Below are 125,264 nucleotides of genomic sequence, written 5' to 3' on the forward strand. Positions count from 1 at the left end.
ATTCTCAAAAATTAAAAAAATCTTATGAAGTAGAGATTACAAAGTGATTTTTAATCCATTCCATTTCCATCATCGAGACTCTTATTAAGAATCTATGATCACAATTCAACTGCGCGAGTCACTTGAGTTAGGGAATCATGAGATTCCCCGATTTCTAAACGATTCAAGAGTTTCTAATCGGCCATATATTTTGAGCTCCATTTGGTTAGTGGCGACTCTGAATTAAATGCATTTTACACTCGAATTAATAATATATTTTAATTATCTAACAAATTAATATCAAAACTAAGAAAATGAGAGTACCACCACACTCACGCATGTAAGGTAGGTGCTCACTTCTACCTTCTTGTTAACTCTTTTTATCTAAACATAAACATTCTCCTTCAACTGTTGTTTTGTGCCGCTGATAGGACCCGGGTGTATTAGCATTTATCTGTTGAGTCCGAGTCGCTTGGTCCAGCCGTATCCCAGCTATTAAGATAATGACAATTTTCAGTTGAACATGGACCATCTATATGGTAAACTAGAAATCTAAAGCTTCAGATTATAGGGTTCTCAGGCATGGCCATCTATGGTGGTATACAACAGAATAATGGTCTGGATAACTGAACCAGGGCGGCTCCGGTTGTTGGAATAGAGGTAGATGCACATGTTGGAATCTCACCTGTCATACAGGCCAACGTGGCACATGTTGCCAATATCCCAACCCGTCACATGTTGATGTCACTGTATAAATTTCTTTTACTACAACTCATGAGGATCCAGTCGTCAGGTAGGCCACACACATTGCGGTAAATATGAACCGTTGGTAAAATATTCAATCATCAGTTTTTGTTGAAAACACGTGTGGCATGCTTATGACTTGCCCGAACTTATCTTGAGGACGTATGGCGTGCTTGATGATTTACTCGCAGTGAAAAAGGGCATTGAATTTAGGTATGTGTGCCAGGTTGACACGTAACGAAGGCGAGTGCAAAAGGCTTGTACTTGGATTGTCGTGCTTTCGCATCTGAGAGATACTATCGTACGGCGGATATCTGGCATCTCTTTGGAAGGAAGCGGATTGGCTGGTGTACCACACACTTGCAGCGTAGCTGATGTGTGTACGTGTCGCTCGAAGACGAGCGCTGCGCTCCTCGAGGTCCGAGCTGTACGAACGGTTCAAAGGAGATCAAAGTTACATCGACCCACAATGATGTGTTTATCATATCTACACCGTTCATCCATTTTTCCATATCATTCTAGATCCTTATTTCAAAAATGAGTAATTTCCAAGCTCAAGTGGACCACACCACAAATAGTAGTGGGACAATGATTCTTCCCATTAAAACATTCGTAGGACCTTGTAACGTTTAATTTACATCCTATTTATAAGGTCACGCAGACCAGGAGAAAAAAAAAAACAAAAACAAATATCATATTGATCTAAAACTTCTGCGACCCTAAAAGAGTTTCAATGGCCCCCGTTCAATCACCAACTGCATTTTACAGTGTGGTCCACTTAATTTTTGGATCTATTTTATTTTTAAGCCTTAGGATGAGCTCACCAAGTAGACAGACGGTTTGGATATAACTCGTACTTCATGATTGGACCCACAAAACTTGGTGACGTCAACAAACTGTGGTAGCCAATCCTCTTCCGGTTGCGTACTGAGTAAACACTGTGGACTGTGGGGCCACCATGATTTATCTATCTTACTCCCTCTGTACGGTAATTTTACCTGATAAATTCAGGAATTGAGCAGAAAAACAAAATATATCCAAAGCTCAAGTGGACCTCACGAGTAAAATAGTGTGAATTGCACTGCACTTCTACCGTTGCAAAATTCCGAGGGCCACATAAATTTTGGATTAATCTGGATATTTGTTTTTTCCCTTCATTTATGTGTGTGAGATTTATAAAAAGGTTAGATGATAAATAAACATCATTGTGGGCCCCAGGAAATTTTCAACGGTTAAAATCGTTATTCCCACCGTTTCCTTTGGTAGGGTCCACTTTAGCTTTAGATATGCTTCGATTTTGGATTAAACCCCTGAAATGAGCGGGAAAAACGGATGGACGGTGTGGATAAACCACGTACATTCACGGTGCGCCCAACGGTTGACTCAGTATCATCAAAGCGTAACTCTGGGAAGCGGATTGGCTGGTGTACCACACATAAGCTATATATATAGCTAGGGTAGATACGTGTCGTGCGAAGACGAGCGCCGACGATCCTCAAGCAGGAGTTATACGAACGGTTCAAATGAGATCAAAGTTACATGCCCACGATGATGTATTTATTATACCCATACCGTTTATTCATTTTTCAAGATCATTTTAGAGTATTAGAAAAAAAATATTTAATCCTATCCAAATTTCAAATGGACCACACCAAAAATAGAGTATTAGAAAAAAAAATATTAAATCATATCCAAATTTCAAATGGACCACACCAAAAATAGCAGTGAGGATAGTGATTTTCACCTGATCTTCACCGTTAAGAAATTTGTAGGGTTCACCATAACATTTATTTTCCATCGAATCTGTTAATAAGGTCAAAAGTACATGGATGAAGAGTAAACACAAATTTCATATCGATCCCAAACTTCTGTGAACCCCAAAAGGGTTTCAATGGTAGACGTTCAATGCCCATTGCTTTTTTCTCTGTGGTACACTTGATCTTTATATCTGTCTTATTTTTCGGCTCAAGCCTGAAGACAAGCTCGTCAAATGGATGGACAGTTAGGATATAACACATATCTGATGATGGGACCCACAGAACTTGCTGACGTCAATTCATCAGCTATATAGCTGATGTGTTGTACCGTAACTCTGTACGCGATCCGATTTCTAGATACACACCTTTCATATTGTGGGGCCATCACGGATAGGGCACCCCCAAAAGTCACATCCGTCTAGTTTTTAAGAAAAGATCCAAAGAAAGGTCGACATTCTACGGGCAAAGATCCTCAATCCCAGGTTAAACCGTCCAAATCATGAATCCCGCTGTAGATAAGTTATAAAGATTTATTAGCTGAATTCGAACCGTTGATTTTTTCGAGTTGACTGTCCCGTAGTTATCATGTAAATATTCAGTTGAGTCATCAGTCCAGTGGGGCTCACTATCTGCATGGTTTAATCTGAGTCTTGAATATGCCACGTATGCATTACTGAGTGCCTGCCTATCATCCGCACCACTCTGCCAGAGTATCAAACGCTTCCTCAAAAGCTTAATGCGGGATCATTTTCCAGTAATATCAATTAGGAGATGATACGTTAGAGCCATCTTTCCACATGACACGTGGCAGGTGATGTACCGATCGGGTCCACCCATACACTGGCGCATGTATGGCATATTTTTTAACATAAAACAATTAGACAATCCTATCCATTACTTTTTCTGTAGGTTACCCTAGTGCGTTTTCAACCGTTAACAGTTGCTGTTTTCCACCGTCTCTTTAATGAACAAAGATCAGATGCATAGGCTTATCTAATTGTGTTGATTTTTAATAAATGTACCATCCATACTAGGGCCCCACATATGTACTGACCTGATCTTAACATCACTCTGACACGTGTACTGTAAAAAGATGGCTCTACCGTATCACGGTTCTCCTGCTCAACCACGTGAGGATATTTTAGACACTGCAACCGCACAGGTGCAAATTAGTAATTTTATCGTGCTTTCAATGAAAAAGAACTTTTGGATAATGATTCGCTGTTTTCAGTTATCCGGATTTATGGGAGTATTTGATGGCGTCGGCCTTATCCAGCCACGTCCATATGTAATTACAAGTACTAAGAGGGGGTATTTTTGTATTTTAAAAACAACTGGAGGGTACTTCTGTCACTTTGAGAAATAACAAGCCCCTACCGGATGGGAAGGATGACGCAATTCCGTGCTATGGTCCTATGGTATGCTGACGTGTAATCTGCATATTCTTTTACAGCCGTTGATAGAATGGGGCCTTGTGGATGGAGAATGTCCTGGAAATCCATCATGTTGAAGGATCGCAGCCCTTGGTTTGGTCACCTAAACTAGATGGTTAAGAGAAGAATACAAACGGTACACATTCAATGAAAAGAAGGCCCGATTATCAAATGGTTGAGATCTTTCAATTGGGAAGATTTAAAAGGGGTCATCAAGAGATGGTGGTCCCCATCATGTGAACGGATTGGATCTCCTGATGATTGGCCTTAACTTATGGAATCTAGCTTTGCGAATTATAGGTTTGTGGATAAGGGGGGGATCGTTTTTTGGGCTAAGGGGTGATGGTTTCACGCGCGCGTCTCCAAATACCGAAAGACTGATCAGGGCCGTTCATTTCTCTAGTCCAAAATATGACCAACGGTCAATATTCAAAATACGTGTGTAACGCACGTGATGAGTGGGCGACCTGACTTTTGAGCTGGGGAACATTCACCGTGTGGCCCACCTGATAGACGGACATGTTCTCACACGTTTGATTTCTTGGCACGTTTGAGGTGTTTGTCCGTCTTAGATTTCTTTGGGTGGCTTTACCAGGACGGTATCGTCTATGTGGGCCAACCTTGTTGTTTGCATGATATCCATTCACGTGCATCAGGTGAGCACCTCAAACACATACATTGCAGTGGGCCCCACATATTCCCTGCTAAGTCGGACTTGCGTGGGCAGGATACACTCCGCGTCCGTCGCAGAAAACGGTGCGCATACTGCACAATGTGTGTTGTATAATGAATTAAAAAATAAAAAATAAAAAACCACGTCGACGCTTCCTCACACTTAAAAGGTGGGCCATACACCCACTAATTCACAACGTCCAAATTGTGGGTCCCACTACTGATGGGCATCACCCAGAATATATTCTGATCAGCCGCTCCCATTAATCAGATTTTTCAGACTTCTCAACTTAAATTTAGGGCCTGTTTGGCTGGCCGGATTGAGCGGAATTAGGATGGATGGGATCAATTTTAAGGTAATGATGGTGACGTCGGTGGATTCGTTTAAGATCCATGGGTTTGCTATATCCCGTGATAAGTTCATTGGGTTTATTTGGCACGTTTGGCATATTATTAGATTTTACCTTCCAATACCTTCCAATCTGTCCGTCCAAACAGGCCGATTGAGCAGGATTAGGAGGGATGGGATCAATTTTAAGATAATGATGGTGTAGTGGATTGGTTTGAGATCCATGGGTTTGCTATACCCGGGACAAGTTCACCGGATTTGTTTGGCACGTTTGGCGTATCCTAGGATATTACCATCCAATCCCTTCTAATCTGTCCGTCCAAACACCCTTAGATCAATGACTAATGATTTTAGACCGTCCAATTGACGTGGGCAATTACCATCCCATCAATGCTGTTGGTAATTGCCAGGATCCTTACTCTTGCTACGGTGGTAGACCCTTAGGAGTTTCAACACCCGGTCAAGGGTTCGAGTATACGTAAGTGGTGAAATCCCACAAAGGCGTGTATGTGGGGTGTGTGTGTGCGCGCGCGTGTGTATATATATATATATATATATATATATATATATATATATATAATTACCATCCCATCAATGCGAATTTCGCCGCATGTCCCGATAGGCACTGGGCCCACGGTTCCTTTGGAGTGAGTATGATCTACCATACTCTGCAATAGCGTGGACTGTATGATCCCTTCTTTTAGTAAATTCGTATTCTGTCATCGTCATTTGAGAAAGAACTAGCTCACATGATTTCTTAATTTTATTATATCTTAGGCATTTTAAGTTATAAAATTAATGGTCCAACTTTAAATTTGAAATCTGCTCTTAAAATCAACGGCCAAAGTTGACCTTGACTTATACTTTTGGATTGGATAACTAAGCATTAAAGTTTTTTCTTTTTTTTCCACATGTGGGGCCCACCAATGCTGTCAAAGAAAGCCGGTTTATTTGAACACGATGACTTGCATAGTGAAATTCTAGCTAAAAAAGTCACACTACATCCAAATCTCCTCATGTATGAGAATGAACTTTGCTAGCGTACGCGCCTGTGCAAGAAGGCTCATGTACACGCCACACGTGTGCGAGCATGACGTAAGATAAAAATCCAATCCATCCATCAGGTTGGTCCGATTTCTACATGTTTTGGCAAAAATAAATCCTGTCCACTCAACATGTGGGTCCAACATCGGAAAATAGGTGAATGGGTTAGAAAACTTAAGCCAAGCTTTTCAGAGCCGTACATTTGTTCTGAAAACTGTGGTCCATGTGATCGGTGGATCAACCTGATTCTTAGGCTAGGGCATCAATGGTCCATCTGAAACACGTGCCTACATGAGCTTTATTGTACATGCGTGTAGGTTTAGCAATGATCTATTGCATCAGGAGACTTGGCCAGTATAAACAATGGATCTGGACTGACTGTCCATTAGGTCCAGTTTAGGATTCATGAATTTCCATGGAAAAGTTAAATTGTACCCATTGTATGGTTTGAACCATCTGATTAATGGCCTACTATATGGATGGTTGTGATCGCTTGTGTAAAAATAGGTCCAATAAGCAATCCAAGCCATCGATTTTCTTGGGGTCACTATATGATTCCAAATGGCCACTTTTATTAGGCAATTGTAACCATCTCATCCATGGCTCAAAAAATGGTTAGTTATAAAGAGAATGATAACTTATTAATGGATTGGATCATCCAATCGGTTTACCACTAGTGAAATGTGTTTTGGACCTAACGGACGGTATGGATCCATTGATTAAACACTCCAAGTGCAACCATACAACTAGGAGCACCATAACTAATATAATGCTCTAACAACAGTGTGCTATTACTAGCACCGGTGCATCTCAACAGGCGGGGCTGTGGTAGGTGTCTCAGCCCGGAGTTTTAACAGTTTCGGGCCGGGTCAATTAAAAATTATGATTTTTAGGCCCAAGACCGGCCCATTGATACCCCTTAAGTGCATGGAAACGGAATGCCTGTGACCCCGGCCACAGAGATATATCTGTGGCCAGGGCTGTGTGGGACCCACAGAGATGTCTGTGACAAATCCACTCCGTCCATCTGTTTTGAAAGACCACGATAAGACAGATAAAAGATCAGGTAGATCCAAAAATCAGGTGGGCCATACCACACGAAATAGTGGGAACAGAACATCCACCGTTGAAATCTTCCTGGAGCTGACCATGATGTTTATATGCCATCCAAACTGTTCATAGGGCTATTACCACTCAAATAAACTGTAGGCAGAAATATCATACTGATACGAAACTTATATGCCATCGAAACCGTTCATAGAATTATTACCATCCGATAAACTGTAGTCACAAATATCATCCCCATACAAAACTTCTGTCACCTCAGCCCTTCAATCCCCACTGTTTCTTGTGGCATGGCTCACCTGAGCTTTGGATCTACCTGCTTTTAGATCGTTGTCCTATTGTAGTCTTTCAAAACATACAGATGGAGTTTATTTGTCACCGACATCACTGTGGCCCCAGACAGAGAATCCACTTTCCCAGTGTATCAATTATGGTGTGTATTATTGTTTTCATGTTTTTAATTGGTGGGATGGTCCAACTTGACTATTTGAAACAAATAAAAGATAATAGGATGATGAGAAAGCTACTCTCAATCACAAGGTAACATGTTCAGACGGAATTTCATGAATTTGAAATAAACTTCCAAACTTGTATTTCAATATTTAATATGGATAAGTACAATTTCATGAATTTGAAATAAACTTCCAAACTTCTATTTCAATATTTAATATGGATAAGTACAATGAACCTAGTATTCTTGATTAGTTTAGCATTGGAGAGAGACTTCATTTCAGTTAGGGGGCGACTTGGCTCTGGTCAGCACAACTCGCCCAACTCAAACTTTTTAGTTGGGTTGGGCTGGATTGATTTTTGGAAATCCTCAGCTCATCTAAATAGGTTTTAATAGAAATTAGGAATGACTTCTTGTTATCTTATGGGCTAGACTTAGATTTAGTCCTAAGGGAATTTGACAAGGCCTGGGGCTAACCCTGTGTTTCCGCCCTATATAATATGAATCCGGATCCTCTGCTTGTCACAAGTAGGAAAATCCTATATTCCTGTGCAGTATTTGCTTTCCTGCATCGTAATTGGTCCACATTATCACTGACATTATCAGCACTGTTGTATTAAATGCAGTGTCTGATGATGTGGCCCAATTAGATTGCAACAAGCAGAATTTTCCTGCTTGACGCAAGTAGAGTGATGTAGAGCAGGTCACGGATAGTTTCGTGGCCAAGATGGATCAGAAAAGGTCCGGTTGACGACAGAAGTGATCTGCACCGTCGGACTTTAGATCGGGTGTATCTCACAATTCGGAATGAATTATCGGGCGTAAAATATATGATTTTGGGGTAGAATGAGCTACTTTACCCACCCAACCCCACTACGCTGGGTTGCGCAAGCCGGATTTGCGAAAAATCCCTGGATCGATGGCCGTTTTCCTATTTTAATTCCATTTTTACTATAAATAGTAAGTTTAAGTTTGTTTATAACTCTTCATCCGTTGAGCTTTAGAAGTTGTGCCGAATGTGAAAAGAGCTTAAAATAATTGGGAGAACAGCTTGGTGAAGCCAAATAGGACACTTACTATTTTTGGCTGAAAACCTTGTGCACTAGTAGACATCATGACCGTCTATAAATAGTAAGTTTACTATTTATAGTAAGTTGCGAAATCAAGGGGTTTTAGTTGTAGTTTGCTTCTGATTTCTCTCCCATTGCTTGGTATCCCTATTTAAAGGGTTGTGAACTCGTTTATTTCATTCATTAATCAATTTCAAATTTCATAAAATTATTTTCTATTTTGATTGCTTTCTGTCTCATGGATTCAAGAAGCCTCTACGAGGAGTCCAGAGAAGTTATATGGATTCAGAACAGTTATCATCTTGAGGAAGACGGTGCTCAACCTCATCACAGTTCATCCCCGCGTCACAGAGGATCCAGATTCATATAATATAGGGTTGGTTTCTGCCTGGATTTTAAACTTTTCAAATTAGGCTTTTTAAAAATAAAATTGATTTTGCACCCACTAACAGCCCTAGTAGCTAGGAGTGTGAATTTTCATAAAAGTACCTTAATGTATTTTTCTTAAGTGGTTTAAACTTTGTTGGTTTGTTTGATTTTTCATGTCATATATAAATACCTTAGGAATAGTAGTACCATTCCCAATGCAGACATTGACGCTTACCCCGTTTGAAAGCTAAAATTGAAGATGGTTGTGAAACGAATGTAGAACCCACTGTGACGTATGTGGGCTATTCACACTGTTCATCCATTATGCCAGTTGAATTTGGGGTGTGAGCCTAAAAATGAGGCAGATCAAAAGCTTAAGTGGATCACACCATAGGAAGCAGCAGTGAGAATCAAATGCCTACTGTTAAATACTTATTAGGGCCTCCAAAAGTTTTAGATGAAGCTGATGTAATGTCCTGTCCAACCAGAACTGTGTCCTGAGGCGTCCACGTATGATTTGTCGCAGGACCGTTCGCTTAAACCCCTTATGTGTGGGGTATCACCAATTAATTAACCTAGGATTAGCCCATTACAGTAGACCAGTCTGGTTACGATCGGACTAAGTGCGGGCCGACAAGCCAGATGACCCGTTTACACTTAACAACAGCCCGTGCGGGCTATACAGCGACCAAGGAAGGTCAGAAAAATCTAAAAATTTAGGGAATCGTAGATCTCACTGGGCCTGTGGTCCATCGTGGACCACAGATTTAGTGGACACCAAAAAATTAATTATCCGCGCTGTTCCAGTGGTACTTGCCAAATGCAACCCACCCAAGGCCAGAACTGAAATTTGACACTTGTAAATAAAACTGAGATTCCAGGTTTTCCAGCCATCGGATCTCTTCTACATTTACGGTGAAGGTCTAATGTATTTTTCTACATCCGTCCATAAACTCTGGGACTCGATCATGGAATGGTGACCGTTGATCGCAAATCAGACCCGTACGATCAAACCCCACATCCGATCGTCTCCAAATTTTGCATAACCCTTCATCGGGTCATGGAGCATCTATCCTATAAGTTTCATGGCCAGAGGGCCACCAAAACCACCCCAATAATCAGAATGGGCCTCGTAGGGCCATTTATAGATCGGAGTCGTGTGATAAAACCCCGTATTCGATTGCCTTCAAATTTTACATGGCCCCTCATCAGGCCATGAGACACTGATAAACCAAATTTGATGGCCAAAGGGGTGTTGGGGCCACTCCAAGACCAATAGAGAGTCCTAGAGGGCTATTGTGGGCATTTGAGGAAACTGAAGGCCAAAGGGCCCAAGTCTAGAGAATAAAGCACTAAGGCCCTCTTTCTCATAACTCCCCCATTACTCCAACAACCTAAGGGAAGGTGAGAGCAAGGAGAGTAAAGAGAGAAAAAGAGAGTGGAGAAGAGTGTGGGTGGATCTTAGATTGAGGTGGGGCCCGAGAAACCCAATCTTGCAACTCCCTACCTCTTCTCCAAGAAAACCTTATGTCTCAACCGCAAGAATCACTTCTGTTGATCATCTAGGTAAATCTCTCATCCCTTTTTCTTGAAACCTTGTGTTGAGAAGGGATTGACTTGGAGTTCTAACATACAAGTGCTTGCTTTAGGGATTCCGGCCGATTGACCCCAAAATCCACGCTCCTAGGTTGTTTTTCAATTCTTCAACGATCCATAGGTGCGGACTATTATCCTTAGGTGGCCTAACACCAATTATACTATGAGTCTAATGATTTTGATTGCTTGGATGATGTATTGAGAGAATCTAGAGAAACCTAGGAAGGACCTCACTTTCGATTTCATCAATTAATATGGATTTTTATGAAATGTTGTCACTTCTCATGATTATTATGGAATGTTGTTGCTTCTCATGATTAATAGGGATTGTTATGGAATGTTGTTGCTTCTCATGACTTGGTGTAAATGTATGCTTGCATGTTCATGTCGTGTCGATTCTTATATGATGTTGCCTTATAATATGTATGATTCGTTACCCTTGTGCATTTTTAGTTCTATTGGAAATATGAAGTGCTTAGCTTCCTCACAAACCCACACAAAACACATGCTCTTTTGTTTCCTAATATGGTTAGCTTTGCTTATTAGGGAAAAATCTAAATTGTATGTTGGAAAAATATGAACTCATGATCTTACTTATGCTAGTTGATAATCTTAATAGTTGGCATGATATAGTTTACCATCAAACCCTCGGGTTGGTCAGGAATATGAGGAGAGTGAAGGTGGTCCCGTTGGTAGGACTATCCTGAGATTAGACCCATGGATTTGGGCGGGTGCGTGTGAGCGATAGTAGTTAGACTACATAGGTCGCTCGTATCCGATGTCGTCTGTTACGTGCTTGCCTGAACTCGTACGGTCTAGTCAACTTACTGACCAACCTTGCTAATTAACCCTGTCTGCTCACACATGTATGGAACGTGGAACATTCTTCAACCGTTATAGCCCATCGATGACCAAATTGAAACCGATCCACCATCTCGTGAGCCGGGCATGGTGGAATGGGACACTGTGTCCAAGTTGTTGCCCTATGCTGGGGCGACGAGCCTCCCCATAGTGACGACGAGCGATCCCTTTTCTCAGTACTTGTAACGTCCTGAAAATCGGAGGTCGCGCATACACTCAACTCTCGAGTTCCTGAGAGTCACTTATAATTGATTTTCATTAATGTGCATTTAATCCGGTTTAATTGCGCAGCTTGGAATTCCCTGGAACATGAAGCATAATCACACAAGTCTACTGAAATGAAAGAGATCAAACATATATCTATATACATGACTAAAAGAATAAGAGGGTCGCACATGGCGCCACCCAACAAAATCATGAAAAGAATAGTAAGTCCAAAAAGAATAGAACTGAGTCCCCTTCTCAGCGATCCAATCTCGCCTCTCAAGCTAGCGGAGAACCGTCCATTAACTGGAAGTAAGACAACTCGTCCTCCTCCTCGAAGCTCGCCTCGCTAGGCTCCTCAAGCCCTGAGTCACTTGTATCTATGAACGGGTCTGGTTGGTGTTTTAAAATGTTGTCCCAGAGTAGGAGTGAGTGATCAACTCAGTGGGTGCTATTAGCTCGAGTTATAACAGACATCAATTATAATATGAACTTAATGAAAAGTAGTCAATCATCAACACCTAGCAATACTTATTAAAATGCATGTATGCGGGGTGATATAATGCATGCCCTCGCCACAACGCTCCCTCAAGCGACTCCATCTAACGATCGCGTATGACCACACTCTCTTAGAGCGACCCCGACTTCTGAGTCGCCACCCTAACTAATACGATGCAATATAATCGTGTTAACCGAGTTATTAGTTATGTCCATTCATCCAGCAGGTTGGAGAATCTGATACACCCCACGTATCAATGCTCTAAACTGGTTGCGGAGCCAATACCCCCTAACGCGTGAGGCCGAGACCCCACGGTCCGTGATCCCATCGGGTTCCTTATCCACGACTTCAAGCACATGAGGAGTGCCGAGAGAAAAGAGATCGCTCGCGGTCATTATGGGGAGGCACGACACCCCAGCGCAGGTGACAGCTCAGACACAGTGTCCCATTCCACCATGCCTAGCTCACGAGGCTGTGGACCAGTTTCAAGTGGGTTATTGATGGGCTACAACGGTTATAAGGTGGATCAGGTTCCATACATATGTGAGCAAACAGGGTTAACAAACAAGGTTGGTCAGCCCATAGACTAGACTGCACGAGTCCAGGCAAGTACGTGACGGAACGACATCGGGTGCAAGCAACCCATGTAGTCTAACTACTGTCGCCCACGCGCACTTACCCAAACCCATGGGTTTAGCCTCGAGGCGGTCCTTCCAACGGAATCACCTTCGCTCTCCTCCTGTTCTTGACCAACCTAAGGGTACAAATAGTGATTCATAGCATGCCGACTACCAATGTATCATCTAGCATAAACAATATCATGTCCTCATACTTCTTACATACAATTCAGATTCTCATAGTAAGCAAGGCTAACAATATCATGAAATAAGTGCATGTGAGATGTGGGTGTGTGTGTGGAAGTTAAGCACTTCCTCCATCTTAGGAAATCATATACACAAGGGTAATGAAATCATACATACTATGAAGCAACAATATATGAAAAAAATCAACATGGCATGAGCATGTAATCATCCATACACAAAATTATATTGGAAACATGAACAACATCATGAGAGAGCCAAATATGCAAATCCATACAATTCTAACAAACATACAATTCCTAGGGTTTCCCTAGACTTTCAAATATAACATCCAAGCAATCAAAATCATTAAGCTTGTACTAAAATTGGTGCTAGGCCACCTAAAAACAATAGTCTGCACCTTCGGATTTGTAGAAGGCATGGGATCGACTTAAGAGGGTGGATTTTGGGGGTTGATCGGCCGGAATCCCTAAAACAACATTTATACATTAGAACCCAAGCAAATCCCTTCTCAATCACATGGGTTTCAACGAAAATGAGTGATGGGTCTTACCTAGATGATTAACAGAGTGAAAAGGGCGGCCGTGGATGAGGGGTTCTTCTTGGAGAAGATGTAGGGAGTTGTGGGGTTTGATTTTGTTGGGCCCCACCTTGATTTAGGGTCCTCCTAGCTCTCCTTCACACTCTCATTCTCTCTCCTTTACTCCTTTGCTCTCTCTCTCTTTACTCCTTGGTGGTTGTAGTAAAGGAGGGAGTTATGAGAGAGCTAGGGCTTTATTTCCTAGACTCGGGCCCTCTGGCCTTAAGTTTCTTTAAATGCCCACAATGGCCCTCTAGGACCCCATATTGTCCTAGGGGCGGCCCTAACACCCCTCCGGCCAAAAAATTTGGTGGGTAGGTACCATATCGCCCAATGATGGGCCATATAAAATTTAGGAATAAACGGATGAACGGTTATGAAGTTTGAGTCAATGGTTCTGGGGTTTGAGTCAACGGTTCCGATCTTTAAATGGCCTTGTAAGGGCCATTCCGGTGATTGGAGAGGTTCTGTTGGCCTTCTTGCCATGAAAATCATTAGATAGCTACTCCATGGCCCGATGAAGGGCCATGCAAAATTTGAAGACGATCGGATCTAGGGTTTGGTCGTACGGGTTCGATTTGTGATATACGGTCACCGCTCCTCGGTCGGGTCCCGGAGTTTGTGGACGGGTGTAAAAAAATTCATTAAACCTTACCATAAATGTAGAAGAGATCCGACGGTTGGATAGTCTGATATCTCGGTTTCATTTGGAAGTGCTAGATTCCGATCCTGGCATTGGTGGGGTGCATTTAACTAGTGCCAAATCTCACTTCTGGGTGTCCACCGGGTCCGTGGTCCGCGAGGGTCCCCAATCCCAGTGAGATCTATGCTTTACTGAATTTTTATAATTTTCTGACTTTTCCGCGTCGCGGTATAGCTCGTACAGGCTGTTGCTAAGTGTAGACGAGCCATCTGGCTTGACGGCCTGCACCGAGTCCTGTCATGACCCGTATGGTCTATTCTAATGGGCTAATCCTAGGTTAATTAACTTGTGGTACCCCACTGTGAGTGGTTTAAATGAATGGTTTTGTGAAAAATCCTACGTGGATGCCCCCAGGATACTGTGCTGGTTGGACGGGATGTTACGGCACTCCCTATGTGCTTGAAGTCGGGGATGCAGAACTCGATGGGATCAATGATCGTGAAGTCTTGGTCTCACACGTTGGGGGGCTTTGGCATCATAACCAGTTCAGGGCATTGATACGTGGGGTGTATCAGTTTTTTCAACCTGCTGGACGAATGGAATTGACTAAGAACTCGGCTAACATTGTCATCGCATCGTACTAGCTAGGTTGACGACTAAGCAGGCGAGGTCGTAATGAGGGAGTGTTATTCATACGCGATCATTAGACGGAGTCGCTTGAGGGAGTGTTGTGGTGAGAGCATGCATCGTTTAATCTATCATGCATATGCGTTAATAAGATTTTTCAGGTGTTTATGAATGATTGTTTTTCATTAAATTCATAATATAATTGATGCTTGTTACAACTTAAGACTAATATCACCCACTGAGTTGATCACTCACTCCCACTCTGGGACGGTGTTTTAAAACACCAACCAGACTCTCTCGTAGACGCAGGTAATGCAGAGTATGAGGAGCTTGGCGGCGTGAGCCTTGAGGAGGAGGACGAGCTGTCCTATTTCCTGCTGATGGACGGTTCCACGTCGGGCAGTAGACGAGATTTGGATCGCTGAGTAGTGGACTCAGCTCCATTCTTTTGGACATGATATTCTTTTTGTGATTTTATCGGGCAACGCCTTGTGCGACCCATTTATATTCTTTTGGACCTGTATATATTGATCTCTTCCATTTCAGTAGACTAGTTGTGGTTGTGTTTCATGCTCCAAGTAATTTCAAGTTGCGCATTTAAACCTGATTAATCATAAAACCATAAAATTAATGATAAGTGATACCTGGGAACTTGGGAGTCGAGTCTATGTGCGACCCCCAATTTCCAGGGCGTTACAGCTGATATTTGTGTTTTCCCCCTTATCCATGTCTATGTGATCTTACAAATAGGTTCGATGACAAATAAACATCAATGTAGGCCCAGTAAAGGAAACAACTTTCAATAGTGGTCATTTTAAGGTCACTATTTCCTTTAGTGTGGGCCACTTAAGTATTGGATCTGCCTCATTCTTTGGATTATGCAATAAAATGGATGGATGACAAGGATATCTCACACTCATCACAAATTTAAGTGAATCTTTTTAGATCGATTTTCAAAGTAGAAATACACACCAATTATCAAACTAGCTCAAAGTATAATAATTACCTATTTACAGTGTATTTATAGTAGACATGGAAAATTAAGCAGGCCTACAAGGGGACTTTGGTGGATGGAGGTCATGTCCTTAACAATGTGTGGTTAAGATTTTGTTGGTAACCAATTCCAATCTAGTTCAATCCAACTCTACTTGATCTAACCAAGGTTCATATATTTAGTACCCCATGAGTGTGTTATGATCCCCGGTGGTTTAAGGGCCCTGCTTGATGTGTTCCATCATTCTCATAACTTTTGACCTATTGTTAGGTACGCGAGAAAGAAACCTCGACCAAAGTGAAATTCGATTTACTTGAAAAGCCAAAATGTGTTGGAAAGGGTTAGTGAAAAAGAGGGTGGGGGAGCCTATTGAGCAGCTTGGATCTCTCAGATATGCATGAGTGCATTCGAGCAGTATTGGTAGGATTCAATACTCATGGATTGACAATCATATGTAATTTATATGAATTATAATCACTAGTTGTGTTTGACAACATCTAATTGGAATTTACTCAAATTCAGTAATTCGATAACTGAAATCAACAATTGCATTTACTAGCATGCATGTGGAAGAGAGAGAGAGAGAGAGAGAGAGAGAGAGAGAGAGAGAGAGAGAGATAACTAGTGTTCCAATTCAATTAAACAAGACTACTCATGTGACCGAGGGTTTAAATTGGATATACGTGTGTGTGAGTAGGATGTGCGAGCATGCCAGAGTCAAGTTGACTTAAGGGTTGATTGAATTGTTAATGTCCCCTTCATGAAGATGGACATATTAGAAATTGGAGTTGAATATCCATAGTCCTCTTGGCCACCAAAATTATGCTTCACTCAGGCGATTAGTGAAAGGAAAGGAGGCTAATCCTTACCAATGAGTTCTTTTTACATTGTGACAATAAACGTGGGTCTACAGCCTTAATAACTTGTTCTTTCACCAATACTTTAAGTTCAAAACATTTTTCAAATGAACAGAGATACACACTCAAATTTAATAAGGACCAAATGTTGTTGATTTCATTAAGTATTGTAAAATAATATTTATTACAACTAACAACTGGTGAGGAAACCAAATGAATAAACAAAATGAAAATAGATAAATGCTTGATACGCTTATCGGAACAGATAAATCGAGGTGGGTATGACCAACCAAATTGGAACTTGGGAAAATCATGATATAAATTGACTCTACTCCTAAGGTACTGTAGCAGGAGCCACTAGGTAGTAGCTAAACTAAGCTAAGAAAAGAAAATGATAAAAGATAGATTGATGTGTTTGGTATAGGGCCTCAAGCTTTTCTTCGATTGCTCCTTTTATAGATCGTCGAGGCTGTAAAACCTTCGTTAGGGCTTCTTTATTGCTTCTAGATCCTTCGCGCTCCTATGGATATAGAATTCCTTTGATTACTCTGGTATTGGTGGCTTAGATTCAGCAAAATGACTCCAACTAAACTCAGTCTCCTTAGTTTCTCATATATTGATTCATTGTGGGGTGTCTGTGGTCCATTATGGATCATAGATTTGTCGAAATTCCTATGATCAAGACAACCAAATCTGAGACTAAATTTAGATCAATCTTGGCCACTTTGTGTCTTCCGATGACATCCTGCTAGGCATAATTGGCCAAAGGTCGCCAAGAGGCATCAAATGGTCTAGATCGAACATCTTCTAGTATTTTCACCATTCACTGCAGGATGGCTTTAGATGTTGGGAACGATGGGTGGATTAGATCTTACCTTCCCATTGAGCTCTCCCATTGTTTGTCCCAGTCAATGGATAGCCTGGTGAAAGTTTCTTCCCCAACTAATGTTTGAACCCAAATCGGGTAGGCTTGGACAAAGGCTCGATTCCTTGACGTTCAGAATTTTCCCAATTGCCACTGCTTCTTCGATCGTCTCTAGAACAATCTATCATTTTGGAAGGATTGAAAGAGATAGCATCGTCGAAAAGATTATTGACAAATTTTTATTATATAAGATATGATCTCTCGGTAGATCTCTTATAGATGTGATCAATTCATTTCCTCAAAATAATCATGTTGATAGTAACCACGTGTCAAAATTCAACTTTTAAATGGCATGTGTAAGGGTTTAAACTATCACATTAATAGTGGATAAGTAACATTGCAGATAAATCAATTGAAGATCTCTACGGGTGCAAATACGTTTCCAGTGTATACCAAGTGCATAGTAGTACCACATAACAATTTCTCATTGGGCCAAGTCATGATGCTGAAAATGAGTGTAAACAATCGGGACTTGTGATTTGGTGATGATAAGTGGTAATTTGAAAATATGTGAAATTGAATTACATGGTTTTGTTATGAGGGGTCGTTTAGCAAATTTGAATTGGAGTGAATCAGTAGTAATTGAGATGTTTGGGAAGAGTGTATTTGAGGTGGATCCAAAACTCAAGTGGACTACACGAGAGGGAATATTAGAGAAATTAATGCCTACCTTTGAGGCCTTCATGGGGCAATACCTTGATGGTTATATGCCATCTAAACCCTTTATAAGGTCGTTCCCACTAGGGTGAAGTGAAAACACAAAATTTATCCTAATAAAAACTTTTGTGGTCATATGAATGATTCAGTAGTGCTCATTGAAACCCCATCATTTCCTTGTGGCATGCTTGAGTTTTGAATTTGCCTCATTTTTTGTTGAACGTGCTAAAATGAGCTTGTAAGATGGATGGACATGGTAGATTTCTCAAAAACATCAAGGTGGGCTCCACCTAACATCCTTTCCCAAGACTCACCCAACCAACACACACACACAGACACATACATACAAACACTCATATTGGAAGATCCTAGCCATTAATCATTAGACATGTTTAACATCTATCCGGAATGTTGCATTATTTCCCTTCTCGATTGTCTAAATCTAAAAGATGTAAACATTAGAATTGTATTATAAAAGATATTTATATGATATGGTCCATCAACAATGAGATCGAGTATACCAATGGTTTAAATCACTGAACCATGGCCCCATTGTAGGACTAGAGAATTCCGAGTACATTTTGTATTTACACTAACCAAAGACAATAATTCTCCTCAATATTTATGGATTAGAAAAACAAGGACTAAGCAAAGTTGATAAAACCTGTGTTAACGCACTTATTTATGTACTTTGTTTGTCAATCACGTGCTTCTATGTGTCAAGAAGTTGGTTTAGCCTTTGGAAGCTGAAGACCAAAGATATATGAAGACTGGAGCATCAAGAAAGAAAAGAACATGTAAATGAGCTGTCATAATGACCCTAGCCTTGACCTAAAACAATCCTTAAATCTCTAAATGATCATTGCCTTAATAGGAAAACCTTGTGTAATCATCCATGAGCTTTATGAGCCTTATTTAAACAAGATAAGATAGGTTATAGAAATCCCGAGTTGCTAGAAATCAAACTGTCCAAGACTATCAATCTTTGTGGTGTGCTCAATTGATTGACCGAACATGGCAAAAAACGTTCAGAAATCAACTGACTTAAATATAATTCATTTTAGGTGCTTGAGGCACAAACTTGATCGATCGAGGAATTTTCGATTTCTCTTGAGCGGTCAAGCTCGATCGATTGAACATAACCAAAATAGTCCAGCGAGTTCATTAGACCATTTTCGACCAAGCTTCATTGATCGAATACCAGACTCGATTGATCAAGCCTGGTTAATGGAAATCCATTTGAGTCATGTTGTTATAAATATTATACTCGAATCTTTGAATAATTGAATTTTTTTTAACATTTTAGATACCCTAGTGTATTTCGAGCTCTACCAAAGCTCGTAGGCTCTATCTCATTAAGATTTATGCTTTCTTCTTAGTGATTATTCGCTGTAATGAGCATTATATGCTCATTTATAAGAAAATCATGACATCAAGCATTCTCTAGAGTTTAAATTCCATTTTTATTGACAAATGCCAATGTCTTTCAATATCTAAAGTATCTATCAAGGATAATCTCTTAGAAATTCACTTCTATTAATTGTAGGAGATTCCACCTAACTCCCATCACCTTGGTCACCTCAAAGGAGCATCGTATGGAAGGTGTTTAATCGTGGAGCTGAAGTATTTATAACGCATCGACATCAATGATCAGGGGAGCAGCAAAAATCTGATTCAAAGCACGATAGATCATTGAATAAATATCTCGAGAAGGCACGTCAACATGGCTTAAATTGACAAGTAAAGTTGTCATTTGTAAAGTCCATGTACACTCATTCCTTATGTTAGATTGAGTGTAAGAGTTTGATTGTTAAATTTGATTATATTCTTTTGTAGGACCTAAATTAAGTCCTTATATAAGCCACCAACATGGGTGTGTACATGTGTGTTTTTGTATAAGACCGAGGTTCGTGGCGACTCTATAGAACACCAAATAAGTCTCATAAGGAACCAATTCTCGTGTAGGATTGTAAAAGTTAGATGTGAACCTGGTTTAAAACCCTAATAGTAAAATTAGGTACATTCATAGGTCGAGTGTGTTCGTTAGGAGTGGAATATGAAAACCAAACCACTATATGTGCTTGTGTTTGGAATTATCTTTTGAGCACTTTTCTAATTATGCTTACGTGATCAATTGATGAATTATATGTATGCATGATTATATGAATGTTAAGATTTGATATTTATCATATCCCCACGCACATGTACACTATCATATTTATAGATTAGTTGTTTAGCATATTGCATCGTTTGTAGTTTATGTAATCAGATCTATTATTGATTTGAAAGCCTTAATATTAAATTATTTTACTTAGTTTAATTTAACATATTAGTTTAAGTAATTGTGTGTTAGTTGATAAAATTCTATTTTATCCTAATCACCCTTTTTAATGTATAGCTTTCATTCTATAACTCCAGCAAACTTCTGCACATATATCTTGTGGGCCCAACATGTGCAATTTCAACCTACCTCATACCCGACAACATAACACATAACATTTGATTTCTATAAGTGGGTTCGTACAGGACCAAAATCACACAAGTTTGCTCATTAAATGTGTCGAACTAGAGTATATTAGTATATATTCTTGATCAAATTATTCTAATCGTACTAATCTAATTTAACATCCAACATGAACCGTTGGCTAAAACTAGATAATTTAATATTAAGGCTTTCAAATCAATAATAGATCTGATTGCATAAACTACAAACAATGCAATATGCTAAGCAACTAATCACCATTTTTAATGCATAGCTTTCATTCTATAACTCCAGTAAACTTCTGCACATATATCTTGTGGGCCCAACATGTGCAATTTCAACCTACCTCATACTCGACAACATAACACATAACATTTGATTTCTATAAGTGGGTATAGGACCAAAATCACACAAGTCTGCTCATTAAATGTGTCGAACTAGAGTATATTAGTATATATTCTTGATCAAATTATTCTAATCGTACTAATCTAATTTAACATCCAACATGAACTGTTGGCTAAAACTAGATAATTTAATATTAAGGCTTTCAAATCAATAATAGATCTGATTACATAAACTACAAACGATGCAATATGCTAAGCAACTAATCACCCTTTTTAATTCATGACTTTCATTCTATAACTCCAGCAAATTTCTGCACATATATCTTGTGGGCCCAACATGTGCAATTTCAACCTACCTCATACCCAACAACATAACACATAACATTTGATTTCTATAAGTGGGTTCGTACAGGACCAAAATCACACAAGTCTGCTCATTAAATGTGTTGAACTAGAGTATATTAGTATTATTCTTGATTAAATTATTCCAACCGTACTAATCTAATTTAACATCCAACATGAACCGTTGGCTAAAACTAGCTGCTCTCTCTCTCTCATCCTGTTTAGATGCATGGCTCAGTTGATGAACTTGACAGGACTACCACGCGTAAGGGCTCACTAAACAACTTGGCTCACGTGTGGGAGATTCATGCAATTTATCAGGTGGGTCACATGGTGCAGTGACCCAGGAGGAGTCTCGCCGCTAGCAGCACATTTTATGCCATTTTTCCAAAAGAGGCATTCTCAAGTCCAACTGGTTGGAGTTCAACCAATTAAATTTTATTAATTTGGATTAATATTAATAAATATCAAATAAAAGGAGTTATTTCAACTTGGAAAAAAACAAAAATCATTCTTACATATATTATTTATTATTATTATTTTAATAATATTATTCTTTCTTTTATTTATTTATTACTAACAATAACATTAATTAATCACCATTGACTTAAAAAGCGGATTAGGTGCAGCGTATCCTCACCCAGCACTGTGGGGCCCACCTTAATGTATTCATTACCTATCCACGCTGGCCATCTGTTTTGACAGCCCTATTTAGGTCACGGATCAAAAAATGAAGCAGATCCACATCTTAAATGGACAATATCATAGGAGATAATGGTGATTGACTTTTAAAAACTATTGGTAGACGATAAAAGTTTTAAATCACCACTGGTTCCTAAATTATCGTCCAGCTGAGAATTAGACTGCTTCAGTTTTTGAATCATGCCCTAAAATGAGCTGTGAAAAGGGATGGACCGTGTGATAATTTAAGGTGGCTCCATCGATTCGAAAAGTAAAGCAGATTACACCATGATCATAGCTCAAATGGTAGATTGAGTGAGAGATACCTCGTTTCAATACTGAGGTCTTGGTATCCATTCCCTAGCCGGGTGGCTAACAGTGGAGTGTGAACTGACAGTAATTGTGAAAAAAAAAAAGTTCAAGCGGATCTGAGTGACGTTAAGAAAGCACCGCGATGTTTACATGCCATCCAAACATTTCAAAATGTTGGAATAAATATCATCCTAACACAGAACATCTGTCACTGACAAGCGTCCAATCTTCTCTGTTTCATGTGGTACGTGCTCTTTCAAAAACAGATGGACGGAGTGGATTTGTCACGGACATATCTATGGGCCCCACACGGCCCCGGAGTCACAGGCAATCCACTCCCACTAAAGTGGTTGTACAGCTCAACCACCCAGACTTGGGTGTTTCTCTTTCCAAAAATGCATCCAGTCCATTCATAAGATTGGAAATATTTGATTTTGTATGTTTAGTATTCAAACATTCAGATCAGGTAAGTGAAGAAAGATTGACTGGATTATATAGTAGGTGTGATTTTTGAACCATAACCCTTCCATGATATGTCCACTGCCACGTGTACAGTAGAAGATGACTCTAGGATTTTCAATTCTGACAAGCGTTACCCATGCTTCGTTAATCCCGACCATTGATTAAGTTATATCCACCGTGAATGAAGAATCCTACGCTTGTGATTTCTAGCATACAGATAGACGGTCAAGAATCGAATCGAACAAGGCCTACTGTTAAACTGAAAAATATCCTTTAATTGGTAAATGGATTATTTCATTTTCAGATATTTCTATCACCTCCTCCATCCACTGTGGGACACAACAAACCAATGGTCTAGATTTAACGAATATGGGCATACGTTTTCAGAACTGCAAACGCGTGTATACTAGGAAAGATGCGAGACACGTGCATGCGAGACGTACAGACAAGAGACAGAGAGTCCATAGCTTCAAACAAACGAAGGGTTGGCGGGAGAGAAACCCAAGAAAGACAGAGACAGATAGAAATAGAGGAGAATATGCAATCTCCTACCCTTTCAATCTTCTCATACTCTTCCAAATCCAATGGCCACGATCTCCCATATGTCCATTTCCACTCCTTCTCTGCAACTTCCAAGGTCGTGCATGTACGCCATCTCTCTCTCTCTGTCCGTCCTTTTTGGCGAATTTTTACACTCCCTTTTGATGTAATCTAATCTTCGTTTTGAATTCCTGTAAAATCATGGTATATGGTGCCAAACGACCCCTTGTGAATTTGAATTGATTTTGATTACTTGCTCGATATACTTTCTCTACCTCTTTGATGGATTCTGTTTGATTTCATTTGGGTTTTGTCCTAAATCTGTTTTCTTTATCTTATTTTGATGAATTCATTTATTTTATAGCCTGATTAATGTTGAAAGTTCTTCCTTTTTCTTTTTTTTTCCATGAATTCCCTTTCATCTTTTATAGCCTGATTAATGGACTCATGAATTCCCTTAATTTCATGCATGTAGTCTTCATTGAGTTCCATCAAGTGTCCACCGAAACATGTTCACCATAAATGTGATCGTTGATGTTGTGGGCCATCATGTGGATGGACTGTTAGCTTGATAGGAAATGGCCTGCAAATGGACTATTAGCTCAAAGTTGAGAAACAAAACATAAAGGGTCTACAATCAATAAGAAAAACTTTCTATCAGATGGTCAGGATTGTCTAATAATTTGCAGATCAACGGTCCCAGTCACCATATGGCACTTCATAGAAGTTAGTACTACTGATGGTATTTCTTGCCAATTTATTAAAATTGATGTTATATAAGAAAAAATTAATAGATTTTCTGGTTTTAATTTGGATTCCCTTTTAAAGGACTTATTGCCTCCTGGTACATGTGGCAGACGTGAGAAATCTGGGCGACTCGTCAAGCATGCTCATCCATTGGCTCAAAAAATTAAGGCCAGTCGACAAATTGTAACCACTGGATTTGAGGAAGAAATGGACAGTTGAAAAGAGTTGGTAAACATCTTGCATTCTATGTTTAAATACAGCAGTTATGATAATCCAACTGACCTTTTTGGGCCAGAGAATGTTGATGAGGAGACCTCCCTAACGAGAGTCCTGGATCTCACACACGTGTACCATGTGTACAATTACACAACTAGGTAGAGGGAGAAAGGCTAATGTTCATCTTTGGCTCGTTGAATTTCATTATGCTCGAAAATTATCTCTTTATTTTAGATGGATATCATGTAAGCTCTTTCATTTTTAGGCTGATCTTGACTTCCTGTTAAATCTGTTACCACTGCTTAGTTTCCCTTGTTTTGTTTTAGGGTCCATTTTTTCAGGATGAAACCAAAACCTGGAAAGGCAAAACAGGTAGGGAGTCCCAAAATGTTGAAATGTGATGTTAGCATTGGGTGAAATGGATTCCCAAAACCTTGTTTATTTCACACCATGAATTTTGCATGGAATATGCTTTCATGTTCCATACCCATCGTTTGTTTTCCCATTTTGAAAGGGTAAATCTAACAAAACAAAGGAAAAGTGTAATAATGACAAGTTTAAACGTCACAACAGAGGTCAAAGCATTTTCCCATCAACTGAGGCAATCAATTTAGTAGTTTTTGGGGGAAATAGTTTTAGGCTCTTTTGAGGGATGCTTTGGAAAAAGAAATCAAGTCCCTATTTTATTTTATTTTTGTTCTTCAAACAAAGGAAACTATCACATCAAAAGAATTTTTTTTTCTATGGTTGACCACAGTTTTCTTTCTAGACATACAGACCCTAATTTAATTTTTACTGATAGTTTGAAATATTGGGAGAAGAATTTACTAAGATCAACATTTTTGTGTTGCAGAAACTCTTGTGGCATACAATGCAGAATGGTCTTTGCGTTAGGGCCTCGACCATGGGATTTCAATTGGAGAGGGGAAGGAAATTTTGGTGTATTGACAAATAAAATTCTGTTCAGATTTGTGTTTGCTTATTTTGCATCACCACCTTCAATGCATTATTGGAGGCGACCGTCTTTTGTTAAGATTTCAGCTGCTTCTGCTAAAGCTTTGGATTACACCGATGGTGACAGTGAGCTTCCGGTGGTTACAAGTGATAATCATGAAATGGGTGTTAGTCGGACAGATTATCTTCTTCAGGTTTTGCATCAATCTGCAAGGAGATTTTGTGATGCAATAAAATGCCATGAATTGGCTAGAAATGGTCCACAGCTTGCAAAGGCATGGATTGGTGTGGATGTGCATGCATGGCACAAGCATATCGCGTATCAGGTTTGCAGCTACTATCAAAATATGCAAATTATCATTTTATTTTTAATGCAACTAGATCAAGGAAGAATTAATTGCAATAAGATTCAATGAACCTGATTGAAGTTTGAATCACGAAAGAGAAAAGAATGCAATGATCGTGTGCAAGTTCATCAGACCTCTAGTCTTACACCAGAGATCACCCCAACAACAACCCTAGAGAAACAAGAGAATTTGCTCAAAGAGAACCATTCAACCATGTCTTATTCCAGAGGCATAAGCCTTATTTATAATGAGTGTTTACAATCTTGAATGTATAATCTATGGAAATTTACAAATAGGATTCCTAGTTGGCCAAGTACTCTAAAATAGGAAAAATAATGTTTATTTCATGACATATAATCTCTAAAATAAGAAAGCACTTGAGCAAGAAAAATCTAAGATTACTTATTTCTTAACATAGAGATATGAAAGAAAAGGAAGTTAGAGATAAGCTATAAAAAAAACTGAAAATAGGCCTTTTCTTGTGCACACGTGTGGGATACGAGTGGATTCTTCAAATCTTGATAAATCGGCTTGTCTAGCCATTTGGTTGCATCAGTTGCACCCGGGTTCAGAAAAAAAAAAAAAAAAGGTCCTTGGGTTTAAATTGGTGGTCATAATCTCCTATGAAGATCCTCATTTGTAGCGCATCTTCTTCAGCTTCCCTGGCAATTGATGGTGGATACCTACATGCCTGACGGGCAGCTTATGCATAATATGGTGTTGAACTAAGCACCATCTTTTCTTTTGCATCTTGATTGTTTGCCATGTTCTAGATGTCAATTGTCGCCCCTACGTCATGGTCAACTTGTGATCTGTGGGCCTTGATTGACATTGAGATGGCACCATAGTGAATCAGTGATCATAAAATTATCCATTTCTTCAATCATCAAATGGTCTATACTTATAAGCACATTTGGTTGCATTAACTTTCCAATCATTGATTGCTAATAATAGAAACATACACATCTTAGGCTTGCAAATCTATTGTTTTTCATTATATTTGCTGGAGACATGTTGCTATCATTAGCTCATTTTAGTGTTTTTTTTTTTTTTTTTGGGTTCTTTCTTACCTTAATTTCTCTAAGACCTAGTCAGCAGGATTCGGAAACATTTGGAATGTGGAATGGATGAAGCTTATTTTTATTTTCGTTGTGTAGGTAGCAGTGTATGCATTGTTACAAACAGCAAAAGAAATGGAAATTATGCTCTGCGGTAGACATGGAAATGACACTGCTCCAGTTTGCAAAATGTGAGTGTTGTCTAGTTTTGTGCTAGAATATTGTTGTTGGAAGTGCTTTATTCATAGGAAGTATACTTACATGGCATACTAAACATGTAAGATTTACCTGTTCAAATGTATGATTCCCAGATGTGGATACTGATATTGGAACGGTGATATGGATATCCACGTTCTCACTTGTCAGTATCTATGTCCTCTGCACTTCTCAAAATCTTGGAAATAGATATAGATATGGTTTCCAATTCATAAGTAAACATTGTTTCCAAACTAAAATACCTTGTTTACTTTAAAACATTTGGTCCATCTGGTTGATTTTACTATTATTAAACAAGGTATTTTTTTAGCCTTTCTATCATGCTAAATTTAAATAACCATAAAATGTTTTCAGAGTTTTGCAATACGTTAGTCTTTTAAAAATATTAGGATTTTAAAAAAGAAGCTGATACCATTTGATTCAGTCATAATGTATCCTCCCAAGTATCAGTATTAATATTGGTAGTGTCATGTCTGTCCAACATGGTATTGTTTTTCTATATAATATGTGAAATTTATATGGTAACATAGGTCTGATTGTTTATAGTCAACTGATTTTTCTCTCCACTTCAGCCTTTCACCGAAAGTAAGCATCCTTCACAATGACATTGTAACTCAGCTGAAAATGAAGGACACAAAATTGGTGGAATGGTTCAAAATGGAGCTGCTTCCAGTTTTTGCAGGAGATTTTAGTACCTTACTGGAAAGATGGGCTGTGGAATACACAGAAAGGTTTGTGCTTGCAACCACATGTTTATTCGAATATTATCATATGATTCAAGCGTGTATTTCTATATCTCCATTTATGTTAATGCTACAATGGAGCTCTGGCATAGTCTACTTTTCCATGCATGCGAGCACTTGTCTTTTTTCATGTTTTAGTTCACTAGAGGCCCCTAGATGAGGAATCTAGTCTAAGCACAAAGAAATCCAGTGGTGTTGCAGCGAATATTCTTGCTACCAGCTGCTGTATTGCAGCCAAGAAGTTGGGTGTCGGGCGCATTTCTTCTCCTTCGTTCACATCATCCCTTCCAGATGCAATAGGGGAGCTCATGGATGCATTATATGGTCTTGTTTCAATGGATAAATTGCATAGCTTAGCATCTGTGGCGGGATTTGAACAAGAGTTTCTAGCTCACTTCGGTTCAAAGATACTACTTAATAATACAAATCCAGAGGTAGTATTTTGGCTGGGTTTGGTTCAGAGAAAGCTTGTTGCTGCATTCCAGAGAGAGGGTGTTGTTGCAAGCCTGCAAAACAAGGTCAGCCTTGTGAGTTTTGATGTATTCTTCTAGTTTCTTCTGTTGAAATGTTAGCAGGAAAGAGTTAAAGGGTCCTTCTTTTGCCTGCATTCCAGAATAGGATTGTATTAAAAAACATGATGTTCCAATGCTCTTAATTCATTTCAACATCTTTCACCATGTCTTCCTCAAACAAATTGAAACTGTAAAGAACAAATAGAAGAATAGAAAAACATGCATCACCTCGTATCTTGTGCTTGAGAATCTAAACTATAGAAAAGGCTAATGATTACTTGGTGGGATTCATTATTATCTTTGCTATCCACACAACGCAAAAGGTCACGTCAATGGAATGCCTTTTCTATTTCCATAGAATTTCATGTTTTTCCTTGTATCCAAACATGTCGTAAGTGTCAATATCTAAGTTTCCCTGAGGCCATGTTTGCAAACCATGAATTCCATGCCAAAGAGCAGAAAAGGAAAAGGATTTTCCTTTGATGTGATGATTTGTGTTGTTTGGAAAAAAAGAAAAGAAAAGGGTGGATTTCGCCAAGCAATCATTACACTTTTTCACAATTTGGATTCTCGGAACAAGAAACAAGGCGAGTCTTATGAGATTTCCACTTGCTACCCAAACAAGTACTCAATTAGAATCCATGTTTCAATAGTTATCATGGAAATAATTATCGGATAATTATTATTTTTCCCTTTCTTTTGCCTTAGATTCCGCATATCCAAACATGCCCTAAGTGTTAGAATAGATAAACCTGAAGGGTCCGTTTGGTTACCATCAAAGTTATGTTGAATAGAACTTTTCGAACATATTTGTCCATCCAAAGGTGTCTGAACAAAGCTCGTATGAATGGACTTTTTTGCCGTAGTCTATTGTTTGCCAAACACCTTGTATGGATAAGCATATGTGGCTCTTGTACATATTAGGTGCATTGTCATGACTGGACATATGGTGCTCTTGTAGATTAATAATGCCAAATGTCGCACATAAGGGTTACTTGAAGATGCATGGTAACATATTTCAATATCTTGAATATGCACGATAGCACACGTGGCACGTGTACACATGGGTATTGGCACATGTCGGGCGCTTGAAGGTTGAAGGTGGCATATATGGGGTGGTTGAAGATAAGCTGTCTCACTTATGGTACATTCACATGTGCGGCTTGTGTGGCACATGTGCCGTGCATGTGTACAAAACATTACTTCGTGTATATTATGGAAAATGGGTTAAGACAACTCCATGTCCAGATTGTCCAATTCACAATAACAGCTTGTTTTTTGGACAGCCTTGTCTTTGGTTTTATTGAAATTAGCGCCATGTCCCAATATTACTGCTGACAAACCACGGATATATGCCATGTTTGGACAAGGCTGTCTGAATGGAACATTTTTCAGTGACCAAATGGTCCTGAAAAATAGAAGTTTCCAAGTACCTCGTCTTCCTCTGGCACTTCAGCTTGCTTGCTTGATTAGGTATCGCTTTTGTTTTTCAACACAATGTCTATGTTTATGGCATCTTAGAGTGTTTTTGTCCAACAATGATGACAGATTCTTCAGAGCGACCTAGCCACTCTTGGTATTTTTGCATTCTTAGGGAAAAGGACAAGGCTATTCTTATCACGCATGGGCATAAAGGATGTTGATGAACCCGTGAAGGATTTTCTCAGGTGGTTTCATTTGCAGTTTTATATATAAGAACATCCAAATAAATTCAGTAGGGTCCTTAATAACTAGATAATATATCAGGTTCACTGCTTTCATTGCAGCTATTTGGAGTGTGGTAGCCTTTTCATCTATCCCGAGCTGTCTTCCATATCACTGTATCAGCTCTTCATGGAGGTGAGTCTTGATTCTGCTATTACTGGAGGTCTGGAATTTGGGCTTTAGGGTGGAATTTGCGAGTTGATGCTCTTGGTGGTGGATGAGATACGCTTCATCCAAATCTCAATTCTGATAAGAATAGGACTTTCCCATTCTTATTGTGCTTGCTATTTGGGTGGAGAAGGTGAGAAAATGGAATCCCACTTAATGCAGTTCCCATTTTTCTCACCAACCCAAATGCAAGTGGGTGTCTTCCAATCAGATGGGCCCTTAGGTTGTAAACTAAAATACCGTTCATTTTTATAATAACGAAATCTGTTGAAAGAGTATGACAAATTCATGAAATCAAAAGAGAGTATTTTTTTGCCATGCTGTTTAGCATGTTATAGGCAATGAGGTAATGCAGCATCAGTTATCTGCATGTATTTTGAAGACATCTGTTAAATGGCGCTGTACTAACTCTGCAGTCCTCAAATGTCATGCTTGTTCCTATAGGTAGTAACTGAAGAGATTGGATGGCTTGACTTTTACAATGCAGTTCCTGGTATCAGTCACCAAGAAAGAAAGAGGTCAAAACAGCATGCCATCCAAGCAGAGAAAGAGATCATTCTCCCTGCCGTCTTCAACGTTTGCTCCAATGTCTTCTCAAGCTTTGGTTACTTCAGCAAGTCAACTCAACAATCTCTAGATGCAAATTTGGTGGCATTTTTGCTCCGAAGGTATTGAAAATGACATGCGTCTCTTCAGTAACAGAATTGTACAGATGATACACATTATGTTTAATGTTTTGTGACAATTTGCAGCCAGAATCTGCTCAATATTTGTCTGGAAGATTACTGGGCTGCTTATGATCAATCATGGTAAGTTGGGTGCGGTGTCTTTATCGGTAGTAACAACATGACGGTTACTTAATGAGATTGAAAATGTTGATTTGTGCTGACTTAATGAAACAGTAAACTGCCGAAGGTCACAGAACTTAGCCTCCCTGAACTATCTTCAGGGAATCAAGACACTGTGAATGTAACTATATTATTTGAAGAAGTACACGAGAAAGTTGATGAGTTAACAACGAGATGGGTCACAGAATACATGCCTGAATGCATGTCTCGAATGAGGAAGGTAATTGATGTAATTCTATTTTTGAACTTGGGAACCAATATATTCTTCATTAGGATTTGAATGCATTAAGCTACTGTTTAGGTTACACCACTTATCCATTGTCCTGCTGCCGGTAATGTCTGTAACTAATGGAATTTCATGCTGTGTTTCACCTATGAAATGCGAGCTATGTTCCACCAAGAAGTAGAAAACCACGTTCGGCAAAAAAATACTCTTGGTTCAAAAAATGACCTAAATGTCCTACATCCAAGGTCTGAACTTCATACATAGAACTCTCTTGGGCTCAGAAAAATGATAGATATAATTGGTCGGATCGTCTCGCATATTTCAATGTATTTGTTTGTTGTTCGGTTAAATTAATTATGAATCACCTGGTTTCTTGTGGGTCTCTACCAGTGTGACAAATGTCCTCTAGATTTTTGAATTCTCACAATAATATTGTGGAAAATACGCTGAAGGATATTATTGTGAGATTTTCAAAGATTTTAAAATATTGCTATTTTATCCCAAAAAATTGTAAAATACTTATGGAATTTGTTAGATAAATAAATATTTACATTATAAATTATTTTTTTTAACTAAATATTTTATTTTCAGCAAGATTTTCCTGATAATATCCTGAGAAAGTCCTCCAAATTTGAAAATCTCCCAAGAAATTTCCGGGCTGAGAAATTGTCAGGAATGAGATTTGGCACTATGGTCTCTACTAGTATGTTGAACTTTTTGGCATGGTGCGTACATGTATGGAAAGCTCTGTTCTAAAGCATTACTGATCAATCGTAATGTTTCAGAATACTAGTTCAGATAGGATGGATGCATTCATCATAGAGAAGATTCCCCCTGCTGCAGAAACAATTCCAGTGCACCAGAGCTTGTTAAGAAAGTCTGGCAACAAGTTGATGTCTACAACCTCTGTAAGGTTAACCATTTCCATTATTCAATCTATAAATGAATTATATATGGATACATTGTTTAAAGCATCAAATCTTAGCACTGTTGTTGATCTATGATAAAGGATTTATGGATGGGAACTCGGTTGCTCTTCATAGACATGTCGACTGCTCTCGGTCTAATCCAGAAGAAAATTCATCGGTGTGCACTTACAATGAGGGAGAGGAAGAAATTGAGGAGAACATTGGCTGATATTGCGTCTGTTATTCCAGTTGCGATCCTTATGCTACTACCCGTGAGTACATCTTTGGTGCCTTTCTCTTTCTTCTGAATGAATACTACTTGCCATGACACATCTGCAGTCACCAAACCCAGAACCGCCACATGTGCCACAGTGCAAAGTGTACATGATCAGGGCAATTCAACAACAGGGCCCTGCCAATGATGTGCCCTGGCCCCAAAGTAATTCTAGTCTGCTCATTAGGTGGTTCCTTGATGTGAGTTGATTGTGGATGGTTGGCTATCTTTTTGTAACCATTAACTTATCTAGTTTGTCTGGTCCACCTGAAGATTGGTTGGCCTATTTTTGGGCCAGAGCACATTAATGGTGTGATCTGCCTGATGAACACAACCGAGAGTTGCACGTCCCTCATTGGCACCCATGGGGGAATCTATATGCGGAATAGGCCCACAGATCTGTCTGTGCATGGGACATGGCGATCAGGGGTCGGATAGCTTACCTAGCTGAGACGCCGCCATGGAAGCCGGATAAGAATACCAGAATACCTGTAGAGCTTAGGATCTTCCTCTCCTTCACACCCTTTCTGCAATTCACAAGATGGGACTCGAATTTCTGCTCTAGTGTAGGATCGGGGACCCAGCTCTCTTTTATAGAATCTGTAGAGAGAGTTTGAAACCCATCACAACTCTCTCTCCCACGCTCCACATTGTAGCATCCTAGTACAACTCAAATTGCTGTCTGCGTAAGACAGTTATAGCATTCCAGCCCTAGTACGCAAAGCTGCGCAGATAGACTGCGCAGCGCATCACCTGAAGTGGGGCCCACTGTTCTACTCAATCATCCAGTCCAACTGAATGACAATCCAAACCGTTGATCAGTAAGGCCCACTAAACAGAGTTCTTACATGGCACCCATGGGGGAATCTGAGTTTGTGATGCAGGTGCGAAATTTCTCTTTTTTCTATATTCCACACTGTAGCGGATCACTTCTAAGTTGTATCAGTCAGGCTTCTTTAGTGACGATAGTTTGCATTTTGACCCAAACTGATGCTACCTAGTTTCCATGACAATAGTTTGTGTTTTACTGAAGATGATGCTACCTAATTTGCATGAAAGAAAGTGTACATTTAAGCTAATCATAAGAGGGAGACTGATCAAGCATTGCTGGATTACCACGGCACATTTTGTGCCCGATACTAGTAGGTGGAGGCATTGGATCAATGGATCCAGTCTGTCCATCTAGTGAGTCCTCTTCAAATGTGTCCCACGGTTGAAAATCACACTAAACAGACCAGCCTACATTTTACTATTGACTTCAAATTATTCAGAGTTTCCAACTGATGGCTCCTTAGAATCAACCAATGCAGTTCATCATGTTTTCCTGTTGAGTTGTCGTCCAAGGTTTAAGAATTCGTTGAAGGTCTATTGAGTCGAGTGAGTAGGTCAAGTTCTTTTCTTTTTTTTTCAAGTCTTGATCATGAACTATATAATGATAAATATTCTAGAGTCTCGGTGAGTCGAGTATCATCTAGTTTCTCAAGTTGTTTTCGAGTTAATTCAAGTTTTTTTTTTTCGAGTCTCAACCGAGTTGTGACCAAATCACATTTTATTTCTTGATAAGTCCGATTGAGTCAAGCTGGCTTGGCCGAGTTGAGTCAAAACCTTTCGAGTTTCTGAACTATGGTGTTAACTGCCAACTGTTACAATTTTGTCAGCCGTTTGAAGGTCACAACTCTCTCTCTCTCTCTCTCTCTCTCTCTCTCTCTCAAGGTCACAGTTTGTATGGCTGAGATCATCTGGTGTGATTAACCATGCGCCATCCATAGATAGGCCCACTCGGTGGACCGTTTAGATCCATCGCTCCACTTTCCATGTATTTGGGGTGAAACTCAGGCAGGTCGGGTTGGGTTGAGGGTCAACCTAAGCCTAACCCAACTTTGAGAGGAGAGCCTGAAGCTCAACCCAACCCACTAACCCAGTCCAACACAAGGTATTGAATAATACTCAACCCTAACCTCAGGCCAGACCCAACCTGAGATCCATTACCACTAGTGTTTTCCCAATATAATTATTATTGTTTTATGTTATTCATATAGGATCAGGTTCGGGTTGGATTGGATTGCCCGAGGCCCCAACCCAAGCCCAATCTGACCTGGGGTCAGGTTGAAGATTTCCAGCCCAAGCTCAACCTAACCTCAACCCAACCTGATCTGACCTAAAGTTCAGGTTAGGCCAGTCAAGCCTTGGTTGAGCCCGACCCAAGTTGTAAGTTGCAACCCTACCATGTATCAGGTAGCGGCCAAGGAATACCCTTGCCGTTAACTGTTTCTAGATATTTCTTGGCGCATGATCTTTTATCCTTTTTTTTTGGACAGTTATCAGCTGTGGGCCACGCCGCAATCTTGGCTGCAATTAAGAAGTACATTCCTTTCTTGGTAAATCCGTCTTCCTTGCTGAAATCTCTCCATTCTATCATCTTAACTGCTCAAAAGACCAATATGTTTTTTGCTAACACCTTATTATGGTCATAGATCCCTTCTCCGTATTCAACAGAACGGCTGAACATAGTAAAGCAGCTAAAGCGAACCAAGAAGATGGAAGTTCAGTCATGGTGCACCCTCGACGTCTCCTCTTCGATCTTATATGAGTAGAAACATCATCTATCAGCTTTCTTTTGATTTTCAAACTGACGAAAGAAGAGATTATGCAACTGCTTATGGTTTCCAAGGGAAGCTTCATTAATTTTTGTTTAATAATGTTTATTAACTTCCAATCAGTCTCAATCTTATACATCATGTTCTCTCAGTATGGGCTATTGGCCATTCATTTGATGGGCCTTAATGTCAATGTGCTAGAAATCCCACCATTTCTTTTCATTGTAGCTACAAATACAGATGGTGTTTTTTTTTATAGGTGCAATAATGAACCAATGGTTGGCATTCAACAGATAGAAGCTGGGCAGTACTTGGGTATATTCCACAGAAGGGCCTATCTGATGAATGGTCTGGATCTTGTATGTGTCCACCGTTCACTCCATGTACAGAAATAAGAGTGCTTGGTTTTTATACCTGCATATTTGCCCTAAACCTGCAGCATGGCCCATCTTATCTAATCACAATCGAAGCACTTCTCATTCTTGTCATTATCTGTGATTTGCAGACATTGTAGATCTTTCTTCATGTAGATGTGGCCGCCCATATGACAAATGGAGCAGCCTGATTTTGAGGCCATAGGGCCATGGCACATACAATGTGGGCAAACCATATGAATGGCCTGGATTGTGTTTGTGGCCATGGTAGGGTTTGAGGAGCCATCACATTTCTATTTCATTTTTTTGAGCGTCTCTTTGATCAGTCGGACGTGAGATCTAAGCCACTCATCCAAAGCACCCCATCTTGTAGATCCCTTGGACTGAAAATCAAGCTGGCCAAGTATCAGGTGATGTACGGTAGAAGAGGAACCTGAGCAATGTTTTATATTAACCTTTTAGCACCCCTATCAGATGAGTAGACAGGCCGATGTTAACCAGGGTACCAACACATGGGGCCCATTTGATGAATGGTTCTAGTCTTGCATGCACGTGCCATGTAAGCATTGGGAGCAGCTGAGTGACAAATAAATGCACTTGGCATTCCCATTCTTTATTTTGTCAGAATAATGATTGAAAAAAGTCTCATGATTGAATGAATAGCTGGGATCTCCCAAAGCTTAGCCAGTTTTGGAGCATGGTCCATCCATCGTGGGATGCAATAGAAGAATGATCTAGATCACTGAACTTGGGTGGGCACCATGTCCAATAACTGAAGATTGAGCTTATACTGAAATTGGGTCGAGGATCCCAGAATTCCCCTTAAGAACAAGGTGGACGGCTGGATAAGAATTCTCAAATTCACATTAAACAGGCGAGAGCCAGGCTGCACTTCTATACGGAATTTTGTGTGTGGAAATTAGTGGCGATCCAAAACGTTTGATCTAATGGCCGCTATTACGGACTGCATTCCTCAAAATATCTCCGTGATTGCACATCTGAGTTAAGAAGTGTATACACACACACACACACACACACACACACACACACACACACGGAAAATGGAGGTCTGCAAAGAGTGCATAATTGCCAATGTCTCAAATGTATAGAGGACTTCAGAACGTCCAAAAGGTTGGCCCAACCACTAACATCTCCTATCACAAAATTAAGGTTGATGCATTGTTCGGTGGGCCACAAGTGTACTTCAAATTGAATTGGTGGTTTTTTGCCTTGTGTTTTCAACAGTGTCCCACACGATGGATAGATCAGCCTGATTTTCTTCCTAGCCCTTTTTTTTTGTAGGCCCAACATTTCAAACGAGTTGGATGTTGCGCATGGTTGATGAAATTACAGTCATGTGCTAGTCACACTAAGCTTATCACTCGCCGAGCATAAAAGTGCAGATGTGTGAAGCTGCTTGTGCAACATCTAAGGGCCCCACCTGATGCATGGATTTGGCTGGTCCTTGAACTAGATGATATCTATGGTGGGGGCCACCTTTTGGACAAGTTAGATGTCATGCAAGACTCATTTGGGACAAAACAAACCAATGGTATCGACTAACAAAACGTGGGCCCTTCTACATTGTGCATGATGTGGACCTTCACATCATACAACCCTTTGTACACTCAGGGTTCTCTGTTCAGTGATCCAAGATGTCAAAATGATGGAGACTTACCAAAGATGGCCCATGCAAGAGTCCCCAAGAATGCAAGACACTGGCCATCATCTTTTGCATTTTCTTTTCTGACCATATAGTGAATGTGCCAATGTGGTACAAATGTGTGAGATCGAAGCCATCCATTGGGTGGGTCCCACTGCAAGGATGCCCCTGCCAAAAACCAAAGGCCAGTCCACTCATCAAACAGGCCAAGATGTTGCAAGACAAATGACTTAGGAAAACTTGGCTAAATTTTATTTTGGCCATGCAATTGTTTAATCTTTATCGCAACCGATCACATCTGCATTGCATGGTGGGACCCATCTGATGGTGGGCTTGAATCTCGCACATGGGTCCATGCGTATATGGGGTTGTATTTATGCATCTATTAAGTAAACAAAAACCTGTCAAACCCAGCAACCCAAGTAGTACTACGCTGATGATGAATGCTTGATGGAAGGTTGCATAAATCCAACTTAAACATTTCTTCACAAACCAATGCTACTCAATCCAATATAAAAGAATAGGATGGAAACTAGTGGAGCGCACTATCATGAACACTTCTGTTACATGCAACAAAAGAGTAACTGTTGCAGTGAAGCTCAGCTAGCACATGAAGGTAACTTTGTGGGGCCTCAGCATATTCTTTGAGGATTGCGAACTGTATTCCTATCTTCCGGTGATCAGAATCTAGCCATCAGGGAATGACTGGCGGTGAGATCATGCGTGTATTGTATGAGTTACAGTGGCAGCATTTGTGCCCGATTATGTGAAAGAAGACTTCAGTGGTATCATTGCAGTCATTACAAAGAATCCAAACCTGAAATTTTTTCTTTTGTATCTGAGACGCACTAAATAATAATAATAATAAAAGCACATGCACAGTAATTGATAAAGCAAAATGATAAATCCTTCCTACTATGTATGAAACTCGCCGGCACACACCTGTACACGCAGCACACTGGCCATCCTCACAAATGGTAGAACATCTGAGTAGTTGATAAGGTGGCCCCATCGTGAAGAACCATATAGAGAAACCAAGCTAGTCGATTCATCACGTGGGCCACACGTATAAGTCCAATGCAACCTTTGGAAATTTTATCTAAACCATCCATTCTTTTTGTATAGGTGTGGGCTAACTGGATGAGTGGACTGGTCTGACTTTGTTTATGGTCATACTCATGGAGGCCACCTCTTTACACCACTCAAATGCTTCACACACTTTCCAGGATGGCATCTGTGCCGCATGTGAAAGTGCTTCTAGAAGGGGTGCACGTAGCCCTATCAAACCTACAATTAGTATTGCAAATCACAATGACTAAAATACCCCTGACAAAGCCTATATGTGCATATATAGGTATCTATGGTAATGACCAAACGGCCCTTAATCTATTAGTATGCACCATGTAACAACATGCAAGAGAACATAAGGTGACATCAACACAACATGAAAAAAAGAAAAGAAAAGATGACCCTGAATGAGCAGGGATGATTTTCTTTTTTTTTTTTTTGGGTACTAGTTTCAAGGGCGCATCGTCTTCATTGGAAGAGGCAGTTCTTTCATCGATTACTGAAATGGGAACATACGAAACCAGTCCTACATCCAGGGAGAGTGAAAGTATTGCCTTGAATTGTAGACGGTCATGGGAATTTTTTTAACGAGTTTCTAATGCTAGTCTAACAGTGGTATTTATCATTGCAAGGGCATGTTCTGGTTTATGGAATTCCTGATGGATTTGCAATTTAGAGGTCTGCATGAGTTGCATCCACCCATTAAGAGAAAATTGATATGGGAGGAAAGCACACCTTCTTGTTCTGGTACTCCTCAGGCATTCTGGTTTCTTGTATCTGAGAAAGTGAAGTTTGAAAAGTTAGTTTTGCGTAGATAGAGATTCAGGTGCAACCATCCCAATGAAAAATCTAATAAAAAGAAAAACCGAGATGATTAGCATAAGGGAAAAACCAAGAACAAGAGATTATAAGTGTAAACACATGCGGTGATAAGCATGTTCCATTTTGGTGAATGAGAAGTCAATTTATGGCCCTCACGCATACATATGAGAAGACTGAGAACGTTGCCACTTTCTTTCACATAAGTTATTGGTGAATCTATCCAGTACAAGTGGCACACGTAAACAAGGATCCAAACTGTTGATTATGAGGGACTACTGTGGATAGGCCATAGGCAGAACTTCACATTGATTGACGATCCTAATCCTACAACCAGATGGAGGATTATGTCCAATCCGTGAGATTTTTGGGCTCTGGGCCATCTGATGTGGGGTATGTCAGGTGATCAGCCCGGATCTTGCACACACATCCCACAAATACAAATTCCAGTCACTGATAAATAGCTTGGATATCTATACATGTATATATCAGTATACAAGTGTACATGGTCACAGTATCAGTCATGGACCCAAATGTTATTGTACAAACAAAAAAAGAAGATCAATATAAGTGCAATTGCTTGAGCACCTCTGCACAGTTGTGTGCAAACACCTAGAAAGTTCCTAATATTTTAGCATTGCAATCAATGGCTGATTCCTAAGCAACTCCATTGACTGTAAATAAAAAGTCAAGCAATGCTGATGTTCTGCAGGCATAATGAAACTGCTATAAATTTGAGGACTACACTTTCCTTGTTTGCTCTTGTACATCTAGGATGGCTAGTCCAATTGTAAAACATTTTGAGCAAACACAATTTTAATGTGTCTGACATGATTTTTTTCCTCCATGCTATATATGAATGCAAACCACAGCTTGCAGGCAAGTAGAAGCTCCACAGAAAGAGGATGAAGATTCAAAGTTAAAATAATTCATTCATAATACCCAAATCTAGAGCATTATCAATAAAGACGAAGAAGCAAAAGCTCAGTATTCAGGGGGGGGGGGAGGGGAGAGGAGACAGAGAGTAATAAAGAATCCTAAACCCTGATTCAAATAAGATAGCAAGCTCAAAAACATATTGAAAAGAATGCAAAATGGCATTGCACTGTATTTAAACAGCCACGAGTTGCATTTTGAAACAGGTTTTGTTTGGATAGTGGGGAAACCCTATTCCACCTTGAGAGGAATGGAGTAAGTAGGCCGTCAAACTGGCTGAAAGTGGCCTGTTTTCAATAAATTGTTGTGCAAATTTCAAAAAAAAAAAAAAAGAAAAAAAAAAGGAGGCTGAGAGTGACCCGTGACCTCACTGCAGCAAGCAGCCGAATTTAATACAATATATCACGCGATATCGATGATATATTGCATGACACTAGGGAGTTTTATAACTTCCTGGTAGTTTCGTATAGGAGGGGTGAGATATCGATTGTATCAGCCATTATAATCAATATTGCAATCACTGCTTACAAGCACACCTTAAACAGCCCTAAGCAAGAGAATCCCATTAATGCCGGCATCTATTACATTGCTTCCCCTTTTCAATAAAATGTCATTACAGATAAACAGGTGCATTGCACTGGGAAAAACTAACTAAATGAACATTAACAAGAAGCTCTTCTATTGGAAAATAGCAGCAAGGGGACATCCAAAGGCCAACAAAAGCATGCCTCGTAATTTAACATTTCACAATAATAAATGCATGTGGCAAACGGTTTATGTGAACTCATCCGCTTACCTCCTCATCTATTCTCTTCCAGTATATACTCATGTCAATCACAGACTTGAAGCATAGTGGACATGAATACCTGTGTGACAGAACTCAAGACAAGCTTAGAGAATATATATTGCATGTTTCCCTTAGGCCTCAAGTGCTACAAGAAAAAACAATGAGTAACAATATTCAAGGTGATCAGAGCATTACTGGTCATGCTTCTGCATCTCATTTAAACATTCCGAATGAATTGTGTGCCCACATTTCAGAACCGCTGTTGCTTTCAATGAGTCAAAAAGATACTGCAGAATGGTAGCAGAACCTTTCTAATATTGCACAAGTTCTATTTGAAAAAAAAAAAAAAGAAGTCGCAGTTTGTGAGGACACAAACCTCATAACAAATGGGACAATGGTGCCGCATTGAGTTCTCCACGCACGAGTGATTATCACGCAAGCCAATTGAGTAGCAAGATCCTGTTTACTCTTTATTTATTAACTGAGGGAAAGGAGATTTTCTACTCAAATAAAACCAATAGACTGATGCATGAGGGTGAATAACTATATTCTCACTTTTATATGTGCAGACAAACTTATGTGTCTAAATCCCATATGATCCTCGACCTGAGGATATGCCCAGTATACTCATGGTTTCAGTTTGTGGAAGTGGGACAATGTAATGTGATCCACCATGAGTGGATGGTGGACCATGCACTGAAAATCTCCCAGATTGGAAAATTCTAGCCACCAATCTTGGGCCTTTTCAGTTGAATGTGGACCATTGCTATATTTCTCTTCTTAACCATCTATTTTCAGGCTGCTAACTGACAGGCAAGGACTGTCCTGTCAAGGATATTTTTCTGGTAATGATTCATCCATGGAGAGGTCAATAGACACCAATGGCCACTAAACAATGGGTCCCACTTGTCTACAAACTGAAAACTAAAGTATAATGTGCATATCCTTGGGTCGAAGGCCATAAAATTCTTCTTATTAAAATATACCTATTGAAATAGATTGCATAGCATGTATAAACAGGTTTAATGGAAGAAATCAATGGAAATAGAAGTTGGCATGGTAGACATGATGGATAGATACTAATGTGACATTGGTGCATCTGTTATAGCTTACAAAATGAGGGTTGAGGTTTCTTTTTCACTTGTTAGGAGGAGCATTTAGTCTTCAATGTAACCAGAGTTCAGAGGATTCCTTATCACCATTCACTGTCAAAGGATTCCTAATGTGACATTTATGCTGAACATTTATGGTTCCTCTTCAATTTTATTTGGAAAATTACATGTGGAGACTAGGGAACCATCTTCGATTTGACTCCCAAAAAACCATGGGCAAGTAAGGCTGAACTCGAACCTTCCAAAAAACCTAGAACAAGTGGGCAGGATGCATGATGAATAAGGTCCAACAGACAGCCCGCTTTGCTTTCAAAGTAGTCTAGCAACACAGAAAATGGACAAGGAATGAGGGAGGCCAATAAGTACCCATCTTGAGGTTCTTGTCTAATTTAACACTTTAGCATTTACTAACTATTATTAGCTCTAATTCGGTTAATTTCTTAACTTTGTATCTCATACATTGTAATACTCGTCATCTTGACTTACTCCGAGCAATTTGGGGTTGGCTTTTAAATGGTAGCTAGCAAAAGTTTCGTGATCAGCTGCCTTAACACTTTGGCATTCACTAACTATTATTAGCTCTAATTTGGTTAATTTCTTAACTTTTTATCTCATACATTGTAATCCTCATCATCTTAGCCTTACTCCGAGCAATTTGGGGTTGGCTTTTAAATGGTAGCTAGCAAAAGTTTCATGATCAGCTGCCCACCAAACACCAACCTTCCTCTTGAGGGCTCATTGGACTGTCCATGCAAAGGGCATTGAAACCACTCGCATGCCATCTCATACATTTTCAGGAAAGATGAAATATAGGCTTTGCAAAGTACGCCTGCATTTTCAGTTCTGATAAGGGAGACCATGGTTGAGTAATTCAAACCAATGGTCAATTCCATAGTTCTTTGTTTTGGTAAGGGAAGAAAGGCATTGACAGATGATCTGCTAAGAGTGCAAGGGTGCCAAGTGAGGTGGTGCTCAATGTCTGGGTGTTCAGTCAGACTAGCAAGGAAACGGCAAGATGCAAACTAAAAACTTACATTCTTATATTTTATATTTGCAGACTCCATGTAGGAAAGAAAGGTTTATGCAAGTGGCGGGGCAAACTAGGCCAGTTCGTTTTAGACTTTATGCGGCCCATCCCATTATTGACACATGTACATATTTATTCATTGGATTATATCGAGATTTACCAAAGGTTGAGTTTGTATGTATGGATGTGATTTTTTTATGATAATGTATGTATATAAATATTTAGATTGGCCTTTATGATGAGGTGTGGCCACATTCGTCTATTAAAAGCATAGTCCGCTTCTCACACAGTATAGACCATTTTGCAAGTTTGTACAACAGGAGCAATGCATATTGAGATGCATGTATATTAGTATATATGAGATATACATCCGCCCTGATTTATGAGATGACCAGAATGAGATCTCACAAAGATTGGCATGATCAGCTCCATACACATACTTCAAGAATTCAAGAAAGTTTGATTAATTACATTTTGCCAGCACTTGACAAAAACTCGATTCAATCGAGACTTCTTCCTTTTTATTCTTTTGAAAGGCTTGATTCAGTCAAGACTTGATCGCATTTTGCAATGACTCAACAAAACTCAATTTAGTCAAGATTCAGTTGACCTAATCTACTTGAGTCACCAAAATCGACTCTACAATGCTATAATAGTAAAGCGCATTACTCAACTCAGATGAATTTCATGTAGACTCAATTATTCAGGTTTGAAGCAGTGGTTTGATGAGTATCTAAGAGAATGGAAGACGTGTGCCATCATTTACTCTTTTCAACCCAACCACCAAACAATCAATGTCAAGAGAGAATTTGAATATAGAAGAATCCATCGAAATTCTACATTTTCATTGACATATAACTATTGCAAAGAGTTGCATGTTCAAATTAATAAATGAAAGGAATTCTGATGACAACATACCACACTTCTGGCAGTGAAAGAAGTTCTCCCGGCCTCCAACTCTGATTGGTTTTAAAAACTCAGATCAGTTCACAACTTCACCACATCAAATCACAAACATAAAGATGTGTTTTGATACAAAGTTAAATTGGATTGCAGTAATCAGTTCAATAGAGAGGAAACAAACCAATCTAAATTACTTTCCTCAGTATCCAAAATGAGGAAGTAATCTTCAAATTGCACTTACACGCCTTCCAAGCCCAACTTGAAAGTAATGTAATTGCAATCTGGTTCATGGTCCTTCAATATGAGTACCAACAAGTGTAAGTGAGTTTTTTTTTTGAAAGAAAACAGAAGTGTAAGTATCGCATCCGGAATCCAACTGACTAATGCATCCAAACACGCCTAGATCACGCAATAAACCAAAACACGGAACTCTAGTTGTAGACCGCTAACCTGCAAATACCACACTCATTGCAATGAAAATGTCTTTTTTCAGTCTACAATGAGATCAAACATCCGTTATTACTACAGACCAAACAATACAAATCTTATTTTTCTACCTAAGAGTAAAGAATAAAGATAGGAAAAAAAAACTAGAACATAAACTGTCTCACATCATCATCATAGAATTTGCAAACTTCACAGAAGTATTCTCCCATATTAACGCCGCAGTTAGAACATACTCGTGCAACCTATGTGTATAGAAAGAAAGAAAGAAAGAAAAATAAAATATTCAAGATCACGATCAAGAAGAACAGAACAGAGAAAAACAGAACAAATCCATCGACACCCACCGGCTGTTCTGTGTCACAAACTGAGCAAATCACCTGCAACATCAAACCCAATAATCATTTACCCACATCTAATTCAAAAAAATAAAATAAAATCTAGAGAGAGAGAGAGTGTGTGTGTGAAATTCAACTCACTTGGCGAACGTCGTGCCGGCAAAGCTCGTGCGGATCACGGGGATTGCGCATCATGCTCTAAATGCATCAAATGAAGAAATCCATCGATTCCCAGATAAGAAAAAGCCCATAAATTCAATTCAATGCAAGAAAAAGAGACAGACTGCCGTTTTAGTACCATTGCTTCGTTGTGACAGTGGCGGCAGGGGAAGACCTCGTTGCAGCATGGAGCTCGAATCTTACATCTTCTTCTGTAATGCTTGCATCTAAGGAAAACCCAAATCCCAAAAGCCCAAAAGAAATACAGAATCAGATCTATCAAGCAATCAAAAGCATTTAAATTTTAGAACAGAAAATAAAGAAAATCTTATTATTATTATTATTTTTAAAAAAAAAGGAATTTTAGAGAATACCCATATCCCATCTTCCCGAAATCCGAACGCTGATTGGTAGAAGAACCTTCCATTGATAGATGGGTCCGAAGCGAAAATACAACAGAGAGAAGAAGATTACCGCAATGGAGGGAAGTAAAATAAGCAAGAAGCTGCAAGGAGACGTGCAGAGCGAAGTAATCTTTATATACCGCGCGCGCGTGAGTGCTAAAAGTTTGTGTTGTGTGCGTCGCACTAGGATGCGATGATCAGTACCGTTGATATTGTGGTACAGGACGTAGATGGGCCGTATACCGAATATCAATGGGATGGAGAAGGATAGCCATTACTAGAGGCATGAGATTGTGACTGTCCACATGAAGAGGTTTGTGGAATACATCCCCATCGTTTGCCATTGATTTCGGGCATTTTCAATGACACGAATGGTTTATTTATAAGGTCCCTCGAACGGATGGTACCCAAAAAGGAAATTCTCGGATTAAATATTTCAAACCTTCAATTATACAAGGATTACATTGACCGTTCATGTTCAAAGAAAAATAACCAAATTGCCAAACGGTTTAGTAATTGAAATGAGAGAACTAATATGAACGGTTTAGATCGTTGAAAGATTGCCCAGATTCAAAGGAGAAAGTGCCGATGTGTCCTTTTGCAATACATCGCATGCATTGGAGCAAACCTCTCCTCGCGCGAACAGTGCACCCGGACAATGTTACGGTTTCCGAGGACAGGAATCGTCTGCAACTCCCGTTTAACGCATAAAACAACCAAGTTCTGTGGGGTCCACCATATTTTTGATGTGAAATCCAATCCGTACATCAGGTGAGAATACTTATTTTCACCGTACATGGGAATGATAATACTGAAAAAACTCATATGGCCACACAGGTGGCAACACTATAAAACTGTGGCTAAAACCAATAAGTTCACTCAGTGTTGCCCCAGTGAGATTTGGATTGGATCGGTCTAATCTTTATGTCTTCTCCTCGTCCTTGTGAACCAGACCTGATGAACGGTTTTGATTAGAGATACATACAATGTGACTGCAAACAAAATTCCACGGTTGAAGTTCCATCGTCACTGTTCCAGGTATTCTGGCCCACTTGAGTTGTGTATCTAGCTGATTTTTGGTCCTATGTCCAAGTGTCCAACCACGCACCTGATGGACGGATTGGATGTAATAAAAACAGAATGTTGGGGTAGATCTTGGTTGTGGTAGAGGATTTCGGTCCGACTTCCAAGGGAAACTGACATCAGTCAGAACACTCGAGAATCGTCCAGTAAGGGCGCAAAGCTCCCCGCAAAGTGGTTGCACGGAGCAGGTGTAACTAACAGATCTGCGGGACCCACCGGGGTGCATGCGTAGCATTGACGCGGGAACGGATTGGACGCGGATTTACTGCGAAAGCCTTTCGCAGGAAGTTCCTGCGCAAGGTTGCTGGGTGGGGCCCACCACCATGTTTCTGAGAAATATACTCCGTTTATCCGTTTTGTGAGCTCATTTTAGTACAAAAGAAAAAAAATAAGGTGGATACAAGACTCAAGTGGGCCACACGAGAGTAAACAGTGGAGATTGGGTGAGAACCGTTGAAACATTCTTATGACCATAAAAACTTTGTTTCAGGCTAATTTATTTTGTATTTTCACTTCATCCCTGTGGTAATGACCTTATGAACGGTTTGGATGGCATATAAACATCAAGGTGGACCCCAAGAAGGTTTCAACGGTAGGCATTTCTTTTCCCAATTTTCCCTCTGGTGTGGTCCACTTTAGTTTTGGATCCAACTCATTTTTGGTCACTTGTCCTAAAATTAGCTCCCCAAATGGATGAACGGAATATATTTCCCAGAAACATGGTGGTGGGCCCCACCCAGCATCCTTGCACAGGAACTTCCTGCGAAAGGCTTTCGCAGGAAATCCGCGTCCGAACGGATTGGCTACTCACCCTGCCACCAGCCAATGGCTGATGGTCGGTGCTCTGTGGGCCCCACCATGATATAGGTGTTTTATCCATGCCGTCCATCTATTTTTCTCGATCGTTTTATTGTGTGAGAGAAAGAATGAGGTATATATCAATCTCAAGTCGACCACATGACAGGAAACAGTGTTGAATGAAGGTTGACCATTAAAAATGTTTTGGGGGCCATAAAAGTTTCGGATCAAGCTGATATTTATTTTTTCCCTTCATCCGGGTCTTTATGACCTAATCAACAGATTGGATGTCAAATAAACAATACAGTAGGCCTTAGGAGGATTTTAATGGTGGATATCTAATTATTATTGTTTTCCTGTGGTGTGGTCCACCTAAGATTTATAACCCTATCATTTTCTATTGTAGTCCTAAAATGATCTGTAAAAATGGATGAACGGAATGGATAAAACACATACATTAAGGTGGGGCCCACGGAGCACAGACCATCAGCCACGGGGCTAGTTTCAGGGGGAGTAGCTAATCGGTCTCCTATTGAGGCGGCTGGCGCGGGGCCCACAACGAAGGTACTACAGTCAGAAGCGGATTGTGTACTGAGTAACTCAGTACGCTAAGCGTACTTAGTAAACTCCGTGGGGTCTACCATGATTTATGTATTACATCCAATCCATTCATCCATTTTAACAGATAATTTTAGAGCCTTAGCCTAAAAATGAAGTATATCTAAAGCTCAAGTGGACCTCACCACAGGAAACAGTGTGAATTGAAATTCTACCATTGAAAAACTTTTGGGGCCCAAAGAAGTTTTGGATCAAGCTGTTATCTGTGTTTTCCCTTTATCCATGTCTATGTGATCTTATGAACAGGTTGGATGAAAAATAAACATCATTGTCGGCCCTAGCAAGGTTTCAACGGTGGAAGTCATTATTCCCATTCTTTCCTGTGGTGTGGTCCACATGAGATTTTATATTTTTATATTTTGGTCTCAACAACTAAAATGAGATGGAAAAATGGATGGACGGCGTGGATAAACCAAATACATTCAAAGTGAGCCTAACTAAGTAACTCAGTACGATAAAAGCCTACTGAGTAACTCAGTACGAAATCCAATTTCACTGCAGTTGGAAGTTCGGTGTGATCCAGTGATGTTTGTGAGAAATCCACTCCATTCATCCGTTTTTCCAGTTCACGTGTCTAAATGAGGAAAGAAATGAGAAAAATCTGAAACTTAAGTTGGCCACACGACAATAAACAATGGCAGTGTGTTCGCTGATATGCAGGAACATGAATTAAATCGTCCAATTTCCGAGACCCACCATAGATAGGCGATCATTCGAAAACGAGATTAATTTAAAAATACCAGACTCCGATTCTGGACGTATTTTGGTTGAATCTGGTATGCTGTATTTCACTTAAAACCCAATTAGACGGATTGCCTCCCCGTGTAGGGGTGTACATCCAGTCGAAGCGTGTCCAACTGGCCTTAGCTCGATTCAGCTCGGCGACTGACCTTAGCTTGAACTCAGCTGGGCTTGGTCCTCAAGGCTAACTGGCTAGCTCAGCTCGATTCAGTTAGTGGCTCAGACCAATTGGAGCCAAGATCAAGCTGAGTTCGCCATTGCAGCATTTTCACAAACACCTTGATTGCACCTTCAAAAACTCATTGTATTTGAGACAACAGTAATGGTTTCATAAGTATTTTATCAAACACCTTCTAAGTAACATAAAAATCAAGAAAAAAAGGAGTGGTGGTTTCATATACATACCTTACTTACCACTAGCTACACTTCTTTAAGTCATTTCATCATATACTTGATGAGCAACATCAATATCAAAGTAACCGAGTCACTAAATTAGTACAATCTGAGTTCGATTTGAGCTAGGTTGGATCCGAGTTGAGTTGAGCTGGGGCTAGCTCGATCTCATTTTCAAGCTAAAAAAATCAGCTCAACTCAGCTTGAACTCAACTTCGAACTGAGCCGAATCAAGCTTTTTCAAGCTGTGTCGAGCAATCTTTGTGTACACCTTTACTCCCATGCCCTCCCCAAAGGTTGAAATGAGCCCCAAAACAAGAAAACTTAAGTTGGATGTACAACGAGAAAAGAAAATGCCTACCTTTAAAACCTTTTTGGTGCCTATCTTAATTTTTATATGACATCAAAACTATTCATGAGGCCGTTGCCACTTAAATGAATTGAAAACACAAAAGTACCATCATAAGTCAAAACTTTTGCATCACATGAATGTTTCAAAGGTGGATGTTCAATCCTAGCTATTTTCTTATAGTGTGAATCACTTAAGTTTTGAACCTAACTTAATTTTAGGCTTATGTTCTAACATGATCCAGTAAAATGAATGTATAGGGTGAATTTCTTATGAACATCATAGTGGGCCTTACCTAGATTTTAATAACAGGAACTTGGGAAGGTTTAGTTGGCAATCCACGTCCCAAAGTTTTCTTATATTTTGGCCTAGGCATGATGATGTCTGAGGTGGGCTCCACCTGATGAGTTGATGGTATACTGTACACACATGAGCCATGTTCTAACACGTTTGCCACAAATCCATCTCCAAACCCTATTTGTGCCAATCCCTTCAAAAATTTCTTAAGTTGGAAGTGAGTGGGTAGACTCATAAGAGTTTCAACACAAGGTCATGGGTTCCGAGCATCCATTGGGATGAAAATCCACAGTGGTGTGAGTACTACATGGGTGTGTGTTGGGTGTAAGTGCATGTGCATGTGTAAAAAAAAATAAAAAATTATAGCTTTTTTTTTTTTTTTTTTTAAAGGTGAATACATGCCCTCTTATGCCCCCACACACCACATGACTTCTCGAACCCAAAATCTCATATTAGAAACACATAAAATCTACATTGAGCCATGGGAGAGAGGGTTATTATCTGCAAGTGGGATAAAAGTGAGGTAGTCTACTGCTCCTATTTTAATTTTGGAGCTTGAGCTTGGTTGGGGTGACTATTAGATATATGTGAAATCCACTTTATTATTATTAAAAAATAAAAAAGAAAAAAGAAAAAGAAAAAGAAGACTAATGTTATTGTCTAACCAATCTCAATTTTAGGTAGTAACTTAACCAAAGTGGGTTCCACAATTTAAAGGTTCAATTTAAGGTTTGTGTAACATTTCATATGCAGCCCAAGTATCAAATAACAACTCTTCAACCATCTTGATTTTTGGTGGCACATTCAGTGCATGGCATAGGATCTGTCCGTTATCATAGCCCTCGGAAACAGTTGGGAGTCACCTGTCCCTGCACCCATGCAACGTAGCCATAATCAACCCGTTAGGTTCCTGTGGTATTCATGAGTCTTTAAGTAGAGTAAAATCGTGCAGCCTAAAAACTTTTAGTGGCTTATCCATTCCTTGACAAGTCACGTTGAACAAGAGCTTCTCAGAAATGCTTTTAAAACTGCGAGAATGGATCAGGTGTGGCCGGCTTCACCCAACACCACGTCGCCCTGATTATGGGGCCCACCTTGATGTATGTATTGTATATCTATGCCGTCCATCAATTTTTTCATCTCATTTAAGGCATGAGATCAAATGGAGAACAATGGTGATTGACTAATAAAATCTTCCTCTTTTTTTAAAAAAAATTATTTATTTATTTATTTAGCCATGGAAGTTTTGGATCAAGATGATATATGTTTTTTTTTCTCCCTTCATCACACCACAGTAGTACTAGATCCATGATCACTTGGGTTGAAACTCTTGTGAGTCTACCACTAGGGCATGAGTAAGGACCCAACGTTCCAGTGGGCTTTAGCAAGGTTTCTCATGCCCTAAAATAAGCTGAAAAAGGAGATGAACAGTATAAGTATAGAATATATACATCAAGATGGGCCGTCGTGTTGTGTGAGGCTGGGGCTGCACCTAATCCACTCTATAAGCACCGGTTTGATTTTTCATGTCCACCTTTTAATTAAGTAATTATTACTCTTTCACAGTGCTTAAAAAATGCGAGTTTGCACTGAAAATCAGCCCAAAAGGACTAACTTAAATTTATAGGCCCCATTTTGAAGTATATGAAATAGTCATGCCAGCCATCCATTTTACCGTAACATTTTGGAGTATGATAAAAAAATGAGTTGGATCCCACGCTCAAGTGGCCCACACTAAAGGAAATAATGAACTTAATACCTCCACCATTGAAAGTTGTTTCCTTCACAGTAATGTTTGTTTGTCATAGTTAAAAGGTTCGTGCAGACAATAATAGGGAGGGGGAAACACAAATATTAGCTTGATCTAAAACTATTGGAGCCCAAAAAGCTTTTAACAATGGGTATTCAATTCCGACTGTTTCTTGTGGTGAGGTCCACATAAGCTTTGGATCTACCTCATTTTTGGGCTGATGCCCAAAATTCAGCCGTGGAAGGTGTGAATTAGCCACATACATGATGTTGAGCCCCACATTTATTTCACAGCGTCCTCAATTTTAGCCATAAAAAAGTAGGCCATCAACCAATGTGGTAATTACTAAAGTTGATAATTATTATCCATTTATAAGGTATTTATCGATGATATGGAAAATCTTACGGGCCCTAAAACTGTCCATCGCTCTTGTACAGTGGTTGCCTGCTCTATGATTGGACCGGACCATGCCATTCATCATTAGCTCAGGCCTGATGTCAGGCCCATTATCATCACCAAGCCTGGCCCATGTCAGTATCGTCACCTATGCCCTTTGCCTTACAGGGGCTCGGCCCATATCATCACCGCCCCTATTTCAATCCTACATTACACAGACAGACGAATGGGTAGAAGCAAGACAGGAAATGCTTCGGAAGCAGCAGTTCATCATTCGGTCCTTTTCTTTCTTCTCTTCCTACTATTTTTCATCTTCTTCTACTAGCACTGCTGCAATTCCTCAGCTGCTGAAGGTGGGTGATGTATTGAGGAGAAGTCGGAGATTCTCCCAAGAAGATGTGGTTGAGTACTCGAGATTGACTCACGACGTAAATCCAATCCACCTGCGTCCGGAATCGGCTCGAGAAGCAGGATTCGATGCCCGTCCGCTCGTCCACGGTTTGCTCGTCGCTGCTCTCTTCCCTCGCATCATCGCTTCTCATTTCGTAAGACTCTTTCTTCTCTTTTTCATTTCTTCTTCCTTTGAATTTCTTTGCTGTTGAATTCCTATCTATGTTAGTTTGTTGGTTGGTTCGATCAGACCTGCGAATGAGTAAAGGTAACCGCAGCAGCCCTCCTAGTGGTCTTCTCCCCTCTTGTTATCAATCAACGTTTCTAAATAAATGAAAAAAAGTAAAATAAGTAATCAGTAAATTAATTATAAGAAACAAAAAACATTTGGAGATTCTTGATTTTACACGTTGTTAAGAACACAACAAATATGCCAAAACCCCAGGGTCAAACTGGCTACTTAAGCCATTGGGGATCATAACATACCACAATGCTCCTCACCCGACATCCATGACAGTGCACTCTGGGCGGCACTCAATCTGGCATTTGTCCAGGTAGGCCTTTCCATCTTGTGGTGGTTCTCACTCTGGTCCAGGTTGCCCTTTCCAGTGCTCGAACGCAAGACTTGTTGTTGGCTCTGACACCAAATGTTAAGAAACTAACTAATATGTTTGGCTAGAAACTAACTAACATTTGGTTCTCACCAAATGTTGGCTATGACACCAAATGTTAAGAAACTAACTAATGTGTGGTGGTTCTCACTCTGGTCTGGGTTGCCCCTTCTAGTGCTCGAACGCAAGACTCATTGTTGACTGATAGGACATGTCAAGCTAAGCCCTTATACCATTGGGGATCATCACATACCTAATGCAAATCCTGAAAGGGGAAGCAAATAGATCAAAGAAAAGAAGAACGAGATTGTGGGAGAGGACCCAACAATCTTCTAGTCAAATGCTAGAGACCACAAATACAAGACCATGAGCAAGCTCAACAATTCTCTATTCTTAAACTAGAGATCACTTCCTCCCTTCAATACTACCGTAGATTTTTTTTAAAAAAAAGAATTTTTATTAAAAAAGATAATATCATTCAAGTATCCTATTCCATAGGTCTAAGCCTTATTTATAATCAATCATTACAATTTGCAATAAAATCTATGGAATCTAAAAATAAGATTCTTAACTAGCAAAGATCTAAAAAAAAATAGGAAACTACCTAGATAAGAAATTACTTAAATAAGAAAGTACTTCAATAAGAAAAATTCTAAGATTACTTCTTGCATAATATAAAGGCATCAAAGGAAATTATCTAATATAGAGATTTAAAAGAAATGGAAAGTGAAGATGCTTCCTAACATAGTGATTTGAAAGAAAACGGAAGTAGGGATATGTTAAAAAATTGGGCCTTTTCTTGTGCACACGTGTGGAACTGCATGTGTGAGATGTGGGTTGGTTCTTCAAATGTTGATCAATCGGCTTGTGTGGCTATTTGGTTGCATCACCATGTCCCATGTACAAGTCAAGAAAGGGGCAACCTATGCTAAAGTGGGCCGTGATGGACGTTGGATGAGGAGCATTGTAGTGTTGATGCAACCAAATGGCCACACAAGCTGATTGATCAATATTTGAAGAAACCACCCACATCTCACACGTGCACACTCCACACGTGTGCACAAGAAAATGCTCGGTTTCCTTTTTTTTTTAATTTTTTAATTTTTTTAGCATATCCCTACTTTCCTTTTATTTCAAATCTTTACAATAGAAAATATCTTTATTTTCCATTTCTTTTAAATCTCTATATTATGTAATTTCCTTTGATGTCTTTATATTAGGCAGGAAGCAATTTTTTTTTTTTTTTTCAAAGATAACGGGATTATATAAAAAGAAAACAGGATGACAGGGAGAAGGCAATTGCTGAGATAGCAGAAAAGCCTAAAAAAGAAACCTAAAAACCTAAGAACAAAAGGTCATAATCCTTAAGCCCAGAGACATTAACCGCCCATTTTATAATCAACTTTTTAGCTCTAGAACAGACTGCTTGGGCAGAGGAATGCTTATCATTAAAACATCTGTCGTTTCTCTCCTCCCACACTGACCACCAAATAGCAAGGAGAGACATTCTCCAAATACGATTTCTGATTTTGCCCAACTTGATTCCATGCCAGTACACTAGCATGTGAGGGGAGGACCCCGGGATACATCCACTGACACTAAATCTGCTGAAAAATTCCAACCAAATCGGATCAATAAACGGGCAGTGGAGCAGAAGGTGATTGACCGATTCTTCGTCCTTCATGCAACATAGACACACGTTGACAAGCTGCATGCCTCTCTTTCTCAAATTATCGATATTAAGGATCCGGTTTTTCCCAACCAGCCAGCTGAAACAAACAATTTTTTTTTGGGGGGATAGGTTAATAATGAGGAAAGATGATAGTGTCAATTTACTTTTCTCTCTTCGTTTGAAGAGACAACATACTTTACAGCTAGGTGGGGTCCCAAATTATTTGGTCTCCTACCTTCAAAAGGAACCTAAGGGAGGAAGAGCAGCTGGTTATCTTATTGGGGCTACAGGAGGGTTTTGTCTTAAATAAGGTTGGGAAAGATAGGAGAATTTTGAAGTAGGAGAGTTCTAGAAGATTCTCTCTTAGCCTTAGGTCACTACACTAGAAGGAGATGTAGGGAGGGGGTTGGGTGGGGTGGCCCGACTGCGTGCCTAGAGGGTTGGTGTAAGGTGTTGATGATAGCATCTTCAAAATCCACCAAGAATAATTATAAATACCTGCATAAGGTTCTAACCTTCTGATTTTGCTTATTGCATTTAGACCACTAACCATGTTATCATTACTGTATATTTAATAGCCATTAATTACATACAGTCCTAATCAGTGAGATTTTTCAGCAGTGTTCCTCCCGCTGGACCCTGTGATTTGGAAAGTCTAGATTAACACCACTGGTATAGTACATTAGACATTTTGAATAAAAAAGTAGTACGCGTTCGAGGTAGTCATTCCCCTATGTTAGATGCATCTATCAGTTTAGGGCTTTCTTGCAACTCCTGCAATTCCCTTGCAGCTCATACGACGACAATTAACCAGAAACTCTAGCCATATGCAACCATTGTAAGAGTTCTGTCCTTTCAACAATTGATTTAGGGCTTTTGCAATACTTAACCAAAAAAAAAAAGAGAAAAAGATTATGGTGTTTCCATATCTTTCTACTTGTTCTTCATCTTCGTATTAAATGGAACCAAGTTTATTTGATTCACGAGTTAATCGAGTATGTATTGAACTCTTGGGTGACTGTACCAATTACCAAATAGTTTGTTTCATACCATCGTTTAGGAGGAATCAAACTGGCCTTCCAAAAAAACAAGGACAAATCAAACTGCGCGCTTGTTCAATCAAGCTTGTTCACAGTTCAAGTGTGGGTTTACCGAATTAGGCAACTACGGTGTGAACCATTCATCCCTCCATTTCTCATTCATGTTTCCAACATTTGGTGGTGGTGTTTTAGCCAATTTGGAATTGTATGGTTGATGCCGAGAACAATGGCCATGCTATGTGAGGCACGGTATGGTTGCAAGGGCAGATTGCTTTCAAACCTTTGCTTCTTTAGCAATCATGTGCAATATATGGAAGGAAAGAAACAATAGGATGTTCAATAATAAATGGGAAAATGTAGACTACGTGACCGATTGAATGAGGAGCATAGTTTACAAACTCGAAAAAAACTCAACTCGAATTGGCCAGATTTCGCCAAGACTCGAGAAGAGCTCGATATAGTGATGATGGCTTGGTCAAAACCCGAGAAAAGAATCGACTCGACTCGAAAAATAAAAAAATAAAAAAAATCAACAAAACTCGATAAAACTCAACTGATCTTGGATAAGTTGACTTCATTTATATACATTTTTTACTTTTAAAATATTAAATATTACCGATAAAACTCAAAAAACTCTTCCAAGTTTTCAAGAAACTCTTCGGAGTTATTGATGTCGACTGAGTCAAGTTAAGTTTTTGTGTTTCTAAAGTATGGTGAGGAGCTCCTGATCTTTGAAATCACCTCATCATCTGGCCTTATCCCGAGTCCCAACTAATTGGGGTCAGGTTTATGAATCTTGTTATGCCATTCCACTCTATCACTTGAAATGTCAAATTCTTAGAATTCATGATATTTAAAATCACCTAATAAATTTGCAAAATTCTTCTCTTGTTACTTGAGTTCTCAGTATGGATCAAAAGTTTGAGCCAAGAAGACGTGTAATAAGATCTGAAGCGTTGTTACAAGCTAAACCAATCAGATTCATGAATTGAATGAGTTGAGTTTGGGAATGAAACATTGATGCCATGAATTGAACAGATTGATGAAATGAAAACCCAATGAAATGGGTCGCAATGCACCCCACAAATGACAAACTGCAAACTGGACCTGTATCTGTATGGAACTGAACTGCAAAACTAGCAAGTACGAAGACATCATCATCATCTAAGCCTTTTCCTGACTACTTGGGGTCAGCTACATGAATCCTGTTCCACCATTCCACTCTATTGAGAATCATATCTTAATTAAACTGTAAGTCATTAAGTCTTTTCTTTCTACCTCTCCCCCACGTTCTTTTGGGCGTTCCTCTTGCCCTTGTATAGCCTTCAATTGAATGAACTCGCGCCTGATTGGCACAGTTCTGTCTCCATTGCACATGGCCAAACCATCTGTGTTCACTTTCCCTCATCTTATTACCTATCGGTGCTATACATAAGTTCCCTCGAATGCATTGATCTCTAATTCTCTCTTTCTTCGTCTTGTCATTCATCCATCTCAATATCCTCACTTCGGCTTCACTCGTCCTATGACGTGTTGTTTTTTAACTGCCCAACATTCTATCCTGTAAGGCTGGCTTATTATTTTTCATTGCCATTTTCATCACTGAATCAAATTCACATTTGGCATCATGCAGCCTACTTAATGTTAGTGAGATTCGGGAACTCAGTTCAAAGCTAAACATTTCATTTGATTCCTGCAATGTAGAGAGGCTAATGAGATTGAGGATTATCTAGCTTAGGAGGGTATCAGGGTTGGAGCTATGTATTGGGTACTTGCCCCTTTTATGATATTCCATAATCTAAAAGACTGATATTAACTTATTTTCCTGTTAGCTTATTTTCTAACTATGCTTCTTTTTTTTTCCTCTGTTGTATTTACATCTGTTAGAGTTTAATTTTTGGATTTATTCTATAAATGTGTAGCCTGGAGCCGTGTATGTTTCACAAAGCTTGCAGTTTAAATTGCCAGTTTACATCGAAGATGAGGTTGTAGCCGAAGTACAAGTGACCAATCTTAGAGAAAACAGGAAGAGATACATGTATATGTTTTCACTGTAAACTGATAAAATTTTCTTTTTCTTTTTAGCTTTGGTATTTCGCAAAATGAGTCTGATCTATGCAAACTTTTATTTATTTGCAGAGCCAAATTCTCAACAAAATGCTTCAAAAATGGGGAGCTTATTGTCATCAATGGTGAAGCTGTAGCCATATTGCCGACTTTGGCAATGTTTGAAGAGAAACCTACTTGATTGAAACTTTTAGGTAATGGCATGCTCTCCTTTATTGCTCCTCCATGTTTATTGCTGGTGAATACAATTAGCAAATTTTACCGTGCGTTCTTTTTTCTTTCTTTCTTTCTTTTTCTTTTTCTTTCTTTCTTTCCTTTCCATTTTCAAAATTGCAGTTCTTGGCTTGAGTCCTGTGAGTAGAAGAGAGTTTTTGGGGAGAAAATGGTATTAGAGAGCAAATCCTCTCTGACCTTTTTTTTGTTTTAAACAATAACCCTAAATTATGAGAAGGGTACGTTGTTCCAAGGGAGCACCAGATATGAGATAAGCAAGGAAATAAAAGGCATTCTCTAATAAGTGCATACCTCAGTGGAATTGTGCTTTCCTCAACCTCGAGGATTATGGTTTCATCCTAGCATGTCTACCCTACTGATGCATAACAGATGAACCATGATCGATACTTCCCATTGCATAATTTCTTAGTATCCATTGTCTCAGTCATCCTTTTAAAAAAGTACATGTCTGGGTCAAAATTTCTTTAGCAGGAGCAATGCTGTTTGCAGCAATGCACTTGAGCATGATAAATCCAAGTACCATAGATGTGGCAGTTTGGTAAGAGTGCAAGCAAGATCAGGCACTTGAGATTAGTGCATTCAGATGCATGGATGCAAATAGCTTTCCTCATTTAGCCATCAGAATGAAAACATTTAGAAGCTTCTAGTCTTGTGTTTCATAGTGTTTGACTGATGAATTTCTTCTCGACAGTTGACATTTGGCTGGTTAAGCAGAATCAGAGAGGAATTCCAAAAGGCAATGGCTTGGCTGACACAATTCCAAAATATGATAGCAATGTGACTACCAATATAACATTGAATCTAAGATTGGGACCACATGACATGTTTGGGATGAGTCCCTGACACTGCTACAAACAGAGCACGTATTCTTCGACCATGAGAAGCAGGCTTTTTCAGTTTGTTAGAGTTCCAACCAAAGCCAAATGTCCTCAATGGACTTGGTACCAGACAGTTCGGATGATGGTTGTCCTTAACCAAGTCAGCGGTGCATCTCCTTAGAAGTGGCTGATTAAGTGAGTTGATGATTATTTAGATCTTCATTTTATAAATGTGTATACATCTCATTTTGGCCGCCAATGTAGATGAAGATGCAAAGAATAACCAGCCTGGAACATCTTCTTGAGTTTTGCACCTCCATAAGAGGCCAGGCTGTGCATGGACACCCCAGCCGCACATCAAATGGGGCATCCACTTATCAGGAGTGGCACAGCTGGTAAGTGTTTCGGTTGTTGCTTTCATGAACATGTGGCCCGCCCAATGAGTTGACTGGCTGGATTTTTGGCGGGTTATCTGCATGGGTGGGGCCTTCTAGATACCTGGTTCAAATGTCGCACTCCTATGGGCGCAAGCAGGGATGCATGGGAGCTTAGGGCCTGTTTGGCCGGGCAGTTTGGATTGGATTAGATTGTATTAGAATGGATTGAAAGGAGTAATCCCGGGATTGGCTGGGCGTGCCAAACAAGCACGATGAAATTCTGCCTGGATTGGAGCAATCCCATGGGATTGCCAGCAATCCACTTACCCCAATCCCTCCTAATCCCACCTAATCCCATGATTTTTGCCTGGGACATGTTTGGATGAACAAATTGGAAGGGATTGGCTGGGCGTAATCCCGGGATTGACCAGGCGGCCCAAACATACTTGGTGGTGGATTCCCTGGATTTAGCAATCCCACGGGATTGCCTGCAATCCACTGACACAGCCATCATTGAATGCAATCCACCCTATTACAATCTAATACCGTGGGATGGGCCTGTCCAAACACGCCCTAAGCAATTAACTATGAAACTCCCAACTTCATAACGATTCGGAGCTTAGCAAGGGTTCATGTTCTAGTTGAGGATTCCAATCAATAATTCAACGTGTTCTAGTCTTAAACATCATATGTTGTGTCTGCTTCTTTTTTTGATGGCACAAAAGAGAGAGAGAGAGAGAGAGAGAGAGAGAGAGAGAGAGATTCTAGCCCGAGCCTGACCCACAACTCGTTTAGCTCGGAAGGAACCACCTCAAGAGTGGGTTGGGCGGGTTGACCCCACCCATTACCATCCTTACCCTCTCTTGGTGTGCTTTTGCCTGTGGCAGGTGTGGCAGGTGGGGGTCTTGAGTTTTGCTTCAGGGTCTGTTCTGTGAAGATAATCTAACACTTGAACTCATGCCACTCAATCAAGTGGGCCAGGAAAACAAACGGGTGGTTCAGAAGATTCAGCATTGATAGATTCGTTGAACAAACGGTTAGGATATAGTGATGAGTAGGATTTTTGCGATGCCTACTGCACACTCGACCCCATCTTATACGGACGCGGATTGGCTACTGACGGGTTGAGTAGCGAGACACGCTGCTGAAGTGACGTCACCATGTTATGTGGGCCCCACCACGATGTATGTGATGTATCGAAATATCATTTTATGGTATGATTCAAGGAATGAGGCAGATCCAAATCTGGAATGGACGCTACCGCAGAAAACAGCGAGGAGAGTAACACTCACCGTTGAAACCTTCCTAACGTCCACCATGATCTTTATTTGAGATCTAACCTGTTCATGTGTTAAAGAAGACATGAAAGAAGGGAAAACACAGATATCAGCCTGATCGAAAACTACTTTTGTGGCCATTAGAAGTTTTTAATGGTGGACGTCACTCTCCCTCACTGTTTTCTGTGGTGGGGTCCACTCTAGCTTTGAATCTGACTCATTCTTGGATCATACCCTAACATGATCACTCCAAATGGATGGGCGGTGTGGATACAATACATACATCGTTGTGGGGCCCACATAACTTGGTGACGTCACTTCAGTAGGGAGTCTCGCAACTCAACCTGTTGGTAGCTAATCCATGTCCATCTTATAAACGGTGGAATTGGCCCCAGAGCAGGTTTAAGTCGATTGTGTTGGTCTCCAATTTGGCCACGCGGTACACGCGTTAAGTTTGCGGGGGTGCTAGAACTGGTTCGGTCTGATTCAAACCGTGACCTAGGGGTGTACACGAACCGAGCTAACTCGGTTAGCTCGCTCGACTTGGCTCGAAAAAGCTCGATTCGGCTCGGTTCAAAGCTGAGTTTGAGCCAAGTTGGAGTTCGAGCCGAGTTCGAGTAGGCCCCAGCTTAACTCGACTCAGATCGAATCCGGCTCGAATCAAACTCGGATCGAGCCAGTTTAGTGACTCGTTACTTTGCCATTGATGTTGCTCACCAACTATTTGATAAAATGACACAATGAAATGTGGCTGGTAGCAAGGAAGGTATGTACATGAAACAAATACCATTTTTCTCTTTGTTTTTCTTAGTTTTTATGTTGCTTAGAAGGTGTTTGATAAAATACCTGTGAAACCATTGCCGCAGTTTGTAAAACATTGAGATTTTGAACTCGGCCCGAGCTGCTGACCGAACCGAGTCGAGCTGGCTAGTCAGGCTTGAGGACCGAGCCGAGCCGAGTTCGAGCTGAGGCCAACTCGACTCGATTCGACTCGATGTACACCCCTACCATGACCACTGATCCCTGGTGTCGAGATAGAGTGGTAATTAATCGTGGCTCGACCAATTGTCTATGTCGTCAATTATCGAGTGTACGCATTATTAGGTGATTGACGGAAATTGGGGTTTTTTTTTTATACGAGTTATTTTTTCTTTTTTCTTTTCTTTTTTTTAGGAGTTAAGGACTTTCGAAGGTGTAACAATTGTATGGTCAAACAAAATGGATAGAGGATGGATGTGGAAATGAGCGATATTTACCCCTAAAATGAGATCACCAACCTGATTAAGAATAGTACGGCGCTTCATAGAGCGGCATGTTGATGAGCCAGGTGCAGGCAATGTTGGAAATTACAACTACGATCGGCCCAGCATATGAGCGTAGGTGGATGTTTCCTAAAGGTAAGATCTTCCTTCAGATCTAGAAACGCAGGGGCAGATTGAAGGAAACTATAGCTACTGGCTACAACTAGAAGTCGGTCTGGTGTCATCTTAGGGACAAACTAGAACTAGATTATTCCTAGAGATTAAGCATCCCATGACTACGCTAGTTAATTGATTGGTTTTGGATTTGATTGTGTTTTTCTCTTTGAAACTGCCTCTGCTATTTATAGCCTTAAGAGAGGTATAAGAATATCACTTGTATAAGTGGTGCCTTTACTAATAACCAGTTGGGAAAGAACAGTTATCTCTTCTTGATCGTCGTTTTAACTTCGTCGAATGTCCAGAACGTGCTTCAGTGCTGATGTTGCTTTAACGGTTACTCGTCTTTATTTAGAGATACCTTAAACATCAAATCTCTTAAAAAATATAATATATTCTTTATATGTTTGGCGCATGCCTTAAAGATATCAAATATATCTGTAACGTTTCGAAAAAATCCATACAAAGACTCGAGTACCACCTCAGGCAGAAATCACTTAGGACCGAATTCTTTAGAATTTAGGCGAAGTTTAATTAAGTATTAAACTGATTTAATCGGTGGATTAGCTTGAACCACTTTCTATACAAACTGCAAGACCCAAGACCATTAGAATTGCTAACCCAACATTGCCTAGAAACTTAGGATCAATCTCAAAACCCAGTTGCTTTCGGGAACGCATTGAAACTCCGTATCGAATCTGGACAACGCATTGAAAGTCCGATTACCACGAAACTATAAGGTTATAATCACCATACTGGGCTTGACAAGCATCGTAGGAATCGAACCTAAATAGTATCCAGAAATGCACAATTTAAGTCCTGAGCAAAGTGTGTGAGAAACGCGAATATCTTTAGAAAATGAACTCAAACTTAAGTGAATTGGGCCGTTCGCTTGCAGGCCAAATTTAAGGTTTCAGACCGTTAGATTCTGACCCAACTACACCCTTGGATCAGAGAAATTTTCTTGCACCCATTGGTATACTTTTGGCCCTGATCGAGTGATGATGACCGTTGAACTGAAACGGGTCCTCCACGATCGATCCACTAATCCAATCGGACCAAAACCTTAACCTGGCATAGATCCATTGTCAGGGAACTTTCTTCAGACCGTATGCGAGCAATAGACCTCCCGATGAGTTCCGTTGGCTCGAAACAGACGCCTTTTGGCTATAACCTAAGTATACCATAACCCTTGGGCCATTACCATCACTTCTGGGCCTATATAAGGACCTTAAGCCACCCCTCTCTTATTCCATACGATTTTCTCTTACCTAGGAGAGAGAAGAGAGAAAAGAGGAGGAAAGAGTGAGGAGAAGATAGTGAGATAGGGAGATCATTACTGGGATCCTTTCCCATGACTCCACATGCCGAATCGCCACCCCACCGTCGCTACATCGTCAATTCTGACTTCGATTTGGGTAGAAAATTCTAATCCTAATCTCGTATTAGAAACTCAAATAGAAGAAACGACGAAATAGCTAACCAATTTCGTGATTTAGGTAGCCGTTGTGCCGTAAACAAAGACGTGGTGTACGAACCGAGTTCGTAATAAGCGTACCAACGAAAGGTGAAGACTATAAACGTTTAAGTTATGGTTTTCAAGGCTTTCAATGTCAGCAATGATTTATATCTGACTTGATTACTGTCATATGATCTTAATTACGAACTTTTCGATATATCATGTATGTGTAAATTAGGTTGTATACTAAATGCATTCTATGTGTTTGTTGAAATGTTTGAATGAATAGGAAATTATGATTTATGCTTGCCATGACTATTAATCTATAATTCATGTTGGCTGTACGTATGACAACTCCTTTATGAAAGGATTTGCCATAATATATGTTATAACACACTTATTACACGTATGTTGAAATGTGTAGTCCAAGTGTTTGACAAAATGTTTGAATGAGAAAGTATTTGTTGAAATGTATTTAATGAGGGTGTTGAGATAGGATTCTCAATTCTCCTATCTATAGTTACAGTTTTCTTCATGTAACCTATCTCATTACTACGTGATTTATGGATGAAATGCCTATGTATGATAACATGTGCAATATGGTTGTTAAAATGTTTGAATGGGAATTGTATTTGAATTGGTTGTTAAATGCTGTTTTAACTATCACATATGAATGCCTATTATATTTGAGTATGATTGGGACTAATACGTAGTCCAGGCAATCGGTAACAGTTTCCGATCAAGTGGTCGAACTAGTTTCGCTACAACGGATACGTTCGATGAATCCAAGTCGTACGGTGATTACCGGCAGTGGTTAGGTCACGAGGAGTGCGTATGCGCTCCATAACGATTAATTTAGCATGCGCTCGTACCAAACGAATTTGTCAAGTAACCCAATTGGCTTAATGTGTGTTTACCATGTATGGACGCTGCTGCTTGAATCTAAGGTACCACTTACCAATGTAAAGCCCGTTTAACCTTGGTACCACGATCCGCTAAGACTTATAAACCGGGCATGGTAGTGGGACACCGTGGTCAAGCTGTCGATCTACACTAGGGTGACGAGCCTCCCCGTAGTGACCAGTGAGCAATCCAAACTCGTGAGTCGAATACGGTGGTATGAGATACTGTATTCAAGCTGTTGGCCTACGATCAGGTGACGAGCATCTCGTAGTGGCCTTGAGTATACAATAGGCTTATGCGGATGGTGACGAGCCTCCCGTAGTGACCTCGAGTGTAAACTCGCGAGCTTGTCTATCCACTACTTTCAAATTAGGGGTGATGTTTTCCTATAACTTGTCTATCGTATGTGATTAATTATGATTGACGACCCTAAATGGATTATTGTTTGGGTAAATGATATAAAGGGAGGTACCTTAGCTTCCTTAATCTGCTGTATGAATAAGCTTAATTAAGAACTTGGCTAACACGCGCATGCACCGCGCGCTGCATGTGCTTTGGCAATGAAGGCACAGTGGGAGTAGCATGTGCGACTGTGAGATGGTGTCGCTGAGGGAGTGCAGGCGAGGACATGCATCATTACCACATATCATCCTTGCATTAACCAGAATAGTTAGGGAATGTTTGTTGTATTGCTTTATCATTACTGCTTGACTGAATTGATAACATGTTAACATTTGTCTTATAGTACCACTGAGTTGATCACTCATTCCCACTCTAGGACGGTTGTTTAAAACACCAACCAGACTCTGTTGTAGATGCAGATGACGACGATGTTTATGCTGCTGATTGAGAATTCATAGACAAGGAGGAAGAATTCTCCTACGTTCAGCTATCAGGCGGGTCTATGTAGACCATATACTGATCGACGAGATTACAGGGACTATAAAGATTAGTTGGACATTAAAATTTTTGTATTTTGTAAATTTTGGATCAATACATGTATATATTCAGCCTGGTAACATATTCATACTCTGGGGATTGAGAAACACTTCTATACATTATATACCTATCTCAATCTTCCGCTTGCTTAACTTAATTATCTCTGGAGTATAATATGCTGTTTTAGTGTAATTCACTCATGTTTAATGCACTGATATGGACAACATTTAAACATCATTATCTATGTTGCATAAGTGATGCGTTGGAACTTGAGAGTTGAGCTTCTGCTCGACCCCTAATTTTCGGGGCATTACAATATCAAGTGGCTTAATATGTACTAATTTTGGTACAAACATATTACTAATTGAAAAAGACCTAGCATCAAGAGTTGAAAATCATTTCAGTACACCGTATTGGTGACAATCAAGACCGCCTCAACCGTATCTGGCTGGTTCGGGTCAATACAACCATATTATCTGTGGATGAAAGTGGTTGGTATTGGTACCAGTTTCAGATAATTCTTTAAACCTTGGTTGGCACAGACTGCGAGCTGCAGCTGTATGCTTGAGACCATTTAATGAGTTCAAGTCAGTACAGGCCAGAGCAAGGCCTGAATCTGGATCGTTATTATTATTATTAGCATTATTTTGTAGCCAGATTTCTGGACCCACACTTGACCCATAATCCATTCCCCAGTGGCGTACCCCAACCCAGTTTAAGAGACATCAAACCCAAAACCGACCCGACCCGTCAGAGCCCAATTTGTGTTTATGAAGGAAATATGGGGCAAAAGGCATTCCCAACCAGGCCTAAGTAGCGAATACTCATACATTTGATGGGACCCAAGACCAACCCATTTACTCAAATAGGCCCGAGCTGACCTGCTGACGAGCGGGCGGAGCCAATGTGGGACCGGATTGTTATGTAGTTGAGTCCATGCATTTAACTCATGAGATGGAACTTCACCTAAACCCATCTTCCACCATACATGATGGTAATGGTATTGTAATCTTTCTTCAAGTCGCCGACGCCGTTCCATGTGTGGTCCATCACATAGGAAGCCCACATCGTACGTCGACTAGAAGAAAGATAGGAGGCTAACAATTGAATGGATAGGATCATCCAACCAGTATGGCTCTTGAATTGCTGTCCATCCACATCAGGGGCCACCAGATGGAAGCTCTGAAAGTCCGGATACTCCACGAATCGTTTTCCACCGTCCAAATCATGGCTCTCACAACTCTTCACCATCCACACATCTTGTTAATGGTCCCCGCCAATCTCCTGTATGTACGCATTCGATGATTGGTCCTCACCAATCTCGAGCGTTGGGCACACTACGTACTAATCGGAAGAACATAGAATGATCATAACCATCCATTTGGCAACCTACATGTGATCATTTAAAACAAGAGCTTTGGAAAAATTCCACTAATCAGATGATTAGGATTAGGTTTTTCAAATCCTACCGATCCTTTCATGGTGGCCCACGTATAGGATGGCCCGGGCCCACTCGTTGATCGGTTCCGATCATCTAGGAGTGTGTTCCACGTGAAAGTCGATGGATTCAATGTGGGATGTAGCAAAGCACTTCATTCCCACGATTGGTACTGTGGCTTTGGACCATGGTCCATTCAACCAACGGTTGGGAGTATCGTTCAGAAAAGGACTTCTCTAGAACTAAACAATACTTGAATTAGGGCAATTAAGAACATTGCTCATCTGTCATATTCCAACAGAAAAAGCTAAGATCGGTCTGATTTCTTTCCATTCAAACCGCTTCTCGTTCGCTGCTAAATCCTAGCTGTTAACGTACATGGACACCCAACCGTGCAATGGGAAAAGAACCGTCGCTTCTGCGAGTAGGTTCATTATCCCACTCGCGGACACGTGTCAGCATCCATTGCGACTTTTAAGTATCCGGATCTCACAATGGGGCCCACGTGCTGAGTGTCCCGACGATCGTAACCGTCCATAAGGTGGGTCCCACCATCTGTATGACCTGGCAAGATAATCAGACCGTTCTCTACTCATCACGCGGTCACACGTGTACCATTCGACAGTCGGCAAATCCTCTTTAAACCGTCCATTGTTTTCCACACACTGTGGCTCACTTCATAGATGGAATGGTCCGAACACGTGCCATTCTAGCACGTGCGCATTGTGAAGGTGCGTGTAGAAAAAGTACGCGCGGGGATCGCAAAATGCTATTTATTCCCGTGCTCGTCTTCTATATTCGCTCGCCACCTATCGTTTTTGCTCTCTGTCTGCATTCTTCTTCTATTCCCAAAATACCCTTCAGAAAAACCCAAAATACACAAATGGGTTGCAACGGGTCCAAACACGACGTCGCCACCGGAAACACCACCAACAGCCACCGTTTTCTCCGACGGAAGAAGTCAGACGGCGGCAGAAGCAATGCCCTCTCTACCATCCCGGAAACTGACGTCAGCAGCGTGAAATCACTGGAGAAATCCGAGACGCAGAACGTCGATGACGAGAAGCCGGCGATGGCCGACGTGAAGGACATCATCGTTAATACGGAGAAGGAGGAGGTGGCTTTTGGGAAGGCCGGAGACGAGCACGAATACGGGAAGCTGGTGTCGAGGGATTCTCCCGATCGGTATTTCTCATCGAGGAAGGATGAAGAGCAGGTGGCTGCCATCATCGGGGAAGCAAACGAATTTTACTCGCCGAGATTCGAGCCGGTGCACGGTTTGATCGACGGTGGGGATGAGAAGGTTTATGACGCGATAGAAACGGACAGCCAGAGTGAAAATAGCTTGATTGACGAAAGTGATGATAAAAGAAAGAAACAAGGAGAAGGTACGTTTACCATTTCATTGGGGAACGATCACGTGCGTTCGAGCTGTGTGGGGCCCACCTGATGTGTACGCGGTATACAAATCGTGCATCTGGTGCGCCTTCTCATCTGTCATCTAATCCGTCCATTATATTCGTAATTACGCATAGATTAAAAAAAATCCAACTTGATTCATAACTCGGGTGGGCCACACCGAAAGGAACGGTGGGGGATATCAGGAGTGTGAAGCCCAACCGTAGAAACGTTTGTTTATATTCCATCCCACCCAATAATCGTGTGCGCGCCATCAGGATGAAGTCACACATAAAATGTCAGGCTATTTCAAAACTTAGGTGGGCCACACCACGTTTAGTCGTGACTGTACGTTTCTCTATGGTGTGGTACTGATGATTCTTGGGATGTACGGTGAAGATAGGAAGACGCACCAGATCCACAGTTTGGATTCGACATACACACCACGGATGGGCCACACACAGCTCGGATGTATGGTTTTGAGTTTACCCGCACTTTTTAGGATGATCGGAACCATCCATCTACTTCGTGCGGTGGGCGGAACCGACACCATGGAGTGAAGCACGTCGAATGATGGGGCTGGGTCCGTCTATGTTTAGACATTGGATATGGCCCACATGAAGCCATGATCAAACAATCTGAACAGTCTGTTCGTTGGCCACTATGGTAGGTTGACCACGGTGCAAAATCCACACTGACCAAATGATTCAACATCAGTTGAGTTGACCACAAGTGAATGGTTCTGATCACTTAAAAAGAATCTTGTCGCAACAAGCTGGACAGTCAACACCAAGAAAAAAAAAAAAAAACTTAACTGACAGATGATTTTATTGCCTTATAAATACAGAAAAAGGAGAGAATGAAGGTGTTGTTCTGAAAGAGCCTATCTTAGTAGTAGCAGCGAAATTGGAATCTAACATTGCAAATCAACAAAATGCCTGTGTGGACGAAATAACTGAGGTATGTTTATTTTCTCCGACCTGGTCGTGGTTTGCTTTTTTATTTTTATTTTTATTTTTGAGTCAGGACCGGTCTGGTCTAAGAGGGTTGTTAGCTGAACCCGATACAAGGCTTAGGTTTAATAAATAAATCTAATTGAGCCTAGTTTCAAGTACCTGACTAAACATGGCACGACTCGTTAGGTCAAGCCTCCAATATATTATTTCTTTATTAAAAGTGGAAATAAATTTTAGTACCTCAATAAAATGATCCACATTTTATCGTATGACGCATTATTTGTTACTTGTGTCAAAATGTACTTGAATGCATGTGATATTATATATTGTTAAACACTACAATATATCTTTAACCACTGCACGTGTCGCATATGTCATTATACATTTTCAAGTATTGATACAAGTCACATCTATTTAAGTATTCAAAATGACCTAGGGTTTAGACACGTTGATCTGATTCGGGTCCCATTTTGTCTAATAACTCATCGATAGAGGACATATAAGGGCAATACATAAGCCGGCATTGCCATATTAAGTCCTATCTCATATGAGATGATGCATCAAGCTGTTTGCATGGGCTAACTTAATACACTTCCCCAAGGATCCTGGATGGGTGACCTTACGAAATATTATATAGAAGATTTGAAATATGGGAAAGAAATACCATTTGGGTAACATTTCAAAAGGAGTTGCAAATGGATCTGCTGGTTACCATTATCAAGCATGACTCACTGAATTAGAAACAAAGTGATGATGGATTAATGAACTGTACACCTTATTTTGTGCAGGATAAGAAAAGAGCATATTCAAGGGTGGAGATTGAAGAAGGTATGATGTCGAGGACCCATGAAGGAGCATGACTCACAGGTCTACCAAGGACCCATGATGCATTCAAGGGTGGAGATTGAAGAAAGATTAATGTCAATCTTAAAATTTATCTTTGAAATGATGAATATTTTTTAGAAAAAAATTATATATATATATCTAAAAAATCTCTTCTCCATCTTAAGAATCACACAATAGGTATATGCATAACCAAACTTTCATGGTTGATCAGGGTCTAGGGTCCTTGTTCTTGCTCCAGTGTGAGACTCTTAGGAGTTTCAACACTTGGTCAAGGGTTCGAGTACCCATAGGTGGTGAAATCCCACTAGGGTGTGAGTGTGTGGTGGTGTGTGCGCGTGTGTTACAGAAAAAAAAACTTCCGTGGTTGATTTGATGTGGGAAGATTATAAGCAACTGGGAATTCTGTTTCCCAGAGGACTTCTGATATTCTCCGAAGCCCACTTTGCCTATTCACAGATCATTTGTTATTAGCGGAAGCTACATGTTACTTCTAAATTTTTAATTAAAATAATAAAAAACTATGTTAAATAGAAAAACTAAATATAAAATAGCAATATATATATGGTGGAGCCGGTGAGAGTGCCAGTGCTGGCACCACCTCAGCGTCTTAACATGCAGATCCCTTTAGGAAATTCCAAAGACTATGGTATGAAAAATATAGCTAGTTTCATGTTTATCACGTAAAAGGTGCTACTGCGCAACAGCTAATTAATGAGCCATTGTTTGCTCTGACTACTAGTGGGCTCACTTTGCCCTATTATCTCAAATCATCTTGGCCATTAAATTTAAATGGGTAATTACATCCTCGGGCTTGTTATAAACGGTTCATAGGGCAGAAGTGCAGGTCCCATGAATTCCAGGCTATGCTCCACCCATTTGTATAGGGTGTAAGATGCACACCAGAGTCAGCTTCTACCATATATAATGAGAGTAGACAAGGACAGAAAATAGCTAATTTCTAAAACTAACATTATTAAAGTACACTAGAAAGGTTTCTATTCATCCTAATGTGGACCATGGCCCACAAAACACACTGACGGCTTGTTAGCCATCCATCTATTTAGTACTCTCTTGCCTACCCAAGGAATGAATCAGCTTTATTTTTGGGTAAGATGATATAAATGATATTCCCCGGGGTCATTGAAAGCCCAGATTTAGTGCCATATATATATATATATATATATATATATATATATATATATATATATATATATATATATATATATATATATATATATATATTGCACTAAATGGGTTTTACACATGAGTAAGCCTAGGGCATGTTTGTTTTAACTATTAATGTGTTGTAATCTTATATGTTGGTAACGATTATCACTAGGTAGTCCTAAGTAAAGCAGTATGTAATACTAATACCACTCTTCCCAATTTTAATTTTTGATACGCATGTAAAGTATCCACCGTGATTAGATACATGTGGATGTAATGTGTTATATTTTGCAATATCATTTTGAGGCATAACTCCAAGTATCAGCTTCATCCAACACTTATGTGGACTGCATAAAGTTTTCAATGGTAGGCGTTCAATCCCAACTACTTTCCATGGTGTGGTCAATTTTTGACTTGGATGTGTCTATCTTTTGTTTCTATTCAATACTTTTGTTGGCCAGGAAGTTTTCAATGGCAGGTGTTTAATCCCGATTGCTTTCTATGGTGTGGTCAGTTTCACTTTGGGTGTGCCTTATTTTTACTCTTTTCATAAAATGATCTTGCAAGATGGATGAAAGATATGGATATGACACACATTATGGTGAGGCTCACCTTGTCCATTCAAGTTGTGGTAATTGGGATGAATTACTATGATTTGATAACTTGGTTTATCCAATTTAGGGCTGTAAACAGGCCAGGCCTAGGGTTAGCCTCAGCCTTTGAACTGTTTCTGGCCAGGTTGCGGGTTGGGGCTATTCAAAATTTGAATTTTGGTAGCCCAAGGTCAATTTGTTAACAGCCCTGATTCAATCAGATGCAAAGAGTAATGATGTGAGTTTTACACCATATTATCATGGTATTTCAAAGAACTGATCGGGCTCGTAGAATCTAGGAAACATCTCTTCATATAACACAACTTATGTTGGTCAATTTTCTCATATAAATAATTGTTTCAGTTTTAGAATGAAAGTAGGATACAAGCTTGCACACCAGACGCTTTGTGTGATTCATTGAAATGACTTGGAGACATTCTGAAAAGAATGGCACATTGGATGTCAATGTCTCCACCGTTTCCTGTGGTGTGGTCCACTTAAGCTTTGGATCTGCCTCATTTTTTGGGAGCTGGCAAAATGGTTATACGGCGTGGATAAAACACATACATCATGGTGGGCCCACCGAGACACTGGCCAAACCTCATCGAACTATTAGATGGTGAGGGCAAGATCGAAGCTCCTCATAACATGGGCCTCACACATTGTCAGACGACCTGGACAGCCAAATGGTTGGGGCGTAGGCCATTGGGACGCTTAGTTGGCACTTTGGATTTTGCAAATATGGGGCCCTGATTATTTGCAAACGACGGAGATCTGACTTAAAAACTATTCCCAGAAATTTGTTCTAAAAGAAAACGGGTGCAGAGAAAGTCTTGTCCTAAAAGAAATAATAAAAAGAAAGCCTCTCTTTTTTTTCTTTTTTTTTGTTAGCTTGTTAGTACAACCCACTGTCAGTTCACACTTCACGGTTAGCCACCCCCACTAGGGAATTGATACCAAGACCACTCGGTCTACCATTTGAAAATAAAAGGGAAACCTTGAAAGTGGATTTATGGCCCCATATGGATGGACCATACCAGATTAGCCATAAATAGAAAATAAATGGACAACTGAGAGAAGTTGTCCCTAGTCCAACATCTACTTGCACGAGTGGCCAACCTAATCACCATTCAATGGAGAATCTTGTTCTTATTACCATTTCTAATCTCATGCAAACACGTTTCTCTTAACATTCATTCGCCCATATGCATGCTTAACTCATGTGCCAACATACGAGAAAATAAAGGTTTTGAACCGTTCGGAATCAAAAAATTTATTTTGCTTGGTCCAGGCCCTGTCCATTGACAGCCGTCCAATTTATGGCCAAAAGCACTGTCCAATTTAATGTATGGCTTGGATCTCACATGTGTGCCACGTGTGCATAGAAATTGGCGTGCACGACAGGAGCTTTTACGTGAAAACCAGGTTGTACAGGTCATGCATGGGTATTGAACGGGTAGGTCTTGTAGACGTGTGTACGTCAACCTCACGTGCCAACAGGTCATGCAATAGCATTGAATGGGAAGGTCTTGTAGACGCGCGCTTCAAACTCACGAGCCAACATGGCATATGCATACGAGATCCAGGTCGTCCATAAGGTGGGGTTCAACGTTTAATAATTCTCTCCAAAAAAAAAAGAAGAGGTCATTCTAGTCATCAAATGCCCACAATATCAGCCTAAGTTTTCTGAACATTCATTTTCTTTTGATAAAATAAAATGTACTCACCTGATAGTCAGACGTGCCCAATTTTTTTCAAGAGCATCTAACATTGACCCAATTTGATGAGTGACTATGATCTAAAGCGTGTGCAACGTGCCCCACGTCAACGTCATCCACATGAAGTCCTTCCATCCACGTCAAACTAAATTCACTCCTCCCTAATGGAGAGGGGGGAAGAAAAAGCAAGAAAAAAGCAGGGTCTTCAAGACTCCATTATCAGCATGGTGTGCCATGATAGCCGTAAAGGCAGCTATGGTAACCGTAACGCGTTACGAGAGTGTAACAGCCATGACAGCCGTTGTGAAAAAAAAAAAAGGACCTGTAATTACCATTAACGGCACATTACATCCCTATAAAGGCCATAATAGCCCCGTAATAGTTTGTTATAGGGTAGATACATGTTTCCCATACTTTTTAATCAATATTATGAGGCAAATACAGGTTTTTCAGGATTTTCTTTTCAATAAAAAAAAAAAAGAAAAGAAAAGAAAAGGAAAAGAATAGATAGCGTAACAGCCGTTACAACCCGTATCGTAAACGTAATGGTGGTGGCCGTAGCGGTTACAGAACACCACCTTGATTATTAGTGCTTCTGGGGCACCACCTCAAAATGAGAGAAACCATCCTTTCTTATTTAGAAGGGTGTATTTTAAAGATCTTTTAGCAAATTTCTACTTTCTTTCTCTAGTGATGAAATGTGGCCCACAAATCCCATGATAATGGGCTCGTTTGAAAGCTAATTCAATGCCAGAAACATAGGTCCCATTGTGGATGGATCGGTTAAACAATCACACCGTTTAGGCAAACTTAATAATCTGATTATTCTAGCTGAAGTTGGCTGATCAGTTTCTTGTGAACCACCCACGTTGGACACGCTGACTAGTGTGATTTCAATCTATTTTTCATCCACGATGGGACCCATGATGTCAATGCTCCAGATTGGCTTACATGAATTCCACATGTACAGAGGATGAGGTTCCACGAGTGTGGCAAATGCACACAGAACAGTAGCCCTGCTAAAAATTATGATCTTAATAAGAAACAGATGAAAAAGATTTTTTTTTTTTATTTAAAAAGAACAGCTAGCAACATCATCCGCAAGACTTAACCTTCTTCCATCTTATGATACAACACCCACCATTTCATACTGTGGCCTTTTCTTTTTCCTTTTTGTATTTTCTGTTCATGCATTCTGCCTCTATCTAATGGACAATGCAACACAACAAGAAAAGAAAAAGAAAAATAATCACAAAAGAAAGTGTAAGCTCCAACCTCATGGTATTCATTTCAGGGCATAAAGAGTTCGATTATTGCAAAAGAATATTTTTGCAGTTCCAGAGCAACAGAAACCTTCTTTAATCAGCTCGCCCTGACATGCAACTACTGCTATGGCCTCGACAATCAAGCACTCAAGTACTTCTATTGGTAAAGCTTTCAAATCACTTTCTTCGGATCACGAGCTGCTGAAATATGATCCTGCAAGTGTAGTGTTCGAACATAATGAATGTCAAATCATCTGTGATCTATGTAACAAGGATACATTATTTTTAAGAACGTCATATGCTCCCATTCCAAGTTTGAGTTCCATTTTCTATTGGTTGGTCTTAAGAAATTTGATGAATGCTTGTCCATGTTTGACACATGGTTCAAAGACTGTGACTCAGATGGACCTACTTTCAGTCTCGAGTCGAGTCACCATTTGCCTGAGTCAGGGGCAACTCATGGTGTCGAATCAGATCAGGTCTGGTCAAGTCTGAGTCGACTCTTAAAACAATGGGTTTGACAAGCATGCAAAAGAACAAAACATCAATGGAACATGGAAAGATTTTTCAACAGTAGGTGATAATCATACCGAGATAAAATCGAAGGCCTTCGTCTCCTCTTTCTTTGAGCTGTTCGTTGTTACACTGTGACTTTGGATTTGATTGTTTGTTGGGTGGAAAACGTCGGGGAGGGCTGAAGTATATCCTCCTTCCATACCGTTCCCTGTAGCTTGTCCAAGTCCAATGTTTACTTGAGTACTGAGATTTCCAAGGTGCTGGAAGTTTGACATGGCAGCCAGCAGTTGCTGCTGAGCATACAAATTGCCCATTGCACTGTAGTTTATTGGCTGGGAAGCAAAAGCTGGATTGTACATGAAATTAGGAGGAATATTGTATTGCATGGGAACAGTAGGGAACGATGAGCCCAGCTGCGAGTGTGACAGGCTCACACCAACAGATTGAGAGCCAAGCAAATCATTCAAAGCCTTATTTAAGACGGGATGGCTTGGCTGACTGCCTGGATCTACAAAAGTGGGATCAGAACTGGTGCCGCTGCCAAAGGCTCCTTGTTGGTTTTGCTCTGAGGCGAATGCATTGATAGACAAGCCATCCATCAAATCATTCACATCTTTTTTATGCATTGATGAGTCCTGTGGAAGCTGTTGAGAATTGGAACTGAAAATATCAAAAACTTCAGCCCCAACTTTGTTCATTGGTGCATTAAGCTCATTAGCACTCTGTTTATCATCAACAGTCAATCCTGAGAAAAGGTCATCAACACGTTCTCTATCGCCATTTGTGTGAAATGATACATCGGCAAATGGGTCCTCATTCTCATTTTCACTGGTGCTTAAACCAGGGATCAAGCTGTCCCCAAGTAGATCGTGAACTACAGGGGCTGCTGATGTTGTTACATTTGCAACACTCGGATCGATTTGCTTTTGGGTGGAATCTTCTGTTCCATAGTCATCTAGATCGCCCGTGTCTATCAAGTCTGGCATCTGAACAGTAACAACCTCGGCTTTGACAGTAGATGGTTTTCCCACGAAACTTGACCCAGTGTTATGCTCTCCATCCAAAAGGCCTAAGACCTACGCATTAAAAGCCATTGATAATCATGTTACTTAGATTTGATTAATGGAATTAGATGAAAATTTAATTTCATTGCATTGCTAACATGACCTGTCTACCATACCTACAAATAACTAAAAAATGTATTATCTCCATAAAGATCATACATACATGGTTTATTCCTCTAACCATAGCTAACCATAGTGAGTGAAACTCCATATTAAAAAAAAAAAATTTGTACAATGCCTCTCCTTTTCTTTTCTTTTTTCTTTTTCTTTTTTTTTTTTTGAGTCGACCATGTATAATTTCTCTAGTGTATAAAAACATATCATAGATTCATAGTATTACTGAGTTTATTATTATGATAGGATGATACTTGTAATTTGTAAAAGAAGATTAGTGGCAAGTTGACTCCAAATAGCTGGGACAAGGCTATGATGAGGGTGATCATAGCAGTAGTAAGATCAGATACTCATAAGAATAAGAAGAAGTAAAGATCTTTTTGCTAAATTTAGTTTCAACTTTCAAGTATAATGCAAATCAATATGAAAATGGAAAAGAAATTCAACAAAACAAGATCAGATAACATAATCGCTGAAATTAGAAGGGTCTTCTTTTTTACTTTTTTTAACAGATCAATGAAAACTGCGCAGGTCCACAAATTGGCAGATATCTCCTTTTGGGAAAAGTATAACCAGAAATCTAATCCATTCAGAATAATCACAGTTTTCTTTCCTAAACCATCTCAGTCCGGGAGTTTGAAGAGACATCTAACAAATATAGAATCTATTCAAATGCGTTATGTACTCTCTTTTCCAATAGCGGAGAAAATATGAGAAGAGATTAGCAATGTTTTTGCTGCGGAGGTTCAGATCATTTACAACTTTAGGAATAAACTTTTACCTAATAATTTGCCACTGAGGCATCTAGCTACCCCATTTAACTATCATTGGATTTGACCCATGCCAAAGGGTTCAACAGTCTCTTGTATAGCACAAGAAAGTGAAGTAGCAGCAGTTATTAAAGGTATGAGAGAACTAAATTTTCATCTGGCAAACTAAACAGAATGATAGGTAGAAATTGGTTGCACAACACTATCTCCAGCTGGTGAAGTGTCTTGAATACCAGTGAGGAGAACATACAGATGTGCAAATTCAAGAAACCAAGAGATTGACATCAGAAGAGCAGAAAAAAGTTCTTGAGGGTTGTCATTGCAGGAAGGAAGGAGAAACTTATGGATATTATCAACAACAGTTGGCCTTATATTCAATCAGATTACCGCAGGAGCAGTTTGTTTAGTAAGCTATTGCAACCTGGACATTTACTTATTAACCAAATGACGAGAAAATAACTGAAGGACCGAGGATACAAATTGCTTCCACCAACCTCCAACATGTACAGGCTCAAAATGGCAATGATTTTGAAGTTATGAACAGAGCACTAAAATGAATATTCTTACCAAAACATTAATTTAAATCATCACTTAAAGATGCAACAGTTCAACAAGTGATCTACACATTCTATTGACCTCCAACAGCAAATGGTGACATGTAAAAATACCTCAGTTTGGAAAGGCACGAGAATATTATCAATAAAAAGGAGGGACTAGAAAATTAGCGAACCATAAATCACATGACAGAATTTTTTCTTTTCGATAAAAGGTGACAGACAGTCTTATTGTTGTTGATACCTAACTTTCAAGTGAAACCAAGTGAGGTCAGGCACGGTTGAATAAGAGTCTTTCAAAATCAGGAAAAGAAAAGAAAACAGATAAAGATGCTATTATTGTTTTCCACAACCCTTTTTTATTTCTTGACTGATCATTGACTCATTGATATCCTATATAGAACAATGCAATTGAAACCCATGACAATCCAAATGTACTGAATTCTGAGGGAGTTCACAAGAGGCAAACCAAAAAAATAATTTCCTCACAACACAAACAATTTAAATACACAACCACCAAACACATAATAAAAAGAATATGTGGGAAAAAGGCATCCAAGCACAGTTTAAATATCCAACCAACGCATGTATAAGAAAGACATACCTTGTTTGCCTTTTCCCTCAGAGAACCCTGGGGTGACTCGGAACATTTGACTACGGAATCTCTGCTTTCATTAAAATAAGATGCTATGGTATCAAAAGGTGCATCATCCTTCTTCCTCAAAATTGACTCAAGAACACACACAGCTTTCATGCGGACCTGACAAGTAACATTAAATCCAAAACAAACCTCAGAGAAATATTGAATCAAGATGATGACTATCATGATGATGACTGAATGCTTAATAAAAATATTGCTATGCGACCATAATGCTGCTCTGACATAGTTAAAATAAAGCAATGGAACTCCAAAGGCAAGATGAAAGTTCTTCCATCTTGACTGAACTTCAAGAGAAAGCCTTGAACTCAATGTATTTGTTCCATTCAGCACAATTTCTGGTAGTCTGAAAATGTGCCAGTTTGTTGAAAATGAATTGGTTGGTCACTTCATGAATTAAATAGGATCCCTAGCGGGGGTGGCTAACATGGAGTGTGCGCAATGTATTTTCAGACAATGAATGTGCCAAACAAATACAATGTGCCAGTTTGTTGAAAATGAATCGGTCAGTCACTCCTTGCCGAAAATGCCAGTTTGTCAAGAGAAAGCCTTGAACTCAATGTATTTGTTTCAACACTTGAGGTCTTGGTATCGATCCCTAGGGGGGTTGGCTAACATGGAGTGTGTGTACTGACATGGGTGTGCACTAACAAGCTAACCCCCCGCCCCCCCCAAAAAAAAAGGGGATCTCATGACAAGTTTCTTGTACCTACCAAGAAAAAAATTAAAAAAAAAGAGCTCCCACAATGTGTGCAACTATGGGTAAAAAAATAAACACTTAAGATTTAGCATATACAATGAATGTGAAACGAGGCATCCAAATTTCCTTCACAAGTTTTTTATTTTTATTTATTTATTTATTTATTTTAATTTTTTCAGGACAATAAACAATAAAAAAATAAAAATAAAAATCATTTCATCAGTTTCAGAAGGCAGATCAAGCGCTCATGTAACACAATCTTCTTCCGGTTGAGATTTGGATTGAATGCAATGAATGCCTATTGGAATTTGGAAGCAAAACCAACTACGTAAAATTATCTCCATGAAACATATAGGAGAATATGCAATTTAACCAATAACTAGAAGTACTAAATGGATGAAAAGAGCATGCCTGCCACAAAGGGGATTGAAGCTTTGACTCAAGTGCGTGACTCAAAGCGAGAGGATCCATTCTTGACACTTCGGCAAGGAAAACCTGAAGAGCATCACGAGTGGGTTGCAAACGCATACCACCAGAGGTAACAATGGTCTCCAAGAGCCTCTCCTCACGACTCTTTCCGCCTGTATGACTTGGACCAGTGTCCCCACTAGTAGTTTCCGGCATGCTAACTCCTGAATCCTGAGTCCAAGGTCCAGCAGCCACATTCTTAGAGCCCCCAGCAGCACCCCAACTTCCCCTAGCGGGTTCTTCTCTCTCGTGTCTATCTGGACTATCAGTTTCTATTGTCAGCGACTTTCTCAGATTCGGGCTCCTGTAACTCCCATTGTCATTTTTCCTCAGTGAATGAGCTGAAGTGATAGTACTCAATCCTTGTCTGATCGAAGCACTTCCAAGACCCACTACCTCACTGAGAAATGACTTCTTATCTTCTGTCTGCATATCAAAATTCGTATTCCCAAAACCTTGAATTCTCCTGTTGATATCTTCTGTTGGGGCGGCTGGCTTGTTGTCGTCAGAAGCAAATATTGCTGAGATTGCCTCATGTGCAGTGTCACGGACAGCCTTATTGAGGGCATCTCCTTTCAACGGATCCAACTGGCCCTTATAATGAAACAACTGACGTATCGCCGCCGAATGCCGCTGCATTTCCCTCTTGAATTCCACACCAGACTTCCCTACCGAGTATTTGATCAGCCGTAAAGCCTGCATAAATACAGATGGAATGCGGTTCTCAGATGTATTATGACTTAAACAGAAATAAATTCTGGGAAAACACTTGAGCTGCATGTCTCCTGTAAAGAATTATACCATTCTCAGCCTGGAGTAGCAACATTTTAGTTTGGCCAAACATTCCATGCACAACTTCACTATTCTTTTCTTCTTCTTCTTCTTCTTCTTTTTGGCAATTGCACGACTTCACCAATCAGTTATCCAAACTATTAATCATGCAGGCTCCACTGGATGGGAAATGGACCAAAAATCTCCATCGATGATCCCAGTCATGTAACTGATGGTCCTCTTTCTCATCACATATGAACCATTGGCCATATTTTATTTCTAAACATTCATTTGCATGCCACAGATTGCCGGAATGCACAAAGTTTTTTAGCATCACTCATGCATAGTGGGGGCACCAGATATAATGCCTGGATTAAATGAAAGGTGGGCCCCACCCCAATACCACCCTGAGCTGAAAAATTACTAGTTCAGGCCAAGCATCATATATTTCATTGTTTTGTACCAAATCATTTCCAGATTCAGCCTAACTGTCGGAAAACTAAATGCATAATGCAAAAAGGTAAAAAGGAAAATCTGAATTTTGCTGCTTTAATTAATCAAATTGAAAATTCAATTACTGATCTACAAGGGAACAGCATCAACTACAAATCATCTGATATATAATTTTTTAACATGAAAAGACCTGAGGATAAGACCAAATAATAAGCAGGAAATTTTCGAAGGAAAATCAGAATAACAGGAGATTTTACCTTTTGCTTGACCATCGGACTTTTATGATCAAGCCGTTTGAAGATAAACTCGGAAACTTCTTTCACGATGCTGACATGCGAAGATCGCAGAAGGTCGCAAACCTCCTCTAATTTGTAAACAGGAGCGACCTTGTCCTCATCTGATGTCACACCATCAATCATCCGAGATCTCCAGTAAGATTCCACAGCTCTTCTGCTTGAATCCATCAGAAACCCTAACTACTTCGATATTCCAATCTGGATTACAAGGAAACGGCGTTCTGAATCGATCCACAAACCCTAGAAAGAAGAAATTCACGGGGTTGAACCTCCGGACGATGAGGAATTAGGATTTCTGAGCCCAGATCGAATCGAAACCCTAATTCCTCCGAACTGGATCGGGAAGAAACCTCTAATCTTCTCGAATCGGCGGACCAAATGACCCGATCCGAGCAGCAACTCCAGATAGAGGAAGTGCTTGGATCCTGTGTGTGCAGGGACACGAATCGGACAATATGATTGTTGTGATTTTTGGGGTTTCAGAGAGAGATGGAATGAGGCTCTGTTGGCGGAAGAAAGCCTTCGAGTGCAGACAGCCGTGCGCACCGACCAGTGGTACACGATAAGAAATAAGGACGCGGATATCCTGCGAAAGCCTTTCCCCGCGAGTTCCTGCGCTGGAAACCTAGATGGGGCCCACTGTGATTGTTTTGAGAAATCCATTCCGTCCATCCGTTTTTTGAGATAATTTTAAGAGTTGAGACAAAAATTAAGAATGATCCAATACTCAAGTGGGCCGCACTAAAGTAAAATGTGGGTAGGGAAATTCCTACCGTTGAAACACCCCTGGGATCGACAGTGTTGTTTACATGCCATCCATACCGTTCATAATGTCATTTCTATTGTGATGAACTGAAAACACAAATATTATCCTGATTCAAAACTTATGTGGCCCCACGAATATTTTAACTATGGACGTTTAATCCTCACGTTGAGTAGTGTATCCGGCTCATTTTTTTACTGTAAGTCCTAAATTGGGCTCACAGAACGGATAGACGGGGTGGATTTCTCACAAACATCACGATGGGCCCCACCTAGGTTCCTAGCGCAGGAACTTCCTGCGAAGAAATCCGCGTCGAAGAAATAACTTCACTTGAGGGAAGGTGGTTGGTTTTCGCCACGTGCGCAAGCTAGCACAACGCCTTGACCGGGGCTAAAGTATTACCTGGGGTATGTTTCATTCACCCTCAGTTTGTTAGTTTTCTGCCCACAATTCCACCTTTTGAGCTCTTTTAAATGGCTGGCTAGTAAGAGGAACAGCAAAGCAGAGGAGCTATGATAAGCTGGCAGAGCACGGATATTCATCTTCATTAACACTGCTCTATACACGTGGCATTCATGTTCAGCCATCCAAACCGTTGAAACATTGGGATCCATCATAGATGGGCCATACACCCTGATTGCGAGATTCACCGTTGTGGGTCATGGCCTATTTTCTATTTTGTCCATCCATTTTTTGGCCACCGATTGCATAATAATACTTGGATAATTCAATTAATCAATAGTGTATTTGATATAAATTGGATTTCATGCCAATCGGAATTGGTATGAATTAAGATCTCAGTTCAATGTGTTTTCAAAACAAGAGGCATTTGGTTTATTTGGTGTGAATTCTATTTCAATTCACACTAAATACACTCTTCCAACTACATTTCACTGATCCACACCAGTTACCACCGAATGCATACCAACATACCACATTCCACGAGCTATTATTCAAAAATCACATTGATCTGATGATCCAAACCGTTCATTTTTTTTGCCTTTTTTTCTATAGCCATCCCTTTTCCAACTAGCAAGGATTGCCTAGCAAAAGTGATTCTTATAATCATTTAAAAAAAATTTCCATGATGGGCCAAGAAATAGGTGGATTAAATGATATTGACTGTCCACATTAGCAGATAGTGATCAGATGGTTAAGGGCATCTCATCTGTTGTATTTTTTGCATGGTAGCCCATGAACTGTATGTTGGGCCCAATGGAAAGTCCAGATCGATCTATACATTTCATCCTTTCTCTCCATTTGTTTAAGGGGATGATATTTACACCCCCTGTTCTGTATATCTACTCACATGTGCAGGGCTGGCCCATCAGGTTGGGCTTGGGTTTACATAAAAGGCATGACGGCCAAGCCGAACCTAAAATTTAAGCCCAACATGAGCCTGATCTGGCCCATCCCACTTAATTTTTCAAGGGCTTTTGTTCAACATCATGCATGATTGGGTACATTTAATGAACAGCCCACATATTGCACAAAACCAAGTGGCCGGGCTCGGGTCAGTCAGGCCTGGGCCATGCATAATCATCAAGGGTCAGTCTCGCGCCGGACTAATGCTTGGGTTTTACTTTACGAGCTAGGCTTGTACAAACCTTGGCCCCACCTGAACCCAAACCATTGACAGTCCCACCGATGCGGCTAACGGTGGCAATGGACTGGGCAGGCTAGGCTAGGACCTGACTCGGTTGACACCTATGATCCAAAGCCTGTACCGGCCAAAAGACTGACATGGGTCCAGCCCAAAAATTGATAAAATTACTATTCCCACTTAAATGTGACTAATGGATCAGTTGAAAGTGGACAACACATGCACAAAGAAATAAACGTTTACTATATAGGGCTCTGCTAAAATGACTCAAGCCCAATTGAAAATTGATAGGGTAATGCATAGAAGGCCAAGACCAAAAAATGGGCTGGGTCTGGACAGGCTACTCAGCCCATTGCCAACCTTACACACGGCCACATGCTAAGGATGGCAGTTTGGCACTTTATCGAAAGAGAGGACGGTTTATAATGAAAAAGAAAGGGAATGATTAGAATCCCCTTTAATCAATTTTTCTTTTTTTCAACACCCTTTATTTATTAATTTGTATAATAAGGTCGACCACTGTGCTACAGATGTTTATTTTCCCATCACCTACACAATGCTTCTAGGTTGATTGGAACCATTGATCTGGTGGCCATCGTTCAGACCATCATTTAGAGTTACGAACTAAGCTATTTTGCTTTTTATTTAGTGTCACGAACTAAGCTATTTTGCTTGTTGTTTCTGTAAGTGCATAAAATATTGTATTTTCATCTTCGTCAAATTGCATATAAGTTTTCCTCATCTTTATTCCACCTTTTTAAAACATGCTAGCTTTGCATTATTTTACATTTCATGAATTGTTTGAATTTGAGCAGCAGAACCATTGAACTACTTGTCAATGATACCTTGCAATTCACTCTCACATGTGCAAATGCATGATACATTGGGACTGCTCAAGTTCAAGCATCCCATGTGCGTATGTGCTACAATCACTCTTCAAGCATGAAAAACTATGGCGAGTGACAAACTGCATGGGTCCGAAGTGCCGCAACTAATGTTTTGTCACCCAACCCTACATGTCTCACAACCTATCTTCTCCCCACACGAGAGTGTTTGGTAAACAGGAATCACTTGTCAGTAACAGCATGTCCATAACCAGCATGCATGATATGCCATGGATTGCTAGTCACTACATAGCTTTGCTTGCATCCAGAAGGCCATATTTCTACACCCATGTCCACTCACACACATGAATATTAAAAAGGACAGAGAAACCACTTCCAGGCACACGTGTGCAAGCACCCAATCACACATGCAAAGATGCACATGCTCCACACAAGTAGATGCATGTATGCATGTGCATCTGTGATAGACTAGTATCGATGCATATGCACAAACTAGCATTGGTTCAACCAACACAGCAGATGGAACAGTACAAGTTGCACTTCTTATAAGGTCGGCACAAAAATGGCAAAATTTACTCAAATCAAAGCATAAAATCATACAACATTGTTTATTTCAAAAAATTAATCAGCCTGCTCTACAGGGAGCAAAATATCATCTGATTCATCTGTGATCATCTCATTCCTAAAGAGAAGTTTAAGGTAAGGAAGAACCTTTGGAAGTACAGGCAAGTCCGCTATGTTAATGCTCATCATGTCAAAAGCTATACAAGTTTTGTTCATGTGTGCCTCATCAAAGACTGGGATTTTTGGATATCTCTGGCTAAAATGTGTGAGGATGATGCGGTACGCACCAGCAGATGCACCCACTTCAACTGCCTCCTTTGTTGTGCTATGGTTCTTCGCAACGGCTTCTTCCACCATGCCGTCCTCAAAGGTTGCCTGCAATAATGACATGCAAAATACATTTCATCATGGACTATTTTATGCTTGTTCATAATCTTCATAGAAGTATCATATTTTTAGCAGAACTCCTGATTTGGGGCTTCAATAACCCCAAGCGCATACCAATATTTCATCATTGCCATCATCTTCACCAATATTTCATCATCGTCATCATCTTAGCCTTCTCCCAGTAATTTGGGGTCGGCTTTTAAACTGGAGATTGACAACAGTTTTACCATCGGATGCCCACCAGACATCAACCTTCCCTTTTACCTGGGCTCTCAAATGGATCATGATTGAGGGTGTCAATTTGGCTCCCTTCCACATGCATGCATCGTGGCTTATACGATGTTTATTATATTATATTTATTACATTGTGTTGTATTGTATTTATTATACACATGAGTGCGGCCATGCACACGCACAAATAACGATAGTTTTTAAATATATGATGTCACTGAACAATTCCTTGTGTTTGTGTGTATGTGCACGAGCATGTTGATTGAAAGCAACACCAGAGGAAATCCCAGTATTCATTGAAAGCACATTAAAATCTTCCTCTGCATAATCTTTAACCAAGTTCGATTCACCTACCATTTAGTTTTGACGAAGCATTCAATGTTTGATAAACTATTTAAAACAAACAAGCTGTGTATGTGGAGATAACCAATGTAGGGTGTCACATAATTAATGGGAGATAACCAGAAAGTAAACAAAAACAAAATAAAAAACTTGAACCATAGAATTTTTAATCAAAAATAAAAAAAAAAATAAAAAAATGATGCTGGCAGGGTTGGCAGGCATGCCGTTGAGAGAAAAAACATGGGTTCCAAACCCCTCAGAACCCAAAGGATGTGCATGCTATACCAATGGTACTGCGTGACTTGGAAATGAGTTAGGCTTGTCACATTTTTCTGACAAAAAAAATTCACAAAAGAAGAAAATCAGGCAACTAATCTAGTGGAGATGGGAAGCTGTGGTTGAAAGACCAACCTGGGTTCGAAATCCTCTAATGCCCCATTTCATCCAAAGGAGGTTATTATAATTGCAAAATAGTAATATGCCAACTGGAAGTGGATTGCTGAAAATGCCTAACTAATATATCTCCACTAAAATTTTTGGTCTAAAGCCCATAGCCCAATGGCATGTGATTGTGGTTCGAAACTAACATGTAAGGTTCAAACCTAGCTACCTATGAAAATAATTATAGTAGCAAGTTTTCCATGGAATGTAGACATTGGTCGTCATTTATATTTGCAAGCCACCAACTGACAATGGGGATTATCTAATAGGGAAGAATATGGGGCATGGCCTATCCATGACCAGGCCCAGCAGATGAACCACTTCCAACAGGTGGTCCCATCTGTAACCTCGTTCAGTTGAACAAAGATGCCCTTTCTTTCAAATGCCATCCCCTTTCTATCCATTTCAATTGATGTATTCTGCTAAGTGTGCCCATCCACATACCACAAGCAAACACAAGTGCCAATAAGGCATGTGAGCGAAATCTGAGCTTTAAATCAGGTGGACACACTCACTAGATCTTCTGGACCAAAAATCAGTCTGTTCCGCCACTCAAATGGATGGCTAAAACAATTTTCTAGCCATTCATTTGTCTTGTGCATTTTATCCACCAGAGTGAAACTGCTTGATATCTAGGCCGGAAGATATAAATACGTGGCCCACCAGCCAGAAAGCTCAGAATTCACAGGTGTGACATATAGGCATGTCTGATTGTGTGTGGATGGAAGGGTTTCCACAGGCATGTGGTGGGGGCCTAGCAAAACCCTCAATTGATAATATGTACCATGTTCAACCACTGCCAAGACTGCATGAACAAAAACAAGAGGAGCATTCAATCTATCAGGCTACTCACCTCGTGTATAAGAACTGTTGCTCTATAAGATGCATCTATCAGCGCTTGGCAAGGCCTTGTATCACCAGAATAGACCAGCTTCCAGCCCGGTATAGCCTTCCCTACACCATTGATTCTCTCAGCAGCTTTTAAGACAGCGCCAAATGCCTGTGGACAGTGCACAACAGGGACACTTATCAATGCCTCTAAACCCGCTTCATGTAACACTTCGTGTAATTTCTTCAGTGTAGGGAAATCCGCATCCAAGTCAACCGGGTTCCCGGGTTTCTTCCAGAAGCTTTGCATTTTGCTGCCTTTAGCAAATAAAGTCGTTTCAATATTTTGGGGCATGACCTTTCTCCCATCACTCGTGTTTATATTTCCTACACAGATAGAACTTGATGAGTCATTGCTGCCTGACTCAAGAGAACTAGCAAGAACATCCCAAGAAGCCTCTATCGTGTGCCTGCAATCCAAGAACTGCATATCAAGATCTTCGAGTCGAGAATATGCATCCAAAAATCTCTTCAGCGGCCTCGGCCCAATAACAAGCAATGGTTCATGCTGTATGCCCCTTAACAACTCACGGCGCAAGGAAAGTATCCGAGCGAGACCAGCGTGATGATCGGCATGAATGTGGGAAATCCATATACACCTTAGAACTTTGACAGCATCATCAGCACCCTTGACGCCAAGCCTGAACATAGGAAATTACAATATCTGAATATGCACTGCATGGAAAGGAAAAGACGAAAGGGAAAATTTGCGTGTGCACATGGATAGATGAAGCACATCTATCTCTCACCATCCAAAGATGGCAAGCAGGAACCAAAAGTTTCAAACTGGGATTTGCGAGACCCATTTTTGAAATACATGTTGGATTCCTGGCCAATGCCTTTGGATGGTGGGAGAAATTTGAGCACAGAAATGGAGCCCAATGAATAAGTGTTGTGTAGACGACCTTCTGAACAAGTTATTACCTTCTTTTCAGCTGGGCCAAAGTTCCCTCCCCACAATCTAACAGCAAACTTCCTTTCGAGAAGAGGTTAACATAAATAGAACTAACGTTACGATATTTAGATGGTTGTGATGAACCAGTGCCCAAAAGGACAATTTCCATGTCTTCTCTTGATATATTCTCCAAACAACTAGGAATATCAGAGCCATTCTTAACGTTGGACGTCGTGCTGCCATTTAGATGTGAAATTTCCTCTTGAGATGCATTTGTTGCTTGTGTTGCCGAGCCTTTATCAGATATACATGTGTCCACATGCATCCATGGTTCTTCAATCATGATAAGATGGTCATGCGTAGGAGGTACAGTCTGTTTAACATTTTCAGAACCGTGCCAAAATTGGCTAACATGCTTTGAAGCATCTTCTATTTCAGGTATCTCTAAAAGAAGCTCGTTAACAATCTCAGTGGGAGACTGTAAGCTTGGAATCCCAGATCTGTCCAGACCAAGCTGTGCATAAGGACGCAAATGGAACTGTAGCCCACAGAAAAAAATTACTTTGTTAATTAGAGGGAAAAGATGGACAGCATTTAGATAGTGAGAAATGCTAAGGAGACCGGTGGGGAGGAGATTGGTAAGATCCTTCTGACATGTGTATCAACATGGCAAATCTGTGCAACATCAGGGCCGTTCATCAGATTGCTCCCACAGTGAACATGTGCTGGCCCAAAATTCAGGTCAGTTCACACATCATGTGGACCAGATTTGAATGAGGAAAATGGGCAGTTGCAAAAAAGAAGTCCAGCTGTCCATATTCAGCATCAATTATGACCCACCTGATGAGTGCACAAGGCTGATTTTGGGCCAGGACATTCACAACTGGCTCCACATGATGAAAGGCTCGAACCTCTCATGCATGCCATATTGGCATGTGCCACAAAGGTCTTGCTGCAATCTCCTTTTTGGGTATTTCCTCAAATTTATCTCTAATAGCTTGACATTATCACGAAGAGTCAAAATTTAAACTAATAAGAAAAACGTCAAAACAATGTCCTAAATAAAAGGTAAACTAGCCAATAAAATGACCTAAACAAGGTTTTCAGGACCACAGGTTGAGAGGTGAAAGTACAAAACAAACTCTACTACATCATGGGATGGATTTGAACCATGGCTCTGAAAATCAGTATTTTATAGGCTGATAACGGCCATATTGTATCTATATCTGTATTTGTAGGTTCTGGCTTCAGCCTTTTTAAATTATATCATCATTGTTAATAAATTTTTTTTAAAAAATTAAATTAAATTTTTTTTAATTTTAAAAAAATAATAATAATAATAATAATAAAATCTGCCTGATATGATAACATGATATGGGCTAAATAGGCCCACCGGAAAACAATTGGTTTGCATCAGCAACAATGCCATATCTGACAATAAAGCCATAAAGGCCAAATTTTGAAATTAAAAAAACTTTTTATATTATATGATCATTGTTCCAAAAAAAAGAAGAAAATAACAACCTGATATGATAACATGATATGGGCTAAATAGGCCCACTGAAAAAGAAAAATGGTTCGCATCAGCAACAATGCCATATCTGACAATACAGCCATGAAGGCCAAATTTTGAAAAAAAAAAAAAACAACTTTCCTCTCTTTTTTTCTTTTTTTTTTTTCACTTGTCTAAATTAATATGATCATTCAGAAACTGGGACAGACCAAACCATAAATCACAAGGGGAAATACATTGAGGGCAAGATCTTATGATGGTCCTTGGGACCATATTCAAAGAGTGAAGTGGCATTGATCAATAAAGCTTCATGGGTTTTTTTAAAACTCATATGCATGGTATTTGATTCCTTCCATGCATGCTTAAGATCTCATTCAAGGTGTTCCATAACGGTAATGGTGGCCATAACAGCCACCACCGTTACCTTTACGATATGGATCATGTCTTTTTTTTATTGAAAAAAAAAAACCCGAAAAACCTGTATCTACCCGATAATGTTGATTAAAAAGTCTGAAAAACCTATAGCTGCCTCATAATAGACCATTACCGGGCTGTTATGGCCTTTATAGGGGACATAATGTTTCGTTAATAAGTGAGTAGGAGCCACACCAATGAGGAAGACGGCAACACTGCAAGTCTTGGATGCAGTGAAGACGACGACACCACAACACCAATGAAGACGACGACGTCAAAAGACCTGACGAAGAAGAAAACAGACCCAGGAAACTCGAATCGATTCCACAAACAGGAAGATCCAGAAGAGTGGATGAAAGTTGTAAAGAAAAAATACAAAGGAGCCCCTGCAGTACCCACAACGAGATCTACCACCTACTATCCTAACATTGTTCGTCAGAGGTTTCCCTGCAGGATGGCTCCCAATCAATATTTCGAGAGTCTTCGGACGAGCGGGCGCGGTCATGGACGTGATAATGCCAAGGGACCGATCAACGGGCCAGTACCGAGGTTTTGCCCTTGTTCGAATGAGCTCAGAGGAAGAACTCTCTAGAGCCGTTCTTATGTTACAGGGTGAACGATTCGGAGGGATGCCATTACTGGTTCAAAGAGCCAGGTTTGGCCCAGATCGAAACCAACAACAGAGTTCATCTTGAACTTGTACAGCAACCACGGGAACTCAAAAGAAGACTACACGAGCAAACCCTCCCCGTTGAAACACAATCTCTTTTAAAGAAGCCCTCACCAACCCCTCGAGCTCAACAGAGGCATCTCTGCCTCAAGAACCTAGAAGACCAGAGCAAGAAAATAGGAAAGGATTAGAGAAAACCTCCTTGTGAGAATTTGAACCTATTCTACATATCAACCAAGATCATCTGGACCTCTCAAAGAAGGCGTTGCAGGACTCGGTGGTGATCACCACCAGAGAGGGGGTTTCCCTCTCCCAAGTCAAAGACTGGATCGATTGCTGCTGCAGAATCAAGCCGGAGAAATATACAATCAACCCCATCGGCTACAATGAGCTGTGGATCAGGTTATGCTCGGACTTCAATCCGGGCACTCTGATTATGGCAGGAGCCCTTCACAAAGACGGACCGGTCATCAGGGTGCAATCTTGGGAAGAATTCTCCATTTTCGGGGGAGAAGACGTCTGGATTCTCATATGGGGAATCCCACTTGAACTCTAGTACGAATTCCTCATAACGGTGGCTTCGGTTTTAGGTTCCTTTATCGAACTAGACCCCAAAACCAGGGAGGGAGAGGAGGTGGTTGTGGCCAGAGTTCGGGTCCGTAGAAACAAGGGAGATCCTCTCCCACCTCACATCCAGGTGTTAGCGGAAGGCAGACAGATCAAGTTGCAGCTTTAGAGGGAAGCTAAGAACGATCCAACACTGAGATGGGGTGACTTCTGGAAGCTTCCGGAATCATGTCCTTATTCCAGGACAGTCGCTTCTGTGGAAGAATGAGCACAAATTCCATGCTCCCACGTAGCACCAAACCAAAGCCCTCTCGGACCAGCTGGCGCTCTTGAAGACTCTGGCAGAGTCCAATCACATCTCCATACGCGTGACACTCTCCCCGTGACTTAAGCCCCGTCCGTCGAAGAGACGGTTACACGTGGTGAGGCAACTCTTAATCGCCCCAGAAGCGTGCTACTCGGCACGTGCGACCCCTCCTCTCCTTCGAAGGAGATTTCGCCACGCCTCCAAACACCTGTTGCCTTCTCCAACATGTCTGAGCGCATTCGAAGAGACCGCAGATGCCTGCCACGTGGTCGGGTCGTGGAGAACCTCTCTCTCGCTCAGTCGAGACCCGAACCCGACGACGATTCGTCTTACTCGGACCCTGTATCCTTAGGATATCAAAACCCGATCGCTGCTTCAAGTCATGCTCCCACAGAACCGCGTAATCTCATCATCCCCTCTAGAATGGGACGACGATCCCGCTCCAGCTGGCCAAAGAAACGAGACCGGCTATCCAGACAGACGTCGTTACTCGATCGTGGGCAGGTGAAGACACCGTCGACTACGACAACATCTCCATGCAGTCGGAGAATTCCCCTTCTTCAATCTCCATCCTGTCCTCTTCCATCTCGCCCTTCTTAGATTGGACAAACCAAGGGCTCCTCACATTATTTCAGAAAGATCCCTCCGAGGTAGTGATCGAAGCCGAACCCTTGCAATTTTGAATCGGAGCGATGAAGGACCTCCAACCAGGGAGCTCCCATCATTTCCCAGATGATACTCACAGAGCCAAGCTGATCGACACCATCCAAAGGAAGAAGTGGATTAGGGACACAATCGGTCATGTAGGAAGGGCCTTAGGGCTATCCTTTGGGGATTGCCATGAGGACTTCATTGCCCTATTCCAGTGCGTGGAGTCTCGAGGGAGACCCTTATCGGCCACAAAAGCCCCCCGTCGTTATCTCTCCAGATCTTGCAGCAACAGAGAATTGCAGCGTCTCGTCTCGCTTACCGAAGGGTCAAATCTTCTTATAGCAACAACTCAGAGGAAAAGGGCAATCGGGGCAAATCTGTTGCCCAATGAAGATGATCTCTTGGAATGTCAGGGGAGTGGGGTCAAAGCAGAAAAGAAAACTCATTAAAGAAATCTGCACCAGGAATAACCCAGACATCGTCTGCCTTTAGGAAACCAAAGTTCCCCAATTTGATGATTACCTGATGGAGTCCCTATGGAAGTCCGGTGGAGTCCAATGGCTGGTTCTGAATTCCTCAGGTAGCTCTGGTGGCATTTTGATGGCTTGGCAATCGTCAAAGTGGGCTATGCAGTCCAACCAGATTGGCTCCTTTTCGGTTTCTGCTATTCTGAAAGAGCTAGCTTCCGGTCGTCTCTTCCTAATAGTTTCGGTTTACGGTCCTCTTCAAGATGCCAAAATAAAAGAATGTTGGGGAGAATTGAGTTCTATCCATCAGAGCTTTGCTGGCCCTTGCTGCTTCGTGGGAGATTTTAATGTTACTAGTCGTGTTGAAGAAAAATCCTGGGGGAATATGATCACTCCTGCGATGGCCGCTTTTTCGTGCTGGATTGACGATCACGAGTTACTAGACCTCCCACTAATTGGGTCCAGATTTACATGGACCAATGGGAGAGCCTCCCCAATCCAGTCTCGTCTAGATAGATTCCTGATTTCTCCAGATTGGCTGGACATCTTCCCATCTAGTTTCCAGTCAATTCTCGCTAGAGTTGCGTCGGACCACAATCCTGTTCTTCTCTCTATTGATGAACAGAATTGGGGCCCGAAACCTTTCAGATTTGACTCTTCTTGGTTGTTAATTGAAGGTTTTCATCAAATGATCTCTGATTGGTGGACTGGTTTCCAGGTACAGGGTTTCGCAGGCTACAGAATATCATCTAAACTCAAACAGTTGAAGATCTGTTTGAAGCAGTGGAAGCAGAAGGATCTCAGAGCTAGGGAATTGGAGACGGACTCCCTCCTTTCAGAGCTGCAGAAGATTAATGTAGAAGCAAAATCTTCTCCAATGTTTACCGATATGCTGACTAGAAGAATTTAGCTGATCCAATCCATCTCTGCGAGGGCTTTTGAAAAGGAAACTTCTTGGAAGCAAAAATCTCAAGCAAAATGGATTAAGGAGGGAGACAAGAACACTACCTATTTTCACAACATTGCTAACATGCGCTCCAGAATCAACAAAATCAATAGCATTGTGGTCAATGGTGATCGGCTAGAAGATAAAAACAACATTGTGGAGGAGGCCATTTCGTATTTCTCTTCGCTGCTAAAGGAAGAAGAATGGCATAGGCCTCAACTGGATCATCTAGAGATGGAGTCTATCTCCTCAGAAGACGCTTCTTAGCTCAAAGCTCCTTTCAGTGCGGAGGAAGTGTGGAAGGCAATCGAAGATTTAGGGAACGACAGGGCTCCAGGCCCTGATGGATTTCCCATTTCGTTTTTTCAACACTTCTGGGAGATTATCAGAACAGACATGCTGGACTTTTGTAATGAATTTCATAGCAGATCAAAGTTGTCCACAGGGCTGGGGGCCACGTTCATAGCTCTGATTCCAAAGACTGCTGGGGCAGCTACGTTCAAAGAATTTAGGCCGATCAGTTTGATAGGGGGTCCTTACAAAATCCTTGCTAAAGTTTTAACTTCCCGGCTCAAGAAGGTGATAGGCAAGATCATTTCAGGCAATCAAAGTGCCTTCATTCCTGGTAGGCAAATAGTGGATTGTGCCCTTATAGCAAATGAATGCTTGGACTCTAGCCTCAAATCCGGGTCCAAGAATATCATTTGCAAGTTGGATATCGAAAAAGCGTATGATCACGTAGATTGGGGCTTTCTGGATTACATGATGATGTGGATGGGATTTGGGGTCAAATGGAGAGGTTGGATAAAAGCATGCATAGGCTCAGTCTTCTTCTCCATCCTTATCGATGGTTCTCCCTACGGTTTTGATGGGGACATCATGCGCACACGCGCACGCACACCACCACCCTACGCACATACGTACGCAGGAGGGCCCCAATATCGATTTGGCTTGATGACGACGTCTAGGGACGGTCTCCTAACTAGAAGACAAAGTTTTGGTTCAAAAGGGTGGGCCCGATAGTCAAAAAAAGCCCATCATGGGATCTCATGATCGTGGCCCACTCGTTGGATTGATTTCATATTTTAAGTTTTGCTTATTGTTATTATTTAAAACATCGTGAATGTTTTAGATTTCTTTGTTTGGTTTTTATTTTAGTTTACTTCATCGACAAGTAATAGGTTGCACACACGGTGCGAGTTTTTGGGGTATAAGGTTTTTCCTATAAATAGGCACCCAAGCTTAATAAAAATTCCTACTTTATTTTTCTGCTCTCTTAGTAAGTTGTAGAAGAATTCAAAAGTGGGTGCAAAGCCCTCCCTTTTCGAAGGGCTAACTACGTGGTGTGAAGCTACATCTATCCCCATCCGTCCCTACCATTTCTCATCCATATATCTCATCTTCTATTATCATTATTGCTTTGAATTTCTCAGCTTTTGCAGCTATTCATCCCCCTCTAGCCAGTTACCAGAATCTGAACTTGTAGGAGGGCTGAAACATCGGCGGAGCACTACGTCTTGACCTTACGTCGAATCATCGTCAAACTTGGAGGAATTGGAAGTCTCCCCTGTCCGACTAAGGCTTAGGTGTCACTTTGGGGAGGCGGTCTTCCATCACACGTGCGGCCAGCCCACCCGCGCACGTGCATCAGCCCCGGGCCACCATCCGCACGCAGGAGCTTTCTCCAGGTCAGGTTTTCCTCTTTTCATTCTTATTTCCTAAACCCTAGCTTTAGTTTGCATTAGCCCCAATTTATTTGCCCATTTTTTCACCCTAGGGTTCCTTGAATTGAGATTGGGGAATCCCTTGGATTAGGGACTGTTTGTTATGCATGTGTGGTTGATTTCTATTTCCCTTTGAGCATCGTTTGGTTTATAATTTTTATTGGTCCAGTCGTAACTTGGGTAGGCCTGGACCCGCATAGATTCCCCTTTACTTGAATGTTTGGACTTTTTATATGAGATATGGAATTTGTGTAATTGTTTCTAAACTAAGATGATTTTAAGCCTGAAATCTCACACATCATGTTTAATTTCATGTCCTGCATCAGGTTTCTTCAAAAGCTCGAGGGGGTTACGACAAGGAGATCCCTTATCTCCCTTTCTATTCCCGATTGTTGGTAAAGCTCTGTCCAAGCTACTGCACAAAGGCCAAGCTGAAGGTTTTTTGTGTGGTTGCAGATTGAAAGGTATGCCGCACCCGATCTCTCACATCCAGTTCACGGATGACATCCTGATATTCTCTGAAGCAAGCCCTGATAAGGTGGACTTCCAATGCACTACAATTCAATGCTTCGAAGCTGTTTCTGGCCTGCGTGTCAATTTAGCAAAATAAAAAATGCATGGGGTCAATCTAACACTAGAGGAGCTCAACTCTTTTGCTGAAGTTTTCGACTGTACGGCAGCCTCTCTCCCCTCTTCTTTGTTGGTCTTCCCCTTTGCTACGGTTCGCCTCCTATTCATCAGTAGGAGAAAGTCATAGCAAGGTTCCAGACTTATCTCGCCAGATGGAAAGCCCGCTATCTTTCGCTGGGAGGTCAGCTCACCCTTATGTGGCCCTATCCAATTTACCGTTGTATTTTATGTCGGTCTTCAGATGCCCGAGTCCGGTGTTGGTTTCCCTTGAAAAGCTCAGATGAGACTTCCTTTGACATGGCAAGGAAGAAAAGAAATTTCATCTTTTAAATTGGAAAGAAGTGTGTAGCCAAATTCAGGAAGGAGGTGCAGGGATAAAAGACCTAAAGTCGATGAATCGGGCCCTCTTGGGGAAATGGAAGTGGAGACTAGGTCGGGAAACGGAAACCTTTGGAACATTATAATCAAAAGCAAGTACGGCAAATCAAAGGGTGGATGGTGGACAAAAGACTCCTCGAACTACAAGGCGTTGGCTATTTGGAAAGACATCGTGAAAACGAAAAAGACGGTTCTTAAAGGTGACGACTTCGATCTGGGGAAGGGTTCAAACATCAGATTTTGGGAAGATATCTGGTTGGGGGAGGCCCCTCTAAAGGACAGATTTCGCAATATTTATCTTCTAGCCCCCCATAAAGATGTATCGATGGCCGACTGTTATTCCATTGTAGGAGACAACATAGTTTGAAATCTTCTTTGCAGAAGGAATCTGAACGATTGGGAGCTTTCGGAATATTCGGCCTTGTGGAAGATCTCTACTCGGCTAGGCCCTCACAGAAAGACATTGATAGGCTTATATGGAGACTGGAAAAGTCTCGTAGATTTTCTGTTAAATCTCTATCAGCTGATTCACAACAATCCGGTCGGTTCCGCTCCCCTTCACCCATCGCATATCTAGAGATACTCGGCCCCCCCTAAGATCGCCGTTTTCGGATGGCTAGTCAGTAAGAAGAAGATTCTAACCATAAATAATCTGGAAAAAAAAAGAGGGATGTCGTTAGCCAACATCTGCCTCTGTTGTATGAGAGACGAAGAATCAGTTGATCACCTCCTACTGCACTGCTGTTTCATATCCAGAATCCGGTCCGATTTCTGCTCTTGGTTCAATATTTTCTGGTGCGTTCCCGAATCGGTGGATCAACTTCTGTTTGCTTGGCATGGGGTAAAAATCGGCAAAAAGAAGTCCAAGCTTTGGAGGATGGCTATTCTCTCTATCTGGTGGTCCGTCTAGATTGAAAGAAATAGCAGATGCTTTGAGGACATCTCTAATTCGATCGACGCAGTTATATCCAAGTCCAAGCGTCTCTTAATTGAATGGGCCTCCTCTGTAGACTTTTGGAAGGCTAGCGATCTTAATTTTTTAGGTGTTTAGGGTGTTTGCAATCTCTGCAGACTCCCTCTTCTTTTTGTATCTCTCTTTTATTAATGCAATTGTTATCTTTCAGAAAAAAAAAAAAAAAAAAATGTTTCATTAACGGCAGATACAGGTCATTTTTTCCATAACGGTTGTTTGGCCGAATGTGTGTAGGATGGTTCTCCCGAATGCGTGTTTAAAGTGTTTCCAAGATGAGGAATCAGTGGATCATCTCTTTATCCATTGCTTGTTTGCTAAAGGTTTGTAGGATTGCTTCTTCAAAATGTTTGAAGTAGCATGGGTGATGCCAGGGTCAATTGATCGCTTATTTCTATTGTGGCATGGTGGGGGAAAAGGACAAATTGAGAGGAAAGTTTGGTGTCTTAGCTTGCTAGAGGGGATATGGTTCCTATGGTTAAAAGGGAATGAAAGATGCTTTAGGAACCATCGGGGGCAAGTGTTTGAGGTGTTTAGTAGGGCTAAATCACATGTAATAGAGTGGGCAATATTGTCTAAAGTCATAGTTCAGTTTCCGGTTTGTTGGCGTGAGTTGTAGCTTTTTCAGTTGAAGTACACTTGTTTTCTTTAAGCTTTTGCCTTCTTTTAATAAAATATCAATGTTCGAAGAAAAAAAATATTGTAAAGGATCATGGCAGAAAAATTACAACATGCTCACTCATGTCAACACATAACTTAAAGAATTAAGCATGAAAAGTAACCTAAATGTCATATAAATATACCATGCTAGCCATCATCTCATCGGTTAAAGCCTTCAATCAGGATTCCCATAGTGACAATGGGCCTAAGTTATCAGCTTTGGAGAGAACATTGTGCATCATTGTGAACCCTCCTTTGGGTCGATATGACATGCAAGTGATTCTCCCATTCATGAAGCCAGTACATGCCAAAACATGCGGCGACGTTCTTCCTCTTCACGAGCTAGACGGAAGCTCTCTCTCCTAGCTATAGTAAGTTCTCGATCTGAATCTTCGTCAGAATCAATAATATCTTCATCACGAATGCCCATATATTCAGGACCAAACACTTCCTGTCGAGCTGCATCCAAAATATCATCTTTCTTCTTTTGTACAGCAGCACGTTTACCCTTCGACTCATCCAGACTAGCTTGCATTAAAAGCATTATCTCTTTCGGTACTCTACTACATGGCGCAACTTGACCCTTTCGATGTGCCAAATGTTGTTTGAGACGGGTAATTCCACCAGTCACTAGTCTATCACAATACTTGCACTTCATTTGGTGCCTAGTACCACCAACCCTCTCACAATGTTGCCATCCAATATCATCACTTACTTGTTGTTGGCCAGATCCAAACATTTCTTTAGGCTTAGGTAGACACTAGATAATTAGATTTGAGTATGAGTGTATCTGTGTATGACCTATATTAATAAAGATGATTTTATATTCTAACTAAACCCTAAGAAGCTCCAAGGCAAAACCTGTCCAATATAAGCAAATAAAAACATAAAGTCACTAATTCGAAAATAGAAAAAAATTATAAAATGACACCCCAAATCTGTAAAATGCACATTAACATATTCTACCATGATTAACACATCATATGGCATGATTAAAACAGTAATACAACCATTAAAAATTGATTTTTCGAATTTAAAAAAAAAAGGGACAAAATTCATGCGTAAATAGAAAAAAATATTTAAAAAATATAAAATGGGACCCCAAATCTGTAAAATGCACATTAACATGTTCTACTATGATTAACACATCATATGGAGTGATTAAAACAGCAAAACAATCATTAAAAATTGATTTTTCGAATTTTAAAAAAAAGGGGCAAAATTCATGCGTAAATAGAAAAAAATTTTAAAAATATAAAATGGGACCCCAAATCTGTAAAATGCACATTAACATGTTCTACTATGATTAACACATCATATGGAGTGATTAAAACAGCAAAACAATCATTAAAAATTGATTTTTCGAATTTTAAAAAAAAAGGGGAAAAATTCATGCGAAAATAGAAAAAAATATTTAAAAAATATAAAAAGGGACCCCAAATCTGTAAAATGCACATTAACATGTTCTACTATGATTAACACATCAAATGGAGTGATTAAAACAACAAAACAAACATTAAAATTTTATTTTTCTATTTATAAAAAAAAGGGTCAAAATTCATGCGTAAATAGAAAAAAATATTTAAAAAATATAAAATGGGACCCCAAATCTGTAAAATGCACATTAACATGTTCTACTATGATTAACACATCATATGGAGTGATTAAAACAGCAAAACAATCATTAAAAATTGATTTTTTGAATTTTAAAAAAAAGGGGCAAAATTCATGCGTAAATAGAAAAAAATATTAAAAAAATATTAAATGGCACCCCAAATCTGTAAAATGGATATTAACATGTTCTACTATGATTAACACATCATATGAGATAATTAAAACAGCAAAACATATTAAAAAAAGTATAAATACCTATTTTTGATAAATTTATGAAAAATGGCCCACCAAGCTTTGATTCAACAAAATCCGCCAATATAATGTGTTTTTTACTCAAATATCCAGCCAAGGTTGGTCGAAATTAGCAGTAGAAGGAGTGAGAAGGAGTTTGGAAGCAAGAAGTTTCGAAAAAACATCAAAAACGGACCTTAAAATGCAAAAAAATATGGCCGTTTTTCGACCGTTACGGGGCTGACCGTTACGGGTGATCGTTACGCCCGTATCGGCCGTTACGCCCGTATCGGCCGATACGGGTACAAAAATTGGTATCGGCCGATACGGCCCCGAATCGGGTAACGGTGCGTACCGTTACCGTTACGTATCGGCCGTAGCCGATACGTAACCGATTTGGCATTCCTTGATTCAATGGCACAAGGCCATCACCATCATCATCGTCATCTAAGCCTTATCCCAACTAATTGGGGTCAGCTACATGAATCCTTCTCCTCCATTCCACTCTATCAAGGGTCATAACTTCAGTCAGACCATAGGTCATTTGTCTTTTCTTGCTACCCCCACCACCCACGTCCTTTTAGGCCTTCCCCTTGCCCTGTTAGAGCCTTCAATTTGTACCAATTCACTCTTCAACAACAAAAGGTGAGACAAAGCGATCAGGTGGGCTTCATCTCAAGAAGCCAGTTGAAGTACAACATCGACAAAAATCAAGATCTAGTAATGTGAGTTCCATTGGATACTATGCGCCAAATATAGAAAACAACTTTTTTTTTCATGTTTGATAAAAAGCTTGGGTTTCAACAACATCAAAGAATTCAAAAGAATCAGATAACCATCCATGGGACAGTTAGAGGCGTTAGACCGAAGTATTCAATAATGAAAATGGTGGCCATTATGATACGGGCCACAATGGCCATTACAGGTGCGTAACGGCCATAACAAACCTTTGGCAGTCATTTTTTTTTTTAAAGGAAAAACCGTATTTGCCTGTATAGGCCAAGGTATTCAATGATGGTAATGGTAGCCGTAACGGCTGTTACAGATCCTATATATATATATATATATATCAGTGTTTTAAATAGCGGTAGCGTGATGCGTAGCGCTCTGCCCTCTATAGCGAGTAGCGTAAATACGTAGCATGTAGCGTAAGCTACACGATACTTCTATTTTTTAATTTAAAAATAGGACAAATATAATAAATAGTGAAAAAAAATGAAAAAAAAATATAAAAATGCCCAAAATATGATTCATTTTTTCAATTATAAGCATGTTCAAAAAAGTTATTAGTTATCATTTATCAAAAGCCAATCCACATATATAAGCCAAATCAAATAATTATCACATCAACAACTTTCTAAACAAACCACTTTAATTAATAGTCTAATTGAAACCACAAGTCACAACTATGAAAAGAAATAAAAATCCCATAGGTTAAAAGTATCAAGTATAATATAAGTGTCACATTCCTCAACATTAGAAACAAAGAAAACATGAAAAAAATAATTAAAAAAATAAAATAGTAAAAAAATACCTTGTAGCTTACGCTACGGATGCTACGCGCTACGTAGCTGTAGCGTACGCTACGACCCTTGTAGCGTACGCTACCGGGGATTTACGCTATTTGGGACGCTATGTAGCGCTACGGCCACGCTACGCTACGTAGCGTACGCTACGGGCGCTATTTGAAACACTGATATATATATATATATATATAACATAAAAACCGTTACAGGACCTTTTTCTGTAACAGCTGTTATGTAACCGTTTTTAAATACCTTGGTATCGGCCCGTCACAAGCCATTTTTTCCAAATTGGGCATCACAGCTCCATATCGCATAACAGTCACCATCATTACCTTTAGGTAATGGCCATTAATGGCCACAACAGAACTGTTTTCAAAACCATGTGCCGAACACAACAGCTGAATTCAGTATATCATGCAGCAGGGGAAATTCTATTTGATTTATCATTTTCCAGTTGTTCAAGCAATCCAAATCACGAAAGCTAGAAGCAGCTTGATTTAAAATACACGCTAACATCTTAACAGAAATGCCATTTAAAACTACTATATTGTCCAGAATATAGTAGTAAGATACGCATGAGAATAAATACCAAAGGTTTGCAACTCCAACAACACTCACTGAGTTAGAAGGCCATCCTGCATCATACCTTGAGAAGATTTTCGGCAGAAAGGCTTTGACCAAGTGTTGGAGAAGAATCCTAGAAAGACGAAATTAACCGCTCAATTTCCATTCCATCTGAAAAAATTAAGTTCTAACCGAACGAGAATGAGTCTTGGAAAATAATAACAAACAAACCTCACTTGAAGTAATGGTGTTTGGATCGATGGTGTCGGTGTACCCAAGGGACCAGAATCCTGGAGCTGGGAAGAACTGAGGGCACAGGTAATTAAGCCGTGATGCAATTCTTGCACTGGATTTGAGAATTGGAACTTCCATGTTCTTGCTGTAAATAGAAAAATGTGGCAATGCAAAATGAGAACAGATGCATAAAGTCCATCTGCAGTTACTGTGCTCAAAGTCAAAAGGTTAAAATTATAGCCACCCTCAATTGGACACATAATCCACCTGGAGTTTCAACTAATGTTCAAAAACTCAGACCAATGCAAAATGAGAACAGATGCATAAAGTCCATTTGCAGTTACTGTGCTCAAACTCAAAAGGTTAATTATAGCCACCCTCAATTTGACAAATAATCCACCTGTAGTTTCAACTAATGTTAAAAAACTCAGACTTGACTCAGCAATTGTTTTTTGATCTCTGACTCTATCTGAGTGAGTCAATTGAAAAGTCATTGACATTTATCATCACCATCAAAGCCTATCCCAGTTAAATAGGGTCAGCTACACAAACCCAGTTCCAGCATTCGACTCTTAGGATTCATAAGAAAAAATGTGGCTAAAGTTTGACACTGGCTGCCAACCTGATGCAATCCTACTCTTTTACCAGGCTTTGGACCAACAATGAGAGCATAAAATTCCAAGTGGCAGATATGTGTGTCTATATATATATATATATATATATGGAAATGGTACTATGAGGTCGACCTCATGGGAAGTTCCCATGAGGTCGAACTGTGTGGGCCCCACTGTGATGTGTGTTGAACATCAACACCGTGCATTTCATGGGTCCCCTTTAGGGTATGGGATATCCCAAAAATCAGCTGTATACAGAACTCATGTGGGCCGTACCATCTAAAACCATGAGACATGTCTAAAACATATAAAAGCACTCGGTGGGGCTCACTTGAGTTTTGGATGCAGCTGAAACTTGGTCCGACCCCTCATCCAAGTGGGACACACACAATGGATGGGCTGGATTTGTGAACCACATCTCGGTGGGCCCAATAAATGATTATGAATGTTTTAATGGGAGGGTAACTCCTCTCAATTGTTGTATGTGGTGTGGCCCACCCAAGTCATGGATTGACTTGATTTTTAAGCATGTGGCCCATCATGGAATGGTGCATCTGACTAATGGGGTAGACGCCCGACACACATCACGGTGGGGCCCACACAACTTGACCTCACGGGAAGTTCCCATGAGGTCGACCTCATAATACCATTTCCCACACACACACACACACACACATATGCAACTAGCCATGTGTGGGACCCATCATGGTGTATTTATGACATCCAATCCATCCAGAAGGGTTGCCTGTAATATCCCCTGCATTTTAAAGGGTAGTTTAGCCTTTTCCTTTCATCATGTGTAATGTTTTGATTTTTCTATCTTAATTGTTATGTATGTAGAAATTTTGATGTGTACACTTTCATGTACATGCGCTTTTACACTAAATGTCATCTTTAGTCATTTATATTCAATATTACACTCATCTGATTACCAAACTGACCGTAGAAATACCAAATTGACATTACATCTAGCTATTTGACCATTTTTGTCTTCATTGAACCACTTCATCTTAGTGATCTCATCTTAGAACCATTAGATCCGCACGCGTCCATGACCATCCAAGGATGTGAACCGACCATCGTGTTTAGTAAGATGCAAATGAACCTTTCCTACCATTACTTTTTCATTTCAATGGATCCTTAAGTGTTAAATAAAAACCTAGAAAAAAAAATAAAAAATCTTTGGGTTTATATGCATATACTTCTTAGGTCATGCTCAAAAGAATGTTTACACATCCGATCGTGATGAAATTTTAACCAAACATCACTTGACTCATTAGAATCGTACTCCTACGATTTCCACCCATGGATCTTCGAATCCAACCACTCATCGCAATTTCATGTTATATCTCCTTAATGGCCCGCCCGATCATTGAACCGTAACTACCATTATGATACTCTTATTTTGCCCATAAATCTCATAGGTTTACTTTTTGGAATACACTGTGTTTGGACATGTTTCTAAGGCCTTCGAGCCATAGAGAAGCTTTAGTAAAATTCTATCAATTTGAAAGTGCATCAAACATTGTTTAAAGGAAACGGCAGCGCCAGTGCTGCTCTCTCTCTCTCTCTCTCTCTCTCTCTCTCTCTGGTCTCTATGTAACACATGCCCAAACGGAAGGTGGGGTCCACAATTCCAGCCAATCCTAGGCTGGTGACACACGCGACAACAAAAGATAAAGAAAGACGGTTCTGGCAGTGTTACACGTTGTAACCGTGACCGATTTGGGAGGTTTGGCATGATCTAGGGTGGTCCAACAAGGGGAAAATAGGTTGGGTTCAAGTGGTGTCCACCATTCAATCATCAGGGGTCCTTTGGTCTCTCAAGTGTGTAAATCTGTGTGATTGATTGGGTCATTCATTCAATGGATCTTGAATGAATGGACGGGGTGAATGTGAGGTTTGATTTAGTGTTTTTGGGGCTGGTCCACAAAGTAAGGTTGCACTCAAGACAGAAAACCAATGAATGGATTAAATTTGGGGTGGTACGGGCCACCAAGTAAGATATGATGGACGGTTGAGAATTATTCCAAAAGTTTCACACATGGAAACCCTTAAATTTTTTCAACTTATTTTAGAAATTGACCTAACCTTCGTGTGGGTCCCACACGATGCATAAGTGGTCCCCCTAGAAACTAAACCTATGATCTCGAAGTATACCACAAGTACTAGCTAATGCACCGTTAAAATTGAAGCATACCACCCAAAAACCTTGAAATTCACTTGTTGGCCCACTCAATGGTTGGATCTATAGGTAATCATGTTAGACCAGTTAGATGCCATACGCATACCACGGTGGGCTCCACACCCCAAACTACTTGTAGTTGAGACCTTCCTATATACATGCATAAACATGGACACATACAATCTAATTACTAGTAAATGGCACCTGCATTGTAGTCATAACCCAAGGGTGTTTTCCACTTAAGTATTGTAATGGAAAGAATTTGCACACGACTTTCTTGCAACCAAAATAACCACATTTTTATATGTAAACTCAAGGATGAAGGTGAAAAAGCACATACTGGTACAAAAGGTTAATGACGTTAAAATCTTCTTTTACAACTGATATTGTACAAAAACAAAAACAAAAAAACTGAAAAAGATCACTACTCAGTGAGAACTATAGTCCTCACCTTGCCATTGGTGAAAGGCAAAGGCACCACCTTTAAATGATGGTAACATCTATGTTTCACATGGCCTCATATTTCTGCAGCAAATAGGAGGCGATATAAAAATAATGAGAATGTAGCCCTTTGAGTTTGGATTTGTACTCAGAGGCAGGCAAAGAAGAGCCATCCTAGTTGAGCTCAAAATCAACTGGTGAATTTTTAAACACAAACTCCTAGTTCCAAGCACAATCATACTATTATGAGAACCACTAATACATACAGTACACTAACAAGCAAATCTAAAATCTCTATTTATGGTTCTTTAGCATCAATGAGACTAAAGGAATGACTGCACCTTCTTCATGGTTCTTTAGTGTCAATGAGACTAAAGGAATGGCTGCACATTCTTTAGATATGTAAATATGGGCTTGAGCACAAGAACCCAATATTGAAAGTTGAAACGCAGTAGCAGTCTGTCTACGACAAGGGCACGGGCTTGAAGCCTTGAACCCAAAATAGCCCCTGTTTTCTCCACTCTTATTAATCAAATCTTCATTTCTTATATATAAAAGATGACTTTATTCGGAGTCCAAAAATGTCAAAGAGGCAACAGCATGATGACAAGTACAAAGAGAATATGCATGCTATCAGAGAAACAGTATAGCATACTATGTAAAAATGATTACTAGGAGTAACAGACAGGATCGAACTCATAGGAACCAAACCTCACATTTCATGTCCAGCCATGATGTGTTGCGCCCCACCAAATCTTTTCATCCACTTCTGGTAATCTGCAGTCATGGTGACAGAAGCTGGACCCAAGTGGATCACACAATTCACAGACTTCATACTGTCTTGAGGTTTGTCTACATTATCTGCATAATAATCATTAAGGGATTGTATTGACAACAATCCCTGCAAATGAGATGATGTGGGACAGTCAACGAGAAGGACAATCGGTCCGGGGGATGAAGGGCCCAGTACGTCACTTGGATTAACCTGCACAGAGCCAAATGAGGAATCATTCGAACCCAAAATGCATTGGATACAAACACATGTTGATGCCCTTAGATAAGAGGCAGACAACACAAAAATACATGTAATGGTAAACAATGTGAGGAAGACCTACATGCAGTGAAGACCAATAGAAAATTCCATCAAGCATGTGAGATCATGAACTACAGAAGAACCAAAACAATGTTTACCCATACCCAATTAACTTAGAAAAAGGACATGTGACATGAGGATATGCTAGAAAATCTGACAAGCTGACACATCCATACACTTATAAATAAAATATATTTATTTATCAAAATATAAATTCATAAAAGCATAAAATATTGGAAAACAAAAGCATATCAAATATAGACATAAGAATAACATACAATTCATACTAAAAGACACTTGTCGAAGAAAAAAAAAAAAAAAACTAAAAGATACCCCCCCCCCCCCCCCCCCATCTATGAGATATTTGTCTAACGGTACATTTTTAAAAGAACTGGAGATCCTTGTTGCATTGCCCATAACAAACCAAATGCAAGAAGACTGTAGACAACTTTCACATAACGCACCATAATGTTTTGACGATCTGACATAACTGAATTTCCGAGCTGCAGTTCCCGATACTTTGGTCCGGGTTTCAATCCAAGTGCGGCGGCTTTTGCGGGATCAAATTTTCCCTTGATTTCGGGCAATTCACAGGCATAAACCACAGAAATATCGCCAGGTTTTAACATGGGTCCTGCTCTTCGGGTTGAACTTAGCGTGCATGGTACAAGAGGCTTTGAAAAGCAGTCCATGTTTTCTTCTAAAGCTACAGCACTTGAGTTCGACACGTTAACATCTTCCTTTTGGATCACTTCTGAGCAACTTGGTCTCAGCAGAATTGCCGATATCTTGACAACTTCATCGTCAATGAGAACTATGGGATCTGTAAATTTGCCCAGATCAGACTTTGAAAAAGCAGATCCAGCAGCATTGGACCCTGGCCCAAAGCTTCGTGTGTGGACCATGGCAGCAGTCGGGATGAACGACCGCATTGCATCAACTAAATATTTGAGATCAGAGGGTCCCCATACATTGACCTTCAAGACAGAAACTAAAGTTACGATAATGAGAGCACAAAATAAGAGATTACGGTAGAACCAAATGAGATGGCATAAGGTGCATAGCCCCAACCAAGGTTTTAAAACTCGTTTCAGAGTGTCTTCCTCTAAGGACAGAACTGCCATAACTCATCTGGTTTCAACAAAAACCAACTAGCCATGTAACAAGTTGTCTGGAACAGATAAATGTTCAGGGGTGTCACTTAGTTTGTTCTCTAGCAAAACTGAGTTGCCTCAGGCGAGTCGACTCGGCTTTAACAAAGTTTTAATACCTTGATAGCAATTAGAGTTTCTTGCTCCAAAGAAAAGTTTTGTGAAGCCTGCAGAGTTACTTACAGACATCCCTTCATCTCCCATGCCAGCTAAAGTCAATAGAAGACCTGCTTGGTATAGAGAACTAGTCAGTCAATCACTCTAACATCTTTCACTGCAGTTCAGAACCTAGAATAAGCTTTAATGCTGGAGTTACTTTAAATTAAAAAAATAAAAAATAAAAATGGTCAGTTTTGGTATTTTACTCAGAACAGTTTGTTTGATCTTTTAACACAATAAAATAAAGCATAATGATAAACTGGAAAAGCTAATAACTAAGGGGCAGTGCCCCAATGGTACTGGGCAGATTTGGGGTCCACATAACGAATGCATAAAATCAAAAGCCAATCATATGAGTCAAGAGTACCCCTAGGGCCCTCAAATTAGGGTGATTTGTGAATCAGGTGGGCCACACAGCAGGGAACAAGTTGGGAGGGAATTTCCACCCTTGACTTGTGTGAAGGGCCCACCAAATTGTGTATATGAAGTCCAGGCCATCATCCAGACCCTTCATCTGGTCTGGATGAAGGTTCAAGTTGAAAATCAGGCTGTTTTGAAATTCAGGTGGGTGTATGTGACCTCTCAAAACTTTCCCTGCATTGTGGCCCACGTAATTGTTGGATCAGACTGATTTTTGGATCATGGGGGTAGTATGACTAGACAAATCCAATGAATGGGTTGGATGGATTTCATACATCATGCAGGCCCACATCTGCCAAGTACCACTGCAAGCTTATGGTGGTACCGGTACCACTTGAGGACGCCCCAATAACTATTATCAAAGCCAACTTTGTGCTAACCTGGAAGTCCGCCTGCAGTTTCTGAACAAACACGAGTAAGAAACATGTGATCAATCTGAAGGAAAACACAGAACACAGTCAGTATACATCCAATTTGGGAAACAGTTTCAATAATTCACAGATGGAGTGGCATCTCATACCTTCGATAACTTAATCTTGTGCTCGGTGCAGAAACGTTGCAACCCCTGGAACAAAAAGAACTCATTCAGAAAAAAGCAGACCACTCTTGAAAAGAATTCATTTGGAAACATTTATAAGGATCCCACATAATATTGAGATAGAGAAGATGGAAAAGAGTGCAGGTAACAGCCGTGGTGATGATGACAATAATGCCAGCAGGGCCATAGTTGATGGAGTGATTAAGCCCAACAATGATGCCAACAGTGGTACCAAAATTATGGTTAGTGTCATAACAAAAGCAGGCTTGCATATTTGATGCAGGCCCACGACCCACCGCGAGGCCCAACACATGCTGATTTTGGACTGTTTATTTATAGATTTGGGGCCTAAATATAAAAAGTTACAATGTACGATTTGTGGGAGATAACAGGAGGATGTGATGGATGATGCAGGGCTCATTTAAAAATGCATTTGATGATTTTGGGGATTATTTTCTAGATTTGTTTTTACCATTATTAGGCATGTTTAGTTCATTTGAATCAATTAAACATATATGAAATCAATTAGATTGATTTCAAATTAATCTAATAGACGGGGATTTTCATTGAAGATTCATTTAAGGTCCATAAAAGGGGTCTCTATAAAATTTTGGAAAGGGGTAATGATTCTAAAAAATTTTAAGTGTGAGTTTTTCTTGAGTTTTGTAACAGAAGTTTGATATCAAAAGTATTTCTCCCTATATACTCAAATATTCTTGTAGGTGTACTCTTGTCTATTTCTTTGTGATCCAAGTGTTGATATCACATTGACTTGATAACCGGGTTGCACCATTTTGGTATCTGAGCAGGTGATCATTGGGGAACTGTCGACTCTACGACATCTCATAGTGGCTTCGAAGAGAATGAAACGAGAAGAGTTTGAGCAAGTTATCCAATTGATCCATGTACTCATCAAGCACGTAGATCAACTTACACATGCGGTAGGCAATCTCACTAATCAAGTAGGGGAGCTCTAGCATAGAGGGAATTTGGAGACCGAAGTTGGAGCATGTGGACAGGTAAGAAAATACCCCCACCAAAGTCCTAACCAACAACGGGCAGCCCCAGCTTATGAAGACATCAATCGAATCTTTCAATAGTTGGAATGTGACAGTGTGCCCCCAAATTGAAGTAGAAATTTTGAAAACAGTGAAGAGGTCCATGAAGTCAAAGGAAAAGTTAACATATGAAATGATCAATGCATTAATGTTGGACCTACACTTGAATTCACTAATGAATCAATTGACAGATTCATTGATAGTGGTAGTCACATTAATAGACATGCAAATAAGTATCAACACTCAAATTGAAGCACCTTTGTAAAAGATGATTGATGCACGAAAAAGGGACAAATGGTTTAGGATCCACAAAGAACTTTAAAGTTACAACAAACAAGTTAGCACCCATGAAAGTGTAAGTGAAAGAGCCTTCATCTATAGTGGATTCCAACAAAGATTGTGCCAAGCCATCACTTAAGGTTACACCACCAGCTTCCACCAAAGAAGAAAAAGATTAGTCATAAAGGTAATATGAGTCCAAAGGTTATGATTGGTTTTTAACTCAACAATGTGTTCTTTCAAAATCAAGGAGAATTGGTGCAAGCCCACAGCCTGCATAGGCTAACGACCTACTGCAAGGCCCAACACTTGCTGTTTTTGGATTGTATATTTATAGATTTGGGGCCTAAATATTAAAAGGTATAATTTACTGTTTGTGAGAGATATAGGAGGATGTGATGGATGATATAGGGCTGATTTAAAGATGTGATTGAAGATTTTGAGGATAATTTTCCATATTTGCGCTTACCATTATTAGGCTTGTCGCTATCTAAGGTATGCTAAATTGATTTGAGTCAATTAAACATATTGGAAATCAATTAGATTGATTTCATATCAATATAGCAGGTTTTTTTTTTTTTTTTTTTGTTGTTGGGGGGGGGGGTGGTGAGAGGATTTTTATTAAAGATTCATTTAAGGTCTAGAAGGAGGGAGGAGGAAGTAGTGATTATAAAATATTCTGTGTGAGTTTTTCTTTTGAAAGAGAAGAAATTTGAAATCAATAAATTTATCTCCCTTTGTACTCCATTATTCTTGTAGGTGTACTCTTGTTCATTTCTTTGCGATTCTGGTGTTGAGATCTCAGTAACTTGACAATCGGGTTGCACTGATATTCCCAAGTATGGGTATCTTGATCAAATAGACCAATGAACCAAGGTTCAAAGTATTAAAATGTGTAGTTTGTTATTAGGAATGTATAGCAATAATCTCATCGGGCCATGTGGTGCAAAAGTATGCATTTCGATACATAAAGGAAAGTAAGTGTTAAGGGCACATCTAGTGGGGTCATTAGTCGAAGGCCCTCCGTGTTAGTGTTGTGTGCCTTGAAAAGCCAATGACGTGATCTTAACCAATGAATTGATGATCATATCCATAGATCATGATAACCATGGGTCTTGTGTGGACATGCTTTTAACATGTAATTAATATGTGGGTCTAATCAAATGTATCTAAACATGGGATATGGGTCCTATGGGGACATGTTATTATTGTCATAGTTAATATGTGGGTCTATCGTAAACGTATGTAAAGATAGGTTAACGAGGAGGGTTTCCTCTATTATCCTTGGGAACTTTGAGTTTTGTGTATGAAAGTTACTGACCTAGTTATTTGTTGTCAGTGTTTCCATTGTCGACGAAAAATCGATAATATCGCCGATATTATCGGTGTCGCTGGATCGGCGACACCGAAACACCAAAAATTCGTTTCTCTTCCTAATGTCGATGAAATATCGGCGATATTTTCGATTTTATCGGGAAAAAAATAATTATCAGCGACAACTCTCCCTATTATTTTAAAAAAAAAAAAAAAACTAATATAGAAAAAAAAAATCTCTTACCATTTTTTTCTCAAAATCTGCCCGCGGGAGTGGCTTTCGGATGGATTTGGTGGGCCAACCACGTTTAATAGCGCCGGATTTTCAGAGGTAAGAAATCTCTTCTTTTTTTTCTTTGAAAAGAATAGGTTCGAAAGAAACCCAATTTCGACGAGGTTGAAGGGGATTTGGGTTGGGATTTGAAAAGGAGAGAAATTTCGGGAAAGATAATCGGAATTTTTTTTAAGGCGGAAAAAACGATGGAAGCTTTTTCGGTGAAGATGAGACGAAAGGGGCGCGGATTAGATACTGACAGGTTGAGTAGCTAGACTAGCTACTGAAGTGACGTCACTAAGTTCCGTGGGCCCCATCATGATGTATGTTTTGTATCCACGCCTTCCATCCATTTGGAGAGATCATTTTAGGGCAATATCCAAAGAATTGAGTTAAATCCAATGATCCAGTGGGCCCCAGCATAGAAAACTGTGGGAACAGTGACGTCCACCATTAAAAACTTCTGAAGGCCACAAAAGGTTTAGATCAAGCTTATATTTATGTTTTCCCTTATTTCATGTATTTTTTAACTTTTGAATGGGTTGGATTTCAAATAATCATTATGGTGGGCCGTAGGATAATTTCAACGGTGGGAATCACTCTCCCCACTACTTTCTGTGGCGGGGTCCGGTACAGATTTTTATCTCCCTCATTCATTGGCTCCTGCCCTAAAATGATATCTCAAAATGGATGGACGGTGTGGATACAACACATACATCATAGTGGGGCCCACATAACTTGGTGACGTCACTTCCGTGGCGGACTCGCGATTCAACCTGTCAGTATCTAATCCGCATCCGCGTGGGTACGTGTCATGCGATGACGAGCGCTGAAGCTCCTCGAGCTCCGAGTTGTACGAACGGTTCAAAGGTTATCAAAATTAAATGGGCCCCAAATTGATGTATTTATTACATCCATACCGTTCATTCATTTTTCAAATTCATTTTAGAGCATGAATCAAAAAATAAATCATAACCTAATCTCAAATGGACCACACTAGAAATAGCAATGGTTAATGATTTTCACCGTTAAAACATTTGTAGGGCCCACCATAAAGTTTATTTTCAATTAAATCTGTTCATAAGGTCAAAAATACCTAGATTAAGAGGAAAAATACATAATATTGATCCAAAACTTATGTGACCCCAAAAAAGGTTTCAATGGTATACATTCAATCCCCCACTGCTTTTTGCGGTGTGATCCACTTGATCTTTATATCTATCTTATTTTTCAGCTCAAGCCTTAATACGAGCTCATAAAATGAATGGATGGTTTGGATATAACACATACCTCATGATGGGACTCATAGAACTTGCTGACGTCAGTACACCCAGATACTTGGTACACCAGCCAAGACGAAAGCTCCCTTTTAGAGTATGAACTCGGTGCAATTACGGGGCTTTACAAATAGTGGTGCGTCTCTCACGACGAGGCCCACATTGATATATTTATTTTTTATGCACACCGTTCATAGGTCTTTTCAGATTATTATAAGACACTAGCCCAAAAAATGAAATAGATTGATATCTAAGCTGGGCCATATTTTAAGAAAGAGTGTTGGTTGAACCTCCACCATTAAAAACTTCTTTGAGCCTACATTAATGTTTTTATGTTTTTGTAATGTTTATTTGTCATCCAACCTAAGGTCTCGTAAACCTTTATATAAAAAAGAATAAATATTAGGTTGGTCCAAAACTTCTGTAATCCATGAGAAGGTTTTAATGGCCTATCACCACTGTTTCTCATGTGAAGGTCCACCAAAGATTTGAATCTGCTTCATTTTTTAGATTATACTCTAAATTGATTTTTAAAAATAAATTAACAAGATGGATATACAATAAATATATCAAGGTAGGCCCCACCATAAGTGTTGTACTGTCTTACTGGAGGCTAAGGTTGCACATAATCCACTTTACTCCCTTGCACTACTAAGTGGGTGGGAGGGGGCTATTATTTATTTATTTATTATTATTATTATTATTTTCAATTCATCCCAGCAGGAATGGGACCATGAACTGTTTGAATGTATATAAACATCATGCTGGACCAAGGAGGTTTATTTGTCATCCAAGTTGAAACCTTCCTAAGAGCTATGGCCCACAGTGGTATTTATTTGTCATCCAAGTTGTTCATAAGATCACACAGAGATAGATGAAGTTAAAATACAAAAATGACATGGATCCAAAACTTTTGTGGCCCCTAATGATTTTTCAACAGTAGGCATGTTCAATTCACATTGTTTCCTGTGGTGTGGTCCATTTGAGCATTGGATGGAGCATTGGATATGCTTCACCTTTGAGATCAAGCCTTAAAATTATCTTGTAAAATGGATGGATGGGGTGGATAAAATACATAAATCACAATGGGCCCCACATAGTTGACTCAGTACGATAAGCATACTGATTTATATGGTGCGCATGTGTCACTTGTTTGTATCTTTGGATTGATGGGTCGATGCTCTGTGGGGCCATCATAATGATAAATATTTTATCAATGTCGTCCATTTATTTTGATAGATAATTTTAAGGCATGAGTCCAAAATGAGACAGATTTGCATCTCAGGTGGACCACACTAAGGGAAATAGTGGTGATTAAATGCCCACCATTAAAAACAGTGGTATGGCCCACCACCAGATTTTTGGATCCGCCTAACTTTTAGAACATTATCCTATTGTGGCCTTTCAAAACAGATGGTAGGAGTGAATTTGTGACATACATCTCTATCATGCAAAAAACCACACTAATTGGATAATCCAATCCATCCTTGATTTGGCATCTTTGAATTCATTCACTTTTACATGTCTTAATTTCTGTATGCCAGCTTCATTTGTAATATATAAACTCATTTTAGTTGTTATTAAAGTGATTTTTTATGGCATCGCATGCTTTTTTTGTCCCATTAAATGAAAATTTATTATGTAATGTATTTTTTTTGCAATTTTTTTATTCCTGAATCTGTAAATATGTGTATTCATGTATGTCCTAAAGTTTCACAGAAAAATTTCATCATTTTCTCCATGTTTCCCCATTTTTTCCTGCATTTCCGATTATCGGCGATAACGATATTATATCTTTATCTCTGGCCAGCGAAACTTGTAGCGATACCGACAACTCGAACACTGTTTGTTGTTCATTTGTCTTTATTGCTTTTCCTATTTGCATACAGACCAGGATCAAGCCTCTACCCTTGCGGCCCAATAAGGTTTAGCTTGGGTAGCAGAAATGGTGATGCAAGACAATTAACCACTTGCTCTAAAAGCTCGAACTGTTAAGAGTATGGCGAATTAATCCCTTTTACCTCATAGCCTAGGCCCCACATCTCATGGGCTAGGACCTCGGCCGAACCCTTCTCATGGGCTCGTGGGCCCCAAATCACATGGGCCACCCACTCCTAATGTATCCCCGCATCCCACGGGCTACCTCACTCAAGCCCGGTGTGAAATGCGCATTAATCACCCCCGATAAGGAGTCTCGAACACGAGACCTCCCCCGTGGGCCCCAAATCACATGGGTCACCCACCCCGAGTGTGTCCCTGCATCCATCGGGCTACCTCACTTGAGCCCGTTGTGAAAATGCCCCTGCATTAATCACCCCCGATGAGGAGTCTTAAACACACGACCTCCTACTCCGATACCAATTTGATGCAGGACAATTAATCACTTGCTCTAAAAGCTCGAACTGTTAGAGTATGGCGAATTAATCCCTTTATCTCATAGCCCAGGCCCCACATCTCATGGGTTAGGACCTCGGCCGAACCCCCCTCGTGGGCTCGTGGGCCCCAAATCACATGGGCCGCCCACCCCGAGTGTGTCCCCGCATCCCACGAGCTACCCCACTCGAGCTCAGTGTGAAAATCCTACTGCATTAAATGGGTTAATCCACACTTATGTAAAGAAATGTATTGATAGTTTTTTTATAGGTAAGCTGGACTCAAACCTGAGACCTCAATGTTGAAACACACCGTGTCTACCATCGGGCTACAGGCTTGAATCATTGACACGGTGTTTGCGATATGCATCTAAGACTTGTGTGAGAAAGTGTATCACAATTGAACCCCTCCTAATCCATTGGCACAAGTGCCTGCTTGTACACACCCCACTCCTCCACTCTCACTCGCCTACAAGCATAGACACGAACATACTGCTTGTATCATGATACATTCCAACACAAACACACAATATCAGAATATATTGTCAATTCGTACCTTCCTAGATAAGTCTAAGGTCATGTTTAGATTGGGGGTAAACTAGGAGAAGGTAACATAGAGAAAAATTGTGGCATAAGCGGATGGTAAACTAACATCAACACTAGGTAAAGGGAACCCTTCGCACTTGTTTGTTTTGCTAAAGAGAAGTCCTAGAAAATGCTTTTCCTTTGCATATGAAAGTATTTGGGTTGCCATCCCACAAATTCCCTCCAACATTGCTACTTAAAATGTCACATCAGTAGCAAACTTTTTTCCCACCATTTGAAAAAAAAAATATATATATATATATATATTTTGCCACAGCATCCTCCACTGACTAGCTTATTTCAAAAGCTAGTCAATGACGACCCTCCATAGATTCACCTATATAAGCCATGGCTAAAGTTGCAAAAAATAAGAGCTTCATTCCCGCTTGTGAATAATTTAAGAAGCATGATATTTCCAAGCAAGTGCAAATGTCTTGTCAATGTAACTGAATGCTTCCCCTAGTTTAGCTTCAATCCAGATAAGCTCTAAAGGATTTCAATATCATACCAAGGTTGATGATATCGGTAGACATTGTACCGAATTGGGAATGGATCGTGGCAAATTTATGCAGCAATGCAATACATTTAAACAACATTTTGAATTTTTTATCAGTTAATATGAATCTTGACGTAAATTACACGTTTATAATGGCTACTATATTTGGGATCAAATGCATTTATACAGGAAGAGAGAGAAAGAGAGAGAGAGAGAGAGAGTTAAATGCTAGACCAAGCTCCAAACTATCTTAAAATAATATCAGAATCCCTAATGAAAAAAAGTTCACCAAACATTGGAAATTTAAAGAATATAGCAATCAGATCAGCTTTTTTCTTCAGCTTGTGTGGCTGGAAATAAATACATTAGCATGTCTTACAAGTTAGAACAAGTTCTTCTAGCAAATATTTCTTCACACATACCTCTCCAGCATTGAATATAAATCTTTGCTTGTCGAAGAAAAGCAAAACTGATGGCGATGTATCTTGTGTATCCATTCCAGTCCCCAAAATCTATGAATAGACCAAATTTCAAGGTAAAATCACTAAACTGAATCCAAAATAACCTTTTTTGGAAAATTTTATAACCCATTATAACAAAAGGCTCAAACTTTATATATATGTAAGTGTCGGAAATGGTAGTATGAAGTCGAGCTCTGTGGGCCCCACCATGATGTGTGACGGACATCCATCCTATTAATCAGATTAACCCTTCCAATCCATGACTTAGGTAGGCCACACCACAGACAACGGTTGAGAGTGGATGCCCTCCCATTGAAACCTTCCTGATTGTATATAGGGTCTTGTGAGATGTGTTTTAGACATCCAGCCCATCCATTGTGTGTGTCCCCACTTGGATGTGGGGTCACACCAAAATTTCGGCTATTCCAAAACTAAGGTGGGCCCCACCAAGTGCTTTTAGATGTTTCATGCATGCACGCACGCGCAAGCACGCACGCTACCATGAATCCATAGTCCAAGAACAGAGAAAGACAATTAAATAAAAATCGGAGAAAATACTCAAAAAAATCCCCCTACAGAAAGGGAGAAAAACACAAACCCAAATCCAAACGTCCAGGAAGAGAAACACCAAAAACCTTATAAACAAAAAAGAAAAGAAAAAAAGACATAAAAAGGATCTTTTTTTTCACCTGGACATAACAAATAGTATTGACAGGATTCAACTTCCTGGTTTTAAGCTGAAGGTTCTTGGGCGCTCCCTTCTCTCTCCCTTCTACCCTCCTCTTGTTGAATCCGGCGGTATCTTTTTCATCCATCTCAGCCATTCTTTCTCTGTTCTTGGTGTCTCTGAGATTACTGCTGCTTCTCCTCTGATGGAAAGGCTTTCTCTCTCTCTTGGAAGAAGCTGAGAATAGAGGGAATATAAGAGTCTTTTTAGAGGTATAGGGTTTGCAGGGAATATAAGAAGAAGGGAATGAGAGCTTGAAAGGAAGAGAAAGAGAAGAGGTTGAGTTGGAGGAGAAGAAGAGTCTGACGGTAGAGAGTTGGGGCATTTTTAAGACTCCTCTTATAAAAGGGTTTTAGAGATAAACCCCAAAGTAGGCAACTTCTGCGCCACTGTATGCTATTTTTATGTAAGGGCTGGTACGATACATGTCATCCGTATCGTTGTACGGTGTGCACGAGTCTCCGGAACTGATAAGTGGGATCGTTGTCAGGTAATCCAGACCGTTGGTCTGTTATTTCTTTCCTTCGATGGACCTTGAAGTAAACAGATCATGTATTTGTATCTTATTCTTGTTGAATGTACTGTTGTTGTAGTTCTCTTCTTTAGCCGTTTCTGCAGGCCACGGATCGGAAGGTTTAGAGTGTCTTAACGCTGAGATTTTTAGAGAAGGAGAGTACGTACGTTCTTGTATGAATCATATGAATGGTCTGGATTGCCGAACCATGTGCTCCACTTGAGGATTCATCTCGTCCGTGTTCGAGGTGGGGATTGACTTTGACAAGTACACCGTGACGTTCGTGAGAAATCCACCCGCCCATGCGTTTTGCCGATCATGTCATGACAAGGAGGTAGATCCGAAACTCGAGTAGGTTCCATGGAAGGAAAAATCAAGTAAGGAAATGGGTACCAATGAAACAAGTTCCCAAGAACATCTTGATCGATGGCCCCACCTAGCTTCCCATGGTGGTGGCAGGGGACGCGGATTTCCTTCGAAAGCCTGTGTGGGGCCCACTTAGATGTTTGTGAGAAATCCAACCCCTCTATCCGTTTTTAAGCTTATTCTATTAAGTGAGACCAAAAATGAGAGGATCCAAAACTCAAGAGGGCCACACGAGAGGAAACAGTGAAGATTTAGTGACCACCGTTGAAATATTTTAATGACCATAAAACTTTTGTAACGGTCTAATTTTTTTTGGTGTTTTCACTTTATCTGAGTGAAAATAACCTTATAAACGGTTTAGATGGCATATAAACAGCAAGGTGGAGCCTATGAAGGTTTCAACGGTGGGCATTCCTTTCCCCACTGTTTCATCTCCTGTGGCCCACTTGAGTTTTGGATCCTCCTCATTTTTTGGTAGCATGTCTTAAAATGAGGTCAAAAGACGGATGGACGGGTTTGATTTCTACAAACATCGCAGTGCCCCACCCAGAATCCGTGCGTAGGAACTCCCTGCCAAAGCCTTTTGCAGGAAATCCGCGTCCGGTGGCAGGCAATCCGCCTCCCCATGTTCACACAGGGACAAGGACGTGATGCTAAAATGCCGGTAGCCACGTCGCTACTATGATGTGTGGGAACTGATTTATCTATGCATCTATTTTAGATCATTATTTTAGGGCACGAGCAAAAATTAAAAAAACAAGCAGATCTTGATATCAGGTGCAGCACACTATAAGAAAACAATGTTAATTGAATGCCCATCATTAAAAACTTATAAGAAAACAATGTTAATTGAATGCCCATCATTAAAAACCTATTGTAATGTTTATTTGCCATCCAACATGTTGAAAAGGCTACAAAGAGCTGGATGAAGGAAAACACAGATATCGGGGAAGTTTTTAACAGTGCGTTCAATCACCACTGTTTCACGTGGTTCACCTCAAATTTTTGGATGTCATCCATCCATGTCTCGTTGATCGAAACATGGCCTGTGGTCTCTTTGTTGCAACGGTCAAGGACGTTTGGATTGTAAGTTGCTTAAGCTGAGTTACTTATTCCATAAATAGATCTTAGTTTTTACTTGTTCTCCTAATTTTTCCAAGCCCTTTTTAGGTTGGGTATGACTCCTAAAGCTCAAAGATCAAGAGTTATGATCGAACTAAAAATTACTATAAATAGTAAAAACGAAATGAAAAAGGACTTTCAATCGTCGATCTGATGGAATCTCACAAATTCGGTGTGGGCAACCCGGCATAGCGGAATGGGTGGCTAAAGTAGCTTCTCCTACCCAAAATCATATATGGTACATCGAATAACTCATTCTAGTTTACAAGATATGCTTGTTTTAGGGTTCTGACAGTCCTAATCACTTCCGCCTCTAATCGGGCCTCCTCTAGTCCATCTCGAACATGAAAGTGTTCGCGACCCGCTCTACATCAGCCCATATATGGATGGTCCACATCAGAGGTCAACCCATAATGTAAGTCCCGTATCCTAGACCGTACCGTTCTGTAGACTTCCACGGTCTTCCCGATCGAATTCCGGCAACCTTCGATTCTTAACTGGTATTTGCACACGACCCTGATTCACATGCCGTCAACCCGAGTCGACTCAAACCAGGACTTGTACCCTAACGACCGCGCAATCGCCTCGATTCCGATGCCGCGACTCGCGCGCCGATGCGATAATCAGGCCAGGAGATATGGGCCAGCGTTCGGTGCAAGGAAAACGCTGCGCGTACGAATTCCGAGAGAATCTCTACGAGATGTCACCTCAATTAATCAATCAATTCATCCCATCATGTCAAGTACATGTCAAGTACACCATTACCTCTCACCCTTCCCCAAGCAACCTCTAAAGTCAAAAGCTTCTTACAAACCCATACCTTTCTTACACCATTTACCATAAAAGTCAAAAAAATCTCTTACACACTCATCCCTCTCTCACTCATCCATCACTCCATCACCCATCTCTTTTTACAACTCTCTCTCTCCTTCATTTTCAAATTACAATCCAAGCAACCCAAAAACCTCCATACGTCCAAGCTCTTCTACTCCAAGAGAGCCATAAGTGTGGCCCACTTTCCTACCCTCTCATCTCTCATCTCAACCATCCAAACCCCATCTCCTCCGTTGAGATCGAAGCTAAGGAGCAAAGGAAGCCAAGAGAGCAAGAAGATCGAATGGTGGGTACTTCTATAGGCTAGTTTTTCTTGTTTTCATGATGGGCCAAGTGAGGCATAGCGATCGATGGTATGGATCTCACTTTGGACCCTAGGTGTGGCCGATGGCCCACCTTGATCTACGTGATCATTCCATGATGGGGTCATTTTCCATGAACCCCATCATGATGTTTATTTCTTCTTTTTTTTTTTGTATGGCTAGAAGTCATCTAGACCTTCCATTTTTGTGGAGAAGGGATCTCTACCTTTGATCTTTGATTTGTTGGGCCCACGTGTTAAGGGACCCACTTGATGTATGATTTAGTGCAAGGGAGGGCTCATAGTGGCGGAGCCCTCCATCACGTGTGTCCCACTCTCTCTTTCTCTCTCTCCCTTTCTTTTTCATTTCTTTTCATGAGATGATGTGGCCATGTGGCCCACCCGGATGGACCCCGCCATAAGGCATGTGTTTGATCCAAGTGATCCATAGGTGGGGGCTCACTTATATGTGTAGTACCCACACCATCCATCATTTGGTGGCCCACCTAAGCAGGGCCCACCCCAATGCATGTGCAATGCCAGACCGTCCAGCGTCCCTGGACACTGGACAAAAAGGGATGACACAAATATTTGCTTGTTTCCAAGCTTTTGGGGTGGCCCACTTATTTAGGCCCCACCTTGATGTATGTATTCAATCCACGCCGTCCATTCCTTTCCCAACCTCATTTTAGGCGTTGAACTGAAAAACGGAGTCAATCCGAGGTTCTGGCGGGCCATACCATAGCAAATGGTGGTTTTCACCGTTGAAATCTTCCTTGATATTTTTATACACCGAAAAATACTCAATATTGGACTCATATAGCCTGTCTTGAGATATGGAATCCAATGGCTGGGTTCGATTTTCTGGATGTGGACCCCACCTATAAAAAACCATAGGAAAACAATAAAAATTTAAAAATTTAAAAAATATATATAAACATCAGCAGCAGCAGGCGCTGCTGCTGTGTCAGAAGGCAGCAGGCGCTGCCTACGTAGTGGCGGACGGACGGACTGGCAGCAGACCCACGGCCCTAGCCGTGGGCCCCACCATGATGTATATCTGATATCCACACCGTTCATTGGGTGGGCCACTCCCTGAAGTGGGCCCACTCCAAAAATCAGCCTGATCTAGAGCTTAGGTGGCCCACACCGTAGGAAACAGTGGGATTGAATGGCGACCTTTGAAACCCTTCTTGGGTCCGCAGAAGTTTTGGATCAGGATGAAATTTGTTTTTACTCTTCATCTAGGTCTACGTGACCTTATCAACAGGTTGGATGGCGTATAAACATTATGGTGGGCCCCACGTGGAGCCCATAGTGATATATGTGTTTTACTCCCATCGTCCAGGCGGACGGTGGAGCCCACAGTGATTTATGTGTTCTATCCCCACTGTCCAGGGGACGGTGGGTGTGTGCGTGTGCGTGTGCGTGTGTGTGTGGGCGTGTGTGTGTGTGTGTAACATATTATATACGCGCGTGTGTGTGTGGGCGCGTGTGTGTGTGTGTGTGTGTGTGTGTGTGTGTGTGTATAAAACATATTATAATGTATATAATATTGTATATACTATATATAAATTATATATTATATTATATATAATATACTGGGTGGTGGGCCTTCATGTGGACCCCCCCCCCCCCCCCCTCCCCCATGATGCAAGTGTTGCATCCAAAACCGTCCATCCATTTTGAGAGCTCATTTTATGTCAGGAGTTGAGGAATGGGCCAAATCTAAAATTCAAGTGGACCCCACCATTTAAAGTAGTGGTCAATGACGCCCACCGTTCAAAATTTCTAAGGGGCCATAGCAGTTTCCCATCAAGTTGATATTGTCCCCACTCCATCTATCACTATGTAAATTATGAAAGGGGTTGATGGGAAACATATTTCATGGTGGGCCTTAGGAATTTTAATGGTGGAAATCATCACCACCACTTTTGTTGGGTGTGGCCCATTGCAATGTACATAAGGCCCGTTGGTGAGGACCATTAATGCGGCCCATTTGACGAATGTAAGGCCCATGTGATACGGCCCATTTGATACATTGAAGGCCCAATGGGATGTACCTAAGGTCCATTGCAATGTGCGATCCCAACATGGTTTATGTAATGATGTTTACGATGGGTTATGCTTTGGGAGCAATGGTGGTTTGACGTCCACATTGCAAGTATAGTGTTGGTTAAATGTCCGCATTATGACTCTCCTTAGAGCCCATTGATAGGCCCGTACATGTAATGTGTAGGCCGTCTAGGCCCATCTTCTTTGCAAATAGAATTCATCGCCATATAACATGCTTAGTATAGTCTCATGATTCATGCTCATACGCATCATATGTATGCTTGATATGAGGAGTGATTAGTCATAGCATATGCTTTCGAGCAGATTGTTTATGGGCTCCCGGATAGGCGGTGCTGCCCTACATGAGCACACGATACGTGCAGGGTTGTCGCATGATTGGATAGCGTGATTCATGCATTTTGCATTGGGTGATATGGTTACTGTATACCCTAACGACATCAGGGTCGTAGCCTCCACAGGCATATCGTGGTTGGCAGGATTGGATACTAGAAATCTTGTTCTACATGGGGTGCTATAGATATCCCTGGGTGTAAGTCCCTAAACCCTTATGGTACCAGGAGGTTGCTCTAACATTTAGACCGAGTGGGTGCATGAGCACCGAGTGCCGATTTCCAGACGGTCGCGCTTTCCACTATGTCGTGGTCGGTTGGAAGGGGGTGCTGCCTTACCCACCCGAGAGGAGGTGGCAAAGCTAAGCTGAGTTTAACCAGCTCGAGGAATGGGTCCGCTATCGACAAGCCGAGCCCGATATTGGCAGGCGAATAGTGAGGTCTTTTCCACTCACCTTATTGCGCGCGATGGGGATGCAATCTAGCTTGAACTGTACTAGACCCGGGTGTATTCCAGAATTGAGATGTATTGATATGTGGACTTAGATGAGGATTCGCATGCTTGAGTTGCATTTCGCACCGCATGGCCTTGGTATGGCCGACATCATCCATGCCTCGCATCGCATAACCTTGGTATGGCTCATGGCATTCATGGATTCATCAGCATGTTCCGCATTACTCTGATATTGCATAACTACTACCTTGCGCAAACACTTTCACCGCCCTCTAAGCTTTCCATAAGCTTATGCACGACCGTTGCGTGCAGGTGACGTTGGAGCGTAGCAGCGCTGAGGCAGGAGCGCTTTGCAGATTATCTTGGAGCTTTTTGTTTATTATCATTGTATTTTCCTTTATGCTCATTGTACTTTTAAAGTTTTTGATCATAGTGGAAATGTGATGGAGTTTTTGGTTGTTGTTTGTGGGTTATGCCTTTGGTTATGCTTATTACGAATCAAACTGGTGTTGAAAATCCTCCTCGTAGCATCCCTAGATCGGAACCTGACGAATGGGCGCTGGGAGCCGAGAATGGGGTTCTACGGAGGCTGTCAGCGCCGGATTCGGCAATCGAAAATTTTGTGAGCCCGGTTTCCGAGTTTGGGGCGTGACACATAATGATAAAAAGACCATATTCAAAGTGGGCTAGCATGATGGATGACCCATTTAAAGGTGGGGCCTACATGATGGACGGCCTACATCAAAGGTGGGCTCTACATGATGGGCAATGGATATTTTAGCTGGGCCCCACATGATGGATGACCTATATTGAGGTGGTCCCACATGATGGACGATCCACATCAAAGGTCGGCCCTAATTATGAGTGGCCTATTTCCAAAGCGGGTCCTGCATGATGGACAACCCGCATTAGAGGTGGGGCCACACGATGGACGGTCCATATCAAAGGTGGGCTCCACATGATGGGCGGTGGATATTGAAGGTGGGCCCATACAATGGACAATAACATTGATGGTGGGACCCACTTCATGGACGACCAACATTAAGGTGGGCCTACATAATGAATGGTGCACATAAAAGGTCGGGCCATAGTGATGAATGGCCCACATCCAAGGTGGGCCCCATATGATTGACGGTCCACACAAAGGTGGGGCCCACACAATGAATGACCCACATCAAAGGTTGGCCCCAAGTGATGGATGGTGGATGCGAGGGGGTCTAGATTTTAGAGATAATTGCTTATGATGTTGGAAACCAAACATGCTTTCTTACCTTTTGGTTGATAAATATGGTTATCAAACATACTTATAGCTGAATAAGTAGAAACTAAGATAAGCTACTTGTGGTATAAGTGGCTTATCCAAAGTAACTTACGATCCAAATGCCCCCAAGTGATTTGTTTCAAGTGCGTGAATTTTACATTAGCCGCTTTGAATGATTGTTTCAAATGCATTGTTGTTTTTTATAAATACTGCGGGTATTCAGTTTCTGTTGTTTTATAACAAATTCAGTTGCTTGTTACATCAAAACTCTACTAATGGGTATTTTGCAGATTTTAAATTTGTGATTGAGGTAAATTGAATTGGGTTTCTTTAGAGATACACATGTAGAACAGGTATTCTATCATAGACATTGTATGTTTTATACATCCAAGTGCTCTCTTTTCATTTAGAATTAAATTCGATTTTTCTACCTTTATCTTCTTTGATTAGATTTGAAGTTATGTTGATTAGAGAGGAATTGCATTTTTTTGTAAATCTGATTGACTCCTCTATACTAAATTGAAGGAAGTCATGTCTGCTTCTTTCAACTCGCCTCCTTGTTATTCTCTCCCAAATCCACAATCAAATCCAAAATGCTTGTGAGTGGCTCAAATTTTCTCAAGTGGATATTGAATCCTAGCTTCGGATACCAATCGACATGCCTCGTGAAATAGGCTAAATTAACACTTTAGACTGATCTTTAGCACCTTCAGCAGTAGTAGTGGGACCACATACTCTTAAAAGCTGCCCAACTAGAGTACTAGTTATATTTACTTGGAGCCTGACGTGAATCTGGAGCAGAAGAAGTACAGATTAAGCTATTTCCAGACTTTAAAGCACTACTAATTGTGAGATTCCAAAGCATGACAGGCACTCTAACTATATGTTTTCTGTGAATAACGGTCACAACCACTCACCATTTAAAAATCAACATATATTTGTTGGAAGCAACGAAATTGAGTTTAGTCTCTCCATCAGGCGGGGAACTAAAATAGCTCTTTAGTCCTTCAATTTTTGAGCAACAGGTTGCTACTATATATTGTGGCAACTAAATTTTCTTCAATTCATGACAAACAAGGTCAAAAACTCGTCCAGATAAAGTCTACTTGTCCGGGGCATTTCTTTGAAACGTATGTAGGCTCCCAGTGAGTCACTGTGAAACTCATTGGTTTTGGCCAAATCCCAATGACTTACAATGGTTTTGGTCCATCCATGAGTTGAACTCCAAAATTGAGTTTTCAAACCTTGTTC

At 40.4% G+C, this 125,264-nt stretch overlaps 6 protein-coding genes across 13 annotated transcripts; 3 read left to right on the plus strand and 3 right to left on the minus strand.

Moving 5' to 3' along the window:
• Positions 1–23,189: 23,189 nt before the first annotated feature.
• On the plus strand, positions 23,190–35,019 carry LOC131222995 (uncharacterized). Of its 5 annotated transcripts, XM_058218267.1 has the most exons (14): positions 23,219–23,466; positions 25,177–25,603; positions 26,782–26,873; positions 27,471–27,629; positions 27,832–28,159; positions 29,702–29,820; positions 29,920–29,992; positions 30,470–30,693; positions 30,778–30,834; positions 30,928–31,093; positions 31,885–32,007; positions 32,109–32,279; positions 34,600–34,659; positions 34,756–35,019. In XM_058218267.1, exons 1-14 carry the CDS (start codon positions 23,405–23,407, stop codon positions 34,873–34,875), a joined length of 2,181 nt encoding a protein of 726 aa, XP_058074250.1. In that variant the 5' UTR covers positions 23,219–23,404; the 3' UTR covers positions 34,876–35,019. The 5 variants fall into 5 exon arrangements, with proteins under 5 accessions (XP_058074252.1, XP_058074253.1, XP_058074254.1 ...); XM_058218270.1 differs by lacking the exons at positions 34,600–34,659; positions 34,756–35,019 and having other exon boundaries at positions 23,200–23,466; positions 31,885–32,012; positions 32,109–32,273; XM_058218271.1 differs by lacking the exons at positions 34,600–34,659; positions 34,756–35,019 and having other exon boundaries at positions 23,200–23,466; positions 32,085–32,224.
• Positions 35,020–37,349: 2,330 nt separating this feature from the next.
• On the minus strand, positions 37,350–45,028 carry LOC131222997 (E3 ubiquitin-protein ligase MIEL1-like). 2 transcript variants are annotated; one of them, XM_058218273.1, is made up of 12 exons: positions 44,883–45,028; positions 44,648–44,735; positions 44,491–44,547; positions 44,359–44,391; positions 44,179–44,256; positions 44,018–44,061; positions 43,583–43,623; positions 40,902–40,984; positions 40,721–40,812; positions 40,535–40,604; positions 38,719–38,760; positions 37,350–37,732 (listed from the first exon to the last, which is right to left on the minus strand). In XM_058218273.1, exons 1-12 carry the CDS (start codon positions 44,933–44,935, stop codon positions 37,610–37,612), a joined length of 804 nt encoding a protein of 267 aa, XP_058074256.1. In that variant the 5' UTR covers positions 44,936–45,028; the 3' UTR covers positions 37,350–37,609. The 2 variants fall into 2 exon arrangements, with proteins under 2 accessions (XP_058074256.1, XP_058074257.1); XM_058218274.1 differs by lacking the exon at positions 38,719–38,760.
• Positions 45,029–51,531: 6,503 nt separating this feature from the next.
• On the plus strand, positions 51,532–58,302 carry LOC131222999 (3-hydroxyacyl-[acyl-carrier-protein] dehydratase, mitochondrial). 2 transcript variants are annotated; one of them, XM_058218276.1, is made up of 4 exons: positions 51,532–51,882; positions 56,973–57,088; positions 57,190–57,311; positions 57,454–57,472. In XM_058218276.1, the coding sequence occupies exons 1-3, from the start codon at positions 51,586–51,588 to the stop codon at positions 57,296–57,298; spliced, it is 522 nt and encodes a 173-aa protein (XP_058074259.1). In that variant the 5' UTR covers positions 51,532–51,585; the 3' UTR covers positions 57,299–57,311; positions 57,454–57,472. The 2 variants fall into 2 exon arrangements, with proteins under 2 accessions (XP_058074259.1, XP_058074258.1); XM_058218275.1 differs by lacking the exon at positions 57,454–57,472 and adding an exon at positions 58,043–58,302 and having other exon boundaries at positions 51,534–51,882.
• Positions 58,303–66,660: 8,358 nt separating this feature from the next.
• LOC131222996 (uncharacterized) lies at positions 66,661–69,305 on the plus strand. The gene is made up of 3 exons (XM_058218272.1): positions 66,661–67,368; positions 68,226–68,338; positions 69,123–69,305. Exons 1-3 carry the CDS (start codon positions 66,669–66,671, stop codon positions 69,192–69,194), a joined length of 885 nt encoding a protein of 294 aa, XP_058074255.1. The 5' UTR covers positions 66,661–66,668; the 3' UTR covers positions 69,195–69,305.
• Positions 69,306–73,761: 4,456 nt separating this feature from the next.
• On the minus strand, positions 73,762–80,839 carry LOC131223000 (protein MODIFIED TRANSPORT TO THE VACUOLE 1). The gene is made up of 5 exons (XM_058218277.1): positions 80,249–80,839; positions 78,711–79,463; positions 77,546–77,701; positions 74,514–75,515; positions 73,762–74,137 (listed from the first exon to the last, which is right to left on the minus strand). Exons 1-5 carry the CDS (start codon positions 80,453–80,455, stop codon positions 74,096–74,098), a joined length of 2,160 nt encoding a protein of 719 aa, XP_058074260.1. The 5' UTR covers positions 80,456–80,839; the 3' UTR covers positions 73,762–74,095.
• A 3,218-nt stretch (positions 80,840–84,057) lies between these two features.
• LOC131223001 (tRNase Z TRZ3, mitochondrial-like) lies at positions 84,058–117,126 on the minus strand. 2 transcript variants are annotated; one of them, XM_058218278.1, is made up of 12 exons: positions 116,719–117,126; positions 115,991–116,080; positions 107,896–107,940; positions 107,756–107,810; positions 106,980–107,023; positions 106,110–106,622; positions 105,269–105,537; positions 101,310–101,457; positions 101,161–101,211; positions 87,276–87,784; positions 86,317–86,992; positions 84,058–84,437 (listed from the first exon to the last, which is right to left on the minus strand). In XM_058218278.1, exons 1-12 carry the CDS (start codon positions 117,079–117,081, stop codon positions 84,120–84,122), a joined length of 3,081 nt encoding a protein of 1,026 aa, XP_058074261.1. In that variant the 5' UTR covers positions 117,082–117,126; the 3' UTR covers positions 84,058–84,119. The 2 variants fall into 2 exon arrangements, with proteins under 2 accessions (XP_058074261.1, XP_058074262.1); XM_058218279.1 differs by lacking the exon at positions 115,991–116,080.
• Positions 117,127–125,264: the final 8,138 nt, after the last annotated feature.

The sequence above is a fragment of the Magnolia sinica genome, chromosome 13 (assembly GCF_029962835.1).
Source record: "Magnolia sinica isolate HGM2019 chromosome 13, MsV1, whole genome shotgun sequence".
NCBI lineage: Eukaryota > Viridiplantae > Streptophyta > Magnoliopsida > Magnoliales > Magnoliaceae > Magnolia > Magnolia sinica.

Coding starts and splice junctions, on each gene's coding strand:
- LOC131222995 (XM_058218267.1), top strand. CDS start 23,405: ATGGCCACGATCTCCCATATGTCCATTTCCACTCCTTCTCTGCAACTT. Junction 25,604..26,781: donor ACAAGCATATCGCGTATCAG/GTTTGCAGCTAC, acceptor TTCGTTGTGTAG/GTAGCAGTGTATGCATTGTT. Junction 31,094..31,884: donor GCATGTCTCGAATGAGGAAG/GTAATTGATGTA, acceptor GTAATGTTTCAG/AATACTAGTTCAGATAGGAT.
- LOC131222999 (XM_058218276.1), top strand. CDS start 51,586: ATGCTTCGGAAGCAGCAGTTCATCATTCGGTCCTTTTCTTTCTTCTCT. Junction 51,883..56,972: donor GCATCATCGCTTCTCATTTC/GTAAGACTCTTT, acceptor ATAAATGTGTAG/CCTGGAGCCGTGTATGTTTC. Junction 57,089..57,189: donor GAAAACAGGAAGAGATACAT/GTATATGTTTTC, acceptor ATTTATTTGCAG/AGCCAAATTCTCAACAAAAT.
- LOC131222996 (XM_058218272.1), top strand. CDS start 66,669: ATGGTCCGAACACGTGCCATTCTAGCACGTGCGCATTGTGAAGGTGCG. Junction 67,369..68,225: donor AAGAAAGAAACAAGGAGAAG/GTACGTTTACCA, acceptor TTATAAATACAG/AAAAAGGAGAGAATGAAGGT. Junction 68,339..69,122: donor GTGTGGACGAAATAACTGAG/GTATGTTTATTT, acceptor TATTTTGTGCAG/GATAAGAAAAGAGCATATTC.
- LOC131223000 (XM_058218277.1), bottom strand. CDS start 80,455: ATGGATTCAAGCAGAAGAGCTGTGGAATCTTACTGGAGATCTCGGATG. Junction 79,464..80,248: donor GTCCGATGGTCAAGCAAAAG/GTAAAATCTCCT, acceptor GTATTTATGCAG/GCTTTACGGCTGATCAAATA. Junction 77,702..78,710: donor TTCAATCCCCTTTGTGGCAG/GCATGCTCTTTT, acceptor GTTACTTGTCAG/GTCCGCATGAAAGCTGTGTG.
- LOC131222997 (XM_058218273.1), bottom strand. CDS start 44,935: ATGGAAGGTTCTTCTACCAATCAGCGTTCGGATTTCGGGAAGATGGGA. Junction 44,257..44,358: donor TTTGTGACACAGAACAGCCG/GTGGGTGTCGAT, acceptor CTATACACATAG/GTTGCACGAGTATGTTCTAA. Junction 40,605..40,720: donor GAGATGCAGAAGCATGACCA/GTAATGCTCTGA, acceptor TCTGTCACACAG/GTATTCATGTCCACTATGCT.
- LOC131223001 (XM_058218278.1), bottom strand. CDS start 117,081: ATGCCCCAACTCTCTACCGTCAGACTCTTCTTCTCCTCCAACTCAACC. Junction 106,623..106,979: donor TGGGAGATGAAGGGATGTCT/GTAAGTAACTCT, acceptor TCTGTCTTGAAG/GTCAATGTATGGGGACCCTC. Junction 101,458..105,268: donor ATCATGGCTGGACATGAAAT/GTGAGGTTTGGT, acceptor TTCTATTTACAG/CAAGAACATGGAAGTTCCAA.